The 144,179-nt window shown below is 39.7% G+C and overlaps 1 protein-coding gene and 1 long non-coding RNA gene across 7 annotated transcripts; one reads left to right on the top strand and one right to left on the bottom strand.

Moving 5' to 3' along the window:
* Positions 1 to 30,950: 30,950 nt before the first annotated feature.
* Positions 30,951 to 36,240, bottom strand: LOC117878430. Its single transcript, XR_004645974.1, has 2 exons — positions 36,115 to 36,240; positions 30,951 to 31,024 (listed from the first exon to the last, which is right to left on the bottom strand). It is a non-coding gene; the product is annotated as an uncharacterized LOC117878430 (long non-coding RNA).
* ATP2B1 (ATPase plasma membrane Ca2+ transporting 1) lies at positions 35,653 to 143,846 on the top strand. 6 transcript variants are annotated; one of them, XM_034772561.1, is made up of 22 exons: positions 35,653 to 35,746; positions 83,287 to 83,724; positions 96,864 to 97,061; positions 100,682 to 100,936; positions 101,016 to 101,141; positions 102,957 to 103,094; positions 106,880 to 106,918; positions 107,477 to 107,638; positions 110,457 to 110,671; positions 112,663 to 112,905; positions 116,051 to 116,292; positions 120,367 to 120,604; positions 121,936 to 122,115; positions 122,204 to 122,291; positions 122,573 to 122,679; positions 127,821 to 128,012; positions 128,257 to 128,470; positions 128,630 to 128,841; positions 131,573 to 131,680; positions 132,374 to 132,556; positions 132,881 to 132,967; positions 140,347 to 143,846. In XM_034772561.1, the coding sequence occupies exons 2-22, from the start codon at positions 83,520 to 83,522 to the stop codon at positions 140,656 to 140,658; spliced, it is 3,744 nt and encodes a 1,247-aa protein (XP_034628452.1). In that variant the 5' UTR covers positions 35,653 to 35,746; positions 83,287 to 83,519; the 3' UTR covers positions 140,659 to 143,846. The 6 variants fall into 6 exon arrangements, with proteins under 6 accessions (XP_034628452.1, XP_034628489.1, XP_034628480.1 ...); XM_034772598.1 differs by having other exon boundaries at positions 132,881 to 133,034; positions 140,347 to 140,517; XM_034772568.1 differs by lacking the exon at positions 35,653 to 35,746 and adding an exon at positions 36,096 to 36,202.
* Positions 143,847 to 144,179: the final 333 nt, after the last annotated feature.

The raw sequence follows: 144,179 nt of genomic DNA, 5'->3' as shown, positions 1-144,179 counted from the left end.
AATCTCTTGGTATCCCTGTTGTACACAGGTATAATTTCATAAAGCTTGCAGTGTTGATATTATAACAACATATATCCATTGGCAACAAAAAATGGTAGTATATTTACAGCATGTAACCACACAACAAAATAAATGTGGTTAGGACCTGACAAGAAGGCTTCAGTTATATTTTTAACTATTTTGGGAACAGGAAAGGTGTGGTTAAAACTGACTGTGCTTTAAAGAGCTCAAACAGCATTTGGTTCTGCAACTGAGAGAAGAATTCACAGATCTGTCCTGCAAAATAAGTCCTTGGTCAACTGCGATTATACTTTATTATATGCAGTAACACAAAGACCTTATAGCTTTTCTGGAGTACAAATCTCTTGTGTTATTCTTAGTTTGTTCATTTGTTTTGCTTCCATTTTTTAAAAAAAATATAAGGTTTGTGTGTAATTTTCTTTTTTCTCCTTTTTTCCCCATTTTGTAAACCCGTATTAAATTAAATGTATTCCTTTGTGTAAATGGTTGCCACACTCATTGAAATCAGTGGCAGTGGCATCACCGTACACCAGGCTGAATTTAGCCTACTATATCTACTTCTAGGCAATGTCCAACCTGAACAGATTGAACATAAAAAGTAAAATAAATAAAATACAGTCCACTCAATCCCATACTCCTGCATCTCAGATTAAGTCCCCTTCCTTTTTAATCAGCTTTTGTTATAGTAGTTAAGTCTTAACAGGAAAAGACAAATGGCACCATGCCATAGATCAATTAAAAATATGATTTATGTCAGCCACATTTAGTATCTTACAATAAATATTTTTCATAACCTCTTGACTCTGCCACTTTTCTCTCAGACTACCAAGACCAGTGTTTTTTCCCAATCTAAAAATTTCTGATCTCTTAAACAATTCACACAATAATCAAACCTCTACTGTCGAGATAATGTGATCTAGGGTGAATTCTTGAGAGTTGAGAAATATTCAGATAATTAACACAATAATAAAGCCCCACTAGTAAGGATAAGAGATCTAGTCCATAGACAAATCTCTTAGAAGGTTCTCTTTATTTCATGATTTCTTTATTTTGGGCCAGACTCACCAGTATGCTGCGGCTTCTTTAACCAGCCAGTTCAGTCAAGGTTTTGTGTCAGTGGAGCATGCTGGTGAAATTGACCCTTTATTTTCATTTTCATGCTCCTCCAATGGCATGCTAGCAGTACCTGCTTTCAGCTGGATATGAAACAGTGCAAGAGAGACTATTATCATATTGTTTTTCACCAGGCTGAAATCAGAAAATGAACTTGAACTAATACAAGAAAGCCTATTCTTAGGCTGTTTCCAGCCCCTGTGGTTGCACAAATGTGAGCCTTGATGCCTGACATTTCAGCAAAGCACAGGAAGAGGGAAGGTTGTGCTGCTGTGTCTGCAGGTTAGGGAAATCATGAATATCTGTTTCCCAGCAGGGCTGTTTGGCCTCAGAAATGGAAGCAAGGTTGCCCCCAAATAAATGTTAAAATAGTATTAATACATAGAAAAACATATATAATCAATGAATCCGTAGCATATCATCAGCTGGCAAACAGGCCATGCAGAGAGCTGAGGAGACAAAAATGTATGGCCCAGATAGCCTATGAAAGCCCCATCTCCCTCTTTACATTCCCACTACTTCTGCTTCACCCATGTATTAGCTATACTGTTATTTAGACCACTTATTTCAGTGATAGAACAAATCACACTGCATTCAGTTTTGCACCTGCTTGTTGGTGTTTTGGGTGTTTATTTTATTCTGCAGAAGCAGAAGTAGTGGGAGTGTATCCAGCCAGTTCCCACTTTTCCTGGCACAAACAACAATCTAAGTTCATTCAGTATGGCCCTTTTATGGTCCTTTCACTGTCACTGACATTGTTTGCCTTCAGATGCTGGATTTCTCTTAAGAGATGGCAAGTGGTGATGGAGCCTAAAACACATTCTTCAGTACATGGACATATGGAATCTTTTGAAATTGTGCAGAACTTGTGCACCTTCTGGAACAAATTCAACAATGTGGAAATCGGACACAACTTAAAATAAAGCAATGGGAGTCACACCCATTTACACCCGTACTGAATTTCACAGCTGTGCTTAGTTTCAGAATCCAGTTTACAACTCCTTATTACACTTTTGATTTTTTTGTGAAAAACCAACATAAAGATACAATGGAAAAACTCACTCATGGAGATGTATGAAATAATTGCCTCAGAGTCAACACTATGAGGAATATAATGAGGCAACAGAGATAGTAACTCTTGACTGAAATTGTTAACAAACTGCAAAGAAATGAATGAACATTGAAGAATTATTTACTGTTGGTCTGATTCTTCTCTCACCTATATCAGTTCACATTAGCATCACTCCATTGACTTCAGTGCAGTCACTCCTAATTTACATCTTTGTGACCAGATTTTGGCCCATTGTCCTTAGATTGTTATTTGTGTTTAAGTCTACCACTTTTTTTTGTCACTTGATGCAAGAAAGGCAATATGTTGACTTTGTGTGTGTGTCTTTTTTGCTTGCATAATTGATTCATAGGTTCATAGATTTTAAGGCCAGAAAGGACCACTACAATCACCTGGCATAACACAGGTCCTTTCAATTTCAGCAAGTGATTCTGCATCAAGCCCATAACTTCTGGCTACACTACAGCATATCTTTTAGAGAGACATCCAGTATTGATTTAAAGACTTGAAGTGATGGAGTTTCCACCACTTACCTTGTAAGTTGTTCCAATGATTAATTACCCTTATTGTTAAAAATGTGTGTCTGAAGTTGTCTGAATTTGCCTAACTTGAGTTTCATCCATCAGATCTTCTAATGTTTTTGTCCATTTCATCTGACTGCATTTTACATCCATTTTGCACTGGTGTCAATGACTGCAAAATGTGTAGAGCAACATAGAATCAGGCTCCAGGAAAACACCAAGGTAACAGATGTCTTAATCTGAGTGTGAATGCCCACCGTGGAGGGTGATGTTACAGAGTTGTCAACTCCCACCTGTTCATGCTTTCTGTATGTGTGTATATATATCTCCTCAATATATGTTCCATTCTATATGCATCCGAAGAAGTGGGCTATAGCCCACGAAAGCTTATGCTCTAATAAATCTGTTAGTCTCTAAGGTGCCACAAGAACTCCTTTTTGCGGATACAGACTAACACGGCTGCTACTCTGAAACTTGTTACAGAGATAGTCAGTTGTCCTAGATGCCTCCCACCATCTCATTCTTTTCCAGTTTCAGATTCAGCCACCTTCAGCATTTGCTGATCTCAGCAGGCCCTTTGATCGATGAGAGATGGTGGTGTTTGCAGCTGATATGAAGGTGATGTCAAGCAGGTATCACTGGTGAGGCAAGTTACACTTGGGTAAGTCAGCATAAGTGTAAGTGGATTTAACTTACATGATGAGGGAGTGGAAGGACAGGGTTGTAGCAAGAAAAGCTACTGGCAGGAAGACGTAAGATAAAGTTACTCTGTACCTTCTAATACCTTCCTGTTAGTGTCATTTTACAACTTCTTACACTATCTTGTTGGTAGATTTTTGTGCTACAATTCCATGCTTCCATCACCTCAGTGTGTAAGTTACAATCACTTTCACCCATGCTGATTTATCAAAGTGTAATTTCTGTGACTGTCACTTCTGAATCCACCCTGTTGTCTCTTGAACTGGTGAGTTTGCAGCCAGACACTTTGAACTTGCAATTCTCTGTTACATGAACTGCCCGAGCTCTGACAGCAGGGACAACCACAGAGGTGGTGGCTTAGTCTTATCTTATTTAAGGGGCTGTAATAATTCATCGGATATCAGGAACTATTATTTTACATTATTTTTCCACAGTGTTCAGTCAGTCTGTCCCCATTGTCTGAACAACAAAATATAAACATGAAATACCAATTTGTTGAAAACAGAATAATCTAACCACAGGATTGTAGACATAAGCAATTTTTATCACCAGGGTATTATTTCACTAGCACAACTGATTCATAAGCTCCCATTAATTTCAAGTACTGATGTACTCCTCTAAAGTTTGCTGCTCACATCACATTATGTTGTCTGTAGCACATTATGTTGTTTATGCCAATAATTTATTAGGCAGTAACTGATACAGTTGAAAGCATTTGGCCCTATTGAGTTGACTTAGAGAATATTTGATATAACAATAATCCTCTTCAGTTGTTCAAAAAATATACATAAATCTAAATCATTCGCGTACACATCGCAAACTTTGACAACTCACTCCCCACATATCCCTAACCCAGGCTTGATCACGGAGTACAAAAAAGAACCAACACCCACCTTATTTCTTAATAGGACCTAAAGGAAGCATCATGCAGTGTAAACAAAGATATTGTTTGTGTCAATATTTAATGACAACGTAAAACACATCAAGTCAAGTCTTAGCTCAATGTATTCCAGATAAAAAAAGAGTTGTTATCCAGCAGTGAGTGGAAGGTCCATTTCATCTCAGTCTTGTTAGTTCTGCCTTCATGGACAGGTGGAAAAAAAACCTATCCTAAAAGTCCTCCTATATTACGGCTTTAGGCAATTCTGTGCAAATAAGAGGACAAAACTTAACCGCTGACATGATAAGGATAATAATGTTGAGCACTTATTTCATATGTGTCCCTATTGTAAACAAAAGAAAGAAAATTGATTGTGTGTGGTAATCAGGAAAATAGAATTACTAAAAAAAAGTTACAAATAGAAGTAGAAAACCCTCCTGCTGCCCTTTCCCTCCCTACATTCTTCTCAGTGAGTCTTCTTTCCTCACTTCTCACTCAGATTTGTGCCTTCTTTTATTCATCCCCCCGTGTCTGGAAGTCTCTCTTTGTCAGGCAAACACCACACACACACTGCAAATCTCTCCTTAAAACCCACTACATTGCTGCAACTTTCCCACAGTGCTCTCCTCACTAATTATTGCTCCACACCCTCCCTTTACTGAACTCCCTGAATGTCAATTGTTTCTCTCTACTTCCTCCCTTCTCTGGACTGTTGTCTCAGGTTGGGCTTTGCCTGTACTAGAGTGGAAGGTCCTTGGGACAAGAATCATGTTTTATTCTCCATTTTGTAACGTGTTCTTACATTTAAGGCCAAATTGTAGTTTTTAGTCACAGCCCTCTGAGGCATTGCAGGGCTGTGCTGCCTGTGGGGGAGCACTGGAAGGCATTCTGCCTCAGAGAATGTCTTCCTGAGCAATCCAATTGTGCTGGTGGAGGGAGTGAAATAAACTGTGACATCTTTTCAAGAGGTGCAACATACTTCTCCTCTTATGGCCACCCAGCCAGGCCCACTACCCCCCCCCCTTCCCTGCTCCTCCCCATTTCCTTTCCAGACCACTTGCTCTCAGGAGGGGCTACAAGCTGCCCTGTGGCTCTGGAAAGGACTTTACATGGGCTGTGAAGGAAAGAGAGGCCCCTTACTCCCTCCACCTTGCCCCCCTTCACACACAAACACACAACCTCTCTCTCTCCCATCGCCATGTAAGGGAGGGCAAAATCTGTCTCTTACATATTAAGTATAATGTATGATACTGTTTAGATAATAACAAGAATATGTCACTGGAAATGAAATGCTGTTTCAGTATCCCACAAGGCCCACTTAGAACTCTTCTGTTTTTAATCATTAGAATAAACCCAGTCAGAAAACAAAAATAAATGTAATAAATGAAACGATGACGCCATATTTGGTGATCTGGTGAATCTGCTGCAAATAACATTTTAAGATAGGAATCTACAGCACTTCGGCAGGGCAGCAAATTAAAAGGGCAATGACAATTAATTCCTTTGTATTTTTTAACCTCCATTCTTTAAGAATGCTGTCTTAAAATTTCAAAATAAAATGCCACTCTCTGCTCATTTTGATTTGATCCAAGAGTTTCACTTAATAAATATGAATAAAATAAAATGCAATTAAAATACTTTAAAAGGCACCCTATGATAATTCAATGACAAAAAGTTTAATTAAGGTGGAGATAAGTTTCTAACTATATTTAAGTAACTTAAGAGAACATTAACATTTTAAAATGCATATATTGGAGAGCTGGACATTTTCAGTTGAAGTAAAACATAAAGAAAAAGAACAAATAAAACGCATTTATGACAAAATGTAAGTCAAGGTCCCACAAAAACTTAACACAGCCCTGGACCCCTCTGCCACACACACACTTTATATACTGTCCATCTAAATCTGTTCTTTATTTCAGGTAAGGCAAAACAAAAAAGTGTTATGTTTTACACCAATTTTTTTCCAACTCCTATGCATCAAAAACTTCTTGTTCATTTTGCAGTACCACTACATGTCTGTGTACAAATCACAGATGTGACATTCGAAGTGGAAAGGACCCTTTCTCAGCATTTGCAAAAGCAAAGTTTGGTTCACAGTGGAAAGCTGGTTGCCCCTCCAAAACATTTAGAATCTTCATATAATGTCTAACTATCATTTGAATTACATACTGTAGGCCAGATTCTCAGCTGGTATAAATCTATTCAGTCTATTTGGCTCCATTGACTGGCTGATGATCTGGCCTGATCATTCTGAAAAAGGGAATTACCTGTAATTATTCCTCCTAACATCACATTCTTGTGTTACATATCAACATAAGGCAATACCCTAATATCTTGACTGGTTCAGGTCCCCTGCTATTAGCAGAGTTGGGAGCCAGAGTGTAAACAAGCCACAGTCTGCTACTGGCATTTTAAGTACAATGTTGATTAGACCTGCTCTGAGCAGGAATAGATAACACAGTGCTTAAAACATTGGCAGTTTGTTTACTCTAAGGCTCTAAGGCCTTGTCTAAAAGTAGAAAGTGTTTGCTGGTAAACTACAACCATATAATTATACCAGGAAACCCTCCTAGTTTCTTGCCAGGGTAGCTTATAACAGTTCCCTGAATGATATGAGCTATAACAAGTGTTTAATTTATGCCAGGGCTTGCCAGGGCTGAGCCCCACACCTCTAGACTTGGCAGTTTATAGCCCCAGCACCTCTGACTTGCTGCATCAGTTATGAATGTAAAAAATTGCTTGAGTCCCGGCACCTCTTTCATTACAAATTAAGCACAGGCTATAGCACCAAAATGACTTTTTTGCTGGCATAACTGGTTTGCCAATATAGCTATGCCAATTAGGGTCATGATTTTTCACACTTCTAACCAACATAGTTGTTCCAGCAAAACTTAAGTGCAGACAAGGCCTAAATGTTTCTAGCACCCACAACTCTCACTCCAGCAACATCTGCAATCAAGTTGGAAAGGAGTAAACAGAGTATTGATTCTCAAGCTTCTCTTTCCCTTTATATCAGAATTGCTCTCAACTTTACACAGCTCTTGACTGGAGTGGAAGTAAATGGTGATCTGTGCATAAAGACAATACAGAAAAAATCCCTCATCAAATACTTATACAATGAAGTACTTCAAAAGGAGAGAGGAAACTCTCCCTTCCTCCATCAGGAGTTCTGCAAAGACAACCAGCTCTGCTCCAGGGAAATAAGGGTGTGGGAATAACCTCACATCATTCTTGAATGGCCCCATTTGATTGAAGAATTGGAGCAGCACAGGTAGGCTCCAGAAGACACTAAATCCTGCTCTCCTCAGCTACAGGAAGTTGTCATGATGCAGGGTCTTTGCAGGTAGAGGCTATAGATGGAAAACTGGGAGGTCCCAGAGAATTTCCACTAAAAATAAATAAGTTACTAGCTGTAGATAGAAATACACTGTTATACACAGGAATCTTAGAACTTAAAGCTCTACTTTTTTAATCCTCTATTTTTGGGTGTAAGAATGAACTATATTCTAGAAGCTGTAGCTCCAATTTAGCAAAGTCCATTTAAACATGTTCTTGATTTTAAGTTGGTGCTTAAATCCATTCCTATTCAGCAAAGCACTTAAGCACATGCTCAAGTCCCATTAGCTTCAAATTAAAGTTAAACATATGCTTAAGTGTTTCCTTAAATTCCATGTTTACTAGACTTAGGCCCCTAAGTACTTATGTCACATTTGAACATGTAGGCACATCTGAAAGTGTTACCTTTTGCTTTAGAACTGCACCTCTCACCCTCTCTTGGTCTCTCCAAATTCACCCCCTCTAGGTCTCAGTCCTCTAGCCATCACCCATCTCTTGGAGTGACATATGATTCCTCCACTCTCAGACCGGGCCCTCAGTTGCAGTTCATGTGTATATCAAATGTGATTTAGCTCAGCAGATCTGACTTATGTCCAGACCCTGCAATTCTGTCCTCTTGGACAATGACAGTGGTAATCAGTGACCAAACAGTCTCCTTAAAGTAAAGTATCATTTATTTAAAACAAGTTATTTCAGAGAAAAACAGAACTCAAAAACAATAAAACAGACTTGTCTAGCTTACCAGGTGTTTAACCATCTTCCACATGGAGACCCTGGACTAGGACTAGGACTAACTACCCATGGACTCCTCCACAAACCTTCTCTTTGACAGCTTGTCTCTCTGTCAGAGCTCACTAACATTCTTTGGAGAGCCCCTGGCAACTCACCGCACCCACTTTCCTAGGAATCAAGCCACTTTTTAACTGTTTATAGTCCTTTGATCTGGTAACTCACAGCTCTGGCAAAACAGGGTTTGCAACTGGTTGGAGACAGGATTCTTAAAGCTGTCACACCAGGCATAGGCTAATATAAGCTGAAAAGCTTTGCTGTGATTACATATGTGATTGTAGGGGGATTCACAGGATGTTTGTCTCATGTGAAATTCTGGCAGCACATTTGTAAGGAATTTTGAATGCATGTGTAGAACCTAAGGATTCTTGTTCACCAGCCCACCTAGCCTCCAAGTACGTTAATCAGAAGGGGTATTTCTCTATGGTTGTCCAGGCGCTTGTGGATCACCGTGGGCATTTCATTGACATTATGCAGGTGCATGACGCACGCATCTTTCGGAACACTGGCCTGTTCAGGAAGCTGCAAGCTGGGACTTTTTTCCCAGATCAGAAGATCACCGTAGGGGAAGTCGAAATGCCCATTGTAATCTTTGGAGACCCCACTTACCCTTTAATGCTATGGCTCATGGAACCCTACACAGGGAGCCTTGAGAGCAGCAAGGAACGGTTCAACAACAGGCTGAGCCAGTGCAGAATGACTGTGGAGTGTGCTTTTGGCCATTTAAAGGGCCACTGGTGCTCTCTATATGGGAAGCTGGACTTGGCCGATCACAGCATCCCTGCGGTTATATCCCTGTGCTATACCTTCCATAACATTTGTGAAGGGAAAGGTGAAAGATTACCTCAGGCATGGAACTCGGAGGTTCAACACCTGGAGGCTAAACTTGGACAGCCAGAGAGCAGGGCTGTTAGAGGGGCCCAGTGCAGGGCTGCAAGGATTAGGGATGCCTTGAGGGAGCAATTTGAGGCTGAAAGCCACCAGTAATGTTTGGTGCTCTGCAGGGGAGTGAAGTGCAGTGGTTCCAATGTTAGTAGGAATCTGTGTTTGCTATGCTGACTTGTAGTGCCTGTTGCTTTCCTGGGCTAAGGTATCTTTACATTATGCAATAATAAAGAATGTTTTCAAAGCCAAAAAATCCATTTATTGAAAAGAAACACAACTGCATGGGAAACAGATAGGGCAAGGGGTGGGGTGGGGAACGGTACAATCACAGATTTGCATATGCCCTATTATCATACTCAGCCTTCCTGTCTGGAGTGCTGTGCAACGAGTGCTGCACTTCAGGATGGCTATACTGCATGGTGATGGGGGTTGAGTGCAGTGCGTAAGGATCGTAGTTTTCAGGGCTGGGTGGTGAAGCTACAGGTGTTGGAGGCAGCTGGTGGCGGTAAGAACCCAGATGTTGGGGAAAGTGAGTTGGAGGTGACATGGTGGCACATGGGAAAAAGTTTGGAGACAAGGCTGCAGGGTGGGGGGGGGGGCGGGAGCGGTAGTGCTCTGCCTGCATGGCTACGAGCGCCTGGATAGAGCCCGCTTGGCGCTCCATGATGCTTATCAGCCGATCCGTGCTTTGCTGCCGGAGCTCCGCGCTTTTGTGCCGGCGCTCCTCATTCTGCTGGCGGATTCTCCTTTCACTCTCCCTCCACTCCTGCACTTTTAGATTCTCGTTAAGTAACTGCTGCATTACTTCATGCAGCATGTCTTCTTTGCTTCTACTTGGCCTCTTCCTGATTCTTTGCAGTCTCTCTGCCAGTGATAACATGGACTGCTGAGATCTTGAGGTTGCATCTATAAAGGCAAAATGCAACACTTAACAGAAGCAGCATTGTTCACACCAGACAGAGCAATGATTCCCTTGTGCTTAAGGAGGACAAGCACAGTCTACACAATAGCATAATTTGCCCATCCCAAAGTGAGCGCACATAACTCCCGGGAGCCCCAAAATGGTGAGTAAGCACAGAGTCAAGGGGGACTGATTGTTTCATGACTGTACAGTCCTCTGGGTTTCTGTGCCTTGGGGAGAGCCAACAGCTACAGGGGGCACCTATACTGAACACTGAACCCACATTTTCCACAGGAATTCTTCCTGGAAGATATCTCGCTGCTGAGGGTGACCTGGGAAGCAAGGGATGGTATTCTACTCCAATACGGCTTCTGCCTTGGCTCATATGCAGCTTGCCTGTGTGCAGCAATTGTCCGCCTGTCCCTCACAGCACAGTGGCACGGATATGTTAGCCTGACTGGGAAAAGAACCACAGTGGCTCTCCCAATAAACCTGCGCAAGCACATTGCCCAAGTTCTGGCTGAGACCTTTGAAGAGATCACTGAGGCCAATTACCGCGATGTGAGAGAGCACATCAATGCCCTTCTCCGCATCTAGGCATGCATGCCCTAACCATCCTCACCCCAAGAGCCCGCACCGAATAACTTCCTTCCCAAAATAAAAACCGCTTTCCGGGAACCTCCTCTGATGTTTGTCCTTCCCCAAGCACCGACCACCGCGACTGGCTACCTTCCTCCTGGCTCGAAAAAAGCTCCTGGTTGCATGCATCTGGGGATTCTGGGGTGTCTTCCTCCTCCTCAGCACCCTCGCTTCCACTTTCCTCCTCCTCCTGCTTTGTTGAACTGGGCTCTGAAGTGTCCATGGTGGTACTCGGAGTGGGGGTGGAGTCGCCCCCAAGTATCACGTCCAGCTCTTTGTAGAAACAGCAAGTTGCGGGGGCAGCACCAGAGCGGTGGTTTGCCTCGCGGGCTTTGCGGTAGGCATTCCGCAGCTCCTTCACTTTAACCCGGCACTGCAGTGCATCCCAGTCATGGCCCCTTTCCATCATGTCCCTTGATATCTGCCCAAAGGTTTTGTAATTCCTACGGCTAGAGCACAGCTGGGACGGGACAGCTTCCTCCCCCCCAAACACTGATGAGGTCCAGCACCTCGCCATTGCTCCATACTGGGGATTGCCTGGCTCGTGGAGGCATGGTCACCTGGAAAGATTCACTGAGAGCACTCCACACCTGGCTGAGCAAACAGGAAGGGGATTTTCAAAATTCCCAGAGAATTTAAAGGGCGGGTCTGATGGTTGGTCACCTGAGGGCAGGGCAGTAGAGTTCAAAGTGATAAGCAGAGTGGCTAGAACAGGCATTGTGGGACACTTCTGGAGGCCGATCAGAGTGCATTAACAGACCAAGGCATCCACACTGGCACTGCGGTGCTTCAGCAGGGGCGCATCAAACATTATTCGACTCACCGAGGTGGAGTACCAGGAGCGCTCTAGCTGCGGAGTCAGAGCGCTCTACGTGCCTTACCAGTGTGGATGCATCATGAGTTAGAGCGCACTGGGCTGCTTTAATGTGCTCTAACTCGCAAGTGTAGCCAAGCCCTTAGTGATGAGAACAGTTATTTTTTAGCATTTCTGCTAAAGGTATTGTCACCAGAAAAACAGCCATATGAGAAATGAGAGCTTACAGAAATCAAACACTAGCCCCAGTCACGCAAGTGAAACAGAGCTGCCCACTATCAACAATTTACATATTACGACCAAGTTTAAACCTAAAGGTTGCTCTGCTAATAGCCTCCAGGGCTTATTCTGGCTACACCTCTTTACGTTGACCACAACCTGTATAGCACTGCTAGAAGACGACTGGTACAGGAGATGATATACTGGCCCTACCCCACCTGGAGTTTCCCCCATATTGGGGAAATCCTCAACTAGCTACTTCTTTGTGCTTCTGGAGTGGTGCAAAATAAATGTAATGAGCCCAAGAACCTGGCCTATTGTGTTCAGCCCACCTCCAAACCAAAAACTCTTTCTTCCCAAAACCTCCTAACAAATGTCTTACCACATAAATTGTTCGTAACTTATTTCTTTTTCTTCAAACAAATTATCACACTTCTATATGTATATATGCGTAGGTCATCATCTTATATTCATCCATATTGCCCATTTAAAAGCTGAGTTTTACTGAGTTTCCTGTTAGGAGTATTAGAATTTGTTTCCTTCCAAGAAAATATGGTGTCTCAATCAACTAACATAGAAAGTGACCCTGCAAAGACTTAAACACATGCTTTAAATTTACACGTAGGGTAGTTTCATTGACTTCACTGGAACTATTCAATTACATAAAGATAAGTACAACATAAGTCTTTTTGGGACTGGACCACTAAAATGGATGTGCAAGAACAGGATTCTTGGAGGATGAAAAACAATTTCCAGTTTAGTAATCCATTTTTGTGCATAGATATATGTGCCATGTTTTGCAATGAGTTCATGTATTTCATATACTTGTGCTTTAAAAACCTGATTTGAATAAATCAAAGTGTAAGAAATATATGAACGTATGTAAAATTAGAGCCATGAACCGGACCTCAAATCCAGAAGGAAATTTTATTAGCTCAGTAAAAATGAAAGTAAGAGTCATACGTCTGTTAGCAAGTTACTCTCACAAAAGAGCACTACATGATTAATTAACCAATATACTGACTGTACTTTTAAAAAGAACTTTCAATCACTCCCCTCTTGGAAAATTGCGTACAAGGTAAACGTGGGGACAGCTTTTTACATTGCATAGAAAAGAATGAGCACACTTAAACACACCCAAGCATTTTGCTCTGTTCTCAGAGGTCTGATTTTAGTATTGCCATGGAATAACAATGATGTGGAACAAAGTTCTGGGAGTTGGCAAGCAACAGAACACACCAAGAAACCCACTTTGCTTTTATAATTCCTTTATCTAGTATGACCAGAACATATAACTTTATCAGGGGTTTTAGAAAAGATTTACCTTGATCAAGAATATGGGATAGTTGAACCCAGAATGGCTGTTTTTAGTACTCCAAATGAAAAGCACATTGTTTCTGCCTCACAAGCTAGAAATGAAAATTGTCCTATTTTTTCAAATGTTGTTTTTTATTGAAAGTTTTTACCGCATTCTATAGCTAGAGATATGGAAAGGGGGTTAATTTTCCTTTGATACAGGATATACCTTGGAGTATTTTAACTTTAACTAGAAAATGTGGGGAAGAAATTGTGAATTTCACCCCCATTTTTTCCCCCAAAAAATGCATTGCAATGAAAATTTTCTGAGCAGCTTTACAGCTGGTCAGAAAATAGAATATATTTTCCACAAAATTTTATGCAGGAAATATTTTTTCCATTTTCACTGAAATTTTTGTTTCAATGGAAATTTTCCCACTGACGACAATTTTCATTTCTCTTACCTATAACAACAACTCATTTAATGGCTGGTTGTATAGTTACCCTGTGTGCAGAAACCCCACTGAAGTCATAGGTAAGTTTACTGAATTTGTTAGAAAGAAGGAGATACTGTTCTCCTGAGTATAGCCTGAGAAAGCTGAGCTCCCAAAGCTCCACTTCATAAAGAGCCAGGACTTTGGCAGCACATGGCTCCAAGAAGCCCACCCCTCCACCAGGAGCACAATGTGTGCTGTATCTCTCAGAGAAGGCATGGCCCTTTAAGAAAGCTCCTGCTTCCTCCAAGAAGGAAACATTCAGGTGCAGCAAGTGTTGAGACTAACAAGGGGTAGCAATTTCACTGCCTTAGAAGTCAGCAGTTCCAGATTTTTAGGTGTTTTGTGGGGGTTGGAGACTGACTGCTGGGTGGGGATATGTGTTGGATGAGGAAGAGGAACAAGAATGAGGAGCTAGATGATGTATGGGGACTGACTATCACTAAGGAGTTTTTGCTATACTAAATGTGTGGGTGAGGAATGGCATGGAACTAGGCAGCTAGTAACTGGGGAAGAACTGGAAGAAAGCATGGAGTCAAGAGGGGAAACACTTTGGGGGCTGTAAAACTAATAATAAATAATGACATTAATAGTGTTGAGAGACAGGCATGGTCTAGCAGTCTGAGCAGAGAGCTAGGGACAATCAGAGAAACAGAGGGACTACTTCTCCCTATGCCTCTCGGGTGGCTCCTAAAGGAGTAGGGAGGAGATGTGACTATCCTCCACAACTGCCCATAGATGATCTGGGTGCTGAACGTCCTAAAAGATGGTTCAGCCTGTGCAATCCATCTGTGAACTGGGAAGAGGAAGATGGCCAACCCCTGCCCAAGGAACAATGGGGCCCTGTCCCAATGCAGGATTGTGCCTATCAGGTACACTCTAAACTTCTGTATATACTGACCAATCGGATACTGTCCTATACAGATAAGGACATATTTTTGCCAGAGTGCCTTATTTCTCTTAAGCTCAGGGGAAAGTATACAGTGTAAACAAATATGACTTTCCAGTGATTTATAAACTATTAATGGTTGTGCTTCCATCTCTCTCTAGCTGTGAGGTGTTACTTTTGTGTCTTGGGATGGCAGCCCAATTCAGATGTGCTTTGCAGTTCTCTCACTGAAACTTAAGGCAATAAACTTCACTTGAAGAGAGAGATGTAGAACATGAGAATGGCCATACTAGATCAGACCAAAGATCCATCTTGCCCAGTATCCTGTCTTCTGACAGTGGCCACTGTCAGGTGCCCCAGAGGGAATGAACAGGTAATTATCAAGTGATCCATTCCCTGTCGCTCATTCCCTGCTTCTGGCAAACAGAGTCTAGGGATACAATCCCTGCTCATCCTGACTGATAGCCATTGATGGACCTATCCTCCATGAATTTATCTAGTTCTTTTTTGAACCCTCTAATAATCTTGGCTTTCACAACATCCTCTAGAAGTTTCCAGTGAGATGCATTGGAACTTCGGCAATTCATATTAATGACTGAGAAGTTAGCAAGTAAATGAAACAAATAAAAAATGCACCAAGGACAATACATCACAGAATGAGTAGTTTTATAAGTGCAGTTTAATTTTAATTGTAGATAATATTTCATAGTACTATTTAATAATGATGTCTGGCAGTATACTTTGCAAAAGTAATGAAGTCTCATTTATAAAAGACCTCAAATTGCTCTGTCTATATTATTTATTTGATGAGAAGTGAGGGGGCCATTGTTTGTATTTAAAGTATGAGGTGTGCAGACTAATTAAACATATATTAATAAGGCTATGAGGTCCAAATATGTTGACGGAAAGTTAGCGCTCTGAGTAAATGTTACTAGGACATGATTATGACTTTTCACTATATTTTTTTCTTTAATTTAATTTTTTTCTCTATGATAATTGAACATATGGAGATTCATTTCAGTGTGGGAGTGAAAGTGTGAATGTCTAATTAATTGCTCTAGAAAATAAAAAATGTTTCTGCATTACTCATACAGGCCATTTGGCTCAAGTGCTGTCTTGTATTATCCGAATTGGGATCTGTTGTTGAGCACTTGATGTAAAAACAGAACAAAGGGTAGCCTCTAAACTTCCCTGCATGAGTGAGGTCTCCTGGTGGTGTACTATCCAAAGTGTATGTTGAAGTCCATTACTGATAGCAATATGAATGTGAATATGCAAAAAGATAACGTGTTTTTTAAAAACCAGTTGGAAAGGTCAGTGAGAGATATAGACAAGCAATTCTGAGGAGATATATAAGACTGAGAACATAGGAGAAAAACTTGGATGGCTCCTTTCAAGCTCCTGGGACAGAAATAAAGGCTGTGTCTACATTAGCACTTTTATCAGTAAAACTTTTGTTTGTCAGAGGTGTGAAAAAACATGCTCCTGACCAACATAAGTTTCACTGACAGAAGCACTGGTGAGGACAGCGCTGTGTCAGCAGGAGACGCTGTCCTGACACATAGCTACTGCCGTTTGTTGGGGGTGGTTTAGTTATGCCAATGGGAGAGCTCTCTTCCCTTGGCATAGAGTGGCTAGATGGGAGACCTTATAGCAGTGCAGGGCTACAGCTGTGCCACCATAAACTCTGTAGTGTAGACATAGCTGTAATCTGATTTCTAAGGTCAGGTGTTTTAAAGTTTTATTAAATCTACTTTTGCCTTTCCCTGTAACAAAGCTTCCCAATAGCATAAATAAATCTGCTAGATAATTTGTAGAAATGCAGATTTGTATATTTCATTTTAATTTCATGTTCTTTCCTGTGCTACATGAGTTTTATCTTGTAAATTGATGATCAATGTGATCATTATAATTACATTTGAGTGTCTCCTATTTAAAGGGGTATCCTCTCAGAGAAGCCTCAGAGTCACATTACCTGAGAGAGAAACAGTTCATTATGAATGTAGCTGCTCAAATCCCATCAGCCAGATAAAAAGGAGAGAGTCTGTCTGAAAAACAAATCCCAAAGCATATTGAAACAATTGTCTCATTCCAACATATGCTGGGGAGATACCACAGAGATGCAAGCTTGATTGCCCCAAGGAACTTCAGACTGAGTCAGACCAGTGATATGTGATCAGAAATTTAATGATCAGACACTGTATTTGGGAGAGAAGCCCTTAGCAGTTATATATAGACTGGGAGCATATTAATTATTTTATAGTATGCTAAGGTAGATCCTGTGGATTGGGTGTAAATAAAGGAAGATATCTTTAAACATAATTACATGCATCTAACCAATAAGTATGTTTCTCCCTTTATTTTAAAGGAAAAAAATAGAAACTTGAACTATTCTTCTTTTAAGACTGCCACGGTTAATCTGGAGACACAGACACTCATAGATTTACACTGGCAATGAACACAATTGATTTCCCATTAAGGACTTTAAAGGCAACACTATTTCTTCTGGTATGTTCTCCTTCTCCAGTTGATGTCAACCAACAGGCCAAAAGTTCTGAACTCTGTATCCTCAGCAACTGATGTACGACACATCAAACACCCTGAGTTCAGAAAAACACAGAAACATGTGTCAAATGAGAGGATTAAAGCAGCGTGATAGAAACCCAAATAATTTCACCTAAAACGAAAGAGAGAGGCACTGTAAAATATCTTAGAGTCCTTATCATATGCATTAAATATGCTGTTTAAGTGTAAGGTATTACTATTATTAGACAAATAGAAATTGTATAACATTAAGTTGTATTTCTAAAATACATATCCCCATTGTTATATTTTTAAAAAGAAATCTAATTAATGCCTTATGATAGGAGCCTTAAAGTGTAACATACTCTCCTCAGAGATTTGACTTTACAAAATAATGGTTGTGAAAGTTTATAAAGAATTAGATTATTAAAGAATAGAATGCCAATTAATCTGGTAGACTGTAAAGCCGGTGAGGGGAGCACTCTTCTTCCGAGGTATAATTTATCTCTAAAATAAATGCTAGCCTTAAAGGTAAATACTAATTTCAGAGGGAAGCAATTACCATGTAGACAGAAAACAACGGATAACTTTCCTCCAATAGTTCTTTAACAAGTCAGAGCCAGATCTTGCTACTCTTACTGATGTAGAGTAGTACTTTACTCATTGAGTGGTCTTACTGAATTGGTGTAATCTGACCTTTAGCACTTGTAGTATTTGTGAAAGATGCTGAATTGCTAGTCCATGAGACTGAAGTTGTCTGTTTATCCATGGTACAGGCTCAGCATGGCTAGCACTCAGGGCCGGTGCAACCCATTAGGCAACCTAGGCGGTCACCTAGGGCACTACAATTTGGGGGGTGGTGACCGTGGCGGTATTTTGGCGGCGGGACCTTCTGCCGCCTCTGTGGGGGGCGGCATTTCGGGGCGGGACCTTTTGCCGCCTAGGGCGGCAGAAAAGCTGGCGGCGCTCCTGCTAGCACTGCAAATTTCCCCAATATGCTTTAACAATGGCATGGAAAGACAACCTCCAAGAGTTAAAGGGTATTTTAGTTTAATCTCCATTCCCATGAATCTTTGGGGCCTCGGCTGAGAAAGACATAAGGTGCCAATTTTGGTCAGTTAGGGTATAGGTTTTTATGATATGTCCATATCTCCTTTGAGTCTTGATTTTAACAGATACACAGCTGTTTTGGTTCAGTAGTCACTTGAATCATATGAATTGTACCTAATGCATGGCATGTGTTACTTATTTTGGGTTCTTTTGCAACATTCTCAAGGAAAACATCGAATACAGAGAATTTACCTCTCACACCAATCAATAACCTATGGTAATTAGAGACTGAATGAATATATAGATATATGTATATATACTGCAATACATCTTACTTATACTGATATAGTTGCTTTAATTAAACAGTCCCTGCAGTCAACAGCAAATATTCTGTACTTTAGAGATAACAGTGCAAAAACAAGCCAAAAATAGAGAACAAATAGGCATTGTCAGGAAGGAAAAAACTGTATAATAAATACAGAGAAACCTCATGAGTCTGTGGTTTAAAAAAAAAAATCCAAAGCACAACGTGTGACTAAAGGCAATGTGGAAAAACAAGATTTCATATCCACCTTACATAGTTAGCAGTGAACTACAATGCATTTCTCTTAAACACAAATAATATGTTTTGAAATATCTTTTGTGATTAACTTCCCATTTTTGCAGTATCTGTTATTTCACAGTTGGGTCATGAAATCAATGTATGGGGTGCAGGTACTTAAGTAAAGATACATACACCTTATACAATTCATCATGTATACTTTCATGCACAAATCGTTTTTACTTCCCGTACCCTGGATAGTTTGTTAATTTCGGGTTAGATCATGCAAAGGAAGAGGTATAGATTGTATCACCCCAGGGACAGCCCTGGGAAGCACTGTGCCCCAGAGAGACAACTGTAAGTTCCATCCATGTGTCCCCCTGGCTCTAGAGAAGGAGTAAATTTCTTCAGCCCAGATCCACAAATGCATTTAAGCACCTAAATCCCATTGATTTCAATGGAACTTAAGAATCTAGATACCTTTGAGGAGCTGGGCCTTCATCAGGGGTTTAGACAGGGGTGGGCCTGGGAGGGTCACAAGCCATTCATTTAGCACCCAAGCCCATACAAATCTGAGCGGGGTAGTGCGGCTGGAGTAGCCTTGAGCCTCACTCCAGTATCTGAATTTGAAAGTGGAAGGCAACTTGGGTGGAAGTGATCATGAAAAAAGGATGTGGACAGAGCTATGCTGAGGCATTGCATAAAGCTAGGCTCTGGAAATTCTGCCTTGTCATATTCTGAGCCACCACATGTGTCCAGCTCAGCAGGTGAAACTCATATAGAATCATAGAACTGGAAGGGACCTCAAGAGGTCATCTAGTCCAGTCCCCTGCACTCAAGGCAGGACTAAGTATTATCTAGATCATTCCTGACAGGTGTTTGTCCAACCTGCTCTTAAAAATCCCCAATGATGGAAATTTCACCACCTCCCTAGGCAATTTATTCCAGTGCTTAACCACTCTGACAGTTAGGAAGTTTTTCCTAATGTCCAACCTAAACTGCTCTTGCTGCAATTTAAGCCCATTGCTTCTTGTCCTATCTGCAGAGGTTAAGAACAACAATTTTTCTCGCTCCTCTTTGTAACAACCTTTTATGTACTTGAAAACTGTTACTATGTCCCCTCTGTCTTCTTTTTTCCAGACTAAACAAACCCAATTTTTTCAATCTTCCCTCATAGGTCATGTTTTCTAGACCTTTAATCATTTTTGTTGCTCTTCTCTGACTTTCTCCAATTTGTCCACATCTTTCCTGAAATAGACACAATACTCCAGTTGAGGCCTAATCAGCATGGAGTAGAGCAGAAGAATTACTTCTCGTGTCTTGCTTACAATACTCCTATTAATACATCCCAGAATGATGTTTGCTTTTTTTGCAACAGCGTTACACTGTTGGCTCATATTTAGCTTGTGATCCACTATAACCCCCAGATCCCTTTCCACAGTACTCCTTCCGAGGCAGTCATTTCCCATTTTGTATGTGTGCAACTGATTGTTCCTTCCTAAGTGGAGTACTTTGCATTTGTCTTTATTGAACTTCATCCTATTTACTTCAGACTATTTCTCCAGTTTATCCAGATCATTTTGAATTTTACTCCTATCCTCCAAAGCACTTGCAACTCCTCCCAACTTGGTATCATCCGCAAACTTTATAAGTGTACTCTATATGCCATTATCTAAATGATTGATGAAGATATTGAACAGAACCGTACCCGGAACTGATCCCTGCGGGACCCCACTCATTATGCCCTTCCAGCATGACTGTGAACAACTGATAACTACTCTCTGGGAATGATTTTCCAACCAGTTATGCACCCACCATATAGTAGCTCCATCTAGGTTGTATTTCCCTAGTTTGTTTATGAGAAGGTCATGCAAGAGAGTATCAAAAGCCTTACTAAAGTAGAGATATACCACATCTTTCACTTCCCTCCTATCCACAAGTCTTGTTACCCTGTCAAAGAAAGCTATCTGGTTGGTTTGACACAATTTGTTCTTGACAAATCCATGCTGACTGTTATTTATCACCTTATTATCTTCTAGGTGTTTGCAAAATTATTGCTTAATTATTTACCCCATTATCTTTCCAGTACAGAAATTAAGCTGACTGGTCTGTAATTCCCTGGGTTGTCCTTATTTCCCTTTTTATAGATGGGCACTATATTTGCTCTTTTCCAGTCTTCTGGAATCTCTCACATCTTCCATGACTTTTCAAAGATAATTGCTAATGGCTCAGATATCTCCTCAGTCAGCTCCTTGAGTATTCTATGATGCATTTCATCAGGCTTTGGTGATTTGAAGACATCTAACTTGTCTAAGTAATTTTTAACTTGTTCTTTCCCTATTTTAGACTCTGATCCTATTTCATTTTCACTGGCATTCACTATGTTAGACGTCCAATTGCCACCACCTTCTTGGTGACAACCGAAATAAGTCATTAAGCACCTCTGCCATTTCCACATTTTCTGCTATTGTCTTTCCCCCCTCATTGAGTAATGAGCTTACCCTGTCCTTGGTCTTCCTCTTGCTTCTAATGTATTTGTAGAATGTTTTCTTGTTTCCTTTTATGTCCCTAGCTAGTTTGATCTCATTTTGTGCCTTGACTTTTCTAATTGTGTCCCTACATACTTGTGTTATTTGTTTATATTCATCCTTTGTAATTTGACGGAGTTTCCACTTTTTGTAGGACTCTTTTTTGAGTTTTAGATCATTGAAGATCTCCTGGTTAAGCCAGGGTGGTCTCTTGCCATACTTCCTATCTTTCCTATGCAGTGGGATAGTTTGCTCTTGTGCCGTTAATAGTGTCTCTTTGAAAACTGCCAACTGTCTTCAATTGTTTTTCCCCTTAGGCTTGCTTCCCATGGAATTTTACCTACCAGCTCCCTGAGTTTGCTAAAGTCTGCCTTCTTGAAATCCATTGTCTTTATTGTGCTGTTCTCCCTCCGACCATTCCTTAGAATCGTGAACTCTACCATTTCGTGATCACTTTCACCCAAGTTGCCTTCCACTTTCAAATTCTCAATTAGTTCCTCCTTATTTGTGAAAATCAAATCTAGAACAGCCTCCCCAATCTGGTGGCACCAGGTCCAAGAAGGGCACGGGGCACCACAGGGGGAAGAAGGGCACACAGAGGCACACATGAAGTGATACTTCGGTGGGATCCTCTGAATCTGCAAGCACCAAGAGGTAGTGAGCTTGAGTGGGAATCCAAGCCCAGCCTTGTGAGACAGGGGTCACTGCTGCAGGGTGAGTGGGGGCTTGGCTCACTCTCCAACTCCTGGGTCCTTCCCTCCATCCAAAGCCAAGATCAAGACTGCAGAGCAACCCACACACGGAGAGCAGGGCCTGTCTCCCCCTCACCCAGACAGCAGACTCTTCCCATATGTGCACAGGGGTGGGGACTTCCCCACCCCAATGCCCCTCAAGAGCCCTTTCCCACACAGCTGGGAGCCTGGTCGCGCTCTCTACTCAATCAAGAGCCATACTTACAATGAGCAGAGCCTTCCTCTCTGTGCGGGTGTCAGCCCCTCAGCCTCAAGGGACTAGGCTGCAGCTTGCACCATGTTTTGCTCCTGAAAGCTGTGGCTGTGTGTACCTCCTTTAGGCAGTTTAGTTTCTCCTGCTTCTTCCTGCCTCAGACTCTGGGAGTCAGGCATGTTTGGACTCAGGCAACTAACCAGTGCCGCCACAAAGTCCACACTGTTATTTTTAGTAGGCTAGCTCAAGCTGAGCTAGCATGAATCTATCATTGCCCATCCAACATAAGAGGGGCCCATTCAAATTTCCACTCCTAGCTTCACCGTTGGCCTTCACCCACTGCAATGGAGCAACCTATACACCATCAAACCCCTGGCTAGTAAGTCTTCCTGATAAGTAAGGGGAGTATGGACCCAGGGCTTCTCCCACTCCCTGCTCCTCTCCCCACCATGACCAAAGGCAAATCTGGACAGGGTTGAGCAGGGGAGCAAGGTGGGCCTTGTCAGAGTCTCCCTGAGAAATTCTATTTCCAGATATTTGTATCCTGGGTGAAAATGTCATGCACTTTAAAGCTGCAGATCAGATAGGCTAATGAGTGTGCTAAAGATTAAACGTATTGGCAGCAGAGACTTTCTTGTGCTCATCTGCTTAAAAAATAGCTGCATATGTTGAAATTAAATTGTTCAGAGGAATAGTCTATAATCCACACTAATTGCTTTTTGATATTTAAAACAATGGAGATACGGAGGAACGTCTAACAAAGCTGCCATTATGCAAGCGCAGCAACTACAGTACTTTTCATAAGGGATTTCTTCTATCTATTTGCTTAATGGATCTATTTAGGTCCCAATCCTGCAAAGATTTATACATATGCTTAACTTTATTTAATCTCTATGAACAGTCCCACTAAAGTCAATGGAACTACTAGGTAAGCTAAACGTGTGCATCAATATTTGCCGCATCAGGGGCTTAATGTGTGTAGCTTCTCTGGCCATTGCACATTGTCAAGCCATGCATGACCCACTGCTTTCCAAGGGCATTAACTATCCAGAAGAGAATGAGGAGAAGGTGCCTCTCTCACCCCAGACCTTCACAGAAACTGGCAGAGCTAGCCAGGAAAGGTAGGGGAACAGGATAGCTAAAGGAAGATATGCACTCACTCTACACACTGGGAACCCAGAGAGGAAGTGGTGTGACTGTACTGACCCTAACTTGTAAGAGTGACTGTGGATAGGTCTACACTGCAATTAAACACCCCTGGGTAGCCTGTGTTAGTCTGTGTAGGGCTCAAGCTGCAAAATTATGGCGTAGATGCTCTGGGGCCCTCCGCCCTCATGAGATCCTGGCGCTTGGACTCCAGTCTGAGCCCGAACAGCTACACTGTAATTTTACAGCCCATAGTCTGAGCCTCGCACACCTGAGTCAGCTGATATAGGCAACCACAGGTGTTCAGTTGCAATGTAGACATATCCCAAATGCCACAAACAGGCCCTTAATATGCACATTTGGGACTATTGTATATATGCTGTGAATGTCCAAAAGAAAAATACAAAAAGTATAGTTAAGATCTAATATAGTCATTTACATAATATTTACATACCTCCCCTCCCATTCTTTTATTTACTTTTATTTATTGTCACGGCCATAAAAATGAAATTAAAATGAGAGTGCATAGAAGACTGACCAGAATAAAATGTGACAGTCTAACATTAACCTACAAAATCAAATAAATTTGAAGGTAAGGCTAAAACTCTGACCTAAACCCATTTAATTATACCTAGGTACTGCAGTAGTCTTTCAACAGTGTTTGAAAATACCAGAAGTGCTGCAGGATGGGATAAGAATAATGTCCCAGCTTTAACTCTGAATTTCCTGGGTTTGTGGGTTTAAGACAGCTGCATTATCTCAGTTTAACTTGTCTATGAATTTCATTTTTCGTGTTACTTTAGAAAAGAGGAAAACACAAGAAAACTATCTCTTGGGTAGAGCTTTGCAAAACTCAGTGGTTTCAGTTTGAAGAGGGTTTATTTAACTCTTCTTGGTTTTAGTGCTCATAGGTTCACATCCACCAAGTTTCATTTTGAGTTCTGGGTTCTTAGGAACCTAAAACTATCAAAATGAAACGAAGCCAAAGATGCTGAGTTTTGCAGGGTTGCAATACAAAGCTATGAGACGGGGCCCTACTAATTTGGTTTTTTGTCAGTTGCATATGTGTTTGTAAGTTTTAATGGGCAAAGTTAAGGCTGGGTGGGTGGTATAAATCAGGAAGGGGTGAGAGTAAGCAATGAAGGATTCTCTGATAGTTGGACATTTACAGACATCAGGGCTGGCTCCAGGCACCAGGCACCCAAGCACATGCTTGGGGCGGCACCTGGTAAGAGGCGGTGGGGGGAGCGCGGCGCGGCATTCTGCGGGGGGGGGGGGGGGGGCGGCACTTTTTTTTGCTGCTTGGGGCAGCAAAAAAGCTAGAGTCGGCCCTGACAGACGTTTACATGTTTATTGTTTTTTAAAGGTTTAGGAATTTTTTCAACATGTAATATTGGTTTGGAGTTTTGGCTGAGACAATTGAAAGATATTTTTAACCTTAACTCCTTTTATCAACCAAGTTTTTGTTTAAGTATAGGTAGGGCCCTACCAAATTCACAGTCCATTTTGGTCAATTTCACAGCGAGGGTTTTTTAAAATTAGTCAATTTCACATTTTCAGGTGTTTACATCTGAAATTTCACAATGTTGTAACCGTGGGGGTTCCGACACAAAAGACAGTCGGGGGAGGGGGGTTGGCAAGGCTATTGTGGGGGATTATGGGATTGGCACCCTTACTTCTGCCCTGCTGCTGGTAGGGGCGTTGCCTTCAGAGCTGGCCAGTCACCTAGTTCTAAAGCCAGGACCATCGCCAGCAGCAGTGCAGAAGTGAGGGTCGTGGGGGGGGGAGGGGTTTATGTCCAGTTTTCCCAGCAGTGTGGGGAGCTGACAGCTGGAGCTGTAGCCTCTCCATGCAGGTGTGTATGTGTGAGACAGTTCGAGCCGCAGCCTCTCCACAGGGGAAGGTGACAGCTCAAGCTGCGCAGCTTCCCACAGCAGGGGGAGGTTCTAAGAGGTGGGTCTGCCCTGCCCTGGGAGCAGCCCCTTCAGGGGAAGAGGAAGTCCTGACCCTTCCCCATCCCCTGCTAGGACTAGCAGCTGGAATCCTGCGCAGGGTAGGAGCCCCTGGCTGCGCACGAAATTTCACAGTCTGTGATGCATTTTTCACTGCCATAAATTTGGTAGGGCCCTAGGTATAGGTATGTACAGTACATTCTCAAAAAGGGATACTTAGCGCATGATCCTGTAATTTATTGAGAGCACAAGACCCACATCATCTATGAAGAGCCCTATTGACTTTAAAGGGACTCCAGGGGGTATGGCAGTGCACCAACATCCAGGGAATTGCAGGATCAGGGGTCTGAGTCACAGTTGCCAACTTTCATGTGGTAAATAAGCACTCCAACATTCACAATAAGACAAAAATCAGGCTAATCCCATTTCAAAACAAGGCCAAAACAAGCCAATCCCTAAGAACCCCAACACGCTATGTGACTAGATCCCCCTGGCGTGCAGTCTGGGACTGTGGTGGGCCCGCTGTGCACCCCTGACTCGCACCCTCCCCTTGCCCCTTGCCCCTGCTTGCCGGGAGCCAATCAAAAAAAAAAAAAAAAAGAAGCAACAAGCTACAACAAGCAACTAGCTACAAGCCAAAAACTTCCCAACAAGCAACTCTCAAGCCAATTAAGCCAAAAACAAGCCCAATTTCTGCAGTTTGTTTGTTTGTTTGTTTGTTTGCAGGCTTGACATGTCTGGTCTGAGTCTCTTTACTTGCATTTAAGAAGTACAGTACTTTTCACCCCCCACCTCCCAAATTGAGTTTAGTGAAAAAGATCCAGAATGCAAAAGAATGGAAGTCCTTCCACTACCACAAAATAGGCACATCAAAGACAGTGCCAGTGCCAGCTTCCCTATCCTGTGTCTCAAATCTTGTTGTGAAGGAACCACATCTATCGGTACTAGAGTAGAGCACATGCCCATTTACTCCACTATTTCTCTATTAATTCTACCAACAATTCTGGTAATTGTAAAAAGCAACAGAGGGTCCTGTGGCACTTTTGAGACTAACAGAAGTATTGGGGCGTTAGTCTCAAAGGTGCCACAGGACCCTCTGTTGCTTTTTACAGATTCAGACTAACACGGCTACCCCTCTGATATCTGGTAATTGTGTTGATGTTTTGTGTTGTGTAAATACCATCCAACTAGAAACTCAGACCACCCATTCAGTGGAATTCAAACCAAGAATCTGATCTTATCCTGCAACCATTACTAATATGAGGATCTTTACTCATCTAAATAGTCCCATCAGAGTCAAATAAACTTCAGTCATGCTCTGGGAAACCCACCTGAGGTAATTGGGCTATTTTCAAAGGGACTATTAATTTCTATTTATGTTTCAAGGCTTTGTTTGGGGTAACCTTTAATAAAAGTCTGCAGGTGAATCAGAAAAAGAACAACTGTGCTGATTACAAGTCACTGACAAAGCAGTTTTAAAAAACAGGGCAAGTGCCCTCCTTTATTTAAGTCTTCTTTTGAGAATTTGCTGGTTCTATTGTATTGATTGTTGAAGGAAAGTAAAGGTGAAGAGATGGATTTTGCACGTGAAGCCCAATTCAGAGCCCACTGCAGTTAATAGGAGTCCTTCCATTGATTTCAGTAGGCTTTTGGATCAGTAGGCTTAGGGCCAGACATTTAAACGTATCTAGGCACCTAAAAATGCAGATACATGCCTAATGGGATTTTCAAAATTGCCTTGGCACCTAACTCCCATGGCTCCTAGTGCCCTCAGAATGTATATGTGGAGAGTCTCCCTTGACAGTTCTGGGATCAGGGAAGGAGTAGGGGGGAAAGGATGGTGGCTAGGCACTCTTTCACCCCTACTCAGTGCAACAGTCCCTACTTTTGCTGCTTCTGCAGCTGCTCCTACCAACTGGAGCACAGATTCCTGTTGGAACAGTTGTTTAATAATAAAAAAAATTATTCCTCTGCAATATTTGGGATTTAAACATTGCAGAAGGGCGCTAGGTCACAAGAATTAGAAAGTGAAATTGATTTGGCTGTTTTTACTGCCAAGCTAAACTGCAAAAACTAAACAAACTCCACAGGGAGAAATGAGAATTATAAAAAATTCCTTTTAATAATCTAAGATATCATTGGTAACACAGGTACCAGTCCTAAAAGGTATTGAGTGACTGCAAGAATCACTGAAGCCAATAAGAACTGAAGGTGCTCAACTTTCAGCATTTGGCTGGTATCTAAGCAATTTTTAAAATATGCATATTAATCTGATGCTGTTCTGGAACAGTGTCTTTACTGGGAGCAGTACCTTATATTCCCAAACTAAGTCATCCCAAAATATCCTACAGTAATCCTATTACTAGATGTATTCCTAAAATGACATGTTTAAACTTGGTGGGTTCAATACTAACCCCCTTTATCCCAAACATAATGTAAAAGTAATACTTTATTATATGGTTTAATGTTATATGACGGGGTGGCCAAACTTATTGACTCTCTGAGCCACATATGACAATCTTCAGAAGTTCAAGAGCTGGGGGGCTTCAGCCCTTAGACCCCCCCTTGCCACTGGGCAGAAGGATCCAGAGGCGACATGTGGGGAGGCACATGGGGCCAGATTTTTCCCAGATTTGCTGGGCCCGCATGGTCATATGGTGCAGCTGCTGGAGCCAGCAAGCTGGGAGCTGTGACTATGGGGAGATGCAGCAGCAAACAGCTGGGAGCTGCAGAGAGCTGTTGCTTTTGTTGCTGTCTGTCTCCACGGAGCTAAAGCAGTGGCCCCTTCCTGCAGCTCCCACTGTTTGCCACTGCCTCTCCATGAAGAGCTAGCACCTGGGAGCTGCAGGGAGGGGCTGCTGCGGATGGGGGGGGACATGCTTCGGGGGATGTGATTCAAGCTTTTGGGGGGGCAAACTTTTGAATTGTGTTTTCCCCACTCACAACAGGCATCAGTCATCTCTGGCAGAAGCCTCTAGCCCCACCACCTTGCTGCAGGGCAGAAGTCCTGAGCGTCCCCCTCTCCCCCCACAGTTGGCTAGCCAGAGAATGGGAGCGTGTGGGGAGCTCCACGATACACATTTGAACTGTAAAAGAGCAACATGTGGCTCACAAGCTTCAATTGGGCCATCCCTGTTATATTACACAGATCCCCAGTTTGTAATCCTGAAGCACTTATTCTTGTGATTAAGGTTTGCTGGGCCAGAACCAAACTTTTAAACTTAATTGCTTACAAAATTTTTTGTATTTTTGATTTAATTATTGAGCTTAAAAACTGTGATGTGAGATTTCCCCCTCCCCCCCCCCTCATGACCTCAGTATTTAAAAGCAGACGTGATGACTTGGAGCTGCAACTGACCAACAAAACAAAATAAAAGCATTTGTTTATGGTGTTAGAGTGATTAATGAAGAATTAAGCATTCAAATGATAAGTAAAGTGGAATGTATAATTGATTTTCTTCTGCCACCATTCCTTGGAGAGAGGAAAAAAAAACAGGATGACAATCATTAGCTACAGTGACTCTTAAATGTTTCAGAATCTTCTTGAACCAGTTGAAGTAGATATGCTAACATTTGCTAAAGCAACCTCAGGCCTGGTCTACACCTCTGAGCGGCATTGTTAAGCTCGCCTAAGTCCCTGTGTAGACAGTACTAGGTCGACAGAAAAATTCTTCCATCACCCTACCTACCACCTCTCAGGGAGATGGAGAACTTCCCATTGGCATAAGTAGTGTCTACATTGAAGCAGCACAGTAGCATTAGTAGGAGACAATTTATTATCTGTCTCAAAACAGTTACCCTACACTGAAGAAAGAGAGGAACGGGCTATATTTATTCTAATACTAATTTCTGTGAGTCAGGAGTATGACTCAGAATGAGCAGTAATGTTGATGCTGGCCTCAGAGAGAGGGCTACAGTTGCTTCTGTAGTGATTTTTGTTTTTTGGAAGAGGGGAGGTCAGGAGAGAGTGAACTAACATTTGTAAACTGATCATAGAACAGAATACCACAGTGAACTTAAAGGGCCAGATCCTCAGTTGGCATACAGCTAGTGAAATCAATGGAGTTACACTGAGAATCTGATCTTAAAAACAAGAACACCAGCTTCATTAGTTAACCAGTAAAAAGCAATATTGCTGGAAAAAGGCTTAAAAATCATCACAGAAAAACAACAGCACTGGTGCAAAATCAAATCCAACCAAACCAACTGAGTATGATGCATTGCAATTTCAAATTCTGTTGCTAGAAATCACAAACACTAAAACTACTTCTGTATACTGACAAATATAATTGGAAGTATTGGGTATGGGTACTGGGGGCTTTTATTGTCCTTTTGCAAGGCAGGTATTAAGAGATCGTGGAGTTGGCCAGGAGAGAGATGGAGAGTATAAATGGAACATTCCAAAATGGTGAAATGTCATGTAGGAGAAGTCACTAGCGCAGGGGTGCCATAGTCAGGGCAACTGCACCTGTATGCCCCTTCTGTGGTCCAGCAAGGTTACCACTCTAAGCTCCTCAGCCATCACCTCACTTGAGTGGCAACACGTCTCTCTCCCTGCTGACCAGGATATTTCTAGATGGCACAGGTCCTTGCCTGTACTGTGACCTCCCCAGTAAAGTCATGCTGCCTAAGCTGGCCTACTTTACTTTTTTCCTCAGAGATGATAGACAGTGTTAGTGCCAACAATTATAAATTACCACACAGCTCTTTCTAAGGAAGAACTTTTATTCTTAAGGTAAAAACATTACAGAGAAAACATGTTAAAACAATAAGAGAACCTACACACATGCTAATAAGCTTACTAGAGATAACCCTAACTCCTACAAGGGCTCTGGGTGGTGATTAGTTCTTCAGACCCCAAACAGGGCTTTTTCCTGTGGTCACCAGCTTGTAACCACATTAACTCAGAACAGCTTCCCTGTGAGTCCCTCCTTTATCCAGTTTAGGCCTTTGAAGAGACTGAGTGGGTAATCAGTCAGATAATGGGTTTCTCTTCAAGGTGCAGCTTCAAAAGGATGGCTCTAGAGGTGAGTAATTTGCATGCCCCAAATATTTCCTAAGAACACTGCTCAACTAAAAGTTCAATCTTGTCTGCTCCATTGTTTTAAAAGAGTTCTTTGAAGCACATAACACTTCCCAGTGTTTACATTAGTTTTGTCTCCCTCTTAAAAGAAGTTACATACCATGCCATGATAATACATAAAGGTTTGCATTTTAATATAATGACCTCTTAAGATACTTTAACATAATTCCATAAGGTTTGTCCAGGATATTGTCATATCTGTCACATGGGTTGGAGTGTTGATGGTAGGCAATGCCTGGCTGCCCTGGCACTTTTTTTCTAGTGTACTGGTGAACATTTATTCTCCAACATTTTTTGTCATCTGACAGATGGCTGTAGAATGTTGTTTCATTTTCAACTGTCTCATTTCCTTTTCATGTTCAATGCTTTCCCTCATTCTCTAATTTTCCTTCTGAAGTGCCGTCCATGTGTATTCTTTGCTGCTCTTGATAGCAGTCTGAAGTGATCCTCCTCCTCCTCCATTCTCCTTTCCTCTTTCACTCCTGCTTCAGGTTCTCCACGGAGGGAGGCTCCCTTTTCATCTCATTCAGGTCCAAGAGAATGATATCCTTCACTGTTGGTTTTGTTTGTTTGGTTGGTTTTGGTTTTTTTTTTTTAATGTAGGTTTTGAGTCTATCTACATGAAGTACTTTCCTTTGTACTCTTCTGTCTGTAATGAGGCTGTCGAGTTGCTGTGTTGTAGCAGTATCTGAAAAGGAAATGAAAGAAGAAAGAGTTAATGAAGATAATGTACTTTCTTTCTATTTCAAATGTGACATGATGAAGATAAAGGTGGCTTGTGCAACAATCTACTTTGTCCCTAATTCCTTTATTCCTCTGGTTTATTTTTCATTTCTTGTTTGTGGGCTGCATATTATTACAGCAGGGAATACAAAACCTCATGAAAAATATTTTTTAAAGAAATTAAAATTTACCATTTTGGGTGGAAGATAGGGGAAGAGGGTGGTTCAGCACAAAGCCTTAAAGATGCTCTTTTATTTCAGGCCTTTGTTGGGAAATAGATGTTAAATGCAGGCCTACAGGTGGACATTGGGCTCCTGAACATTCCAGCCAAAGTCCAAGGAGTCTTGTTTACAATAGGTCAGTTACACCCTGATAAATCTGCACTGGAGATTACCAAGAAAGGAGCCTAGCAGTGATAGAGAGGCCATGTCCATCTTAGAGGAGGCTGAGGGAAGGTTGCTTTGCTTCACAACTTCATTGCTAAGCTGCATAAGTGGTTGAGTGAGCAATTCATTGTTCATGATCCCTAGAAGAAAAGGGGGAGAAAAACTGTTACATGAGCTAGATAGCTGCCTGGTCTTGCTAGCCAAGAAACTAACTGATTGACTGACCCATGAATTACCTATTACTAGTTGGGGCATTTGTGCTTACTAAGTAGCTTAGTGTGATAAATAGATATGGCTTTTGAATTGGTAATAATACTGTCCCTGTGTATTTTCACACTTTTATTCTTTATAATCATTCAGGTGCCATTTTGTTGCAGATCACAATGATATTGGGCAGTTTGTGGGGTCCATAGAAGCTTAAGAATGTCCATCCTTTATTCACCAACATAACAACAAGAGGCCTAGAGTGAAGTACATAGCTGAAGTGAGAATCCAGTCATAATGGAAGTGGAATCCAGTCATAATGGAAGTACTAGTGGAAGATGACAGTGCATGTTTGTTCACTTTGAGAAGGAGGCAGGAGGTCTTTGGTTTTTCAGCAATTGTTCAGCTACTGGGATGCATTCCACACCCTACTCATTCATTGCTGACCAGAAAGAGCTGAGATTGGCAAGGGGAAGAGGGGAAATACACAGACTTCCACAGTTACTTGTATCCACCCTTACAACAGTGGTTGCACCTTTTAAATCATTAGACCTGGTTCACAGATCCCATCCTCCTTTTGCCCAACGATATTGGACCAAATATTAGAGACACAAGGCGGGTGAGGTAATCTTTTATTGGACCAAATTCTGTTGGTGAGAGAGACAAGCTTTTGAGCCCAGACCTGAGGGAAAGCTCAGTGTAGCATGATAGCTTGTCTTGCTTACCAACAGAAGTTGGCCCAATAAAAGATATTACCTCACCCACCTTGTCTCTCTAATATCCTGGTACCATCTGCAACAACACCGCATATAATAATTGCTGGAGGTGAGATAGGGGAATTATATACAGGTAAAAGACTTCCAGGAAAATTGCTCCTGGGATACTCCAGGCAGGAGCACAGAGAAAATAGGACTCTTGTCTAGAGTAGTCCGCAATAAGTGGGAAGGACTTTGTGGGACTGTGCTGAGAAAATCAATTGAAAAGAAATGCCAATGCTTCCTGTCTACAGTAGCACTGAGATTGCTCAACATGAATCAGTGTAGGTCTAAGCATTTACAAGTCTTGTTTGAAGTTGATGCTGCAAAAGTTTGGGCACCCAAAATTAGTGGCATATTTGGAAAATGTTAGCTTGTGTGTGTTAGACACAGAAGACCTTGAAGAAATATTTTTTGATTTAATATATCTCGGGAAAATGGGCAAGAACATTCTACTTATGAGGATTAATTTGGTAAGAATTTCAAAATCCTCAGATAGATAACATTATAGAAGCACCAATAACCTTCCCCCCGCCCCACACTCTTTTTGTGTTGTATCTTGTATACATTATTCTTATACTTCATTGTAAAATAAATGTTAATACTACAATGATGATACAGTGACTGAGCCTAATATTTTGAATCTTCTTATGAAAAATCTATCGCCTTCATCATCACAGGATCTGACATTTTGTAAACATTAAATAATGTCACATCATCCCTGGGAGATAGGAAATTATTATTGTTCCCATTTTATGGATGGAGAATGGAAGCACAGAGAGATTGAGTGACTTCCCCCTACATCACACAGGAAGTCTGTGGCAGAATCCAAAAATGAATCAAGATCTCAGTGTCTTAATCACAAGAACATGCTTCCTTAGCCCTTTTTGTCTAGCTAAGAGCTAGGAGACATGGCAGAGCTGTGCAGAACACATCTGCCAGTTTCATAAAGCTGTATCCAGAAATGCAATTTTCAAGTGTCTGGGGAAGTCTTGCTGAGCCACTGTGATCAGTGCACATGAGGACACTGAGTTGCAGATGGAATGCAAGAGAATTTCTTGTGATATATGGGTTTAGATATTTTATTTTCTCCTTCTGGGAAGAAATACAAGAAAATTTTGATATATTAATCTTTGTCTTTTTCATTGTTTTGATTTCTCTATTGGCCTCAAGAGATGTGGCATAAGGTAATATTTTTAGCAGCCTTCAACATGGGCAGGAGCCAATTAGTTAGCAGCCCTTTTGTGACTGCTTCACAGATTCAGGTAAGAAAGAATAACAGACAATGAAACACAACTAAGCGAATGATAATGTAGTTAAAGTGACTTATTTATGTTCTGGTCCTTGGGGGCTGGTTTACATTGACTTCACTAGAATTTGTTTGCATGAAGGTTGCTTTAACCCACTAGGTTCTGTTACACCTCTCAGGCTTCGCCACTAGCATTACACAAGCTTCTACATTTAATTTCCTTTTCAACTTTGATTTTAAATAGCTGTGGGGTTTGAGCAATAACTATGGAGAGATGGGGTGTTTATAGCTGGCTAAAAGAACCTGATGGACCAAACACAGCTGGCCATTCATTCCACTGAAGTGCCCAGCAGAGAGGTTGATATTGTGTCAAAAAGAAAAGGAAAATCAGAATAACAAAACAAAGAGCATATAGCAATAAATGTGTTTTATGGAGTATTTTCACTGAGAAGGGTGATCTACTGAGCTGGAGAAGGGGGAGAGAGAAATCAGGAGTTCTGGGTTCTTGTTCCCAGCTCTGCTGCCAACTTGCTGTGTGTTCTTCATTATGTCATTTAGGCCCAGATTTTCAAGCCTCCACTAATATTCCTTATCCTTGGAAGTTCCAGGGCTTGACATAGAAAAGTGCTGAATATCTGCAGCTTCCAAAGTTTCTTCAGCAGGAGCTATGGATAATGATCCACACCACTGAAAGTCAAGTCTGAGGTGTTGGAAGTTGGGCACTCAGAAGCTGAGGCAGTCAAAATTACTATGCGCCTTTGAAAATGTTGACAAATTCTATACCTCAAATTTTCCCATTTTAAAAATGGATGTAACAATGGATATATTATAGAGGAGAGGTTTTATGAGGCTGGCTTATTTTTTAATATAAGATTTTTGAGATCATCATAGTTATATTATTATTAATAAACTGATATAGACCGAGCATTTTAAGGGAATTAATGCTTTGTAAAACAGCCAATCAGGTTGCATAAATCATCTCCATAACTTCCATTCAGAATTAGAAAACAAATAAAGCCACGGTAACTCGGAGCACTTCTCTGTAAAACGACACGTACAGAACTAAAACTGGAAATACATGAGGCACCCCCACGGGTTTTGCTGAGATGATGGAACAGAGAGAGGATTTACAGATCTGTCTTTGGGTGTGGGGGAAGGAAAGCTGTCTCACCGAAAATGAAATTTAAATCAGTCCTCGCCCTCTGGGGTTGGGGGAGGATTTTGCTGTGTGTTTCAATGAGACATTTACAATCAATCGCCCTCAGCCTGGTTTGAAGTGTCCCTCATTCACGCGGTCTAGGCAGCAGCCAGATATTTAACTAGCTGCTTTCCGGATTGTGGTCACTGTAATTTGATTTCACCCTCAGACGGAAACAAGGGAGAAGGAGGGCTGACTCGAGATAGTCAGCCTCCCCTCAACCCTGAGAAGGGTAAGATCCCCCTACTCTCCAACCTACGGAAAGGGGTGAGCGGGCCAATTCCTCCCCACGCCTTACATAAAGCGAGAACCTCTCCCCCTGCGAGTTTATACTCTCCTCTGCCCCGCCTATGCAGGGAGCTCCCTCTCTCTGCTCCCCTCCCCTGTGCAGGGAGCTCCCCCTATCTGCCCCGCGCATGCAATGAGCTCCCGCGCTCTGCCTTCTCTCCTGTGCGATGGGCTCCCCCACTGCCCCCCTCCCCTGTGCAGGGAGCTCCCCCTTGTGCCCCGCTACCCCACACAATGAGCTGCTCCTCCCTGCCTCCACTCCTACTGCCGCCCCCAGGCACGGGCATGGCCGGGGGCTTTTAAGGCGGGGGAGGGGCAGAGCGCACTGCACCCGCCCCCTCCCCGAAGAGAAGCTCGTAGCAAAGTCACCGACAAGCCCGCCGGGCCCCATCAAACGCCTCGGCCCGGCCCACACACGTCATGGAAACAAGCACGTCATCACCCAACAGCCAATGGGAGAGGGGGGAGGCGGGGAGAGCGCCTGGCTCCGCCCACTCCCCCTTTTCCCGGCGGAGGCTCCTCCCTCTCCTCCCCCATTGAAGGCGCCGCACGTCTGGAGCCCCTTCACCCGAACAAGACCCCTGTCATGTGACCGCCGGGACGAGGGGTAGGAAGCGGCAGTTGCAGTGTGGGGAGGGGGTGGCTCGGCGAGCAGCGAACGAGTGAGTGAGTGAGTGAGTGACGGGGGGAGACGGGCCGCTCTGCCCTGCAGCCCGGCCAGGAGGTGGCGGCGGGAGCGGGAGCGGTTACTCTGCAGGGCTGGGGCTCCGCGGCGCGAAGGGTGCTGCTGAGCCGGTGCTGGTAGGGGCCGAGCCGCCGCGGGGCGCGTGCGAGGGTGAAGCGCTGGCTCCTGCCCTGTGAGGAGCCGCTGCCTGCCGGGGGTGGGACTGGGGCCCGCCCCCCTCATTGCCTTCCCCCCCGTTGGCGGGGCGGGGCGGGGCTGGCCACCCGGAGCAGGGCGGGGGACGCGGGCACCTTGTGCGCCGAGCAGGCGGCGGCAGCAGCGGCAGATTCCCGGTGCGTCCCGAGGCGCCGTCCAGCGTGCGGTTGTGCAGCGGCCGAGGTAAGCGGCAGCCCCGGAGCCAGTAGCTGGAGTATCAGCCGGCCCCGAGGCAGGGCAGCGCCCCCTCCAGCCGCCGGGTGCAGGGGCGGAGCTGCGGCTGCTTTCCGCCCGCCTGCTCTGTGGGCTCAGCGCCTTTGCCCCCGTGGGGTGGCCGCTAACCCCTGCAGCGGGCTGCTGCGCTGTATCCGGGGCGCGGTGTGACCTTGAGGGCGGCCGATGCGGGGGTCTCCCCCTGCCTGGACTCCTGCGCGGGGCGGGCGTTGCTGCAGCTCGGACCTTCCTAGGGAGGAGACGGGGTAAGCGGCGCCGGCGCTGTGTGACATGTGTGCTGGGCTGGGTGATTGGGGGGCTGCAGCTGCCTCTTCCCCCCCTCCTCCTCCGGCAGCACTGGCAGTGCCGAGCCCGGCTACCCCAGTGGGCGCAGAGGCGCTGTTCGCCGTGCGAGCTCCCTCCCTTCCCGGGTGCACACACCATAGGTGGTGCTTAGCCCCTGTTCCCTGCCGGGTTAAGTAGTTGGGATTAGTCGTCTGCTGCTGCACGGCATGATCATCCTCAGCCTGCCTCCTTACCAGCCCTGCATGGAGCCAGCTAGCCTCCGCTGGCCTGGGGGCGGGGGAGACGGCGCTTGTAGCTGAGGGTCTCTGCCTTTTCAGTTGCACTAGCAGACTCCCCTCCCCCCGGCCTTCCGCCGCTTTGTCTTGTGGGCAACTCCCCAGTCCAGGTTAGTTAAGAGCAGGCAAAGAGGCAGACAGAAATTCCCCCCTTTACCCCAGCGGACTTGCTGTTCTGATTTATTAATGGCTAGACGGACTCTATGTGTTTTGATTCTGGACTAGGATGAAGGCATCTCTGCAACGCCTCTGAAATAGAGGGAGGACCATTGAGGCTGCTTTCAGCAGATTGCGGGAGGGCGTTTGTGTGAGCAGGGTGATGTCCTTGTCCCACTTAGTAGCAGGAAGTGTCTCTAACGGTGGCGCTTGTATGACAGTGTCATCCTCAGCCAAATGGTGTATGTAACCTTTGGATGTTACACCACGTGAGTTTATGAAGAGGCCTTAATACTGGGGGACGATTGCTGCCTGTCGCAGAAGGGAGTGCTGCTGCTCATTCTGGAGTGAGAGGGGATGGTGGCATTCAGAAGATGGTGACTGGGAGAATATCTCACCGATGTCAGAGCAATTTTATTTTCCCTGCTGATGTGAAAGTCTAGAAATTGGAAGAACTTCTGATAGGATTTCAGGAAGAAGCTTGTTGGGCATAAGCTTTATCAACTAGGTTTCCAATGACCTTGGAGGCATTTCGTTTATCATATTTTTCCCCACTTGCAATGTAAGTGATTCCTACCAAAATAACTAGCAGTGTCTGCCTTAATTTGTCAAAACTAGGACATTTAAGGCTAAGAAGTGTCCCGGATGTCTCAATTTGACTAGCTGTTAATGTAAGGGTCTCTGAATAGTGGCCAGTTTTAATATGATCTACATTGCCATTGTGGGGGTGAATTAAGGACAGCGTTCTGAACTCAGCATGAAACTTGTTACAGCATAATCCATTTCAATGTTTCTTCTTTCGTTTCATTTTTTGTATTCTTTAAATATAAGAAGGATGAAAGATATACAGTAACAATTGTTAGACTATTTTTATATTGACTTTAACCACCCCCCCAACAAAATAGAAGACAAAAGAAACAACCAAGTTGTTCTCTGAAACTGAAGTTGTTGTATGCTGCCTTCAGCATAAAACTTATTTTTGGATAACTTTTTCAAGAGCTACCTATCAAAACTCGAAAGCTTATTTTGTAAACAAAGCATTAAGTGGACTTGTGTTGTGTTAATTACATTTAAAGCTGCTGCACTTTAGCTTAGGGGAAGGGTCATTAGTATCTGGGCCCAAAACATGGTGGGGTTGGGGTTCTGGAAGACTCTTGAGAGGTCCCTCAGTAAAATTATAAAACATTTCTGGGAATGAAGTTCAAATAAGATGTACCCTTGCAACATTAATATCTCATCATTTTTAACAAAATACTTGTACACTTGTGGGAAGGGGTACAGCAGTGTGCAAATCTCTGGAAAAAACACAGCTATAAATGTTTACAGGTGCTTCTGCAATTGAGAGTTTAAAAAACTTTTTGTTAAATGACCTTGATAGTTTCATTTGCAATTTTTTTTCTGTTCCATTTAGAAAGCAGGCAGTAACTGTCTTACTATAGCTAGTGAAAAAATTGTTCAGAATTACTAGTTGGTTGGTTGTGGTGGTTTTTTTTTTTTTTTTTTTAACTTTTCAGGAACTTGTCCAAATTTTGCATTTATGGTATTTGGAACAATGAGTAAACTTTTTGTATATCCTTAAGCCATTGGTGTCTCTCTTGGCAGAAATGGCTTCCAGCGTACTAAACTTAAATACTTATGGCATAATGAATGGAAACTTTTTTTTAGTGCATAAGTGGAAGAAGTGGTCACTTAATAGTAGAGCACAAAAATAGCTTTAACCCCCCCCACCACCATGGTTTAAAGTGTGAAATCGCAGGTTTGGAACCAACATTGTGGGGTGCTTATTTTCTTATCACTCCTGGTTTCCCTTTACTGGTACCAGGCTACTGTGATGGTAGTTGCGTTTTTTCATGTAGATAAGAATTCCGTTTGCTCAAATAGTAGGGGACTAGTAGGTCCAAGCTACTGCTAATATGGGCAAAACCACTTTTTTTTTTCTAGGCAGTATGCCAGTGTACCTCAATTCTTAACTGCAATCCTTTACTATATTAGTCAAATTCCTACTGAGCAGAGACTGTCAAATATGCTGCTTATACTGTGGATAATGGAGACCACAAAATTAATCTTCACTTTTGATGCAAGTGAAATGAACTAACTATATTTTACAGGGACTTGTGCTTTACCCAACTCTTGCTATTTTTCTGGATATTATGACATTATTCTTCATCACTTACCTTAAAAACGTGCTTGGAAATTTAAAGCGGAATTTTGTCTAGTGTCACTATCTCAATTCATAAGCAGTATAGGTAGAACCTTTCAGTCTGTCAGATGTTAAATTTTGAGGATTTCAGTTGCTGTATTACGGTTTAATAGTATTTTTGCTCAACTTCTGAAAAATGCTGTAAGACCTCTGCTAAGGTAAACTTGTAAATGCTTATGAAGATCTTGCGTAATGAAACACAACTCTAAGCTGTCTACTTATTTGAACCATACAGAACATATATGCAGTTTGGCTAGACACGAGGGGAGAAGATAAGCTGCAAGTACTCAAAGGATGGAAATGCCAAGGAAGGAGAAGAAATTGAGGTGGCTCTACATGATATGGTCTAGAGAACTGGGATAAAAATGAGTGAAGGAAAATCTTTAAAACTAACATGAAGACCACCACCTAGTTAAGGAACTGTAGATGTGGGGAATAGTACACCTAGGAGATGTGGTAGAAATTGTGCTGCCTGAGTAACTGCAAAATGACGGTAAAGCAGTTATGCCATAGGGAATAATTCTGTGTTGGCACATAGATGGACAAGATAACCTAGTCTTTTCCAACTCAAATTTCTTTCATTAATATAAAGTAAATATTAATGGCACTCAAGTATTCTTTAGACAACTAAAATGTCACTGGACCTCAGTGCAGTAGAACTTCAGATAGACATTTGGATGTGCACATTTTTCATGGATATTAGGCTTTTAATAAAACCATGCAACATAAACAAGAGATACCTACATTGTTCAAAAATATACAATGTTATTACATTTTAACTACTAGTTTACTATGTTCTTAACCACTTTAATTTTGTAAATTTTCTAAATTAAATATAAAAAGAAATTCATACTTAATCTTGTTGCATATACTTAATATTTCTAAATACTTTCTATAAGTGAATTAGAATGGTTTTAATAGATTTTTTTCAGAGTATACACTATCTTCATTGTTTAAAGGAGAAACAGCACAATACAATGAAGTGTAAGAAGGGTGTTTATTCTTAAACAGATTCTGTTTTTGGCAACTGAAACTGGTTCCAGCTTAAAGTAAACTAATAGAGGAAGATAAGCAGACCATTTGTCTCTAGGCTTTTAAATGTAAACTTTATATGATAAGAGAAAATACCATGAATCTGTCATGCGCTAACTGAAGAAGAGATTGGTAACAAGTTTGCTCCCCAAAAGAGAACCAGTACAGTCTTGAATTAAAATCTAATAACAACTAGGCTCTTTAGTAATCTTAAGAACTTGCTTTGATAATCCATCTGCATTTTTACAATGGATTTAATTAAACTGTTGTATTAATATTCCATAATCAAACATCTTTCTATCCTAATTTTTGTGGTTTTATCAACTAGATGACTGTATTTTGCTTATGGATTGAGACTAGCAGTTTCTAGTAACCTACTATGGTGGGCCCAAAACTCACTCGTCTTGAAATGAGTTCTAGAGAACTATAGTCCTTACACCTATTTATCATACTGAATAACTTCCCTCTTGAAGGTACCAATTTCTTTTTTGTGGCACAAAAATGATAAATGTTAAAATAGGGCAAAATATGTATTTCTAATCACTTTATCCATCTGGCTTTACAGTGAAGTAAGTGCTGCTGCTGCTTATTGGAAACCAGATGCCTCAGTCTAAAAATCAAAATAGATAACTGGTTTATTGACACATTCTTATCTGGAAGATGTTTGGCTTGTTTAGAATTATTAACACTGAGTTCTGCATGAAAACTCTTCTATCATTATTCATTTTCTTGAGCGATTAACTATTGTGTGGTTGCAACACTATCTTCTTCTCGTGTGAAACTTGGATCACCTGATATTAAAATAAGCTGAATGTAGCTGTCAGGCTTCTTTTCTTATTCACCATTCCTCTGTCTTTGCCCAAAAATAATCCTTGGGAAAAGAGAAAAGTTGCTGTTTCCTACTTTATATTTTTTTTACCATGTAACTTACAATAAGGAGGGATGCCGAGGGTTATTAACCCAATCTTAAGCCTGCATAGGTTCTTGCATCTGACTGTATTATAAATAAGACTAGATTCAGTATCTCTGTGGAACATGGCAGCACAGCAACATTGTACAACAGTTTAAGAGACAAATATAGGGGGAAGTACTATTACAATGAATACAGCAAGTGGGAGAATTTCAGAAGACTCAGTCAGCTAACTTGCCTTGGACCTGGGATAGAGGTTTTTATACATGAGATCATTAACTCCCCTACATTGGGTGTCAGATAATAGGCTGGAACTTGTCCACATTATGTTTTTGTATAGCTTGCCTAACACTAGTAGATTTTTTTTTTTTTTCCCCAGAATTTAAGATATAAAACTTGCATTGCGAGTCCTTATGACTGAAGACATCCTTCCCAATCTCAGCTGAGTGAAACTGATGTCGCTATGTCTATCTAAGTAATTGTTTCAGGATGTGTGCAGGAATGTGAATTCTGCTGTCCTTGATAAATCTGACTTTTAATGCCAAATGCTGATTCTGAATGTCAATATTACCTTTTTACTCACTTAGTTGATGGTACGGTGAAGGAGTGGAGTATACTAGGTTGGGGGTTGAAAGTTCCTGCATGGGAATGCAGGGAAGAGTATAGGAGAGTCAAAAGAATAAGGAAGAGGGATAGAAACAAAGGATGGGACATTAGGAAAGTATATTATGAATGAATGTGACATGGTGCTGAACAAACAATAACTAGATCTTACTATATAGGTACCATATCCTCCCCTTCACTTCTGTACAGACCTATTACTGACATCAGTGGGCATTCCTCTGTTTGAGGAGTGTTTAGTCCTGAACTTAAACCATAATTTATGGGCCATAATTAAACACAACATTCCATTCTTGCTTCCAGATATTTGACACTCTGCTGTAGACTGTTAAGAGCTTGCTTAAAATCCCATTTGAAAAAAGGATCTCTCATCACAGTGACTCCAAACATTATATTGGAGTAATGGCTTTACACTGACTTGGAGGAATGCTATTTCCTGAAGTGCCTGTTTGTTTTGTTTTTGTTCCCCCCCCCCCCTTTAGAATCCTTCACAATTCAGAACCAGGCCAACCTTGCTCAAGTCCATGAGAGCCACAATCCAAGGTGGTATAGCTGTAATAGAGGATACCAAGGAAGGAGAAAATGTGCCAGGTTTTTGACGCACTGTTGATTAAGAGTTCTAAACATGGGACTTTTTTTGTTAGCACTTACAGTGAAGAACAGTGAACAGATCATGATAAAATTTTGTATTGGACATACAATCTTGGGTGGATATAATTGTAAATATATCTAAATAACTAGCAATAACCAAAATTTAGAGTTAAAAGAAACACTCAACTTACTTATATTGTCCATCTCATTCATGTATTATATCAGAACACTACTAGGGGAACTTAAAGTTCATTTGAGGTAAAGTTTTCAGAGTCACTTTACTGACTTAGAACCTCTAGTCACTGCTCAAAATGAAATTTGGGCTCCTAAGACTGAGTGCTTCTGAAAACTTCATCCTATTTTTGTTAACATTCTCTTTAAAACCTATACGGATGTTGAGGATTTTTAAATGTATAGTGTGTAGTATATACATATTCAAAAAACCTTGTATGCATGCAATCCTGTATATTTCACACTGGTGTGTAAGTACTACAGACTGTCTGGTCTCTGCTAGGACTCTTTTTCAGGAAGGTGAAGTTAGGGTAAAATCTATGATCTTGAGGGTTGGATGTCACTTCTACTTTCAGGTGAATAGAGGCATGGTCCTTCACCTGTGCAGATGTGTCAAGAACTTGATACCTTCAGTATTGTCACTTACAGGTGGAATACTTTTTATATCACTGAGAGGAATGTGATGTTAACTCCAAGGTAGGTGTAGGAGATACCTGCCACCCTCAAAAACACTTCCATGGAACCTGTAATCTGCTACCCTAGCTTGTGCCCTTACACTTTCACTTAAAGATAAGGTGGCAGGAGAGAATACTACATTATTCAGTTGTGATCACCTGGTGTACAGTATCTGATCTATGGATCAGGGACCTTATTTGCTCCACATTCTTACAGTGCTGAACAGAAACACTTGACAGACAACTTTTCATTACTGTTTGCATTTAAAAAGGGGGGGGGGGGGTCATTTGGGCACTGTTGCTTTATGTTGCTATCAGGCTCTCAAGTTGTTAGGATCCAGATGCTGAAAGGTCATGTTGGTCTTTTGTCTTATTCAGATCTTATGGCTCTTCTTCACTGAAATATCCCCCATGCTTGCATTCCACTTAATTGACTTTTGGCTTGTTAGACTTTTTAGATGTGCCGTAAGTGATGCTTGAAAGAATGTAGTTAAATATAGGGTTTTGTGCTGAATAACTTAAAGAACTTTGGTACATAGGTGACTTTGATTGTGTAAAAGCATGTCATGTCAGAGGTGTAGCCAGACCATAACTGCGTGAGTGGAGCTGCCCCATGGGGCAGGAGCTGCTGCAGCAGAATGAGATGCAGCGTGGGCTTAGTCTCTTGGCCTTGGCCTCTCCTCTGCACTGGACTGGGAGAAGTGTAAGTTTGCTTAGGGCCCAGTGATGGGTTATTGCAGCCTTTCTCCCAATATCTCTATTTTAAAAAAAGATAGGCCATGCTTTTTTTCCTATAGCTGTTGGTAGTCTTCAGTGACAGCAGTGTTTATCAGAGGTTTGAAGCTGGTGTACAGAGACTTCTGGCATAATGTAATCTCCCCTTTTAGGTTAAAGGCTGGTATGAGGCAATTTTGTTAAATATCTGTTTGAATGCCTGGGATCTGCTTGGCCTTTGTCAATAAGGAAAAAATACTGACATTGCTATAGCATAGACTGCATTGGTTGTGTTGGTAGATCCTCTTCTGCTAATGTATTGAGATCAGTTGTCAGTGCTGATGTTAGAGCTGTCTGTTCTATCTATTCAATCTCAACTATGAGATAGTTCCTTTTCCTGCAAATGCTAGTGTAGATGGGGCTGCCTTTAAATGTCTTAATTCTAATCTTGCATCTCTGAAGAAAGCTTTTTGGTAACTAATCTTCTGCCCCAGGGTTCTTGGGAGGGGTTGTGCAGGGTCCTCTTTCTTCCTCTCTCCTTTAGAAGTGTGCAAATATTCATTAGGAGCATTAGCAAGTAGATCTAGGTGAATAATTTTTTATTTTATTTTTTCAGTTTGCTCACAGTTCCAGAAATCAAAATTTCATTTTTGGGATGTACCAACACCTCTGTGTGTGCGTGTAAACTTCCAATAAATCAGAAAACATATAGTTTGAGCAGACTTGAAATTTTTGGTTTCAATTTCAGGCACTCTGCTAAATGCAAAAGAGGATTAGATTCACACAATGGCTGGAGGGCAAAGGAGTGATTTCCATATAAGTGTTACCCTGATGTTTAGGGTACTCACCTAGGGTGCAGATGGGGGACAGAGGCATTTCCCCCCTTCTGCCTGATATGGAGAAGGAATTTGAACTCGGGTTTCCCACAATGCAAGAGACTACCCTAGCCATTGAGCTATGGGATGGTCTGGTGAGGATCTTCCTCAGTTTCTCCTGTTGAAGCTGTTCCTCTTTCCTTGGCCCAATGATTTGTCACTCATGACGAATACTGTGAATTGCCCCATGAATGGTCCATGTTTATAGTCAGGAACAGCTTCTCAGGAGGGATTGAGGATCCTCCACCCCCCCCGCCACGAATAACCCATAGCTTGGTGGCTATTGCACTCTCCTGCAGTATGGGAGACCCAAGTTCAAATCGCCATATCCGACAAACGGAGGAATCTAACCTGGGACTTCCATGTTCCTGGTGAGGCACCTAATTACTTGGCTAAAACTCATGAGGCTGGCTCCAGCATCTTCTCAGCAGGTCACTCGGTGATTCCAGCCCATAAAATCAGAATTTCAGTAATGTAAAAAACTGTTTTGTGTTGACACTACTGAAACAGTTTTGATGAAACTGCAAAAAAATTTAAAATATTTGGCAAATCTGACATAAATGAATTTACTGATAGTTTTAGGTTTATTGAAGCTTCCCCCCCCGGCCCCCAGCCAACAAATTACTTGCTGAAAAAGATCTCATCTAGCTCTATTGGTAAAGAGGCATTAAATACAGTATTAAGGTGCAGCTCTACCTCACCAACCCAGTCAGCTGTCAAATGCTTTCTACAGTGGTAGACATTTGGATATACTGTAGTAAGGGCTTGCTGTCTGAAAGTCGGTCTGGAGAAGACTAAACTGATATTAGTAGGCTAGGGAAGCAAGTGGAAGATACGGCAAATTGTTAATGCCTTTTCCTACAATTACTTATATCTACCCTCTCAGATAGTTAAGTAAAGCAGAGCCCAGGGTAGACTTAATATACATATGGCCAGGAGTTAATCAGTTTCTCCTGGGAACCACTGCTACAGTGTTCCATCCTGTAGTCACCTCACAATTAAACTAGTGCAATGTGCATAGGTCTGCTGATTCCTTTAGTATTCTTTGGTAGAATGGGGCTGGCTCATAATTTTCAAACTTAAATATTTTTTTTTCTATTGGATCAAGTATGAAATGGTCTCTAGAGCATATTGTTTGATTTGTGTTACAGGAATGCCTGAAGAGTCTGTGTGTGAGAGAGAAGGAGGGGTAAGGGATCATCAGTGTTATGTAAAACTTACATTGCCCCATAACTTCTATTGTATTGAGGAATTTAATTAAAATATACATAACTCTTACAGAAGTTTCTTGGGTGGTTGGACAGGGATAGTTAGGGTTCTTAAAAGCTGGGAAGATATGGGAGGTAGTTTTAGGTTACGGAGATAAATGCTGTCTGGATGTTAAAATGCTCTGTAAAAAAAAAAAAAGTCGTTAATATTGACACAAACTTGCATATTTTATATGTTAGAATAAAAACCTCATTGAGATGAATGGCAGCAGTTAATATCTTAGCTATTGTTTCAGGCTGCTTCCAGACTTGCACTGGTTTTAGACCATTTAACTTCTTATTTTTTTTTTTTTAAACTGGGGAAAACACTGGTGCATGCTCTTATTTTGATTTAAATCTGGTTTTCTTCAGTTTAAGTAGATGAAATACATTTTAGTTTAAACCAGATTAACTCTGTATCTACATGACCCCTTGCGTTGGTTGAACTAAACTGATTTAAAGTAACACCTTTAAAATAAACTGGTGAAGCTTATTCATGTATGCAAGACTATTGTCTAATCTAAGAAAGTTGCACTGGTTTAACTTGTTTTAAATGTATTTAAATGTATCTAATTAAATCAGTGTGAACTTAAACAAACTTAACCCTTACTGAACATGTTAAAACAATTGAAGCAAGAATTAAATCTGTTTTGGATTTTAAAATCATTGATCTAGTTAAATCAGCACAACTCTTCTAGAATAGACGAGGCCTTAGGCAGACATCACTGACTTGGCTCACATTTGCAACTTTTTTTTTCTGCGCAACCATAAGGTTTGGAAACTCAAACGAAAGCTTGAGTTCTGGTGTGAAATTCTGTGCTAAGGGGTGTATTTAGATAGCTAAGTGGATGCAAATAACAAGGAGCTTGGGTCTTAAGTTTTTAAATTGAAGTGGTGTGGAGTGTAAATCCTGCTTGCTAAGGAGTTTCTCACCATATGTATGACATTGGTTGTCTTTTGAGCTGCGCCAGTCTTCTGAGATGAGTTTGACTTTTTTATCTATAAATTACCGAATGATCAAAGGCTAGCATATGTGAGAGGTTCTTTCTGTCCTTGCCATTCTAATGCAGTTGTGGTCAGTAGAGACACTCAAGCTGGAGGCCCCAGACCAGACATTGAAAGAAAAGAGGGTTAGGAGAGGACTATTGGCATTCACTTCTGATACTCCTTTTTTCATTCACCCCTATCCTTAGTCTGAAGTAGCCCTGATCATTCATCCTTCAGGGTATTCTGCAAAGCCTGTCTCTCTCTCTCTTCCCAGGATTTTAAGGAATGGACACAATGAGAGTTGATATTTGTGGTGGTGGTACGTTTTTGCAAGTGAGCAGTTGACTTTTCAGTCTACTCTGTTTATGATTGTACTCAATGCTATGTCAAAGGGAACCCTGGATAGGAACTCTGTACTTCCTACACTCAAACAGTCTAAGGTTGCCTAAGATTGAAAATTTAAAACAAAAATACTATGCTAATTTCAGCTAGCCTCAAAGCACAGGAAATCCGCTTCAGATGGAGAAGTGCTACTGATGGGGGCTTGAAGGGGAATCTTCAAGTTTCTAAAATGGTATTACAATGCCATTTTTTTTTTTTTAGCATGTGGGCTAGTCAATCTAAAACTAATTTTTTTTAATGTATTTGTATTTGGGGAATCTTTATGAAGCTCTTCTCTTCTAAACTTCATGAGCTAAAAACTAGAGGTAAGACAAAACAAGAGTTTGTAAGCATACTGAATTTTGTGTATATAAAATTCAATACATTGGGTAAATATACCGTTTACTCCTATAGTTACATGCAAGAAGGTAGTAGGGTAGTATTAGCTTGATGCTACCTTGATTAGATTGTTGTAAGTTAAGGCTTCTCTACATTTACAGTGCTGCTGTAGTAGTGAAGATGGCATGTATGCCGACGGGTTCCCATGGGCATAGGTACTCCACCTCCTTGAGAGGCAGTAGTTATGTTGACAGGAGGAGCCCTCACATCAACATAGCGCTATCTAAACTGGGGCTTAGATTGGTATACTTTTCCACACCCCTGAGCAATGTAGTTACACCGACATAAGTTGGTAGTGATAGACCACATCTGAGTTTGACAGCTGTTTCACTGAGGAATCTGCTTCAGGCTCTTTACCTTCTTGTAAAAGTAGCTGAGCAATTAAATATGCCACTGTAGGGCATTTTTATTTATTTATTTTAACCCTTGTTTATGCTCCAAGTATCTAAGAAACTGGTTTTGGTTTGCGGCTGCTAATAATTGCATAGACCTTACTAATAGTCTAGATGTTAATCAAGGTGTATTTGTGTTCTGGTTTTAAAAAAATAAGGCAGTTAAACATCTAGCTAGCAGTGAAGACAATGTGAAGTTGGCTATAAAGCATTTTTTTGTGATCTTACTAACCTGTTAGTGATTACCTGTAAAAAAAATAGTGTATGTACTTGGAGTGTGCTCTTGAATACTTACTTCAAATTTTAAGGCTCTCAAGTGAGAACTTTAAACAGCACTTCATGAATTGCTACCAATAGTAGTAAAACCTTTATCCAAGTAGGTGAAATGTGCCCAAAACTTCAGTTAGTGAGGGCAGCAGGTATTTGCTTATGTCTACTCTTACCGGGTGAATATATCACCAAAGTGTGTGCTAATTCCTGTTGTCTTGAATCAGTTTGGCAGACAGCATTAATTAACTGAATAAATAGGTTATCCTCTGTCACTTAGCATCCTGTGCATATGAAACTCTGTCATTGTTATCCGTTCTGCCTGTACTGAAAACTATTGGGTATAAAATATTTGGTTTCATGTTTACTTAATCAGAACTTCTGTTTCTATGCAGTCAAAATAGTGAAAACTCACAGGTAAGAGAATGGTCCCTTTGGTCTCTCTGAAAGTACAAAAATATTTAGTAATTTTTCACTCTCATTTAGCCATTTCAAAGGCACTCAAGACTTTCAATGCAAAACTGATCTGCCTTTTTATTTCTATCTCCTCACCTGTCCCTTTCGACACACATCTGCTCAACTTTATGTGAGGAAACCTACAATAACTAAAACCCGTTTTAAAATCAATTTCTGTATTTAAACAAGATCACTATATTTTTGAAGTGGTTGTTCTTTAAATTTACAATTGTATCAGATTAACAGAGTGCAAAAATCAGCTTGAATGTCCTGGTATTGTCTACATACAAATTTGAACCAGTTTAGCTAAAAAGTGTGGTTTTAAGGTTAAACCTCTGCAACCCTTGTGTTCTTGAGGAAGGATGCAAGGGAATAGATCAGTTTCAAGTTTTCAAGCATAGCTTATTTGTGTGATTTGAAATTTCAATAATTAATAAATACTTTCTACAACATTCTCTTAACTGCTAAAAAGAGGACGAGGGACTGGAGGCGATCATGGCAGATAACTTATCCCTGTATGTATAAAGGACTTTGTGGCATCAACTGTTTTCTGGTTTTTGTTTTTGTTTTTTTCCTCCCTCCCTCCCGTACTAATTACCACTGAGTGTTTATGCTGTAAAACAGCAATAAATGGTTAACTGTGTACATGAGAAATAGTCAAGTTTAAAATCTGAACACTAAGAAAACTGCAGGTTCCAAATTCAGACTGTAAGTCTTGTTTCTAAAACTCTAGAAATGTTTTCATGACTCTTTTATTTCAGTTTCAGAACTTGTATGAATTATCTGCATAAGATGAAAGAATGTCCTCATAGATTGATACTGAAAATTCTCAAAGCATTAATTTGGAGAAACACACAACAGCAAGTATATAGATTTTTGATATTTGAAAAGGATCTGTATTTTAATAGAAAACCATAATGAATTTCCTGGAAAAAAACACTAAGGATATGGTTTTTAATTCAAATCCCTCTGCTTTTTGCAGCCCGAACACTACAGAATGGTAATGCAAGAGAATCAGAAATTGTTCTCTTTGTGAGCTGGAAGGGGAGGGACGCATAAATACTAGGTCTGTCAAGCTATTTAATCACGTGATTAATTTTTTTATCGCACTATTAATAGAATACCATTTATTTAAATATTTTTGGATGTTTTCTACACTTTCAAATATATTGATTTCAATTACAACACAGAATACGAAGTGTACAGTACCCACTTTATATTTATTTATTACAAATATTTGCACTATAAAAAATAAAATACAAGTTCTATAGTGCAATCTCTTTATAATGAAAGTTGAACTTACAAAGTAGAATTATGTACAAAAAGTAACTGCATTCAAAAATAAAATAAAATCTAAAACTTTAGAACCTACAAATCCACTCAGTCCTACTTCAGCCAATCACTCAGACAAACAAGATTCGTTACAATTTGCAGGAGATACTGCTGCCCATGTCTTGTTTACAGTGTCACCTGAAAGTGAGAACAAATGTTCTGATGGCACTGTTGTAGCTAGCATTGCAAGATATTTACATGCCAGATGTGCTAAAGATTCATATGTCCCTTCATGCTTCAAACACCATTCCAGAAGACCTGCATCCATGCTGATGATCGTTTCTGCTCGATAACTATGTAAAGCAGCACGGATTGACGCATATTCATTTTCCTCATCTGAGTCAGATGCCACCAGCAGAAGATTGATTTTCTTCTTTGGTGGTTCGGGTTCTGTAGCTTCCGCGTCGGAGTGTTGCTCTTTTAAGACAGCTGAAAGCATGCTCCACGCCTCGTCCCTCTCAGATTTTGGAAGGCACTTCAGATTCTTGGGTCAAGTGCAGTATCTATCCTTAGAAATCTCATGTTGGTACCTTCTTTGCATTTTGTCAAATCTGCTGTGAAAGTGTTCTTAAAATAAACATATGCTGGGTCATCATCCGAGACTGCTATAACATGAAATTATGTAGCAGAATGTGGGTAAAACCGAACAGGAGACTTACAATTCTCCCACAAGGAGTTCAGTCAGAAATTTTATTAGCATATTTTAAATGAGCATCATCAGCATGGAAGCATGTCGTCTGGAATATTGCCGAAGCATGAAGGTGCATATGAATGTTTAGCACATCTGGCACATAAATATCTTGCAACGCTGGCTACAGAAGTGCCATGCGAACACCTGTTCTCACTTTCAGGTGACATTGTAAATAAGAAGCGGTCAGCAGAATCTTCTGTAAATGTAAACAAACTTGTTTGTCTTAGCAATTGGCTGAACAAGAAGTAGGACTGAGTGAACTTGTGGGCTCTAAAGTTTCACGTTATTTTGTTTGTGTTTTTATGTAACAAAAAATCTACATTTGTAAGTTACGCTTTCACAATAGAGATTGCGCTACAGTACTTGTATGAGGTGAATTGAAAAATACTATTTCTTTTATCATTTTTACAGTGCAGATATTTAGAATAAAAAATAAAGTGAGCCTTGTACACTTAGTATTCTGTGTTGTAATAGAAATCAATATATTTGAAAATGTGGAAAAACATCCAAAATATTAAATAGAATACCAATTGAAATTTATTAAACAGCGCAATTAATTGCGATTTTTTTTTGAATTTTTTGAATCACGTGAGTTAACTGCAATTAATCGACAGCCCTAATAAATACTTATGTCTGAGTCTTGCATTTATAATCTACTGTGTGAACTCAAGGGATTTTTAAATTACTTTTAACACAATGGTTTTCAAACTTTGTGTTAGATTCCTTTCACACAGCAAGAATCTGTGTGACCCTCACCCCTTAAAATTAAAAAATGGGGTAACTTAATGGGAGCTCGGAGCTGACTGCTCACAACCCCCATGTAATCACTTTGCAACTCCCTAAGTGTCATGACCCCCAGTTTGAGAACCACTGGTTTAACGTGATAGTCTTCCTAAGTAACTTGCTGCCTTTCTCTTTTTCAAAAGGTAAAGCAAGTTTGGAAAACTATTGGCCATCACCCCAAGATAACCAAAATGCACTGCTCACTGGGTGCAAGCTGCTGACCTATGAATACCAATATGGAGAAAAGAATTATTCTGTATAAACCCTGTTGTATGCTGGACATCAGTGTTTAAAAAAAAATCAATTACTTGTCCTCCTGATGTATTATTTCAAGTTCCTTTGTGGCTCAGCAAGTCACTGTGCCACATGCTAGGGAGATGGTATGATCATGTATGCACATTCTCTAAAATGGAACAGGACTGGCATATTGGAGGCATTATTATGAGGAAATGGGAAGATATTAATTCTTTCTGCCCTAAGTTGCAGGTGATAGCTAAATAAGTCACACAGTATTTACGTTCCAGTCAGATCAGTGCATTACCCTGCCCTTGATACAACACAGATTAATTCTGAAATACAGATCTTCTGTCTAAAATTTTCTAGCCAAATAACTAATGGGACAACAGGACTTGAAATTTTGGTTGTCTTTGGTAAAGTCATCTTACAGAAGCTTGTAAGGAACCGGTCTTCATTAATAAAGGTAACTTCTTATTCATTCATAATGCACGACAACGACCTGAAAAGGACATGAGCAACTGGGATACTGGTGTGGTTAAAAACCCTAGGTAAACATTATTTAACCTTTACTAAATTCCATTCTGGCAATGTTCCCTTTTATCTTATTTTCTTAAAACATCTAAACTACTTTTAGTTCTCACTTCCATGCAATACAGAGTTTCTTTTTCACTGATGCTGTTTGACAGATCCATGCAAATAGGAGAGCTGACTGCATACGTTTTCTTCAAAAGTTAGAGCAAAAATAAAAACTTTTTTTCCTGATCTCCGTTGCAGTAACTTTGTTTTGCTTTTAAGCCTGAATTGTTTTTGTCTCCAACTGTTTATATATGTTTTGTCTCCAGTTACTCAACTGGCTTGTGTTGTCTGTTTTGCTGATCAAATAGATGACATTGGTTTACTTGTTCATCCTATCTATAGTAGACATAGAATGTCACTGCTCTGTAGAATACATCTCCATCTCCCATCTGCTCATTCCTGAATTTAATGTTCGCTTCTGATTCTAGTACCACAATTCTGGTCAGTAGTACTATTCTGTACTGCTTCTCATCAGATGCACATCCTGATGCGTGCAAAGATACTTGTAATGAAACTGTTACCATAGTGTCTGTTCCACAATGATTGCATGACACTTTCACACCAAGATTGGTGTGGTTGTGTTTTGGGGAGTAGACTACCTGAAAACATAAGAAAATATTGTTTTATATACATTTTAAACTAAGACTTTCAAAAGTGACTAGTGACTCTTTTTTTTGAATGTACAACCTGAGTGGTCTTAAGTGGGCTTTGCTTTCCAGACAAGGCTGCAAAACCGTCCCTTCATAATGAGGCCTTGCTAATGTGTCTTGTGCCGCTTGCATCACTGGTCATTCTTGAAAATCTTGCCTTCAAATTCTTTTTGACTGAACACCCCTGGTGGAAGGAATGAAGAACCATCTAAAATATTTAGTTTTCAGTCAACGTAGCCTCTACATGTTTTCACTTGTGGAGTCAAGACATCTGAGATTCCAGAATCATCTAGAGAGCAATGTTTGTAGCCACGCTCCCCTCCCCAACACAGGGTTTCCAGAGTATAAAAGGAGAGGCATTTGAGGCCACCCCAATTCCTTCTGACTGCTGAAGTGTAACAAGTTTGGGTTGTGTGGCGGTGTCTAGTACTATTTACTGGAAACCAAAGACCTGCTTGTCATAGTGGTATGCCTCACATAAGTGGCATGCAAGTCCTTGCATCTGTCTAGGTTAATGAGGTTCAGCGGTGGGCATTTAGCATGATTGAGCGGCTTTTTGCAGTCAAAGTGGTTCTTTGGTGTGATGGTCCCCAGATTCCTATAGGTTGACAGTCTGTCACAGACTCAACACTGACTCTGGAAAAGCAGACCTCTAAGACTTCCTCTTTCTTCTGACCTTCCTATTTTATGAATAGTTCTAGTGCCTATATCAGCTGTTTATAGGCTTCCCAAACAGAAGTTATGTGAAACAGACACAGGTGTAATGCTAAATATGTTAGCAAAACTTCTTTACAATAGTGTTGAAATTACTTGGTAAAGTTTTGAACAGCAGCATTAAGAGAAGCACTAGATCTGTTCAGCTGCAGCTATGGAAAGACGAAAGTTTCACTGGCTTTCATTTGGGAAGGCTCTTTCCCCTCAGACCATAATAATAGATATGCCACATATTGGAATGCTCGTACATGACACCAATTGCCAGACTTCACCAGCAGCCTTTACATCTCTGTCTCAGGTCAGTTTAGTCTGACCTAACACCAGATGAACAAGGTCATAGTTCCGCAGAATATAATATTAAAGCTGAATTGGTATCTACACCCCAAAATATGCAAAGCAGAGTACCATTCTCAGCTGGGTTCTGGCAATGATCAGGTACATTGGGCACAAGTTGGAGAGACCACCTGGACCAGCTACAGATGCAAGGAACCTGGTCCCCAGAAGACAAGCCTCCACACAGACATCCTCAGTTTACAGCCATCAGGCTAGCTGCCCACCTTCCTGAATGTAGATAATTTCCCTGCCCCCAAGGACTTCATGGGAAGGGGGATCTATTGAGGGGCATTGTGATTAGGATGTTATCTGTACTCTGTTGCTTTTGCTTTTAAGTAAAACAGCAATGTTATTAAAATCTTGTGCAAAGTATCTGTTACACTTACCATATGCCTCCTGAGAGAGTTAAACTGTAAACCAGAGGTCTCTCACATTTGGGTGGAATTCTGGGAGAGGACTTATTAAAGTTACTGGGACATTTTGGGGATTGGGGTGAGAGGGCAGTCTGCATTAGTCCTGGCAGCCTTAGGCAGGTGGGTTGAGGGGCTCCACTTCCATGAAGGGGTAACAGATGCCAGGTTGGTGCCCAGGAAATGTGCCAGGGAAGGAAACAATGCTGCAGCCTGCTGAGACCCTGGAAGCTTAAAACACCCACGGACCCAGCAGCTGGGTTCCTCGTAGCAAACTAGTGAGTTTGTGAAATGGGTTGCTCAACTGGGACTTGACAAGTGGTCTGAGTCTCACCCAAAGTAATCAGTTAACTTTGATTCTTCTTAAAACCCCACTGAAGTGAGGAAACTTACCTTTATTTCACTGACTGAACCAAATGGTTCAAATTGTCTCCTTAGAATTCCTGGCTACAGATAACTAAAGGTCAGGCTACTTCATAATAGGATATCAAAATGGATTACACAATGTATCACACATTACCTGTTGGCAGTACCTCCTTCCCCTTCCCCCAAAAAAGAAGCATGGAGTGAGTTCTACAGCACTCTCACTCCTTCTGGAAGAGAAGGATGTTGCTTATCTGCCACCATGCAGATCTCAATGTGAGGTAACCCACTGAGCTTTGTCAAACACTTTGCCTTGGACTGCCATCAGCTGCTAAGTTTGGGAGCACAGTACTACAACTGCTGTTTGATGCATGTAGAACTCATTATCCCCACCATTGGGGGGGTGGGGGATATGACTTGCCAGTTGCCTACAATGGGATCTACAGCCATACTCTAAGAGAATGATTAACTGCTCTATATTAACTATGATTCTTTGAAATGTATTTGATGTGGATCCCACGACCTGCTGTCCATCGCTGCTTTTCAAAAGAATGAGCAAAACAGGATTTGAATTGCAACGGAACTGAGGAGAGTTGTGGCTGCTCTGTCCTTATGGCCTCATGGGAACGTGAAGAGACACAAAGGTAGATGTACAGCCTTAAAGGACACTCTTTTGAGATTATGATCTCATACCTGAGGTGTACGTGCACATGTACCTACAGTAGGATTCACACTGACTACAGCATCTTGAATCACAGTTACTATAGGGTAAGTAACCATTGCTTCCTTAGTGGCCACAAAGTGTATTGGCAGAATCTCACAAATGATTCCGCTTGTGTCTTGTCTTTACAGGGGTGGGGAAGGTGTGTTAATTCAAGTCATCTAGTGAAGATGAAGCAGTTAGTCATTTTCACACAAGTTAGCAGGTTGAAAATGACATTGCCTAGCCTTTATTAGGATTTTACACTGTACTAACTTGAATTAATACTTTTTTTCCCTGTGAAGTTGAAACCTAGATGTCTTAAACCTCAATCCTGTGAACTCATCTGTTCTGTTAAGTTGAATGTTCTCCCTGGCAGGGATCTCTTGGCTGCATAGCCAACAACAACTAAAGCAGTGCAAAATGCAGCTCTCCGTGCTATCTCAGTGCTTCTTAACATTAAAAAAGTTTCATTGGAGTAATTGAATTTAAAACAGATATATTTTTCCAGTGCAATACTTCTAATGTAGACCATCCCATAGGTCTTTGTACAGTACACTCCCATTCATGCGAATGGCCTGGGGAACATCTGAAAATTTTGGATAACCAGGCAAGCAAATAAACAGAAGTGCTATTAACATTGGTGGGGGGGGGAGGGGGGAGGAACACTGCAGTTCAGATAACTAGGATTTTTGGATAAAAGGAGTTTGGATCACAGGAATTGTACTGTAGTATCAAGTGTGAAAGGTGAAATGTAGAAAAGTGAATTTTTAACTACTGAATTATTTTCAATTTAAAAATCCAAATATAATAATCTTAAAATCAAGGGTTTAAAAAAAAAAAACCTTCCTGTAAAGTTAAATTTTGTTATCAAAAAACGAATTCTGCAGTGCTTTAAAAATAAATAAATAAATAAAAAAGGCAAAGCAGAAGTTGCTAGCTCTCTTTTGATCCTGTTAAGCTGTAGCTGTTAATCTCAATTTAAGCCAAAACTACTCTGCTTATTTTATAAGGCTCATTCATGCTAATACAGTTAAGGTCAGGTCAGTGCACTCACTATGCAAATTCTTATTTTCCAAGGTTTAATTCTTGGCTAGAAAAATTGCTGTCAATCAACCTTAGTATACTATGTATTGGTGCATGAGGAAACTCTCTGCTTCATTTTTGACTAGTTAGTTACTGTAAAATGCAGTTATTTAGATCCAAAACTTGTATATTTTTTTCTTACTTAACTGGGTCTCTAATTTTTTTTTTAAATTCTCTATTTTCCTCTACTGATATTTAAAGCAACTGTATATGGAACTAGCAAAAACAATGTCTGTACTCCCTCTGCTGGCTTTGCAAAAATCAGTTAACTATCCATTGCACTAAGGGTGTGGTGACAACCACATTGCTGATGTGAAATATGATCATCAACTAGCTATTGTAAATTCTGCCATATTAAGAATGGTTATGGTGAGGAAGAGAAGCTGTTCTAATAGAGAATGAAATAGGCAAAGAAAATTAATGAGACAGTCTGCTAATTCTAGTTGAATACTAAAAATATTTCTTGACTGAGACATAATCAGGCTTGTAGTATAACACATCACAGCTGTCAGCTGACATTTTACAGCACAACTCACAGTTGCACCTTGTTTCTCACTTCATAAGCTTGTTGGAGGGAGTAAATGTTGCTCTTTTGTTCTTTTGCTTATTCACGTTGTTCCACCCATCAGCTGATAAAAGGCACCAAAATCTTTCTCCTTGACTAGCAACACATCATCTTCTTTACTAGATAGAGAAGATGTTTCAGGGATTGGGTGCTAGACTCTTGAACAGATTCAATTTGGTGGTGTCTTTTTTCTCTTGAGAACACACCACCCAGGAAGACACATCTTGTATGGAGCATGCATGATACAGAGCCAACGATCGCAGTCCCTGTTCCCTCTTCAGCTGAATCCAAATACCATGCTGATCTTGAATTAATTTGTTTTGTTCTCTGGAAGGCAGTCACTCTCTTTCTGCTTTACGTGAGGCAGCCAGGACTGTGCAGGTAGGCTACAATGTCCAGTGAGAGGGGCATATCCTTTGGATTGAAAAAAGAACAGGAGTACTTGTGGCACCTTAGAGACTAACACAGTTATTTGAGCATAAGCTTTCGTGGGCTACAGCCCACTTCATCAGATGCATAGAATGGAACATATAGTAAGAAGAGACACACCCACACCCACACCCTCCCCCCCCATGAAAAGGTGGAAGTTGCCATACCAGCTCTAAGAGGCTAATTAATTAAGATGAGCTATTATCAGCAGGAGAAAAATGTTTGTAGTGATGATCAAGATGGCCCATTTCAGACAGTTGACAAAGTTTCCCTCTGCCTGAGAGGGAACAGGCAGGAAACTGTCCAGACTATGGATGGAAACAAGTTGCAAGTTCTCAGTGTTGCAATTTACACTCCTTCCCATCTGCATTACTGTTGTCAATGGAGGACATGGGCTCAGCCAAAGAACTCACTGTGCTGTCACTGAGTCTTCTCCAGCTTGGATGCAGGAGATTTCTCTTGGCACAGAGACTCTGATCATGAGAGGGTAAACAAATATTTACCCTCAGTACAGAAGGGAAGGATATCAAATACTTGTGATCAAAGAGCAGTTGACTTTTATGGAGCCACAAGTCCTGGCAATGCTGGAATTCCTCAGATTAAGTTAACTTCTTATTAAATTTTTGGGGGTGAATTTCTAGCTAGAAAAGTTTTCTAATGTGGTTAGTTAACAAACTTGCTGACTTGTGTAACATAGACCATAAAACTTCAATCTCAGTCTTCCAAGTAGTCAACAGTAGCTGCAAGTTCTCAATCCTTGTGAAAATCCTGCCATTGAATATTTCTAGGAAAGTTTAGCATAGTAACTTAGTAATGTAGAATTCTTAATTCTTTATTACTAAGTCTTTCAGGGTTCCCACTAATGAATGGGTGAGAAGGCTGTCTACATGGTTCCATCACTTTCAGCTCTCCTTTAACTTTCAACTTGTCTGTTAAGAATAACAAAGTCCTCTGAAGCAATTCTACATATTTAAAAGAAGTGGTGATTCTTCCTTTGATTGTTTCCATAGCTGTACCTTTTTTGTTAAGGTGTATCATTACTACCTTTATAAAAACTTACCACTATCTCAGACAAGAACTATAGTGTAAACAGTTTAGGCATCAAAAATCAGTCAGATGCTTAATGTGTACATGAGGCAACACTTTTTTACAGTTGACTGTACCATGTTGTGCAAAATTACATTGTAGTTCTGGTGTGGCACTCTTCTGGGAGGACCATCTAGGCCTAGCAAGATCAAGAAGAGGTCAATTTGTTGGCCATATACCATCTCCCTGCCTCTTGCACATGTTGCTGAGGCTATCACCTAATTACACAACTGTCTTGAGGTACTTATTTCTTGTCTTCCAATCCTGATGAAACAGTATTGCTCAACAAACAAAGCTGTTTGGGTAGAGGATTGGTTTAAATTAGGAGTCAGACTGAGTACTGACCATTCCTATGTGAGTAATCTTTTATCAGTTCATTTTTCCAGTAATGAGCTAGAAGATGAAATATTGTTGACTGCTAGAGGGGGAAGCATTAGAGCACATGGTGAGGGTGTGGGGAATTCATATTGAACAGAAGTAAAATGTAAATGTGGCTTTATATCTGTTCTGAAAGTTATTGGATTTCCCTCCTCCCATCCCCCTCCCCCTCACGATCAGTACATATACTACCAGTCAGCTCTGAGGGCAGATTGGAGAGCAGTGGCTACTGCAGGGCACCCAGCTCTGAAGGCTCTGCCGTGCCAGCAGAAGCAGAGAAGTAAAGGTGGCAATATGAAAAGTGATATTGATATCACTTTTCATAGCAGATAGGCAAGGGGTTGTGGGGAGAAGAGAAAAGCCCAGGTGACGGGGCCCTGGCTGTCCCCTTTAACCTTGCTTCCTGGGTATGCACGGCCCTTCTGCATGAATCCCAGCCACCTGAGGCTGGGACAGCAAGAGCTCTTTTTAATTAAAAATAAATAAAATGTGTTGTACCTCCCAAGGGAGGTACAGGAATGTGTGCTTGACACCCTCTGGCTTATATTCACAGTCCAGTCATCAAGGTGAACTCAAATGTATTAATCGCTTAAATTAAAAATACAGTTGAACATTTGAATGCCTGATTTTTAGCCTTCTGGGGTCCTTCAGTACAACTTACTGCAGGTAGCTGGTTGAGGTAGGTTGCAGAATATTTCCTGCCTCAAAAAAAACAACCAAACAAACAAACACCTTTTTGAAGACTTGCTTATTCTTGTACACTAGAAGTAAGAGAGGTCTGATGCATGTGCAAGCCATTATTATCCTGATATAGTAACAGGCCATGGCCTCATGTATTCCTTGCTGCTGCTAACCTTAAGGGACAATATCTTCTTTCCCTAAGAAAGTGATGCTAAATTGAACTGACAGAAGGGGGTACTAATGCGGAATATTGAGAGGAAGAGACTAGAAAAATTGCTTGTAGAAAGGGGAAAAATGCAAGAGGTGTTCAAACTTAACTGTATTTTGTATTTTCCAGTACTGCATCTCTTGGCACATAGTTTTTGTCTGCGATGCTAGCTCTTTGCTGTCATGCAATCACAAATGAATGTGACAACTGCAGTACTTGCTTACAGAGAATACTACTAGGAAAGCTTTTATTGTATTTTAGCTATCCCTTTTAATTATAATTTAGCAACTGAGAATAACAGTCTGGAAACATGCAATTCCATGGGCAAGTTAATGATAGAATAGTAAGGAGGTGTCATTTGATTTGTAAAAATCTGCAGAATCCTAATTTCAGTGGTGTCACCCTCCGTGACGTGGCAGGCGGTGACTTGCTGCTCCCAGCTCTAGGTCCTCCAGTTTGTGGAAATATGATGATGATGATGTCAGAAATGGGTCAGTTTGGGTTTCATTTGAAAGCCCTTTCTCACATGAACATAGTGGTACCAAACATGACACACCTAGAACAATTACATAGATATATATTTGAGAAAATATTTAAACTTCAGACTTTAATATAGACATGTCAAACACGTAGCCCGCGCATAGTTAAATTGTGGCCCTCATCTGACAGCATTGCTATCAGATAATGCTCAGAACATGATACTTGATTATTTGTTTGTTTTGTGTTTAATATTAAAGATGTCTATAAATAGGAGTTCTTCAAGTTGATTTGTCATCATCAGCAAAAAAGCAGTTCAGTGGTATTGATTATCTGCTTTGTTTATTGTGCGAAGAGTTGTCAGGAGGCACTGGTTAAAATGTCAGCATCCAGCAGAAATTACTGGAATCCATCCAGAAATGGTATCCACATAGTTATATAACATAATTCATTACAACCCTAAAGTAACTTCTTACAAAATCCTTGTTTTTACTTTCATCTTGATTATTTTTAGGCATCAGTGGGGAGAAGAGTACCAATTAGTAGCTGAATCTTTTTGGAGAATACCACCACCGAGGACCTGGTTAAACATAATGCTTGGTGGCACCTACCATGCTATTAGAAGCACCTTAAACTGAATTTGATGAGATTAGAGAAGTACACTGAGCAGCGGGGGGGGAAAAATTGTAGATGCTGGGACAATTGAATCATAGAATATCAGGGTTGGAAGGGCCCTCAGGAGGTCATCTAGTCCAAGCCCCTGCTCAAAGCAGGACCAATCTCCAACTAAATCATCCCAGCCAAGGATTTGTCAAGCCTGACCTTAAAAACCTTGAGACTTGCCTTATACTAGGTCCCATGCATGAATTTAAAGAATATGGCTTCTGCAGTAAGCCTGAAGGCATCCATTAAGCACAGTTTCAGCATGTGAGACAATAAGAATGACTGCTTCAGACAGTTTCTTACGTGAGAATATTGCATGGGAAATAAAGTTAAGTGAGTGCATGGACCCAAAAGACCTCCATGCATATGACATTGCGTATTCCATAGAGTGCTACACCAAGAATGTATGTTGTAATGGGTTATGTCAAAAGGTTAAAAACAAACAAATACTGATTGATTTTTTTATTTTTTTGGCTACTGCAAACTGTGCAAGTCAGCTGGCATTCATAAATTGCCTCACAGATGCTCTAATGGATGAAAGCGGTGGCAATGGTTGATGCAGAGACAAAGCACATATTTTTCTCTCCTTAGCATGGGATTGAAGAGGAACAAAGCTTAGCAGAAAGGCAAAACAATCCTATCCTCAGAAGTGAATCGCCATGCATATTCTTAAAAGCTACAAAAGATATGATGCTATCAAAAGCAGAAGACAATGCTGATTTCAACAGTAGCAGCTGCAAATGGTCTTCATGCTAAAAGTTTACAGAAAAGCATTTTGTCCTGGAGTTGGTAGGAGTTTGAAGGATTGATAGCTGATACCAAATGTGTGAGAGTGTGTGGGGGGGGTAACCATGTGGCCTGTACTAATTTTAAATGGTGCATTGGTGGTCTTGGTGTCTTCAATATAACAGTAAGCATGTGGAACACAAGGCTGCCATTCTATCACAAAGCCTCACGTATGGATGCTTGGGTGAATGGCAGGTTTCCAACGTATACATGGCAACTGTACGTCATATGAGTAATCTGCCACAGGCATTGGCCATTGGAAAGTCCAAATTATTTTACTGAAAAGCATTTGATTCAGCATTTGAAGACTTTCTTTACTCTGAGGGTGCTCGAAACAGCTGAGACAGTCCTGAGGTCATAAATGTACTAGAGCATTGGTGGGCAATCTGCGGCCTGTGGTCCACACTTGGCCTGTCAGGTTAATCCACTGGCGGGCCACAAGACAGTTTGTTCACATTGACTATCCACATGCATGGCTGCCCAGAGCTCCCAGTGGCCGTGATTCGTTGTTCCTGGCCACCACTTCCCGCAGCTTCCAGTGGCCGGGAATGGCGAACCGTGGCTACTTGGAGCTGTGGGCGTCGGTGCCTGTGGATGGTCAGTGTAAACAAACTGTCTCCTGGCCTGCCAGCGGATTACCCTGAAAGGCCACAGGTCACCCTCCACTGTACTGGAGGCATTCATGTGCTGTTTACCATTTGAAGATCACATTATGACACTTGCAGAGCTATGTTGACGGATGTCTTCCAAGAAGCAAATGGAGAAAAATTGCCACTGACAAGCGGTACGTTTATACTTGCTATCAAGAGGGCAATTTTTCAAGCAGTGCAATGGCTCTGGAATGGTCAAGTATACTAAAACTCCCCTCCCTCTGTCGGTCATGGATGGCTCTCCGAGGATGGACTGATCACATCAGTTGTGTGAAATATCATGCTCTCCCACATCAATCTTCAGCTAATCAAATCGTCACATGGAAAGACCAGATGCTCACCGCCCTGCAAATGTTTGGCCAGCAGCCTGCCTTTTACAGAGTTGTCTGAGCATGGCACAGACAAAGATCAATTTTACAGTGTCTAGCAGTGGTGTCCTAGATGGAGATGGTGCTGATGAATGAATAAATTATTGATGAATAAATGTTTTCAGTCCTACATGTCAAGGCTAACTTCCCTAGGATTACTGAAGATCAATGTCCTTTTTTTTAATGTAAGCAATGCATCCTTATGTTAAAGTATAATTTTAAAGAATGATTTTAAACACTTTTTTCCCCTCAAATATTGATCTACTTTAGTTGTTTTGGGGTTGTCATGTTTGCTACCATTGCGTTTGTGGGAGAATGCACTTTTGAATGATACCTAGTGATGTTATATTATCAATTTTCACCAACCAGTGGACCTGGAGCAGAGAGGTAGTGGGGGCAGCAAGTCCCCCTGCCATGTTGCAGAGGGTGACACCATTGGAATTGATTCTGTAGGGTGTGTATTTTTGATTTTTTTTTTTAAAAACCAAATGACCTTTCTATTGTTAACTTGTCCACAGAATGAGATTTTACTGCACTGTGTTCCCAGACTATGAGGAAACCATGTTACAGGTCATCCTTGTTTGAGCAATAATGTCGTCGAAAATGAAATCCGGGCAAATAAAATGCATTTTCTGTTTCTCAGAGGGTAATGAAGGGATTGATATAAACCATCTGATAGATCCCTGGATACCTGGTTAAGAATGTAGAGGAAGCATCTCTATGTAACCTATAACAGATTCCTAGTCAAAATGGGAAAACTACATAAGTGGTTGGCGATAGTTATTAAACTTTGATCTGAGAAGTTTAGAGTTATAGTATTAATAAGTCAAACCCAGATAATCTTACTCTTCCTAGATCCTGGATGAAATACACATGCTGATGTGAATCCTGTCTGTTTTTTGGCATAAAACTTAGTAGCAACTGTTTACCAGCCAAACTGAGTCCTGGTCTAGGCTAGGAAGGTAGGTTGTATAACTATATCATGTGTGTGAAAAATCCACATCTTTGAGCGATGCAGTTAAACTTGCCTAACCCCGGTGTAGGCAGTGTTAGGTCGATGGGAGAATTCTTCAGTCAACTTAGCTACTATCTCTTGGGGAGGTGGAGTACTTGCACTTAGGGGAGAAGCCCTCCTGTTGGCATAGGTAAACTCTTCACCGAAGAGCTATAGTGGTGCATCTGTGCTGCTGCAGTTTTAAGTATAGACAAGCCCTGATTCTAAAAGGAAGTGAAACTGTTGGCAATCAGGAATTCAGAAATAGAGAAGAAATGTTAAACCCGCTCACTCTATATGGCTTGTGCAGATGGCAGACTGAGAACTCATTATATGGGTTAAGTATTTAGGTAACTGATGCTGTTAAGGATATGTAACTGTAACAGGTACGGTGGGTTAAAGTTCTGGAAACTGTGGCAATGATAGGTTATACGGCTGTCAAAGAATATCCTCTTGGTACTTTGCCCAATCTCCCTCATCACTATGGATGGGCCACAGTTAACATATATTTAACAAATTAAAATTGTTTGAAAAGAGGTTGAAAACTGAGTATTAGAAATGTAGTCATGTAAGAAACTGCATTAATGTTCACAAGCTACAATGAAAGATTTTAAAATAAGAAAAAGTGGTGATAGGAAACTTTTAAAATATAATTACTAATAAACGTTTACTGTAAGTTGGTTGTGGTGGGATTTTTATCTTGAAACTCATAACTATATGGCTAATTGAAGACCCTGTCAGACTACAGATTTTTGGAGTTTAATCCTAGATTTTAATGTCTTTAAATTGAATTTGGTGGAAATGAAAGACACCAAAAGGAGCAGCAAGCAATCAGGTGTTTCAAATTGAAGTAAATATGGTGCAATTATCTTCCCTTGTTAATAGGGAAAGCTTTGTAGTAAATATTTTTTCTAAAACAATTGCCACAGTGCATAACATTGAATAAAAATATCCTGAAGGTGCTGAATGTTAATCCATTGTTGAGCCCATTTCAAAACACAACTTTAGAATGGAACATAACTCCCCCCTTGTCTCCCCCCCCCCCAAGTAGGTGACCTTTCAAAATGAAACTTTGATTGGGGGGGGTTGTTTGGCTTTTCATACAATTTTAATAGACAATGTCTGAAACTATTCTGAAATTTGTTCATGACAGGCAGTGACACTAATTTTTAAAGGCATTCTACTCAAATTGTCAGCTATGGCTCTTGATCTGCTACAATGGAAAGTTTGTGAAAATACTTCAGCATGAAAGGATCAATTTTTCTGTAGTTCATAATTGGAAAGCTTCTGTCAGAGATTGGTGAATAATCTTTTATCCAGCAGAGAACTCTGGAAAAAATGGCCCTCTTCAAAGTGGCCGCTGCTCATTGGGAACAATAGGACTGAAGACACAAGCTGCATTCAGATAAACTATCAGCTTTGCTATAATCTGTGTGGGAGGAAGCTTGGGCTATCCTTGGCAAAGATGGCAGTCGCTTTCCTTTTTCCCCAATAGAAGTGAAGATGAGCTGCCCTCATCCTTGAGCGCAGCCCCTGTCCCATGCAGAAGGGGGCACTCAGAGGTGGAAGGTATTATAGAGGAATCCAAGGGAACCTTGGGAATGTAAGGGAGACAGTGTAGCCCACTGAGCAGCTAGCTGGAGGCTTGCAATTGGGCATCTCCGGTTTAATTTTGAATATGAAGTGTTCACCAGAATTCTTTCCCCTTAAAAGTGCAAAGTAACAAAGTCACTGATGTTGGGGGACAGGAGGGACACGCATGATTTAGTTTTTTGTGTTAGTCCACCAATACTTATTTTCACTTTTTCCTCCTGTCCCACTCCCAGGCACTGTTTGCTTCATTCCCTGGATGTGATCCAGTAGGGGAAAATTTCCCATCCCCCACTTTTGTGCAATCTAAGGTTGAGTTTTTTAACCCAAAAAAAGGCACAAAAGTGAGCCATCCTGCTTATTGCTGGGAGATCTCCAGACTTGAGGTGGAGTAGCTGCCATTCTAGGATTCATCCCTCTTTATCACTATATCTTGTGTGGTTGATATGTGTGTAGGAGCCTTAACTATTTCATAAATGTGTTTTTTTCTAATGTATTGCTCTGTAAAATTGAAGAGACTTTTGCTATGGAAAACAGCTTAATGCAGGAAAGTAAAGGATGAAGTCTGATTGAACAGTTCTTCTACAAGGGCAGTAATGTGGATCACTTTATAAACCTTTGTGTAGTCTACATATGCAGTCTAAACCAGTGATGTTCAGTCAGAGGGCTGAGTTTGTTTAAACATTAAAGAGCCACAATCAGTACTCTGGAGCAGAATCTTTACCCTATTCTGCTCCCTATCAAAATTGGAAACTGAATACACAAACCTGGCTCCTACATCTCCCTCCTTGTAGCACCTGATATGAAAACATGTTGGGGGAGAGAGTGGTTGGAGCACATTGTACAGAAAGTATTTGACTGCTTTGTGGCCTAGAAGAGAACATTGCAACCTGGCACAAGGTAAAGCAGCCCCCAGTATCCTCTAACCTGAGTTGGGGCATAGAGTTGAGGAGCAATAACTGATAGCTATTTCTCATTTTTTTTTCTTTTTTTTTCCCCTTCCTCTCTTCAGGAATACTCAGGCAGCTGTGTAGGGCAGGACAGCTATTCTTTGCTAGAAGTAGCTCTAGACTTGGTAAGGACCTGTTGAGCCTGAATTCTGCTCTCTGGGACTTGCACAGTACACCTGTGCTGCTGCTGCTCCTTCCCTGTGATGCAACAGGAGGAGTTGCAGAGGGGGGGACAGAGCATTCCTGTGTCTTGGAGCTGATACAGGGCAGGGAAACACTTGGGGAGGTGTCCCCATAGGCTAATTTGACACCTTAAATTTAAAAGTTGCAGAACGTGGTTCAAGGAACAAACCTGGCATTTGCTTACAGCACTGAAAGTTTCAATTTTCTTTTATTTCTGACTGCTGCTTGGTTTTGTCATACATTTTATACCCCTGGTCGAGGCTCTGTAACTGTTTTCTTTAATAGAATGCTTCAGTTAGCCAGCACACTTATGAAATACTTAATAAATACATTTTATAGTTCTATCTATTCTACTGAAGCTGAGGCTATGACTCCATAATGGGCTTTTAGTATAACATATTTTAGATACAGTTGCACCTGATGCAATCTTGAACAAGATTAAAGAAATGTTAAAATCACTTGCACCATACAAGCTTTTCCACGTGTGTGTATTGTAACAGAGTAAATGTTTATCAGTTATGTCAGTCCTGTGGCTTGAGGGCTCTCTTAAAGCTCTAAACTGAAGAAAATATTTAAACATTTAAGGCTTGTCTGCACATACAGTGCTTAGTGAAGATGCTACCTATACTGAGAGGCAGAGCCATCCTTGGGTATGGCGAATAGGGGCAACTGCCCTGTGCTTTGGGGGGGGGGCCCACACTTTTTATTATGAGGAGCTGGGTGGGGAGGTGAGGTGGGTGGGTAAAAGGGGTGAGAAGGTAAGTGGTGGGTGTGGGGGAGGGAGGAGGCGATGAGTTCCCCTACCAGAATCTCCCTCTCCCCCCAGCACTTCCTGCCCGCCGGTAGGTCCCACTGATCAGCGCCTCCCCCTCCCTCTCAGCACCTGCCGCAGATCAGATGTTTCATGGCATCAGGAAGCGCTGGGAGGAGGGGAGAAGAGTGATGGCACAGTGTACTCAGGGGGGTGGGGCGGAGGTGGGGCCTTAGGGAAGGGGTGGAGTGGGAGCAGAGCCTGGGCGGAGCCAGGGGGAGCACCCCTTGACACATTAGAAACTTGGCACCTATGTCCTGGGTCCTGCACTCCTCCCCCAGGGACGGCCCTGCTGACAGGAGTTTCTTCTTTTGGTGTAGGTATTTCACTTCCTAAGAGGCGCTAGCTATGTTGACTAGAGAAGCTGTCCTATTGACATAGCGCCATCTACAACAGGTGTTGGGTTGGTATATCTGTGTTGCTTAGAGGTGTAGATTTTCCACACCCCTGAGCGTTGTAGTTATACTGACGTAAGTCTGTAGTGTAGCTCAAGCCTTAGATTATAAGCCTTTCAGGGCATGGAATGCTTTGGACTACATGGCAGTAAGCATGCCGTAGGAGTGTAGGTGCTAAATGAATGAATAAGATGACTTTGGATTCTGAGTACTTTAAATGTTAATAGTCTCTTGTATATTATTGTCATAGTCTTGACAAAGACCAAAGGCTTCTGAATCTTTTTTGTAATGGTGGTTCATGTTTCCCTTGGTAACAGTGAATTTTACTTTAAGAAAATCTGCCTCTGTATTCCAAGTAGTACTTTAATACGAAGTTTTTAAGAGTTCTATTCTGTTTATAAGACCTCTTCTCACTGACACATCTTACGTGGGGCATAATGTGCTTTGGCCACATTCCATTCTTGTTTACAGAGACCCTGAATTAGGAGTTACCAAGTGCTTGCAAACCTAAAATCTAAACTTTAGAACTACTGCAGTTGGTAGTACCTACCATTGTTTTTGAGGCAGGTGGGTGGGACAGAATAACAGTATCCAAGTTTCAAACAAAATATCTTTGGTCTGTCAATAGGCAGAGGATTCTGGATGAGTGATACTAGCTGCTTAATACTTTCCCATATCTTGGATGCTGATCCAAATAATTGCTGTAAAAAATACTTCATGAAGGGTGAACTCAAACCTGATACTACAATTGCCTGGCATAAATCATGTAACTGCTTGTGAGGCCTTCCAGATCCACCACTCCCCCTCTGCAAAACCCAAGGACTTTCCCAATACTCAGAAGCTAGGAGTAATTTGTCCATTGTTCCTTTGTGGTTCCCCTATCTTTCTCCTATAGTTCAGTTTATAAGCTATTTGGAACAAGGACTGTCTTAGGGTATGTCTTTGCTACCCGCCGATACGGCGGGTAGCAATCGATTTATCCGGGATCGATATATCGCGTCTCGTTAAGACACGATATATCGATCCCCGAACGCGCTCACCATAGACTCCGGAACTCCACCAGAGCGAGCGGTGGTAGAGCAGTCGACGGGGGAGCCGCGGCCATCGATCCCACGCCGTCTGGACCCAGGTAATTCGATTCAAGATACTTCGACTTCAGCTACGCTATTTGCCTAGCTGAAGTTGCGTATCTTGGATCGATTTTCTCCTCCCTCCCCCCCAGTGTAGACCAGCCCTTATTTTTGTACTCTACCTAGCACAAAGGGGCCCCAGTCATGGATCAGGGCTCCAAGGTGCTATTGTAGTACAAAAATAGAAGCATTGCTTCCCTGTTTTCTGACTGAAGATAGGAGAATCAAAGGAAGGCTGTCTTTCAGGCACACATGCAACTCTTATTTGGTAGGTCAAAACTATTCCTTTGTCTTTCAGCAGATTAAAGGGTTACTCTAGTGTTGGGGGCAAATCATAGCTCTTGAAACCATTAAACGTAAAACTGAAAGGGATCAAGTAAGATATCATGATCTTATACAGTGCTCAAGTAGCATCTGTTAACACAGTTCTCTCTAGGAATTTGATTTTTTTTTTCAGTGAGCTCTGCAAATCATTATTTGAGCTAGTTATCTGAAAAAGCACAGGGTTTTATAAGTTCAGTTGCCCCATGGATTTTAAACCCATGATTTCCTTCAGTAACTCTATTCTGTAATCAAATGGGGAGGGGGAAATCTGCTGCTTTGTCATGTAAACTCTTGTAGCACAAACAAGAATACTGTGAAGTGTTCTGAAATCTGAAGCTTGTTTCCTTCCCTGGAAGCATTCTATAGTAGTACTGTATTGCTGTGTAACTGGACTTGGAATATGTGACTGAGTCAGGAAGGGAATCTAAAGATTTTGAATGTCAGCAAACCACTTAGTGTTGCCGCTTCTCATTTTGCCCACATGTGGAACAAGAACAATATTCCTTTACTTCAGAAGAGTGCTGTGAGGCTTAGAGTGACTACAGTTCCTTTGAATGATGATTTACCATGGAATGTCTGTGCTTGTCAGAATCTGTTCTAGACTAAAATCTCAGACCACATGTTAGCTTGTTTTTCAAAGCTCTCTGGGCAACTTCTGTTTTGTCTGTTCTGGTTTAAATGGGACATCAGGACTCTCTGCTGAATGAATTATACCAAAATGGTAGCGTCTTCCATGGTTCAAAAGATGTGGGATATGGAAGGATATGCAGAGCAGCAGTTCTATTGTCCTGTGCAAACACTAGTTTGGACCCCATTTTGCTTCTAGCAATGCCATCTATGAGGGTTGAGATTCCTGTATGAATAACAGAAATTTTGGAGATGATAGTGATTAGAGATTTTTGAAGTAAGTTTGTCTTGGTTTACTAGTATGTAAGTTTTACACTCTCTGAACTTTTCTGGCTCATTCTTTATTTGTTCCATGCTACTCAGTCTTGCTCTCTAAAGAGTTAAGTGCAGAATGTTTGTTAGATTGTTATCCCTTTTCCACATTAAACAAAGAGACAGGATAGTATACTAAAGAGAGAGAGTGAATCCTTTTTGTCTGCATGTAAGCTGCTACACCAAAATAAAGCTAAGTTTAATTTCCAATTTTGAACATCTCCAACCTTTTATCAAAACTACAAAGTTCAAAAATGCTTTCCAGTGCTATGTCTCATGTCAAACTCTTTAAATTTCAGACCATTGTAAATTGACAGTATACTGCACTTGTGGATTTATGTCCACACAAAAACACTTGTTCCTTATTTCTGTAAGTGGAGATTGTTTGTTTGCTTTTGCTTTTCAACCTATTTGAGCATGTGTTGGGTGTTAAGCTTTCCCTCCACTGGCTTGTCTCTTTGTATTGTCTAAAATTGTGGTCCCCAGGTGATAAGGAAAAATTATTTTTGATATTCCCTCCATAGGGAATATTCAGTGTGTACAAGATTATATCTAGTTTATACTGCCGCCCATTGCCATATCAAAGCCTTTCCATGTAAAATCGAGTTCAGAGTGGATTTCATGAAGTCACTAGCACTTCTCTCTTTCTGGGGTAGAATTCTGTTTGGGGTAGGTAATTTCCAGAGGGGTTTGGAAATAAAACGGCTGTTTTTTGAATTGTCACTTATGATTGTCACTTATGTCGACTTTTTCAAAGAGAATCTTTGCAACTTTCCCTGAAGATGGTCAGATGTGGGATTCACATTTTCTCCTCTGAAAGATTGTTCTGTGGTGAGATTCCCTTTCCAAAACTGCTTTGTCACCACCTCTCATGTGCTTCATTCTGGGCTTTCTGATGTGTCTTGTCTCAGGAGTGCACTTGTAGATATCATAAGGGGTCATAGATCAAAGCTGTCTGATATAACTAGTCTTGATCCATTAGTTGCTTTGAAAATTAGGACCATGGCCTTAAAGGACCATGGACCTACACTGCAGTTTGGAGTTGATTCCTAGCATTGCACAGTGGCTCTAGTTCTTCTCTGACTAGCATGCCAAATGTATTGCCGCATGGGCGGTGACTCAGGCTAGCCCATGAACTCAAACCTTAGTGGGTCAGGTGGGCTTGGACTTGGGTGGCTAGCCTAAGCTGCTGGCTTGTGCTGCAACACGCACACTGCTATTTTTAATGTGACAGCTCAAGCAGAGCTAGTGTGAGGCTGCCTACCTGAGCTGGGAATTGTACCTCCTAGCTGTACTACAGAAAGATCCAAAGTGGCATTGAAGGCTGATTGGGAACTAGTAGAGAGACTTGAGCAAAGGCCTTATGTACTCACAGCCATGGGGAATATGGGCAGTTCCATTCCATACATAAGAACAGCCATCCTGATTCAGACCAATGGTTCATCTAGCCCAGTATCCAGTCTTCAGATGGTGGCCAATGCCAGATGCTTCAGAGAGAATTAACAGAATAGGTAATCATCAAGTGATCCCTGTTGCCCATTTCCAGCTTCTGGCAAACCAAGGGTAGGTACACTTCAGAGCATGGTTTTTGCATCCCTGCCCATCCTGACTAATAGCCATTGATGGACCTATCCTCCATGAACTTATCTAGTTCTTCTTTGAACCCTGTTATAGTCTTGGCCTTCACAACATCTTCTGACAAGAAGTTCCACAGGTTGACTGTCATTGTGTGAAGAAATACTTTTTTTATTTCTTTTAAACCTGCTGCCTATTAATGTCATTTGGTGATCCCTAGTTCTTATATTATGTGAAGGGCTAAAATTCCACTTTCTTATTGACTTTCTCCACATCAGTCATGATATTATAGACCTCTATCATATCCCCCTTAGTTGTCTCTTCCAAGATGAATAGTGCTAATCTTTATTTCTCCTCCATATGGAAGCTGTTCCATATCCCTAATAATTTTTGTTGACCTTTTCTGAACCTTTTCCAATTCCAATATATATCTTTTTTTGAGGTTTGAGGTAGGGGGATGGGACCAGAACTGCAGGCAGTATTCAAGATGTGGGCATACCATGGATTTATATAGAGGCAATATGATGTTTTCTGTCTATCCCTTTCCTAAAGATTCACAGCATTCTTTTAACCTGTTTCGACTGTTGTACACTGAGTGGATGGTTTTTCAGAGAATCCTCCACAGTGACTCCAAGAGCTTTGAGTGGTAACAGCTAATTTAGACCCCATCATTTTATATGTATAGTTGAGATTGTTTTCCAATGTGCATTACTTTGCATTTATCAACATTGAATTTCATCTGCCATTTAGTTGCTCAGTCACCCTGTTTTGTGAGGTCCTTTTGTAACTCTTTGCAGTCAGGTTTGGACTTACTCAAGATAGTTAACTTTTGTATCATTTGCAAATTTTGCCACCTCACTGTTTACCCCTTTTTCCAGATCACTTATGAATATGTTGAACAGTACTGGTCCCAGTACAGACCTCTGGAGGATGCCACTATTTGCCTCTCTTCACTGTGAAAACTGACCATTTATTCCTACCCTTTGTTTCCTATCTTTTAACCAGTTACTGATCTGTGAGAGGACTTTCCCCCTTATCCCATGACATCTTATTTTGCTTCAGAGTCTTTGGTGAGGGATCACCATTGTCCACATGCTTGTTGACCCCCTCGAAGAATTCTAGTAGATTGGTGAGGCATGAGTTCCCTTTACAAAAATCACGTTGACTCTTCCCCAACAAATTGCCTTCATCTATGTGTCTGATAATTCTGTTCTTTATTATTTCAACCAGTTTGTCTGGTAATGAAATTAGGTTTATTGGCCTGTAATTGCTAGGATTGCCTCTGGAGTCTCTTTTTAAAAAATTGGCGTCACGTTAGCTATCCTCCAGTCATTTGGTACAGAAGCTGACCTGTGGAGCCTGTGCATTGTCTTAATTCAATTTCAGTAAATTATAGCAATCCAGCCTGAGAGTGACCCATTCATGGATTATGGTGGCAAAGTCCTTAGCTGGGAGGAATGGATGAAGTCTCCTAGCAAGCTGTAGTAACAGCTTTTTTGGGCGGGGGAGGAAACTGATGCTATCTTGTCATCCAAGCTTAGCAAGGAGTCAAACAGGATTCTGAGACTTTTCACACAGCTTTGAAGGCATACAGTTCCCATTCATCAATGGAAGGTGGAGACGGAGACTTGACCAGCTTGTTGAAGCTTTTCTCCCTTCCATTTGGGTCTTTTGCTTGGGTTCAACTTGAGCCAACTGCTGTTCATCCAAAAGCTAATTTCCTGTAGGCATTCTGACTTTAGAGGTGGCTGTATCAGTTTAAGAATAAGATTTGTAGCTGAGTGTATCAGTATGCTGTTGGCAGGTAAACCCAGGGGATCCTGTCTCCTGGTTATCTCATGTTGACCCTGAAAACCACTTAATATGGATTCCTATGCCATGCTGCAGGTGAGAGCCTTTGAAGAGGAACTTGAAACTACTGTATTGCTAGACCATCTACTCCTCCTATGTAATGTAGGTGTGTTAGTAGTATGTTATGGGCCACTGAATAAAAAAAACTGCAAAGAAGTCCAACAGAATGAGCATGGAGATCTTAACTGTCTGTGGTCCATGAGGAGGCAATCTTTGTAGTGCCACTAGAGCAGTCTGTGTGCTGTGCCCTTGTCTGTGTCCTGGCTGTGAGGTATCTAGGAAGTTGGCTGATGTGACATTTTGGAGGTTGGTGGTTACTTTTTTTTTTTTTTTTTTTTCTCTCCTTCCTCTCCTCACACTTACCGAGGAACAGGATGATGGAATGGCAAGCTATTGCACGTTCAAGGAGTTTGGTGGGTATGCATCTCTGAATCCTCCTCGAAACCGTTCCTCGCTGAGGCCTCAGCAGTGGGGAGATGAGATGGTTTAGATGTTGTGGAAGTGCAGACAAGGTACCTCTTAATGGAAGCCAGGCAGCCTCTTTTCCCACTCCCTCAGGGGTGGAGGTGAACCTGGCTGAATACACGCTTGGACTCTGGGACTATGAGTGGGGTGCAGTGGAGGGAAGGAGGAGAGTGGCATATTCAACTTTGAACACTTGTTCTTTGGATATTCATACCTGTAGGTGGGGGAAATGAGGTGAAGGCATACTGACAAAGATATTGTGGGTGTTGGACTTATTAGTCACACACAGATGATTCTGTGTTTTTTCAGATTAATACTGAGTTCTCCTTTTTCCTTGAGTTTGTTTTTTTTTATACACATATACAGCATTTGCAAGTGGAGACGTTTTGCATATTAAGGGAGCCCAGGGGAAGATTTTTAGCTTCCTCAGTTTCTGGGTGGAGACATGAGCAGGATTTATTTCTTTATTTTTTAATAAAGGTATTGTACCTGGCACTTGCTGCTTCCAGCAACACCTGGGAGAAGGTTTACAAGGAGGATGGTTCAAACCCTTTGAAGCATTTACTATTCCCATTAGGGTCACTTTGCCTCCTTGATTGCAGTGGCATAGTCCTGTAGACTTTTTTGTTTTTGCTGCCGGCCAAGGGATTTAGTGTGTTTTTGCCATTAGGATCCTAACTTTTTCCATGTGCACTTCATCTTTGAATCGTGATGATCTTGATTGGCATGGAGGGAGTGGACTGCTTGGAGCCACACTGCTGATAGTGGACAACAGGTGATTATACTGTTGTATTAACTCATTGGCACCTCGAACTTGTTTGGGTGGCTTGTTCTCCTAAGGCAAGCTGAAAACCTCAGGGGATCAGAAATCTTTGGTAGTGGACCGGCTGGTGTGAAGGAGCTTGTCGATGTATCTGCCTGGATGAGATAGAAATAAGACCAAAAGGGTGGTGTACTAGTGACATCTCTGATCTCCAGTTCTAGGGTAAAGAAAGGATCCAACCACATGCACATCTGCATGTGTAGGTCCAGTGATTGCCTAGGAGAATCCTTTTGTCTCCATGTAGACTAAGGTCAAATACTATTGTACCATTGATGTTGTCTATATGAAGACTGAGGACAAGGAACTTGGGGTTTTCCAGTACCATGGTGGGCAGCAGGTCTCTGTAACTTTCTCCAGGAAGCTGACTGGTTTCCATTTGGAGGCACTACTAGGAGTCCTAGGTTCCCCTTTTCCATCACCTCAAAGGTCCCATGAATGCACTCAAATGGCTTTTGTTTCTGGGATGGCATGTCCTCTGCATCTGAGGCTTCAGGGGAACAGGACTGATACTCCACTTTTTTTTTCTAATATGTTCTGGAGTCTGTCTTGTCTTGTGACACTATCCTGTGGGGACTGGCCATGCCAGATTAAGATTGAAGATGGCATTGAACCATGTTTTAGTGATGCTCGCAAGTTTGGATGCTTCATCCAAAATGAGATCATGGATAGATGATGGTTTTGTTGACTCTGGACTTTCCGTTTGGCAGCAGGCGCTTCAAGCCCTCTTCTCTATTTAAAGTTGCTTCAGATGCCCAACTTTAGGATTTATCCTAGTGCATGGTGATAGTGGGGATTTGGGAGGGTGGGGGAAATAGGGTTTGAAGTCCTTCTGAAAGTGCTGGTGTACCAATTTTCTGGATCCTTCGAGCAACATTGTGCTGCACACCAGAAAATGTGCATGATAGTCCTCAGATGGGCACAACTGATGCAGTGGCGGTGTAGTGGATTGTGATGGGCCTTACTTTCCTTCTCCTCCCCCCCACTTTTTTTACTCCATCAGCAACATGGATTTCACATTCCTATGCAGGCTGCTGCTGTTGGGAGGATATGGGGGAGTCAATAGGGTGAGGTAGGTAGGTAGTTGGAGTGGGTAGCCAACAAGGAGGGACTATTATGTTAAATCACCTACATGCTGGGGGGGTTGGAGGGATGGAGGGAGGGGAAAAAAATCCCTGCACTTCCATATACAGACAAGTTAGGAATCTGAGGTATTGCTGTTTATCTTTGTGAATATGAAAATAACCTTAAATCTTTGTAGAGCAAAGCCACAGAAAAGTTAATCTCAATTCTGATTCCCTAAGGAAGTGTAGGGAAAATGCTGTAAAACTTACATAAACCAGAGTTGTTTCACAGAAGTAGTGCTTGATATCCTATGTAGTAATGCCCGTATGCTGTCCATTTTCTGAGCATGTGAATTTGTTTAGCTCTTTCACTATGCTCCGAAAGAAAAGGAAGACTGTTTGGCTTGGCTACCATGAATGAGTCTTCAAACGAAGATAAAAACATTTAAAAGGTTTGAGATTCAAAAGACAAAGTGGAAATAGGGAATCCTGTCCATTTAGGGACTGCTGGAATGTAGGTCTATCAGGCCTGGGACAGTTTGATAAAATGACTCCCTTTGATGCTGTTTCCTTAATGGAGAGTGACAAGAGATGAGAGCCTAACTTCTTACTCTTTGAAAGGTAGCAAAAAGAAGAGTTTCAGCATAGTAAGCCACTTAGCTAGGGCAACATATCTTACAGGAGGACCAGGTTCAGTCTTGCTTTTCATATCATCATTGTGGGGTCAAATATTGACTCTCTCACTTTTATAGTTTAGTGTATAATTGCACTGTATTACAAATTCTTAATGAGCATGTACACAATTCGATGCAACAAATGTCTAATGCCACAGGGATCTGCACTACAAGACCTTCATCCATGCCTCTTATCTCCCTGACTGCACATTTACCATCCCCTCAACAAAAGTCAGAGGTGTTGTTTATTATGCTGTGAAGATGAATAAACAGAATTTACTTCTCTGCTGAGTCTCAGACAAGGATCCTCCAGTGAAGGAGCTTGACAATAGCTTGTTTAATCAGAAAGCTGTTTTGGTGATGGGAAGCATATAAATGCTGTAGTGTTAACCAGCATACCCTACATTTTGATTATGCTTTAGAAGATAGTGTAACGCTTTCATGTAACCTGTTTGATTACAAAAAGGGTTATAGCTTCAAAAAGGTTCAAGTTTTACATTGACACATCTTGCAGTTTCTGTCAAAATATTGTGCCTGGCTAGAAATTTCCAATATCTGGGGGAAATCTTCTGAAAGATTCCCATGCAGAACTTCCTGTAACTTAAATAATGTGCTCTTACATGACATGACTAGACTTCCTATATCAAATAATGTACTATGCAGCATGCATCTCTGACCAGTTGACTACTCTTGCTTAGGGTTGTGGATTAAGTTAAAATACAGCACTTGGACTGATGTTCCTGCCAGGCTGTTCATTTGAGGTAAGTAGTACAATGTAGGCAACAAGAAATTTGTTAGAGGTGGAGTGAAAAAGCTCAGGTTTCAAGTAGTGGAGGATTTTCCTACTAACAGACTCAAGAGGCATCAAACAAATATGGATGTTGGGCGATGGAAAACTGTAAGAGGAGCTGTCTCATCAGGTGTGGCCTGAGGAGAGAAATCTGTTTCACTCCTTTTAAAATTTCAGTGTCAGAGAATCTGATGATGGAGTAGAATTAGTAATTTTACCTTCTAGCAGTTGTCCTATTCTAAATCTTAGCAGTTCCTCATCTCAATTTTTATCCCTTTTAAGAGAGGATCAGTCTTATGTAGGCTGTAAACAGCATATTTAAATAGAACATTTAAACCACAGTGACTATACATATTTGGGGCAATCAAAAAAATTAAGGTATCTCCAAGTAGAGGGGAAAAGTTTCTCCTTTCATAGCAAACAATCCAAATAATTTTATTTAGGAATGTAAAAGTCTCTAAATCAGACTTGACAGGCTAAAAAAAATGAATTGTTAGTGATTATAAAGCCCCTGTAGAGCAGGTACTGGATGAGTTCAGTGGAAGTTTTCTGAAGCTTCCTTAAATTAGACCTAATCTGAAAAACTCAAGTATATCATATAATGCAAAACTTTAGATTGTGCATTGCAAATTAAATACTGTTTTAATACTTCAAAATATTTAAATTGGCCTTTCAAGAAATATCAGATAGTGTCCTTGATTCAATTTTTGAAAAGCTTACTTTCACAGTCATGAATAAAACTAAAACCAGCAGAAAAGTCCAATTAATTTCTTTTCTCAACATTGGTTCAAGAGGGAGATAAACAAAAGGCCTTTTGTATGGACAGTTCAGTGTCAAACGTCCATCCATTAATTCTTAAAATAACTTTTTGTAATATAATAGGAGGATTATGTTCCTTCACTTTTTCAAGCTCTTATCATAGGTTGAAGAATAAACACAGGGCCTCCAGGCCTCTCCAGTCTGTTTTTGCAACAGTCTTGTACTAATGCATGGGAATATTTTGAAAGAACTACTTAAATCCTTAAACCCTTGTATCAGTTTGGTCCTTTACCATACTCAGGTTTGGAACTTCTGAATTTTAGAGGAATGTAAAGAAGATTTGATCTTTCTTGCTAAGTTAGTAGGCATTTAATATCCTCTTCATCAGCTGTTTAAACCTGGAACACTAAATGTGGGAGAGGGAGAACACTATGAATACATTAATCTCTAGAGCCCTGTCTTCTCTAACGTTAAATACAGAGTGACCAATAGTTTCTGATATCTTGATTTCTCAAACAATCTGTTATAAGTTCCAACTGGTAAACTGCTTTGAGTCTTAAATGGGTGCTGTTACCTGCAGGAGGTGGTCCCATGGCAGCAGGCTCTGCAGACACCAGCAGTTTCTAGTCTTCCATGTTGCCACCAGATGAAGGTCTTGGAGCACCAGCCAATTCACATTATTTTCAGTAAAAGGAACACTTACCTAGCTTATAACAGAAGCTCATTAGTAAGAGTGGAACTTCTGAAACTGTTTAAATGTGCTATCAAATTCTTCTTTGACAGATCAAAAGATTTCAGAACTTCTAACTTTTATTCTGAGGAACCCAGGAGCCATAGGCCTGGTCTATTCTAGGAAACTAGTTTGGTATAATTACATTGCTCAGGGGTGTTAAAAATCCACACCCCTGAATGATGCATATAAATCAACCAAACCCCTGGTATACATAGTGCTAGGTCTGTCAAACTTGCTACCGCCTCTCAGGAAGGTAAGTCACCTACACTGGTGGGAGAAGCTCTTCTGTCGATGTAGGTAGTATCTTTACTGAAGCTCTGCAGTGGTGCCACTGCATTTTTTTTTCTTTTTCTTTTTCATTAAGTGTAGACAAGCCCATAGTAATGAAGCTTTATGTTGGTAGAGGCTGTTCTCCTTTCCATTGAAGGGCTGGAGGTATATTAAATGAGAAACTTATCTATTGAAAATAGATGTCAACTAAAACTGTTTTCTGGGAGACTTTTAGCTATGCTAGTTAAGCTTCCCTCCTTTTAAGCTGTTCATTACACTGTCCACTCTCAAGCAAGTTGCACACAGAGAAGCAATGTCTCCAAAAGGGGGGGGCAGCATCATTCCATCAAAATTACCTAATCCAAGCACCTTTTCAGTTACTCCAACTAGGAATATTTTCACCCTTTTCCCCCCCCCCCCCTTCAGATTTCCTCAATTATTTTTATGCCAACTTGTTACCTCTCCAGGAGCCTTTAAGGCTCCGTTTAGTTTGGACTCCTCAATTTTGTATAAATCTGAATGCTAATTTTGTTTTTTATAAACAATTTTATGCAACTTGCCAAATTGGACCCTGTTATTTACACTTTAATTGCAAAACACACGCCTTTGTACAACAGTTCAACCCCAAATCTCTTCGCGCGCGTGTGTGTTATTTTTTGTTTTTGTTTTTTTTAAACCTACATACAATTTTAGACTTTGATAACTTTTTGTAAATTAGTCACAGGAACAAAATATGAGGTGACCATGTTCTCCTAAATAGCATAATTGCTAGCAAAGCAATTTTTCATCTTCTGCCTCCCCGCCCAGGAAGTGTGTTTTGAGAGTCTCAACTATTTATTGATACAGCAATTTATAGTGTGCTAGGAGCTTCGTGGAACAAAACAGTATCTGCTCAGAAGATCTCAACCTAATTTGTACACAAATAACTTGTTTGTTTTTTTTCTTTTTTTTAAAGTACCTCAGTACAAAAATCTTGTTTGACACCAGCTATCTTAAAATTTAATTTGTGAAACTTAAACGCTTGGAAATGGCAAGTGAATTCAAATATCAGGAGGCAGTTCTTACCAGAATGCAAACTGTGGGTTCATAGATTTGTTGGTTCTTTGTTGAACTAATTAGATTAAGTCAGAGGCTTTCCCAAGATAATCACTTTGGGAGTCTTTTCCCATAATAAAGCTGGGCTGATGATAATGTGCAGTTAAAGGTCAAATTCTTTGCAAAGCTAAGGCTTGCAACCTATAAGTAACTTCAAACTATTTTAATAGGTCATAATCTAACCCAGTTGCAAAGGATATCTAACTGGTGAAACTTTGACATTTGAAGGTCCATGAAGTGTTTGAATAAAGTGACCACCATGTGAGTGAGATCTGATCTTCTTTCTCTCTCTCTGTTTACTTTAAACTTTACTTTCAATATTGCTCTTACTTAAAGGTTTGTTAAATACATATGAAAAAACATCTGCCAGCGTTCTAATTGTATGCTGCAAATACCTTAAATATGGTGACTTCAAGGATGAGGAATTACTTAGCTAAAATAGTATCTTGCCAAAATTCCAATGGTATGTCATGAGGTTTGTCTCCAGTGTGTTGTTTTATTGTTGCTGTGGTATATTGGCTTACTTGCATCCTGTCTTGCAAATATATGGGGTTCTAGAACTGTCCTCAAAAGCTTTTAACACTGGCCACTGTCTAACCTGTTACTGGACTAGATGGACCTCAGTTCTGATCCTGTAGGGCAATTCCTTTAATCCTATTTTATGGAAGTAACACGTTGACTGTCCAGGCCTGACCTCTCATTGGGTGTCCAAAGTATGAGCCTTCATTGGATAGCTTCTTCCTTTCATTAGAAAATACCAGGTAAAGCTTTGCTTACACATCCTTGGATGAAAAATGTAGAATCCATCATGAAGGAAGGGGGAGGCTTTACTTGTATTGAATTATGTTAACGGGTCTAGCTGACTGAGAAGCTACAGTTCTGTCTCAAGCACATGAATTTGAATGCAGCTTGTTCTGTAGTGACTGTCAGTATCTTGATGGTGATTTGGCCTTGTGATTTAAGTTTGCCTTATTGAGATGCATATAGTAATAAAACCTCCAGCTTTGGCCCTCAGAGGCTAATTACTAAGCATAGAGACTGAACTACTAGCTGACATGTACTGATAGTCCCTCTAGGTCATTGCTGACAGCCATGTAGGGAACGTCATACTTCTAGTACCCTGTTGTATTCCTTTTTGTGAGTAAATAAATGAGTCAGTTTCTAGGGCTGTCAATCTGGTACTTTTCATCAGCATTGTATGTATTCTTAGTTCTCACCTTCAGCAGTTTTAAAATACCACTTAGCTTGGCAGCAAGTAGGCTGAAATTTACATTGTGTTAGAATCAATCTTGCATTGAAATGATTGAAAGCCTTTTTTATATTTCAGAAGAAAATATTCTCAGTTAACACTGTGCTGTACATGTGACTCCAGATTGCAGAAACAGCCAACTTTGCTTTTCTGGTCTCTAGTGTTCACCTCCAGTAAAACCATAATTCACTCTTAGAAGCAAATTCTGGGAACTAAAGCACTTGAGAAAGATAGGATCCAAACTAGACCAAATAGCTGGACCTAAGATGCCATCTAGCTCCATCCTAGGAATAGGAGTGATCTGGGTTTTTTGTTCTTGGATTGTGACCTTGGACAAATCACATTGCAGTGGAGAAACTGAGGCAAAGGGATAATGATACTTGCCTGCTTTTTGAAAAGCACTCAGAGTTGGATGAAAAGTGTAATGTAAGTAACTATTTTTGTCATTCCATTATGTATTGTAATTATAGTGCTGAACATTGATAGCTGGGTCAGAGGGCTTATTCAAATCTGATTTCTTAAAATGCAGTTTGTTTCAGGTCTGAGATCTAGTTGAAGTTCACCTTTTTCTGGGTAGCTGGAACAAAGGCCATATCAGAGGCTTAATTATCTTGATATTGTCCCTTAAGTCTAGATGTTTACTTTTCAGTTGCAGTATCTTTGCATCAAAGGAAGTAACAACTTCTGTAAATGCATGAGACTTTAAAAAAATACTGTGGGAAGGAAACTATATTCAGTGCACTGTGAGCAAGCAAGCAGACTATTTTGGATCAAGTGAATGTATAAACTGGCCTGCTCAGAGAAAGCGCTTTATGGTATCCAGCAGAAGAAATAGGTTTGTAACCAAAACCCATTCTCCGGGTGAACTAGAGCTAAGATCCTTCAGAGGCTGGTGGATTGAGGTTTGTCCGAATAGTGATACAGTATTACCTGAACACTGAAGGGATCAAACTTCACAAGGATGCCCAATGGGCGTGTGGAGGTGAAGGCCAAGTTATCTGACTAGTTGTGGAAGGAAGAAGCTTCATTGAGTCATAGGTTTTCTCTGCGAAGTCTACTAAGCCCTGGATTCCAGGACCTGAGCAAGCTTTTACACACTCCCACAATCTTAACACAGTAACGCCATCTTTCATGAATGCAAACATATGGGTACTGTGGAAACTTTTTTTTTCTGATGCTTCTATAGCTGTTTTTTTATTAGAGTATCATCCAGAGACCACGGTAAGATGGAACTCAATACTGCTGGGTACTGTATATCTAGAAAGAGGCAATCCCAGCTCTGAGGAGTTCACTAACACAAGAAACAAGAGGGTATAACAAATGGAGGGAGTGCAAGGAGGATTGAGGGTAGTGAGTACAAAAATGTGTAAACCAGGAAAGGTTATGTAACCTTTGTGCCCATTTCACAGACCTTAGAGTCTCAAGACATAAGCGAGAACCGTTAATCTCTTTGACCAGATGACTGGCTATTATTGTTGACAATTTATGGTAGGCATCAAAATAGACATGGGTCTTAGGGATTTGAAGGACATGGTTGAAGCTTTTATACATCAAATACTGCATCAATGTAACTTACACTTTTGCTATTTTGATGTAACTTTGTTTAACTAAGTTCTTCCAATATAGTGTTTAAGAGTTTTGAAAATACAGCTATAAATAATGAGGAGTAACACAGCTACCACTCTGAAACCTGTCAGCTATAAATAATGGCTTTAATATTCTTTTTCCCTAGACTATACACCTCATATGACTAACTTGAAGAAAAGGAACTAACCATGGGACGACATTCAAGATTCCTCTCTGGAAAGGGTTACTGTTGTCGCGCTCTTCTATTTGGGTGATGTGTATCTGCTCATCTGACTGTCTTCATATCTAAAGGATTTATTTTACTTTTGGAAGTACTTCAAGTCAAATTTTTTTTTCCTTTTTGGAAACTGTTTCCTCATACTAAGGACTGTATACATCATGGGTGACATGGCTAACAACTCAGTTGCATACAGTGGTGTAAAAAACTCTGTAAAAGAATCTAATCATGGAGATTTTGGAATCTCACTTGAAGAGCTCCGTGCCCTTATGGAACTGCGATCTACAGATGCAGTGCATAAAATACAAGAATGTTATGGAGATGTTTATGCTATCTGTACAAGATTGAAAACTTCACCAAATGAAGGTAAGTGTATTGTGGTAGCATGTGTCCAGAAGATCTTTATTTAAATTAGATCAGTTATTTTGGCTCTGAATGTGGTTATAAATAATTAAATAGAATGCTAGCTTGTGTTCGCTGTTGTAAGAATAGAATTATGATCATCTGTCATGGTAGCGAATAGCAAGTTTAACTAGACTAACTTTTGTAACTGATATAAAATTGCACAAAGTCACATATTTCAAGATTTCTGAAAAAATGTCATGATTCTCAGTTACACAAATCTATTCCATAGTGCTGAAATAAACTTTGCCAAATTTATCTCTTATTGCACTTTGAGAACCTTCAAACTTGTTTCTAGCTTGAATGGTAAGTTACAGATCGTCAACCCCGTTTCATAAACTAGTGGTGATTATGCTGGAAAAAAACTCCAGCCTTGGTTTGTGTATGTTCGGAAGCTATGCTTACCATCTAAGTTGATGTATTGCTACCCAACTATACATTGGCAATATGGGCTCATCTGTTGCCCAATATGGGGAGGGGAAATGTGTTAATGCATGAACCTCTCCTATTGCAGTGTAAACAATGAATGGTTTCAGTTGAATTTTACATTTTTGAAAAAACTTGTATTTTAAAACCCTTGGAAACTGAAGGATTTGAAACACTGCATTTATTACTTTGTCTTCATCCTCTGGTAAGCTCTTATTTCAACTATCTTGTCTAAATGAGGGAATTATGACTGTAAATTGTTCTGGTTTTACATTTTTTTTTTTTTTTTCTTGTCTACTTCATTATTGTTGAATCCTGATGAGAAGCCTATTTGCTGCTCAGGCAAATTGGAGTAATCTCCTCAGGATTGACTTGACCTGCTCTAAGTTTGAAGACAACTGTTTTCCAGCATATTTACATGTAGTTGTAGTAAACAGAATTGTCAAACTTTTATATTTAACAGTACTTCAGATCTGTTCACTGCAAATTGCTTGCTCACAAGTGTGAAAGTGATAAAGCACCATGAAAAACTTAATGGATGAATTTTGCAACTTTACCAACCAGACACATGAGGCTTATGTAATTTTATGGTATCTCTGAGATACTTTTGTCAATCAAATTTTTTTTGCTGATTTGCATATTCTACAAAACCATCATTGACTATATCATTCAGTACTCTAATAAAGTATCCTGAATTACAAATATGACTAGTGGTGCTGAGACGAAAATGCAGGCTTTTTTTTTTTTTTTTAAGCAGAGAGTGACTGCATGTTGACACAAAAAAACCTCCTGCTGCACTTGTATTTCAATCTGCCATAGTCCACACATCTGCCACTTATGCAACTTCATATTAGCAGTCATTTTATTGTTACCAGTTTAAGAATCCTTGTAAGAGTTGTATTACTCTCTGGCCAACCAGCAGCCCCATATAGTGACCCAGGGGTATTGGAACAAGAACATCAGATATATTGGTGTTGAAAGTAGGGGGGTGGATGTTTCCTAGTCTCCTGTGCTAGCAGAGGACTGGAATATTCCAAGCCAGAGTACAACATGAGTAGTAGACCAAACAGGATATAAACTTGAGGATGTACAGAGGATGAAATTGGTCTGAGGTGAGGGCAAGAACAGATATAAATATCTTAGACCATATACCATTTAGCATGAGTAAAAGCACATGCAGTGGAGACAAAGTTGTGGAGACCACTGCAACAGATGAAAAGATCAGTTGATATCATTTATCTTAAATTCAGATATTGGTGAAAAGTTGTTGTACAACCGTTTATTTGTTCCATGAAAGGAACGGTAGCATTGTAGAAATAGAAACTTGAATGGTAATAAAAATTGTGCCTTAAACAGGACACTCCTTGCACATTGTGATACATTTATCTTAATGAATAATTCCAATTTTCTTTATTTTTTGTGATTGGAGTAAACCTTTAATAAGGGGTAGGGATATCATGAACATAACCATGGCTTGTAGGGCAAACTTAACAAGTTTGAAACTAGTTGTCAAGAGTTGTTTGTCTGGCACAAGATTGGGATTTACCACATGCGCCCAAACAGGCTGTTCCAGCACCAGTTTACTACCTGGCTCTTTTAGTGAACTGCTCTCTTTGACCTCTACCTGGACCTACTGTTTTATGTTGCTTTCCCCACTGGGGTGTTCTTTGTCACTCCACTGGCAATGAAGTGAAACTTCTTAATGGTGTAAATTGTGGAGTCTCTTGTGGTATCTCTTTACTGCATAGTTAAGCTGCGTGATTAGTGCCCTAGTTTTGCTGTGGGGATGCTTGCACTTTACCCGCATTATTATTTCTGCACTTGCCCATGAGTCTGGGAGCATACCCCATGATTCCCTGTGCTGAAACACTTGGATTCTTTCCAGGTCACTTGTGTCAATTGCAAGAAAATTTGTCTATCATTGAGGAGAATTGTGGGAAGGGCATTGGAGGACTATTGGCAATCAAGTGACCTTTGCCTATGTTCTTGCTGCTAAATAGGTGGGTTCTAGTGAGAGAAACTGGAGCCCTAGTTCTAATCTATACCCCCCCCCCCCCCCCCAGCCATGTAACTTGATGGTAGGGGAGTTAAGAGTTAACCCAGGTTTTGAGAGGAGTTTTAACTGTCCAGTGAACACACATGCTTAGAAACATCACAGATCAGAAACTTTGTAAATTTCACTTAGTGGTCATTCAGTGCACTATCAATACAGGAGTTGGGAGGATAGATGCACATAATGGGAGACAAGAGGGGAAGATTAAATGAGCAAGACTACTAACTGAATAGATTCAGTACACTCTCATTGTATGTCAGACACATCCTCTGTGTGACCTTGCACAGCTATTCACTACAGGACTTCCCATATTACTGAAGCTTGTTGTATTATGTGCTGTCCTACGTGATTATTAGAGGTATAGTAGAAAATGTGCCACAAATCCCTGAAACTTGTAATGAAATGAGTAGCTTTTTGCTGCCAATTGAGGGTCTTAATGGACCCTAGACTACCAAATCGCTAGACCAGTGGTTTTTAACCTTTTGCAGACCCTTAAAAATTTTCAAATGGAGGTGCAGACTCTTTGGAAGTCTTAAACATAGTCTACAGACCCCCCCCAGGAGTCCATGGACTACAGGGTGAAAACTACTGCACTAGACAATCAGGCTAGCCATATTCTTGTATCTTCTGTTGCTGTGTTCCTGTCCACTTCATGTGCTATCCCAATGATGAAGCAGCACCTACTTTGCTTGAAAAGTGAATGTAATAGGGTGTAGCAGATGAAGTTAGTGGAATTGTCAGTCTCGTCTGCCATCAAAACTGCTAGAGAAGGTATGTGCCTAGCAGCACAGGTATGATCTTTCACTATATTTATTTATTTATTTAAATAATTCTTCTAAATGGAGCAGGAGAGAAAGGGATTTCATGATTTCTATGCCTAGTTTAAATTCTTGCTCTGCATCCATACATTCAAAATTATTGTAGTGTATAGCAAATATGCTGATACTGGCAATAAACTTTCTCCAGTGTATCTGAGGGGAAACTGATCAGCTAAGGAAGGTTGTACTGAATGGCTCTATAGGGTCAATATAACTGTAAACCTAGCAGAGTTTCTATTTGAGACACCTAGTTCAAAAATATGGCTCTGGACAGACAACAAATCACTTTATTTAAATAGGTGAGTAACTGTAATGGAGGATATAAAAATTCTTGTGGTGTATATACTCCTGTGTACCATGCAGCAATTTAGACCTAAATTCCACAGAAGGACCCCAAATTACTGTATATAAATCACAGAATTTCTTGGTGAGCTGGCAACTCTGGTAACAGTAATGGACAATGAAATGATTTGACATTTAAATTTAATGGAAAAATTCTAAAAAAGTTAATGAACTAGTACGTTTCATTATCACCATGGCCTATTTAGTTGTCTGTTCTCTGTTAATGTCTTTCCATTCTGCAAACTCTGTGCTGTTAACTCCTTGCATCCCAGTACTTTCTCACTTTTTCCCCCTGAAAGCTTTCTTTCCTTAGGTATAGATTCAAGCTTTTCCTTCCTCATGGTTCTTAAAATGCCAACATTCTATTATTATTATTATTATTTTTTTTAAATGGAGATATCCCATCTCCTAGAACTGGAAGGGACCTTGAAAGGTCATCAAGTCCAGCCCCCTGCCTTCACTAGCAGGACCAAGTACTGATTTTGCCCCAGATCCCCAAGTGGCCCCCTCAAGGATTGAACTCACAACCCTGGGTTTAGCAGGCCAATGCTCAAACCACTGAGCTATCCCTCCCCCCCTATTATCTATTGGGCTGGTCAAGTTTCTCTTTAAGTTCCCTTCCAACCAGCCAAGGTTGTGATTGTAATGTAACCATTATTAAATTAATGTCAAAAGGACACGTGAACAAGGAACCTAGACTTAGCAGTATGGCTGCATAACTGAGATTTGTGCAGCTTAAGCATAGGTATTAAACTCGGCATGAAGATTCATAACGTAAAACATTAGTTGACCAATATGTAGTTACACAGCTTAAAACTTTTAAAATTGTGCATGTACAAATTCCATTGTCATTTTGTACTGTCCTACTTTTCAAATTGACTTTACAACTCGTAAGTGAGGACTAGCCACAGGTACAGTTGAAGTTCTAGTGTTCAGTTATTATGATGCATTTCTTGCTTTAAGAACTTTTGTTGCCCTTAATTGGGAATGAAACTAAGCTTTGCCAATTACAGCCCAAGAAAGGGAAGACTTTCAAAATAGCTGTATGAAAACTTACAGCAGAAGTTGTCTTTATAGTTTCATCTTCCATAAAATCTATCAGATTTTAATTTTAAACTTCAGTGTGTAACAGTTCCAGAACCAATTACCTTCTTGTTGGTGTTTACTGCTGACTTTCCTCTTTGAAAACTTCTTTTGCAAAGGCTTTTGAAATGTGTATACAGCATACTATAAACCCACCCCAGGCAAGTGACTTTAAACTATTCCTATAACTTTGTTCTACTCTGTGTAGGAGAACTTTAGCCTTCTGAAACTACTAAATTATAACTAACTTCAACTATTAATTCCTTAAGTCACTAGCAATTTATCTAGTCATTAAACTAAACATGTGGTGTTAGATTTACACTTAAAGTTCAGTGTTCACTTCTGTATGTACCAGAACAAATAGGGCAATCTGCGGGTGAGTGAATTTACATTAGCTTTAATACAATTTAATTTTGACAAACATTCTCCAAACTTGGGCTTGAAACAGGCGATGTTAGCAAAAACCACATTCAGTTACACTCAGGAAGCCATACTGGCAATTCTTTTGTCTTTTTGATCTACAGAATTAAGAATGATTTGCCTTTTGACCAAGCCTAGTCTATGCTCCGTAATAGTGTAAGTCACCTTGTGCCAACCTGTTTGTGCATGTGTCTGCACTCAAACTCACATAAGCACTCGGTTGTACTGAGTCATTTTAAACAATCTCCCCAAATGGCATAGTCATGGCTGGCTAATGAGGTTGACATGGTGCAGGTCTAGATACCGCATGACGTACGTTGATCCTAACAGTTATCCAGCAGCTGTCCCACAATGCCCCATTCCCTGAAAAAGTGACTGCTCTGCTCTAGTCACAATTTTAAACTCCACTGCGCTGGGGTCATAGAAACTGGAAACCACCATCCTCTTAATTTTTTCCTTCTGTTTTTTGAAATGCCCTTTTCTCATTGCCCAACTCTGTGAGAATATCTAGCAGCTCATTCTTGTGTGCAATTGCCCAAATGACCAGGCCGGCTCCATGTGCACACAGATTCTAGATGCTCTTACCTGGAGTAGACAGGAAGTATTGGAGTTCCTGGGCCTGTGGGCAGAAAAAGCTGTGCAAACACAACTACGGACAAGCCATAGAAATATGGACACCTACAACCAGATTGCATGGGAGATGTAGGCAAAAGGGTACAACAGGATCAGCAGCAGTGTATAGTGAAAGTGAAGGAACCACAGGGGATACCACAAGGCCAGGGAGTACAACAGTAGATCTGATGCTGCACTGCAGACCTGCTGCTTCAGCAAGGAACTGCACAGCATACTTGGCGGAGACCAGACCAGCACCCCACAGACTATTGTGGATACCTTGGAAGAGACCAAGACAGAGACCCCCTACCATGAACAGCAAAAGGGAGGAGACATGGTAGGGGGCTCCAGCCATACTTGAACCAGGATCTGTTTGAGACTCTGCCATGGTCTAGCCATCCCAATAGGCAAACACGGATGGAGCCTGATGACAGGGAAGGAAACTCAAGTAAGTGTGTACATGCCTTTTTCCTTACATTGTTTGAGTTTTAAAATGGTGCCTGGCCCATCCACATGTTAACAAGAAAAAAAGTATTAACTCTTCATTATTTCACTTGTACACAAAGAGACAAGTTCAGTAGAAGTAGAACTGGCATCTGCTTTTCATTCCCCATTTGAAATAAGCCACAGGGACAGGGGGGAGCATGCAGAGCACATCATTCATGTGTATAGGGGTGCCTCTTATCCTCCTGAGAGATCTTGATGAAGCTTTCATGGAGATACCCTGCAATTCTCTCCCAAAGGTTTATAGGGGTGGCTGCTCTATTTCTTCCTCTGCAGTAGGAGACTGCCACTCAGTAGTGAGTTCAGCTAGCAGCATACAGGCTGGGGCAGCTCTTCTGTGCCTTTGTATTCTTTGAGATCTGCTTAATACGATGGTCCCCCAAACTGTGGGGCACAGAGGAACATATGGGGAGGGCCACTGCAGGGCTGGGGCTTGGGCCTGCCACCATGCGGGAGGGAGAGCCACCCAGCCCCACTTTGCCTCTGCTCTTGGCTCTTGGCCCTTGGCCCCTGCTCTCAGCCCCCTGGGCAGGGGGCGGACACATTCCATTACTGGGGAAGTGGGGGGAGGTGTTCAAGAGGAAAAGTTTGGGCACCACTGTGCTAACACCACCGATGGAAAATAGTGCTAATATTCAGTGTACGTTGCCCTATACTCATACCCATGGAATAGTCTGAAATTGTATAGCTTTATGCAGCAGAAAATTCTTCGCACTCACCCCCTTTCCCTTGGCGGACCATGGCTGGGTCTGGAAAGCAGTGCTGTGCTGATGTGCTCCAAAGCTGAAGTGTCAATAAGCCTTTCTTATTAAAGTGTTTATGGAAATAGGGAAAACAAGTTTTGAAACTTTCCCTTTCTATTGTGACTGTAAATCCAATGACATATCTGTCTGGTTTTTGTCAGCTGCTTCTGGAGTTGCAGCTTTGAGGCAGTCTGATCCATACCTGCAGAATGCCTGACCCTAATGAGGAAGAGGAAAAAATGAGGATAAGGGAGTACATGTTCTAAGAGATCCTGCGGTGTAGCATCAGATCATGAACTAAGGACTTGGAGAGCCAGTACAATGAACAGCATGGAGAAAGATGAGACAGGAGAAAGGCCCAGGAGTCCCAACAGGACAAGGAGTATTTTCTTATGTTTGTTCACAGGCTGCAGACCTTGGTTGACTTCAGGTCCAAAAGCCCCAGACTTCCCTTTCTTTGCAGTTCTTGTAGAATTCCTTGGTGGCTGCTCCCTGCACCCCAAAAAATGTGGTGTGGGATGTATCCTTACCAATACTACTCCACACCAGAGGACAGCAAGGAAAACCGCAGCTACACATACTGTGATCTGTGAGAACTGTGGTTGTTGTATTTGTATCCACAACTAACTACATTGTGCCCTCAAAGGGACATAAATGTTTACTCCGTTAAATTGTTTATACAAAATTTTAACATTGATTCTCTGTATTGTTTTTCCCACTCAGCAAAGTTTTTTTTATATTTTTGGAGAATCACTATCTTTAGTTCACAACAATATTGCAGATGCATAGCAGTAATCAAGCAAACAGAACTTGTAAATGCACACTAACTACCACAGAAAGCATAGCTTCAGGAAAACACCTAGTCATATTTATAAATAAATATTTAGCAGTACTCAAAGCTCCAGGGCCAGAGAACACTAACACAGAACACTCCTGTGGCTGATTATTAAAGTGCTCTTTCAAAGCGTCCCTCAACTGCACAGCTTCACTTTGAGCTCTTGTAACAACCCCCATGGCTGACTGTTCAAAGTTGGCAGACAGCTACACCATCTCCACCCTAGTAGCAACTTTTCCCCTTTGCCTCATAGTAAGCAGGACATAACAAGCCGTTAACCACTGGGATATTTTTCTCACTGAGATTCAGTCTAGTCAGTAGACACTAGTGCCCCTTCAATCTACCAAAAGCACATTCAACTGTCATTCTGCACTTGCTGAGCCAGTAGTTGAATCTTTCCTTGGTGCTGTCAAGGTGGCCAGCGAAAGGCTTCATGAGTCAGGGGAGCAAGGGAATAGGCCCAGAATCACTATTGGCATTTTAATATAGCCAATGACAATCTACTAGTTGGGAAGAATGTGTCTGCTTGCAGCTTCGTGAACAGTCCTGTGTTTTAAAAGATGCAGGCATCATGCACCTTCCCTGATGAGCCCACGTTGATATCAGCGAAGCATACCTGGGAATCCCCATAACAATAGGAGAGTAGCTCTTTCTACTGATGTCTGTGACAAGGTGGGCCGATGCCAAAACAGGATATACATGTTGTTGTCTATTGCTCCCTCCCTCCCCACTTTGGGAAACCCATTGCTGCAAATCCATCTACTAGTTGCTGAGTCAGTCCTGTGTAGTAGGAGATGATTAATGACCCCTACACACTTGCATAACAGCGGCCCCCATTGTGTAGTTTCCAACTCCAAAATGACTTACTGGGTAATGGGGAATCTGGCATTGCAAGCTTCCAAAATACTATCACCACTCGCTTCTCCACTGTCAATGCCACTGTCATGCTAGTGTCCCCACACTGCAAGGCTGGGATGAGCTCAGCACACAGATCCAGGAATGTGGCCTTTCACATCTGAAAGTTCTGCAGCTGTTGTTCATAGTCCTAAACATGCATTACAATGCAATCCCATCATCAGTGCTTGTTTTTCAGACCCAGAAGTGGTGTTCCCTCCCATCTGCAACTGCTCTGTGAATGCTGCCAGCAACCTTCAATTGTTCTTTCATTGTTTCTCAGCAGACTGTTCTTAAACACATCCTCACTTCCCCTTTTGTTGCAGTACTTCCTGCAGGTCTGCAAGTACAGGAGAATCATACATACATCCTGTCTTTGCATATTCATGAGAATAGCTCAGCTTTCTGTGGGTTCTATGCTTCTGTCAGGGATAGCAGAGACTGAGAATTGCTGCATGAGTTTGTGGGATTTTTTTTAAAAAATGATGGATATGGATGATCTGATGGGATGGGGAAGTTGCACGTTGGGAACTTCACCTCTACGTCCCAGAGATCCCTGGACATCCTTATTCTACCACAACTCACTTGAAAATTCCCGAAAGGTATTGCTCCAGATGGTGGGCATATGGTACACTGGGATACCTACTTGTGGTGTGCTGCATTTTGTTTCAATGCATTCCCAGTATGCATTCGCCCTACTGGGGGGAGGGATAGCTCAGTGGTTTGAGCATTGGCTGTTAAACCCAGGGTTGTGAGTTCAATCCTTGAGGGGGCCACTTAGGGATCTGGGGCAAAATCAGTACTTGGTCCTGCTAGTGAAGGCAGGGGGCTGGACTTGATGACCTTTCAAGGTCCCTTCCAGTTCTAGGAGATGGGATATCTCTATTTATTTATTTATATACAAACTTTGGCTGATGCAAGTTACATTGGTGTAGAGCTGCTAAAGTTTATAGAATAGACCTAAGCTAAATCCTAGGTGAATGTGTGTCCCCCATTGCGAATTTCATTTGGTTTTGATGGCTATTCAGAACTGTAACAGTGGTGGATTAGATCCATTCATGTTGTAATAGGAACTTGACATGTTCAGAAAGCTGTAACAGAGCAATCAAGGAGCACTACTGAATGGCCATACCTAGGTGAAACGATGGGATTGCTACCTCCAGGGCCTCTACTGTTGAATGGACTCTTTATGGAAATCAGATGGTGGAGTGGGGCTATCTGGAATTCCTCCTGGTCTGCTCATATGGCTAGGAGAGCTGTAGTTTTTTTTCTATGTTACCAGAGAAGGACAGATACTCTCTTAAATGGTGGACTTCTCCAAAGCTGCAGTATCCTCACAAGAACAGAAGATACAGGTAGAAGTGGAGGCAGGCCTCTCTCAAAGGACTTAGACCAAATTCAGGGACTTGCAAAAAGTGAGAGATCCCACTGAGGAGGATTGTGTTGAAGAGTTTCCATAAATTGCTAATTTTTATGCTTTGAGTAAAATGTGTGTGAGAAAAGTCTTTGTAAGTCTGTTTCCTTACTGTAATATCACACTGTCCCTGTTGTCCCAGATCACTCACAACCAGCAGACCCTGGAGGAAACATGTCGAAGCAACGAGAGGGCTAAGGAGGGTGGTGGCACTAGTTCCAAGGCCTAGGTGAGCGAGACTGCAGGATCGGACTCAGGAGTGTCAGACATGGGGGTCCACAACTGGGGTGTGTGCCTGAGTGACCCAGCTCTAGGAACAGTAATCAGTCACTACCCAGACAGCTTTAACCGCACGTGGGATTCCCAACAGACTGGTGTCAGTTTAGACAGTGGGACAGGATAGGTTGCAACACATAGAAATTAATTTTTTTCTGTGGTAGGATTTGGCTTATTTTCAGTATCCAGTACTACTACTTGCATGTAGGCTGCTACTTGAGCATTCAGCAAATGCCTCAGTAGTGGCAGCTTATCTGCATAAGGATAGATAGTTAATTTTTTTCAAGTAGACTTGCAGAAAAGGAGCCCTAAAGATGTATACTGTATATGATTTTGCTCTTTCCCCCCCCCCCCCCCCCGCTGCGATTATTTAGATGTTCAGACCCTCACCTTAGGTATCAGGGAAACGAATATCTCCCGCAACTGCCTTATCCATATTACTATTGTTTAGCTACAGAAAATGGTTCTGTTCCTAGCAACACATTAATAAGTGTGCACTTAGAGGTGTGGGGGTGGGTGGGGAGAGAAGAGAATAACCTATTGGGATTTGACCTACTCACCTGTGTTTTGTCCTTTTCAGTTTAGTCATGAAGCAGTCCCCTGGTGATTATCTTGCTTTTTCTGGAAATGTTAGTGATGTTTCTCACTATCATGGGGGTGGTGCCATTCATTCAGTCGGCATCTTGTGTGCTTGCACTAGCACACTGAGAATGTAAGCCACAACTTGAATGTCTTATTGCTCCTTATATGTGGATCTTCGAGTTACTCAACTTACAGATTGTGACATGTTCGACTTATGGATGTTGTTGGGGTACTGTTAAAAGCAACTAAATATTAAGGCTCTAAAATGGAGACACCCCTTCAAAATACAACTTTCAAAATTTTCCTGTGAAGTTTTTTTTGGTAGTGATTCCCAAACAAAACTGGACATTGAATAAAAAGGCCTTTGAAACCCCATTTAAAGACTATAAGAAATGTTGGCAGAAAAGGGTCATTGTTTTCCATAACCTCGCCCCCGCCCCACACACATGCGCACACACACATCCCTTCAGCGGTAGAATAGGATAACATACTGAATGATACTAAAAAATATAAAAATGAAGAATTGCTAATGGTACAACTAAAAGCTCTGATATCTATAGTTACAAATCATTAATGTATAGTTAGTGAATGAGTTTGTATGAGAGAACGCTTATGCCAAGCCTTGCTAGCATAAGTGTGGTTTTGCCAATTCTTCTTTTACATAGAATTGCTGATTTGCTTAAAATGATTCTATTGCAAACAGAACAAAGGTAATGTGCTGGAAGTTTTGAGGTCAAAACACAAACTTGAAATGACAAGAAGCATTTTCGTGGGATGACCCAGAAACAGGGTAACACAAAACATGACCTTAAAAAATGCAGAAGTTATGTAAATTGAAGCTTGCGCATGTGTAGTGTACTGGTTACATAAAGTGTGATGTGCTAAAAAGCTGATTGGAGAAAAGTTCAGTAATATGGAATGTGAAAATGTAAAATAATCCAAGTGAACATGGCTCTCATTGGAGAAATACTGAACCAGAAACTGAAGAACAGGAATGAGGGGACCAGACCAAGGGATCGGAGGAGGCGACAACCATCATGAGCTCCCTGTATGATTGAAGTGGCCAAAAGAGCTAATGTGATCCTGAGATGCCTAAACAGAGAAATCTCAAGTGGAGTAGAGGACTTATTTTACTTTACCTTTTCTATTTGGCACTGGTGCGACTGCTGGAATACTGTGTCCAGTTCTAGTGCCCACAATTCAAGAAGGATGTTGATAAATTAGAGATGGTTCAGAGAAGAGCCATGAGAATGATTGATTTAAAGGACTAGAAAACCTACCTTATAGTGAAAAACTCAAGGAGCTCCATTTATTTAGTTTATCAAAGAGAAGGTTAAGGGGTGACTTGATTACAGTGTAGAAGTATGGGAACAAATATTTAATAATGGATTCTTCCATCTAGCAGAGAAAGGTAAAATGCAATCCAATGGCTGTAAGTTGAAGTTAGAGAAATTCAGACTGGAAATAAGGTATAAACTTTTAATAGGTGAGAATAATTAACCATTGGTACAAGTTACCAAGGGTTGTAGTGGATTCTCCATCACTGATCATTTTAAAATCAAGATTGGATCTTTTTCTAAAAGATCTACTCTAGGAATTATTTTGGGGAAGTTCTATGGCCTGTGTTATACAGGAGGTCAGACTAGATCATAATGGTCTTTTTGGCCTTAGTAGCTATGAGATATAGGAGAACTTCTCGGTGCCCCGCAATATGGTAGCTTGAGCCCCCTACCAATTCAGTCTTAGCTATTGTCTGGCATACATATATGTTCAGATACATAAGAGACAATAATTCTCTCTGAAATTGTATAAAAAAGACAGAAATAGATTAAACCTAAATTGGGTGGATTTGTGATTGTTTCCTACTTTGTAACCCCAATAATTTAAAGATTACTTTGTATTATGTAAGAATCATCCTTGAAAGTATTTAATATATAGTATCATGCTGTATTCCTACCTGTTAAGTTAGCTGTGGTTGTAGAGAGTGACACTTCTGGCTTATACAGAGTTTCGTGAATGGGAAATACATATGATTATAAAAAAAGAATGCTGAAATTTACTTTTTTTTTTTCTTTTTTCTTTTTTTTTTTTTAATATTTAGGTCTAAGTGGAAATCCAGCAGATATAGAGAGAAGAGAAGCAGTGTTTGGGAAGAACTTTATACCTCCTAAAAAGCCAAAAACATTTCTTCAGTTAGTATGGGAAGCACTACAGGATGTTACCCTAATTATATTAGAAATTGCAGCCATAATATCATTGGGCCTTTCTTTTTACCAGCCTCCAGGAGGGAACGAAGCAGGTAAGTAAACCCTGAAGCAAGAGATATTTAATATATGTAAATTGCAGTGTTGTGAAACTTCAATTCTAAATTTTACATAAGATCAATTTTAATCAGCCAATGGAGACAAGAAAATTCTTATTCAAAGTAATTTTGCTTGTTTTCCATTTCACTTCTCTACTGGGATAACACTAGCATAAAAAACAGGTGCATTGGTTGCATTTAAAATAGCAATTCCAATAATATTCTGTGTTCATAGTCATATTTGACTGTGAAGTGATCTCATACACAAGCTTTCATACTTCAAATGAGGTATAAGCAGCAGGAGCTGCTGGATTCTTCAAAAGTAAACAGCTCACACAGTTCATGTTTTCATGCAATGAAATGCAAATGAATATTTAGCTTTTCTCTTTCTTGAAGATTCTGAATAAACAGAATTGTTTCCAGATAGTGTTGACCAGGTTTTTTCCACTGAGAGCTGGCATGTCTAGCAGTCTTCTGTTTCTCATTTGTAAATGATAGTTAACACCGTTTTTGATCCTCCAATTCAGAAATGAAAAGATAGTTCTGAATGACTGTACAGACAATCAGTTTAAAAACTTCAGCACCTGCTTTGGATCAGGCTTTAAGTGAGGGTTTTTGTTTTTTGGGTTTTTCTGGGGGGAGGGGGAGGGCGCAAACATAATGGTGGCTTCTTTGCTTTGACAAGTTGAAACTAGAATGCAAAGAAGTGTTGACTAAATAAAAATGGACATACAACTGTTTCCAGTCTGATGCTCTTTCACCCCGTTCCCAGACATCTTTCATGAGGTTGTAGAAGCTGACCTAGCCATCAAGACAAAGTGAAACCCTATCCAGGCTGCATAGATAGCAGAGTTCTTGCTACAAGTTGTTCTTCTCAAGTTCAGTTTAGACATTCTAGTTCTTGTGACTAATGTGATCACAGGTCTGAGTCACAATGCCCTTTTCTCCATTGAGCCAGCTATTTCAGTACCTGTCAAAGAATCTTCTAAAACCCTTCAGACCTAAGAGAGACAACCAGATGATCTGACTGAATTTGAGTAACCTTTGCTGTTTCAGAAACTAGCATAAATATCAGCTAAACAGAATTGTTTGTAGTATAGCTCAAGGATGACTTCATAGCAGGGTGGATTTCTTTAAATAAAATCAAATTTAATCATGATTTAAATCACCAAGCAGGGTGCGCTGATTTAAATTTATTTAAATTATTTTGCATTTGTACTTAGTTTTTCTGAAAGGTTGATTCTCATTAGTTGTAAGCATTAAAACCTGTTGATTTGCAATTAATTATAGCCTTTACATTAAATTTAGGATATCTGTACACATTTATGTAAGCAATCATGTTGCTTAATTTACATCTGAATTTTACTTGGATTCTTAATTTTTAAATGTATTATAAATAGTGAATAATCTTATTTACTAGGGTTTTTTTAATTTGATTTGTGTTGAGCTCTGGATGGAAATGCAAATTAAATGCAAAAAAGAATTTGAAAATGTATTAGATAAATATAACAAATGTGATGGCTACATAAGAAAAAATGATCAAAGTTAACAAAACATGTTTTGCATTTAAAACTAAAGTGTTAACTGTAGTTAGTGAACAGAACTGATTATTTCTGGTCATATCCGTCAAGATTTTAGAACTAGAAGATCTCCTCTTTTCACACCTAACTGTTTTTGTTTTTTTTTCTTTCCCTCTCTGAATAAAAAACTTTCCTGTTTTTTTTTTTTCCAACTTCCAATTGATTTCTTAACTTTGAATGTAGTAGCCATTGAACTGAACTAGTTGAATAAACTGAAATGAAGAAAACTTTCTCTGTGCCTTCAGAAGAGGCTACTGCTATCGAGAGCTGGCATAGCATTTCACCAAGCTTTGTTCCAGGTGCTTAGCCAGTGCCTTCTACCAGCTCAGTGATTTGACTTTCTCCAAAAGTTGGCAGCAAACACGTATGCTGATTAACTTAATTAAAAAAAAATGGATAAATTATGTTAAGGGATAAACTTATTAAAATCTATCGATTTTCAAATTTAATTTTGAATAGATTTAAGTTAAATACATGTTTACTTTTAAAAATAAACAAAATCCAATTTTAAAAAATCCAATATTTTTAATGGTTTTTATCCACCATACCTCATACTATTGACATAACTGTCAGTTGTTAAATCAAAGCTTTTAAAAGAGTAACTCCTATTTTGATTTTGTTACAACTTCTGAAATAGTCAAAGTTAAGAGCTGCTCCTAGTTCACCATTTGAGCAGTCCTCCAGAATTCTGTAGATCGTTCAGACTGACAGCTGCTGCTGTCAATTTGGATGGCAGAATTTAGTAACTGTTCCAATCATAAATCCCAAATAAGTTTCACAACTACCTTTTACAGCTTGTTTAGAAGCACTGTCATTGAAGTCCTAGCCAGAGTTTCTTGAAATTTTCAAACTGAAATTTTTGCCAAAGCATGGCTTTTGTTTTTATGGTTCAAAATTTGAAGGAAAATCCACTGTTGCAGCCTTTGCCTCTACTGTGACATTTGAGGTGGGGGGGACATTTCTTCATGTAAATAGAAGTTAAAAGCATTGTCTGCTCTGGAAGACTGGAGGTGGTTCAGAAGACAACTAGAAATTAATTATAGATTGAAAACATGCTAATTTTTTTTTAGTTTCAATATCTCATCTCATTCTGTTCAGGACTGGAAAAAATATACCAGGTAATGCTTGTAGTCAAAAGTAGATAAAGCAAGACAGTGGTGAAGATTCACCAACCAGGTCAAGAGAAACATTGGGAGAGATCAGTTTCCATGCAGCACATAGCTGTTGAGATGAGGAGAGTACTAGGGTTTCCTGCCAAGATGGTGGTGGTGGAACCCTCTCAGGGGCTCATCTTTTGAATAAGCCTCTAGCTACTAACTATCTGGCACACTTAAAGCTCCACATCGTTTTAGCTGCTGGAACAGAGAAGGGTTTTTTTCTTCCTTTCCTGCCTAGAACCTCTTCCTAACTGTTGTTTTGGGAAGATCAGAGGGTGACTGAAAAGGGAGGTTAAATATCCGCTCTTCTGCTACTCCACTTCACATTCTTTTGGGGAGGGGAGGAAAGGTCTCCGTTCCTCTGGATCTTCCCTCCAGCTGCTCAGAGCTTTCTCCAAGCAGCCAGAAGAGTGAAACAGGCCTTCTTCTGTTTCACTACAGGCAGAGTTCTGAATAGTAGTAGGATAACTGACCAAAATCTTGTCACTGAGCAGCTGCCAGGTAAAAGTGAGCAAAAAAGATTTGCTGGAGCTGGATAGCTGTTACCTTTGCAGTGATAAGGACCCTTAAAATTTTCAAACTTAAGCACCTAACTCTGATATCTAAATAAATGGTCTGATATTTTTAAACTGCTGAGCACCTATAATCCTTCTTTGCTTCCTGAGTTTCTGAACTACACTACTTCTCTCATAAGAGCCTACTTGTTCCTACTCTCTCTTGTAATCTCTGAATGAGACATTGACCAGCTTTAATTTAAGCCTTTCTTAGGAAATTCTTTTACCAGACTAAAGTCAGTGTAAATTTATTCCTTGTGAAAGTTAATATGGATTACAAAGGAGTCTGTTTCTGAACTTTTAAAAAAAGTCTTTATTTCTTACAGCATGTGGAGCAGTGACTGTTGGTGAAGAAGAGGAGGAAGGTGAAACAGGTTGGATTGAAGGAGCTGCAATCCTTTTATCTGTAGTTTGTGTGGTATTGGTAACCGCTTTCAATGACTGGAGTAAAGAGAAACAATTTAGGGGGCTGCAGAGCCGCATCGAACAAGAGCAGAAGTTCACTGTCATCAGGGGTGGACAAGTCATCCAGATACCAGTAGCTGACATAATTGTTGGGGATATTGCGCAAGTAAAATATGGTGAATATATATTTAACTCAATTATTTGACTTTATTAATAATGTTTCAAGTTTGCAGTTTTTAATGCTCTGTATTTTAGGTGATCTTCTGCCAGCTGATGGTGTACTTATTCAAGGAAATGACCTTAAAATTGATGAAAGCTCATTGACTGGAGAATCAGATCAGGTTAAGAAGACTTTGGATAAAGATCCTATGCTGCTGTCAGGTGCGTGAATATTAATATTTAACTCATAGAATGGAGCAGTTGATACTAGGTTATAACTGACCCTGGAACTTGAATTTCTAGAATTCTGGTTTTCCTTCCTACTGGACCCAATGACCCTGCTGAGGGCTTGTGCTATCGGAGGCAATGCCTAATAAGTCTGCATAGGTTAGCTATTTTCACCTGCAAAGTGACTTGCAAAAGACTCTTCTAAAAATGGGCTGTATCCTGTTATCATTTATGATATGTAAACCAGACGTGACCGCTTATATTAGGACGCTTTTTGAGGTTTATCTTTGAAATACCAGCAATATCAAGTCTGGTCTGGTCTTTGTTTTGTTGGAGGATTTGTTGGATGTCTCACAGTGTGTTCATGAGCCCTTGTTCTGTGGCATGCTTTATTAATGTTATCCCTTCACAATGTTAACCAAGAAAGCTAAATGTGTAAAACAAAACCTAAACAGTATAAAAATGCCTTCAGCTTTGTCTCTTGTGCCTTTTGTCATTTCTTGAGTATTCTACTCACCGTAATCTCAGGGCAGACAATATGAAATGTCTAATAAAGCACAAGCATAAGCATGATGTTTTGGCAGGGGAGCGGGGAGAACCTTTTAGCTCTATATTCTACATAAGTATGTTCAGCTTTTTAAAGATGGCCTGTAAAGAAGAGAACATTGTATCTCACCACTTAACAGAAGTGGCTAAGGTTTGATAATTTTCTTTACATTATTTTTTAGTCCCTACAACATAGCTAGCTGGGAGACATTTTTTTTTCTGGTAGTTGGAACAAAGGAGGAAGAAGACAATTCTTAGATTCATAGTTCTGCCAGTTTGCAGTGTGCTCTGGCCAAATCACTTAACTTTTGCTTTAGTTTCCCATATTTACAAACTCAAATCTTGCTTACCTCTTAGGACTAGTGGAACTCTTACCTGTTTGTAAAGCACTCTGAAATTCCTGGGTGCAAATTCTTGGGTTAAGTTTGTGAGAATGTCTGAGTAATTGAGTGGGAAATAAATACTAGGTTGTGGTAATTATCCCAAAACAATATATTATAAATCCAGCAAATAAATTTAGTTTTAACTATGAAAAAAAAAATTCAAACATGTTAAGGTATGGAAATGACTAACTTATAAATGTTCATAGTTTCAGAGTAAGGTAAATTGATTTTTAAAGACAGATTAAACTCAATTTTTTCTATTGTGCAGAGTTGTTTTGGATACCCTAACTATATATCTACACCTTAACATATTTGGATTTTTTTTTAAAATTTAGCCCCAGCTCTAAATTGCTTAGTTCCATAATGCCTGGTTTTGAGATACCAGTGATATCCCTGTAGGATATTTTATCCTAAACTGCTGATACGTACTCTTACTTTTTTGTCTAAGAATATAATTTATTTTAAAATAGGTTATTTTGCTGTCAAGACAGTGTTTACTCCTTAAGAGCTTGCCTTGTCTCTGATTGTGCCTTGTAATATTAATGCTAGCTTTTAAACTAATTTAGTTGGCAAGTAGCTTACATAAGAATGTGACTCTCTTTAAATTCATTGCAGGATTAAGCAGAATGAAAGCCTGGCCTGTGGATGGGAGTGTTTCTGTTAAAACAAGTTGGAATAGCAGGAAAAAAGTGCAGGAAAATGCCTTATACATTTTTAGATTGCCCTAGCATCCAATTAGTCTCTTAAGAACAGTCTGTCTAGTATTTAGTGACTCTTCTATTAAAAACAACAAAAAACCCGTAACATTTGATTTTATTGCTTTGCTAGCTGGCTACTTTTACACTTACGGGGAAAAGTATTAAGATGTACTCTGTTTCAGGTACCCATGTGATGGAAGGCTCTGGAAGAATGGTAGTTACTGCTGTAGGTGTGAACTCTCAAACTGGAATTATATTTACCTTACTTGGGGCTGGAGGGGATGATGAAGAGAAAGAGAAGGACAAAAAGGACAAGAAAAGTAAGCATTGAATTTTAAATGGCTGAAAAATGTAATATTAGAGTTCTTTAAAGTTTATATTCTCCTATCCTGTCGGTACTGTTTGGCAAGGTCAGTCAAATTGCAGTGGCCTGTGCAGAGCACCTGTTCCCATGTAATGTCTTGCAGCCAAAAAATCTTTCAACCTGGCATCTACTGTCTTCTCAAGAAGACAAATCAATGGAGAACAGCTCTTTGGAAAAAGTTGTCTTACTCTGTATGACTTTCCATAACTTCAGTTCTGGCAACTGGCTATTGGAACTAAGCAGTACCAGAGATAAACATGAGGACTCCTAGAAGAGGGCCTTAATCATTACATCACTCACTAAAAATGTCTTCCCAGGAAGTTGGGAAGGACTTGAAGCAAAATATTCCTTCCACAATAATCTATATAAATTATTATGGGGATGATAATCTGTTTTAGGATCTCTGCAAAAGGCTAATTATATTTCTTCCTATCTTAAATAATTCCATGTTCCTTTTTGAGGTACATAACTCCATATCTTATCCCAGAAACTTCCCCAGAATTCAAAAGGTGGGCTGGGTTACTAAGGCAAAACAGTAGCAGAAGATATGGTTGGCAATTACAGTTCCTTTGGAACCTTTTTATGGTAGCTCAGCACACAGAGTATCTTTTCTCCTCTTAACCCTGTCTTTTCTTACTCCTATTAGAAATCAACAAAGGCTTCAGGTAAAGCAGGCTAATTCTTTAAATTTAAGAAAAACCAAACAAGCATTGACCCCTTGGCATGGAGTTAATGCATCTGTTCCCTTCCTCCTTCAATTCTATCTTTGTAACACAGACTTTCTGATATAATTCACATTAACCAAAGCAGACAAAGAACAAAGCCCTTTTGGCATGTAGTGCTCTTTTGTTCAATATTGACTTGTCCCTACATATAATCTGAGTGTCTTTCAAAAACTAGGAACATCTTTCTCTCATAAATCTGGAAACAGCACTCTCTGAATTCATTCACTATGCAAACCTGCAGATAAATCCTCAGTGTAGATATGAGGATTCAAAATCATGAAGACTGTGTGTTTAAAGTTTTTTTTATTTTATAGCTTAAGTGTCAACCTGGATACCTTTCCAATTTCAGACAATAACCATTTATCAAGCCAGCATTGGTTGTGGAAATAAAGATCCACTTAACTAAAGTCATGGTTCCCTCCAGGGTAAAGAGAATAGTCAAGGCAATGACCTAGAATACATATTTACTAAGCAGCATGGACTGGATGTCAGCCTTTGTCTGGCACATGCTGATTGCTGTGGTGAGTCTTTCTCCTACCCAGTTACATTTAGGCTTATAGTAGAAACTACTGCTGTATGGCTTATTGAATTAGACTAGAGACTTGACTACTGAAGTAACCAGTGCGGGGTTTTCTCTGCAGAAAACATAACTTATTCTTCTGTCAAAGGTAGTACTGGAAGCCTATTCAAACTGGCTTTGGTGTCATTGCATATCAATTTTCAGTTTAAAAAATCCTATTTAGTTGCTTTGTTTCCATTGTCCTGATTAAAACATTTTTTGTATGTAGAAGATATAGAAGTGTAGTTCAGCCTTGTATTCAGATCTGTAAATGGGTTGCCTTAAACTAGGATTGTCCAAATTTTGGTCCTTCAGGACAAATGGTAAGAAAATGTGCACTTGTGTTCCCTGATAGTGCCTCCCCCCTCCTCTTCCAGTATGAGTGGGCGAGTGAAGAGCAAAGCAGCCTCTGACCTGCTGCTCATTTAAGAGGGGAGCCACTTTTCAGAGAGCTGGAGCTGCGTAGCCTTCACAATGGCGGGGAGGGGAAGTAAGGGGGGGAAAAAGAAGCAACAGCTGGTGCAGGAGATGCTGGCGCTTTCAGGCTAGGGCAATAGGAAGAGAGGTGGGAGCAGCTGTTGTGGTTCCACAGAAAAAGATAGCAGCTGCAGTAATTGATCTTAGGATCTTGATCTTACCCCACTGCAGCTGACTTCAAGGAAGGTTGAGGTGGTTTTCCTAACACAAAACACTATGTGAAACTATCCAGATTTTCCATATTTACCTGGGTGGCCACTTTATTGCAGATTATCATTAGAGGGTATCCACAAAGATTTTTGGCATTCTCTTATATGGCAAATGACCAGACACAAAACTGTTACTCAAAAGTAGTCTGCCATGTCTATGTAGACAGGACATTAAGAAATAAGACTGTCCTAACAGATACCTCTGGAAAGGGAAGGTCATTGGAGGTTTTTAAGAACGGGTTAGAAAAACACCTGTCAGAGATGGTCTAGAAGGATCATACTTAGTCCTGCCACAGTGCATGGGACTAGACTAGATAATGTAAAGAGGTCCCTTCCAGTCCTGCATTTGTGATTCTAAATATCAATATGTATTAATTTGAGTTTTTATTCTCTCATCTGCAGTGTTGCTAAAACATTACTAAATTTGTGGTTTCAGTTTTGGCAGTGACCTCCCTGCTCAGGTTTCAGCTATGCTGCAAAGTTTCCTAGCATAGATACGTTAGCTAGGTGTGTGGGGGGGTAGAAGGCGGGGGGGGGAGGGGGAGGGAAGGAGTTAAAAATCGCATTGCCTAGCTGACATAGCTATGCTTGCAAACCCCCCTGTTTTTTTCAACAGTGTTTCTGTAGGCATAATTAATGGCATTCATGGGAGGTGTTTAGCTATGCTAGGAGAATTCCTGTCAGTTTATGCTGCATTTTCATCAGGTGGCTATGCTGGCATACCTACATCAGTATAGCAGTGCTGGTGAAGCATCTGTAGTGTAAAAAGCCTAGTTCTGGTGCTGTAATAGTCCAACAGGTACTTCTAGGGGAATTCTGTGCCACTGCACAATGCAGAATTTTGCAGAAATTACTATTGTGCGTGCAGAACTTCCTTTTCCGCACAGAAATGAGCCGCAGTGCTGCTGGCCGCCACTAGCGGCCCGCTGGACCTGACAGAGCCCACCTCGTACATAGACACTGCTAGAATGAGGGGGGAGGGAGCTAGAGGGTTCCTGGTAGGTGCGGTTCCCTGCACACTCTGGGGGAAGGAGACGGTGGCGCACAGGAAACTCCACACAAGCCTGGGACCCAGCATCAGGCTGTTTCTCCTCTGGATCCCTGGGCTCTGAGGGGTAGGGGGAGCGGATGTCTGGGCGGGGGGGGGAGGGTACAGCTGGGCTCTGGGGGGGGGGGGGGGGGGGGGGGTGTATCTGGGCAAGGGTGGACCCTGAAGCTGGGATCTGAGGAGGTGCGGATATCTGGGGGAATTTTTCTGTCTGTATTGTTAGACATACCTGCTGACAAGTATTTTGAAATAAATTACCAAATAATTGAAACTGATTTGAATATGTAGTGTTATTTTGACAAATAAAATTCACAGAATTTTGAAATACTGCATGCAGAAATTTTTTTTGTGCTGAACTTTCAATTTTTTGGCCCAGAATTTCCCTAGGAATAAACAGGAGAAAACAGACTGAACTTCAAAACAGGAACGTCTAAGCTACCTCTTTTGCTGAGATATGCAGGTCTAACAAAGTTGATATTTATACTTAGATGATTAACCCATAGCTTGATGGTTCCATTATAAAACAAAAATTACACAAGAAGTTACTTTTCCTCCTAGGTATCCAGTCAAATTTTCTACAATTAAATTGAAGTTAATTGATATGAGAAATGAGCAACCATAGGTTACAGAAATCAGACTTGAGAACTTACTTTTTTTAATGTTGTATGTTAGAGAGAGAGATGGAGCTTGAAAATTACAGTTCCTTATTTTTGTTCCTAACAGGTAAAAAACAAGATGGAGCTGTTGAGAACCGCAACAAAGGTAAGTATTTATTTAATAATAATAATAAAAAAAAACTAAAAACATTTCTTTTTGTATAGGTGTCTGTTATAGGGGGAAAAAAGAGCTTGTGTATCTTAATCTGCCTCACTTATATACAGTAGTTTGTTTAAATATTATAGATCTAGGTAAATGTTGCCAGAACCTAACCCAAAAATGCCAATTGAAATGTCCCTTATGATTAAAATCAAAAGTAGCAAACATTAAGACCCACATTTTCTAACTTCACCCCAAATTTTCAAACAGTGTCCAATGTTAAATTCCCAAAAGCCTTGGCTAAACATCTAAACAGAAGTGACCTGAGCCCCTCTAGGTCACATAGCATTCATTTCTGGTGGTGATCCTGAAGCCAGTTTTGATGTGATCAGGGATCACTGGTGACGTTATTGATCAGCTGGGAATGACTGGCTTCAAGGACACTACTAAAGCTGATATTAATGGGAGTTGGGATTGCTGAGCACATGCATCTAACACTGATTCCAGTGTCTGACTGGACTTTGTAATTATTCATTCATATGTCCCCTATATTTCTAAACTTAGCCAAAGCTCAAGATGGTGCAGCCATGGAAATGCAACCCTTGAAGAGTGAAGATGGTGGAGATGGAGATGAGAAAGACAAGAAGAGAGCAAATATGCCAAAGAAAGAAAAATCAGTTCTACAAGGCAAACTTACAAAGCTAGCAGTTCAGATTGGCAAAGCAGGTATGATTTTTATTCATATTTTTGTGGTTTTTGACACTGAACAAATTAGGTGTCATTGTTCTGAAATATTCTGGTGGCCCTGCTCTGAAATAACCTACTTGTAGGTGGTTTTTTGTTTGTTTTTGTTTTGTTTTTTGTTTTTATCCTTTTCTAGTATCACACTGGCTTATTTGATAGACATTTATGACGAAGTCAAGTTAAAGCACATATACACTAATTGTAAAGTGAAAACTTACAAGGAACCCGCGTGTGCTTTACTCTGAGTGTATAATCAAAGGAATGTATTGGTAGTTTCTCTTAAAGAAAGTACAGCTTTAGAACATTGGTTTCCAAGATGGTGCGTGGTGTGTATTGTGAAATATTTCCACCTTTCACACTACTTCTCACTTTGGCATATTAATGTCTTTCCTGGAAAACTGTATGTTTGACCAGGCAGTGTACTGCATAGAAATGTGATTGTTGAATCTGTTGCCCTTTATCTTAGCAGAGGGAATGTGAATTTGTAATGTTGACGTACACTGTTGAAGATAGGACTTTTTCTTCGATTAAAGGGCCCACTATTGAGGCATTCTTCTCTGATTCCTCTTCCCACAAAGTATATCAATGGCATCTTTATCAATTACTTTTGTTTGTTTTCTGGATATTTCTTTTGTGTATTGTATTGGTGTATATTCAGGTTTGAGAATCTGTTCCCACTCTAATCAAGCATATTGTTTTGTGTGTGGGGGTGGGGGGGGGGGGTGCACAGAGGCTATAGGATATAAGTAAAGTTAAGTTACTACTAACGTTGACTTTTTGAATTCTTGACTCTGCCCTTCCAAAGTAAATGGGGAAGTAGATGTGAAATGTCATTATTGAAGCTTATTTTTTCTTAAATTGATCAGTAATGACCTTGGAGCCAGGCATTTCCTAGGCGCTAATGACTGATGCCCTGAAACACAGCTGAGGAGCACTAGCTCAGTAACCAAGTCATATCAGCATGAGAGAGTAACTAGCTCCAAGGTCACTATTAGTATTCTCTAAACTAAAATTTTAGAACAGACCCTTTTTGGCAGGCAGGAGCAGCTTGTTATTCCTAGGGTTTGTTTTGTTGGGTTGGTGGCATGTGCCGGTGTATCCATAGAGTGTCATATTGCATGTCCATCTTCGTCTGATACTTCCACAGGATGGTATACTAGCAAATTAGGTTTTTACATATGCTCTTTATTTTCTTAATGTTGTAAACTAACATTACTATTCTTTCCACCCATTCCCCTTATTACTTTATCTTAAATATCAGAGGTGTAGCCGTGTTAGTCTGTATCCACAAAAACAACTAGGAGTCCAGTGGCACCTTAAAGACTAACAGATTTATTTGGGCATAAGCTTCCGTGGGTAAAAAGCCCATTTCAGATGCATGGAGTGAAAATTACAGATGCAGGCATAAATATACACATAAATACAATATTTATCTTAAATATTTAGTTTTAATAATTAAGAGATTTCTTTTATTTAAAAAGGTCTTAAAGACAAATGTGTCTACATAATAAAAAAGCTAGATAGTTTCAGCTCTGTTAGAAGCACATGACAAAATAAATGCTTGGCAAACAATTGCTTATTTGATGGGATGAGAAAGCTAATTATTATGTTTATGAAGAGGAACTAGAAAGTGCACCATTTTTAAAGTAATATAAAATGACCAGTTCATAGTTTAATTGTCCTAAAATTGTACCAAAACCATGAAAATTATTATTGCAATAGGGCATTTAACACAGGAGTCGTTTCTTGATGTATGTAGTTATGCTTATCTTATTGGAAGAGAACAGATTTTTAGTAGTTGATGTGCAAAGGGTTCACATTCAGTTTCATTCAATAATTATACTGAAGTGTTTCATGTGTAATTCCACTTCTTCCAGGCATTCAATGCAAGTTTTTCTTTCTAAACAATGTTTTACTTCACATTTGAGCAGCTCACTACAACTTTCTTCTGTGCCTTTCACTCCCTTGTTAAAATCCCTTTTCTTAGGTTATCTTCAGCTTCTTTAAAGAGATCCTTCCATGCCTCTTCTTTCTGCTTGCACTCTCCTGCTCTCACTCTGAAGTGTTCTCCTTGTTTCTCTCAATTCTGTCTGCTCCTGTATCTGGCCCTAAAATTAATCCCATTTCTTCTCTTCCCCAGTCACTCCTCTGGCAACTTTTTTTCTATATGCATGAATGTCATTGTCTCACTAGTGTAAACTCTCTCTGACCCCAACTCTCTCTCCATCTACTTTTCTATCTCCCTCCTTTCATTTGCCTTTATGCTTAATCAATATGTTGTCTAGTCCTGTCTTGAATGTATTTTCACTAACTAGCATTATGATCCCCTACAATCTAGCTTCCATTCACTCCACTGAAATTGCCCTCAGCAATGTCCTGTTGTGAAATATCAAGGCCTCTTCTACATTTTCATCCTTTTGGATCAGCCTGCTATCTTCAATGCTATTCTTTCTCCTGAGAACTCTCCCCTTACCCATAAGTCTGTCACAAATGTGCTTTGCCCTTCACCTTTGTGAAGACTCTTCCATTACTTACATCTTAATATAGCGGTGTAAGAGTTTATATCCGATTAAAAAATTGTTTGGAAGCTAAGTTCTCAAAATCTTCTGACTTACCTGTTACAATTTTATACTTAAGATTTTTGTTATTTTTCCCATTTTAAATAACACTTTCAGATTTTTGTATTTAATCTGAAAATGAGGGTAGTTTTTTTTGAAATCTTACTTTAGATGTTATTTGTATAATAGATAAGATGGATTTTTTTTTTTAAATAACTGCTTATCCTTTTCTTTTTAACAAGGTTTGTTGATGTCTGCAATCACAGTCATTATCCTTATCTTGTATTTTGTAATTGATACCTTCTGGGTTCAGAAGCGACCTTGGCTTGCTGAATGCACACCAATTTATATTCAATACTTTGTGAAGTTCTTCATTATTGGAGTTACAGTCCTGGTGGTGGCAGTACCAGAAGGTCTTCCACTTGCGGTCACTATTTCACTGGCTTACTCTGTAAAGGTATGTGTAAAAAGCATGCTTAAAGGTAGGTGGGCACATAAAACAGTTCTAAATCATGCAAAGCAGGAAATTCTACACTGTTAAACTGTCTTAATTGGAGACTGAGGGAATCTTACTTCACTCATTCTCGTCTGTAGTACAGTACAATGAAAAAACATTGTGGCGAGTTGGTATCTAATCCTCTGTGCATTAATATAAGTCGGGTTCCTTGGGCAGAATAATGTAAACTTAGAAATAGTCTTCTTGACATGAAGTAAAGCATAGTGTGTGTATAGTTTTAGCACTCCAGTATGCTTGTCATATTCATGCCATAACCTATTGTACTAACTCAAAATAAAGGTGTGTGTGTGTGTGTGTGTGTGTTAGGATTGTACACTGATCTGTGTAAGCTTTCCTTTCTGCCACTAACACACTTGTCCAATAAGCATTACTAATTAGTAAATTTAAGCCAAAAATGATGCAATAATCCTTCATAGTCTGCTTGGGTACTTGCCAATTCATTGTTTTCCCCTACTTCTGAGTCAATATTGCAGAATATCTAGAGCCTATCTAGAACAAGGTATCTGCTACCTTGGTAAACTTCAGATTCTTAGATATCTTTATTTTGTTCCAATACAGTAGTGATAATGGAAGGTTGAACACTGCTTTGAGATTGGCATAGTGCAGACAGTGACTGTGTGCTGCTTTTTCATACAGCTCTGCTAATGAACTTTTATTGCAACTTGCAGCAGCGTTGGTATTCGAGACCTATAGCCCACTTAACTGCCTTTTGGGAGCTAGAAAGATTGAAACTAGTCTATAGGTGAACTAATGTCTATAGGTGAAACTCATGCACTATTTTTCTGCACCATCTGGTCTGTTTCTCTTGGCTGTTCAGTCCATTATCACAGATTTCAGTTCTTGAATAGTCAAATTTCACTGACTTGAAACATTTTAAATAAAATTCTAACAAAAAAATACAGTCAGAACATCACACAAATTTTAAGATGACTGAATAGTTTGCCCTTTAGGCTAAAAGAAAATATAACAAAGTAGTTCTGTCTTGCTCTCCAGTCAGTGAATGGAGGGCACCCTGTAATGCAAGCTGAAATATTTAAGTTGTATGCTAATCTTACTATGTAAAAACATAACTTAAAAATTGGGGCGGGAGAAAGAGCTCAACCTCCCTATATGTCTGTCCTCTTCTCCCCCCCCCGCGCTCCCTCCCCTTTTTTTTTAGAGCAGTTGTAAAGCAACTGTCTCCTACAGCAGAGACATTCGTCTTTGGAAACAGTTGAATATTCATCTCCGGTTGATCAGTCAGGAGTAGATGCTGAACAAAATGTCTTTTATTAGAAAGTGGTCTGCTCAGATCCCAGGTTCTATTAGGCTAGGTCTACACTATCCGCCTGAATCGGCGGGTAGAAATCGACCTCTTGGGGATCGATTTATCGCGTCCCATTGGGACGCGACAATCGATCCCCGAATCGGCGCTCTTACTCCACCAGCGGAGGTGGGAATAAGCGCCGTCGACAGAAAGCCGCAGAAGTCGATTTTGCCGCCGTCCTCACAGCGGGGTAAGTCAGCTGCGATACGTCGAATTCAGCTACGCTATTCACGTAGCTGAATTTGCGTATCTTAAATAGACTCCCCCCTTAGTGTAGTGATATAGCTGGTGTCTCACTTTGAGTAATTCGCTGGAATTTTACTACTTATTCACCTAAGTTTGACATACAAATGCAGCAGAATATGGACTCTGGCTCTAGTAGACATGTTTAAAATGCAGTTTATTGTGGCATGATATTTTTGGGTATAAATTTTCTGAGTTTGTATGTGTCAGTATTTGGGTTGCCAACCTGAGGCACCTTTTAAAGAGGCCTGCCCTTCTGCAGGTAGGTATTAGCGCTTTCTGAAGACCCAATACCTTAAAAGTCAGAAGTTTTGAAAGTTTGAAGCACTGGTGGCGGTGGGGGCGACTAGCTGTTCATATTTGCTTTTTTTTTTCTTCATAGAAAATGATGAAAGATAATAATTTGGTGAGACACTTGGATGCTTGTGAAACCATGGGCAATGCAACAGCCATTTGCTCAGATAAAACTGGAACATTGACCATGAACAGAATGACAGTGGTGCAGGCTTTTGTCAGTGAAAAACATTATAAAAAAATTCCAGAACCAGATGCTATTCCTGAGAAAACTCTGGCTCATCTTGTAACAGGAATTTCTGTTAATTGTGCTTATACTTCCAAAATATTGGTAAGTGAATTTCCTTAATTTTATACAATAGTAAAAATAAAAGGCCACTCATCTTTAGTTCTAAAAAAACCCTGTACAAATAATGGTCATGTTTGACCATCAGCTAGCTGATTTAAATGTGTATAAACTGAGTTAAGGGTAAGGTACCTTTTAACCATACAGTAATTTAAGACACCCCAATATTTCAGTTGGTTTGGGAACCATTCAAAACACACATACCTGCTTATTTTACAGTGGCATTATTTTGAATTGGTGATTCAGAAATGGACTCCAAGAAGCTGACTTTCTTATAATACCTAATTCTTGGATAAACTTACGAATTTTGTTCTACAGGCTAGGGGCTGTCTCCTCCGTTTGGAAAGCATCTAGCACATTTTGGGTGCTACCACAATATAAACATGTGAGAACAGTATAGTGTGTTCACTAGATATAATGAAAAATGCAAGTACAAATAGTGGCTTCATTTAATTGATCAGTTTTTATTCCTGGATAATGTAATGTTAGTAGAATAAGTGCATAGATTAAGGGTCAATAATTTCAATCATTGTTCATAACAATGATTCCTTTTCATTATGTTGAGCATTTGTGAAATGAATAGTTCAGTGCCTGTATCACAAATCTATTGCACAACTTGATATTCAGTATAAATATTGCACTCTTTTTAGTTTACTTTTGTCTAGTAGTTTAATGGTGGGATCCACTTATCTGATTCATATACACACCACCAATCATGATCTCAGGAGATATTACATGCCATACATAATAAGGAAAAACGTTGAGGTTGCTTTCGGAGTAGACAGAAAACTGTGACGCATATAGCAGAGTATGGCTTACTTGCCTTAAATACTCCAGCCAATTACATAAGTTTGCCAGGACCCATCTATATGTTAGGGAATATCAACTCTACAATACATAGCTAAATTAGAACTTTTTCTGTGAAAAAGATGTGTTTGCTACCTGTAGAGAAAATTGGTGAAAATTTTCAGAAAGTAGCCAGTACGGAGAGAGAAATATCCAGTAAGAGTGCAGTAGGTGCATATGAGTGGCTCAGTGCTGAGGTTCATTCCAAGAATATGCGTTGCTCCAATTTGTCTTGTGCGGATGGTTCAGGACCTATAATATGCTTGCATGGGAAGAATGATTTTTGGAGAAATAGTAGGAAACAACCCTTATGAATGATATTGATGTTACTGTACCTGTAAAAAGGAAAGTTGCTCTAAGCCTTTCGCTATATCCAGTAACAGTGGTACCCTTGACTGTCCCCATTCCCCAAAAAAACACGTTACAGAAAGAGGCATCACAATACCTTGTCTAGATCCAAGCTACAATTTTTAACTCACAAGTATCTTAATATTCTAGAATCTGTGAAAAATACTAAACCATCTACCTGTTGAAGTTGTTAATGTTATATATGTCTTGTTAATCTGCAAGAGCATGTCTTCTAATTTGAATAGGCAAATTTTGTCCAGAATATATTAACTGTATATTAGGCTACCTGGCATCAACTAATGAAAAACCTTGAAAAGATTTTATTGTTTAAAAGCACGACAAAAATCAACATAAAATGGGTTAACTGATATGAAAAGTTTAAATGAAGAATCTTCTACCAATTGAGGTGTTTCTAGTGGGTCCAACAGGGATCTGGCATTGGCTCAATGCTAATTAATCGACATGGAAGAATATATAAAGAAGTTGGTAAAGTTTGCAGATGACACAAATTGGTGGAGCGGTAAATAACGATGAGAAAAGATCGGTGTAATACAGACCAACCTAGATTGCTTGGTAAGGTGGGCTCATTTGAACACCATGTGTGTTTAACGCAGCCAGATGCCAGATCCTACATCTAGGAATAAAGAATGTAGATCATACTTAAAAGATTCAGCAGTGTATCTTGGGGAAGTGGGGGTGGAAAGTGACTCCAAAAATTATTTAGAGATTTCGGTGGGTGACAAACTGAACATGAACTTACAGTGCAATCCTGTAGCTAAGAGGGCAAACTTTGTCACATAATGCAGTTAACCATGGAACTTATTGCCAGGTGATGTTGTAAAGGCCAAAAGTATAACCGAGTTCAAAAAGGAATTAGATAAGTTGATGGAGAATAGGTCCATCAGTAGCTATTAGCTAGGATGCAACCATGCTTTGGGTGTGCCTAAACCTCTGACTGCAAGAAGCTGGGGTTGGATGACACGGGATAGTTCACTCAACAGTTGCCCAGTTCTGTTCATTCCCTCTGAAGCATCTGGCACTGGCCACTGTTGGGAGACGGGATACTGGACTAGACAGACCATTGGTCTCACCCAGTATGGCCATTCTTTTTGATCCTTGGCTGTATAAGTAGAGAAATAGTGAGTAGGAATAATGAGGTGGTACTGTCCCTATACATGGCATTAGTGGGACCACTGTTGGAATATGGTGTCCAGTTCTGTTGTCAGCACTTCAAAAAGGATGCTGAAAAGTTGGAAAGGGTTCAGAAAAGAGCTAAAAATAGTTTGAGTTCTATAAAATATGCCTTACAATCAGACTTAAGTATAATATAGTTAGTTTAGAGAAGGTTAATGGGTGACTTCATCATGGCTACAAGTACCTACAAGGGGAAGAGATCTCATAGTAATAGGCTCTTTAATCTATCAGAGAAGACATAATGTGTCAATTTTTGGAATCCAAAATTAAACAAACTTGGACTAGAAATAACTTTAACAATGAGGGCACTTAAGAATTGGAACAACTTACCTTTGAATGTGGGGAATTCTGTCATTTTTAGCCTTCTTAATCAAAAGTTGGATATCTTTCCATAAAGATGTCACTTGAACAGAAGTTATGGGATCAGATGCAGAAACTATTGGGTTGGATTCTTTGGCCTGTTACAGGATGTCTGACTGAAAAATCATAAATGGTCCCTTCCTGGCTTACAATTTATGAAAGCTGCCGATTTCTTTTCACTTTGATCAGGGCATTTATAAATACAGATTTTTAACACTTGTAATGAGTGACTTTGATTTACAAATTCAGCAATTCATAAGCAGGGTATATCTGGTTCTAGGATTGTAATAACTTCACTTCTACTGCTCGTAAATTTGCAATTTTCTAATAATGGAGTACTGTATTCTGCAAACTAGAATAGAATTGCATCTTTTTATTACAGCCTCCTGAAAAAGAAGGTGGCCTACCACGTCATGTTGGTAATAAAACAGAATGTGCCTTGCTGGGATTGCTTCTGGATTTAAAACGAGATTATCAGGATGTAAGAAATGAAATACCAGAAGAGGCACTGTACAAAGTATACACCTTCAACTCAGTCAGAAAATCAATGAGTACAGTGTTAAAAAATTCTGATGGCAGTTTTCGGATATTCAGCAAGGGTGCCTCTGAGATAGTTCTTAAAAAGTAAGATTAATTTTTTTTAAATGTTATGTACATGTAATTGACAAACTAATCAGATAATCTTTTTATCTTCCCATTTGAGAACAGTAAAACTGTTAAACTATACCATGCAAAAGTACCGGCTCTTCTATGTGTTGGCTGCCACCAATGCAGATTTTGGGATATACACCTTTCTCCTGTTAGTCAAGGTGAAAACCAGCTGTAACCAAGACTTATTTCCTACTATCCTGAGAGCTGCTCTTACTATATTTTGCCTTTTTCACACAACTGCTTTTTCCTATTTCAGTGAAGCAGGAAAACAGTAAAATAGGTTTCTCTTTTCCTTTTTGCTTCCCTATAATCACATTGCAGAAGAGGGAAAACTTGCATAAAAGTTGAAGTGTGGTGCAGCCAATGGCATGCTGCTTCTTATGCCTAAGCAAACTCTGAATCTGCTTTTGAGACAGGAAGCAGGTAAGTGGGCAGAGCAGAAGGCTAGTCACAACCACAGTGCTATGGCTTTAGGCTCATGCAAAGTGGGGACTCTCTCTAGATGTGAGACAGCTACTGCCCCAAAATGCTTGCTAGACAGAAATAGAACCAACAAACCATTACAAACCCTCCCCCTCCCCCCCCATGGCAAGTTTCAACGCCCTGCCTGAGAACAATTTATTTATTCCTTTTAAAAGATAGATAAAGCCTCTCTGAAGCTGAAGACAGGCTTTCCTTCGTCCATTCTGTGTGTCAGTGATTTTGTTTCAGGTGTGTCAGCCCTCTCATCGGTTGTCCTCATTTTTACCTGGACAGTGTCAGAAGTGAGAAGTGAATGGGACCAGAAAGCAAGTTCACGTTGACAGCCATGCACCTGAGAAATTCCTCATCCTATTTTTAGACCATTGGGCTGTCTTGTCGCTAGTTGGTTGCTGTGCGGCGTGTTTCCCACCCAGCTGTGAGCAACTGACACAGGCAGTGGCCAACTTTCTAGGGAAGGATAGTGCCTCTGTCAGACATAGATCCAGACCATAACATCAGCCCAGTCAAGCCTTCAAGAAGAAACAAAAGTTAGGCCCCCTATGTCAAGTGTGAAAGTTCTGATTCAGTCATGATAGTTGATTGAGTTCACTGCTCTAAATGTTAAGTTTCTGTGACCAAAAGGAAACTACTCCCTCATGCTCAGCAGTTAATGCCCCCCTAACTAAGATGATTTTTCTGGTCTATTTTGTTTCCTCTGCATCAGTTTCATCATTTAGTGATAATGTAACTGACCAGCTAACTCATAGGATTTTAAAGCTGTATCCACAACTCCAGGGTTAAGACCTTTCCCAAGCAGATGTCAGCCTGAAGAAACTCTTCTGTCCTTCAAGAGGCATGCAGAACCTGACATGGGTAGGATCTCTTTGGGGATTTTTCTTTGAGATGTGGAGTTCTGAATCTTCCATGGAGGAACGGGAGAACTTGAGCCATTTTCCAGAAAGAGAGCCGAGTTGCCAAAACTAGACCGAGATCCTGTCTCCTTGAAAAGAAAGCAGTCTGTTACCAGAACTAGTTTTATTCTCCAGTATCTGCTAGAGTATTTTTAAAAGCTTGGGTATATAAAATGGACCTGTATCATATCCTCGCTGTTTTATCAGGGCTAGATCCAAGAGAAAGTCTCAGGGAGCTGTTGCAAACTAAAAATTGTATCTTGTTGGATTGGTAGTGAACAGTGCTCCTAGATCAAACTGGTCAACATGGGCACTCTTGTAGATAGATCACTAATCTCTTACTTCTGAAAGGTAAAACTGAAATCCTTCCTCCTCTCTATACTTCAGTGTCTCAATAGCTGGAAGTAACTTGTGTGTTTCTCTGGTCACTTTGGCACAGAATGTGGATGTAGCCATTGACACAGGTTTGTTTCACACATTGATTTAATGCTAAATCTCATCAACAGAGTATCACAAATCATGACTACTTAATTGTTGACAATTAAAATGTTCGCTGTCCTTATTCTTTCCATGTTGGAAAATTGAAATAGTCTCTCCACTAGTGTAACAGGCACCTACCCTTATCCAAATTTAAACAGTGTGGCTTTTTTAATTCCTGTTTTTTTTTGTTTTTTTTTCTCATGAGCTTCTGTTCTACATGCCAAACTGGAAGTAGGGTTTGGGACCTCTGGCCAGGGTTGGGAAGAGGGGACATGAAAACTTAGATGGAATTGGAAGCTACCTGAGTAGCTGAAAACATAAAATTACTCCAGTCTTGTGAAAAGTAACAGAAGAAAATAGCAGATAAGGAAATCTATCTAGTATGCCAGAATAATACTTTAAGTAATCTCTACATTATTATTTTTTTGATAATTACTTAACCAGTGACTTCCCACCTCCATCCCGCTTGCTCTTTCTATAACTATTAGCAGGAGCTTGATTCCCTCATCACCTCCTTAAATATTTTTAAGACCTTTCTTGGAAGGTAAGGAAAATCATAAATTTTTATTGACTTAAACATTTTAGCTTATGGCATTGTGAATTTGTGATTTGACTGCTTCATAGCTTTTGTTTAAGTAATAAAAATTTCCCAATATTTAAATATACAGCAGTTGTGCATCTTTCCTTCTTTACCTTCCTTCTAGTCTCAACAAATCATGAGGTAGTTTGTGAATGTTCTGTTTGTTTGACAAGTGTTGAGTTAAATGTGTAGTTTAAGAATTCATCATAGTTTTCCTAAATGCTTTTTGGGAGACCTGAAATTCATATTTTGGCTATAATGGTGGTGGGGAATGGTTGAGTCATTTGGTACTTTAGAATGTTAACACATCTACTCAGTTGTATGTAATTATGACTTAATATTTAAAAAGCATCTTTCTTATGCTTCTGGAGTTAGTGTATATTGTACTGTATTGCAATGTATTTGAAGTTTTAAGTGGAATTTTTTTTTTTAGTGCTTTGCTGCTTGAGGAGGAAACACATTTATTTTTGTATTTCCTGGCAATGAGAAATCAAACTCTTCTACTGTCAAAAATACACCTAATATTTCTTTCCTCATTAGTCAGATCCTCTAAACTTGTTTCTTTCTGAAACAAATTACCTGCTGATTTTTAATGAATGTTGAATACTATATTAAAGTATTTCAAGTGATGAAGGAATAAACCTATGAAGTGATAAACTGCTTTTGGGCTATTGTAATGCTTTCCTTTGTAGTCTGTGTAAAGAGAACTTGTGGTTCAGTTTACAGATTGTTGGCACTGCCTTACTAATGACTACACCACTTACTTGCTGCGGGTAGGGAGAAGTCACTTGTTTACTGCTAAACGTTTATCAACTCACTACCAACTTTACTGGAAATCCCGACAATATACACAGACAATTCATAACACAAGGGCACCCGGGGCATGGGAAAGGGGTTTTTCTTGTGTTCACGTTATACATGTAGATGTAAAGCTCAGACTTGCAAAAACAACAAGTCTGAAGCTAATCTTAGAAATATAATTTTTATAAAAACATTGCTTAAAATCACTGCAGTTTGGTCTGATGTCTTGCAGGCAGATATTTTGTTGTCAGACCAAATTAAGTACCATATAAATTGATAAGCACAATTGATTTAAATCCTACTCCTGTACCACGGGAAACATTAGGCCTGGTTCTCATATTGCTCAAGAGGTAAATTTCTTAGACTCAGCTGGTCAGAGTGAGCATTATCTAAATACCAGTTTAGAGAGTTTTAATTCTTTGAAGGTAATGTTAGTTTATGCACTCTCATCCACCATAGCTGCTGCTGCTTTTGGGCATTGTTTTGTGCTGTGGAGCTCCTCACTGTCGATCTCTCACTGAACACAAAACACAGAAGTACAATACAGACAGACTAATATATTAACTTTCAATTTCTGCCATTTTAAGTGCCTCCAAAATATAGTGCGTATATGAGGGGGAGTTAATGTAAGGTTGACACCACCTTCCTTTGCCTTTTTGGAGGGACTCAAAATTTTTTTCCTTTGAGGAAAATGATTAGTTATGCCTGTGAGCATTACAATTTCATTTTATCAGGTGTTTATGTGGTTCTGAATCTTACCATAAACTAATACCTTTATGTGGTATTTAGTCACCTCTTCCATTCTTTTTTTAGGTGCTTCAAAATATTGAGTGCTAATGGTGAACCAAAGGCATTCAGACCTAGGGACCGTGATGATATTATAAAAACTGTGATTGAACCTATGGCCTCTGAGGGACTCAGAACTATATGTCTAGCATTCAGAGACTTCCCAGCAGGAGAACCTGAGCCAGTGTGGGACAATGAAAATGATATTGTCACTGGTCTTACCTGCATTGCTGTGGTAGGGATTGAAGATCCTGTGAGGCCTGAGGTAGGAAGAACTGTGAATTCATTGCAACTCTTAAACTGTATTTTTGCTAAAATAAATCTTCACCTATATCAGTTGGTTAGGCATCTGGATTCTTGACATTCTTTACAGGACTGTTTACCAAAAAAGTCTCATTTATTTACTGTGCTTAAGATTTAATGTTGCTTATGTGATGAAAGGTGGTCCAGGAACCTAGTGATAGATGGAGACTATAAATAATTAAGACTTTCATATTGCCAGTGTTTTCTTGTAGCCCTCTACAGTGACCTGGAAGGCAAATGGAACAATCAGTAAGCACTCAGTAGTAATGCATTCACAAACTTGGACATTAGAAACAACATTATTTAGGACCAAATAATATTGGCCATTGTCTTCTGTATCTTTTTATAGGGTCTCAATAACCAGAGGTAAGGAAAGAAGACCTCTCCTTTGTAGATCTTTTCAGGAGAACAGTAACACTTCACAATGCATTTAAGTATAAGTAATGGGTATGAGAACAAATCCCAGGGTGGGATTTGAGTCTAATCATAGAATATCAAGGTTGGAAGGGACCTCAGGAGGTCATCTAGTCTAAACCCCCTGCTCAAAGCAGGACCAATCCTCAGACAGATTTTTTTTATCCCAGTTCCCTAAATGACCCCCTTAAGGATTGAACTCAACCCTGGGTTTAGCAAGCCACTGAGCTATCCCAAAAGTGAGCACTACCAACTGTAGCATACTGACAGTTGGAAACAATGGTGAAATCATAAAACATGCAGAGAATAAAATACTGGTATTTGTTTTTGTAAACCTTAACACCAGAGCTTACTAACGTGGCATGTGGCTCTTTGCAGATATTTAAAGTATACAATTTATTTCATAGTGGTGCTCTGCAGAAAGTCTGATAGTGAAATGCACAATAATGGTCAATTGCGTGAGGCTCTTTAAGTGATAACTAAAAAGAAAATAAATGTATTTGAAAATTAAATTTTATGGGGAAAAGAAGTCTGTGCATAGACACATGAATTATTGATGTTAGAACACCAGCTTTGCTTGGTCAGCTGTTGGGGATTGAACAAAGAACCTTGATCTGAAGGACCTTTACTACTTGAGGCGGAAGCTAAGGCCATTATCTCAGAGGAAGTGGAATACTTGTAAACTTCTTTATGCAGTCCAGTACTAGAGGTGGCCATACAGTCACATTGTGTTACTATGGGTCATGTCAAGAACACAGTGCATCTTTTTTCAGTAGTGGAATTTACTGTAATCACCCATTACTTTATTTGGTGGTGCTAGGACAAGTACTAGGCAATCAACATGAAAACTATAATAACAAGCTTTTTTTGCATAAACAGGTACCAGATGCAATAAAAAAATGCCAGCGTGCTGGTATAACGGTGCGCATGGTCACTGGTGACAACATTAACACTGCTCGTGCTATTGCTTCAAAATGTGGCATTTTGAATCCGGGTGAGGACTTCATATGCTTAGAGGGCAAAGACTTCAACAGACGAATACGTAATGAAAAAGGAGAGGTTAGTCTGTTTTTTTCAGTAGGGTTGCATTTGTCTTTTTTATAGTGTTTTACTTGCACAGTATAACTAATCTGCATTCTTTGTACAGATAGAGCAAGAGCGAATAGATAAGATTTGGCCAAAGCTTCGTGTGCTTGCAAGATCTTCACCCACTGACAAACACACATTGGTAAAAGGTAAAGTGCATGTTCATTCAATGTTTCAAAAATTCAAAATGCAAGTTTTTACCGGACTCAGGCTTTTTAAAAACTAAATTAGGCTTGCCCATTGTATCTGTTAAAATTTGATGATCTCAATACCTGAGGTCATGTCTCACATCCCAGTCCTTTCACCTAAGGAGTATTTGGCCCATCTTAACTAAGTATTGTGCATAAACACAGAGCACTACAGTCAGGCTGCCCCACAAACTTGTAATTACCAATGCTGAAATTCAAATCTTTGTGTGCTTTCATTTTAGGTATAATTGACAGCACTGTCTCAGAGCAGAGACAAGTTGTAGCTGTAACTGGAGATGGCACTAATGATGGTCCAGCATTGAAGAAAGCAGATGTTGGCTTTGCCATGGTACGGACTCTAGTCTCTTTACTTTCAGTGGTTAAAAAGTAATTTGGGGTTTTTTAGCCTTTTTTAGCTAAAGCATCAATCTTTCTTGCTGTGAGTGTCATATGTGAATTGACAAAGCTGAACAAATTTGCTTGTAGCTTGGTAGCCCACCGAGCTACCAGATGTAGCATTGACAGCTACTGCTTCCTACACTTTTTTTTATTTTCTTCAGACTTCCTTACCTTTTAACCTAAGGTTCAGGTTTTCAGTTGTAGAGAATGAAGGTGTGTTCTTGTGTCATAAGATGCTGAATGAAATCTACTTAAAAGCATTCGTCTCCAATCTGTTTTAATAATTACAAATCAAACTGTTTTTATGCAGAAGTTCATTGCTACCTCTTCTGCTCCTTTTGTCATGCTTGTCAAGGTGCCTAAAGTGAGATATGATCAATGTTTGCAGTTGGTTTTATATAGAAATAATTTTAGATCAACATAGCCTGTTGCAGCTTTGACTGGAAGAAAAAATTTATTTCTAAAATTTATCAAGGATATTTTCCTCCAGTACTTCATTGATATCTATTATATAATTTTGTCTAAAAGTGACCTGTTAGAAGTGAAAAGTTAAATGAGTTTATGGACGCTCAGAGCTTCCAGTTCCTCACAAAAGTATCAGATACAGAAGGATGTTGGGTCTTCAGTCAAAGCAGTGTTTTGTAGATACCATGGCCTACTGCATCTGGAGGCACCCTCAAAGAACAGAGACCAGGTCTTGGACAACAGACTATGGATGCATCCGTTTAACAAATTCCCTCCAAGATTCTCTTTTTCTAAAAGATGTGCTCTAATTCAAGCAGCAATAATTTCAGGGTAGTTCTATGGGCCTGCATTATGCAGAAGGTCAGAGTAGATGCTCAGTTGTCCCTTCTGGCTTTAAAATCTATGAATAAGCTAGGATTGATAGAGGATTACGGAAATTTAAACTCTGAACTTCCAAAATCCTCCTGTTCAAGTGACCATTTGCATCAGACCTCGGCTGGGAGATCATACAAAAAAGCTTCTATACTAGGTGAGCTGCTTCCCTATAGTAGTCCAAGCTTCAGAAACTTCCAGAAAACAAATACATTTGTGATGCACCAAGTGGAGATTTCAGAGGTAGTGTCCCAAAACTGTGGTCTAATTTGAATCAGTTGGACCACAGCATCAACAAGAAAGGAAAAAGATCTTCCCCTGTTGGGAAAGCTTGAAGTGTGGGACTGGGCAATATCTTGCCAGGTACTTGTACTGTTCAGTTTCCTAGTGCAAAAGAAGATAGGCTTACCCATTGAGTCATACTGCATTACAATTGCCTGATCTCACTGAGTGGGAGAGCACTAAATTGTTGGCTTTAAGTATGCTGACCTTAAAGAATGGAGAGGAGGTATGGGTTACATGATCCTGATAATCCCACAGTATTAGACTAATTTTGTTCCCACTTATATTGGCCATTGAGATCTCTAGTATAGTGGGACCCTTTCTGTTCAACATTCATCATCCAAATCCAGGCATCTCTTTATATTAGAATCTGGTAACTGTACCGGTCTGGCTAGATCCTGAGAGGGTAGAGAGCAGCTGGATTGCAACCTTAAATTCTCCAAGATGAATTTTCCATAGCTTACTAGAAAGTGCCAAGCCTGTTCTGATTCAGATATTAATTTTGGACTGAATATATCAGGATTAACTAATATAGGCAAAACTCCATATCATATGTCTATCACAGGTTAATGATTGGAATTAATTACTACCTGATAGATGTTTAATATACTTGATGAGTTTGGTCTCCATCCCCAGTTGACTGACTACATGACACCCAACGATGATTTTCAAAAACAGGAGCTGAAGAGTTGGGCTCCCAAATGCAATTTTTAATTTTAGCTCTAATATTATAGATATAGGCCCTTGTTGGATGCATTGGGACAAAGATAAGGATTTGAATGGGCAGGGAAGCTGAACTAATTCTTCATATTGTACCTCTTCTGTGGATAAACCAAAAAGAGTTACTCTCTAGGACTTCCAGTTGGTACCCTTTGACTAAAACTATGTTAATGCGCTAAAAGATAAAGTAACTTCATATTGTCATGCAAAACTACTTGATTATTTTCTATGTCTGGGATTAACATCCTTCTTTATTTGGCACCTATTTCATCTTTTTGTGGACATTTTTCTAGCTTCAACTTTGTTCAGTTATTTATAATTAACTAATGTATATACTCGTTCATAAGCCAAATATTTTTGGTAAAAATGACTTATCAAAGAGTGGGGGTTGGCTTATAAATGGGTCTACAACAAAATTTGATTTTAAACTCTATGGAATCATTGAATTAAATATCTAATACATTCTCATTTTGTTTACCTGAAGCATTTACAGGCATGGAGCCCCTCGGCTCCCTGTGGCCACAGCTCCCATTGACTGGGAACGGCAAACTGCGGACACTGGGAGCTGAGGGGCTCCGTGCCTGTGAACGCTCCAGGTAAACAAAACGTCCAGGTCCACTAGCAGCTTATCCTAACAGGCCAGGAGCCAAAGTTTGCCAACCCCTGAAATATAGGGTCGGCTTATGAAAGGGTCATACAGTTTCTGCTATTTTTACCTAACCATCTTGGGGGTCGGCTTATAAATGAACGGGCTAATGAATGTGTATATATGGTAATTTTAATTAACTTTCACATTAGGAAGACAAAAACAACGAGGAGTCCGGTGGCAACTTAAAGACTAACAGATTTATTTGGGCATAAGCTTCCATGAGTAAAAAAAAATTACAGATGCAGGCATAAATATACTGACACACATTACCCACGAAAGCGTATGCCCAAATAAATCTGTTAGTTTTTAAGGTGCCACCAGACTCCTTGCTGTTTTTGTGGATAAAGACTAACACGGCAGCTACTGTGATATTAGGAAGACAGTTCATTTTACATTAACTTAATGTAAGATAAATTCATTGTTCCAAAGTCTTACAAGAGAGGCATGGGATTGCAGTTGAGTAAGGCTGTGGAGAAGTGGATTCCTGGAATTAGAATGCACTAGATGATGATGGTGCTCTCCCCTACACTTGAAATTACTTGAGTTACAAGGAGGGTTAATTTTAAAACTATCCTCAATCATGAGATGTTAATGCGGTCAATACAAAACCGATACCTCCTTTTAAGCACCTAGACTTGAGTTCAAGTTTCTTCTGTTTTTTCTGGCTACTTGTCAAGGTGGAATTCTGACACCAACTTGAAGATAAGAATGTACACCATGTTATCTCTGTGGAATTTGGTGTCAGATGGATTGGTTACAAGATCCTGAAGCTTTCTTACTTCAGGGATTTTTTTTTTTTTTAATGCTGAAGCTAACATGGATGCATTTTTCCTAGAACAGAAGCAGATACGTAGACAGTAAAGTTTCACATGGGAAAGCAAAACAATAACTCGCATACCAGTCTCAATTAGCACTTTTCAGAAGCATAGCTCACTATTGTATTGATGCCAACATGTGAAAAATACTATTTTCCTCTGACTAAAACAAGCACTGTTGCATGCATAATGGTTTCTGGTATGACATTCTCCAGCCATCTGAATTTTATGAATTTTAAATGTTGAATTGAGATTTTTGTTAAACTGATATATACCAGTATTGTGGCCTATGTATTTTTAATTTCTTGACACTGGGAGTTGACTTCCTGGCAAGAGTGTTTGCACAAATGAAGGTCATTAAATATTGCTACCAACGGGTCCAGTATCTTACATTCAGTGCGGGAGGGGTATAGTCCTATACTCTTCCTTGAAATCTATAAAACATAATTTAGCCTCCAATGGGATTTAAAAAAAAATATATATAAATGGTTAACTAATATATCTCAGACCCTCATTACCCAATGCTTGTGCCTTGTATACATACATACTTGTTTTTCTGTTTTTTGCAGAGAAGCATTCTCTATTATAAAACAAAAGTTTATCTTCCAAAAGGTACATTGTTTCTGATCATATGAAGTTAATTTCTGTTAACCTATATAAATCAGCTAGATTTGGTGCACAAGCTGCAGTACTGTACTACTGCACTATCTGGTGGCTCAGAAAGACTTAATACTATTACTGTACTTCAGCCGTTTCAACCAACCATGTTGGTTGGGGAGCCACATAAGCTTAGATAATAAATGTCTATGTATTTTCTCAATAACGAGAAACCACACAGACAAGTCTGTCATTATTTTGTGTAATTATTTCACCTTATATTCTTTTTCAAAAACAAGAGCAGAAAGTGTCTGCTCTGATTGAGACTGTAGTAGTTATGTTTTACCTGTGCAGCACCTTTAGAGAGGCTCCTTTAAATATTACTACACCATAGACCGATTACAGCACACTTCAACTGTTAAAGTATAGTTTATATTTCTGTGATATCTTTTACAGGGACAGTTTTACAATGAGGATGGCAGAGCATGAATAGTACTTAAAGTATAGCAAAATCATGACAGAGTCTTATCAGGAGAAGTACTGTGGACCATGAATCTCTAGTATATTGAGGATGGGTTTTTTTCCCAAGATTACTAATCCATTGCCAAGAAATGATGAATGAAATAAAAAAAGACACTAGGTTTAAAGACTCCAGCTTTCTGTGCGGACTCCTGTTTTAACTAAAACATCAACTGATCATCACTATCTTGATATTTGTGCTGGTATACATGGTAGCAAACATACTGCTCCTGTAACAAAGCATTTAGTAAAGATAATCTGAGAGAATAAGTTAACTGGTCAGTGAAATAAAACTTTGATGGGAAAACTACCTTAACTTTTATAATTTCTTTATTGGATTGCCCAAGCTATTCACCTGCTTAAAAAAATAACTGTTTCCTCAATACAGTTACATGTGGTTGGGTTTTTTTTAACCATGTCAAGAGGTCAGGTTTATCTAATGGTTCAAATTTCAGTCTTGCATTTCAATTTTGCGCTTCTTCACACCTTTTTAAGAAACCATATTTGTTCTCCAAAACTGAGTTTACTGTATGCCTAATATTCTAGTGTTGTACTTTTTTCCTTAATTGAAAGTTGTGTAGTAGAAATGTAATTATTATGCTAAATATGCTAGATATCAGTTATTCCTGCTGTTTTGATTCACAGTGTTGCTATGTATGTTCTTCCTAACAGGGTATTGCTGGAACAGATGTAGCTAAAGAAGCTTCTGATATTATTCTCACAGATGATAACTTCACAAGCATTGTTAAAGCAGTTATGTGGGGACGAAATGTTTATGACAGTATCTCCAAATTTCTTCAGTTCCAGCTTACTGTCAATGTCGTAGCAGTAATTGTTGCGTTCACAGGAGCATGTATTACACAAGTAGGTACTGGTGGTAGCTGGTTTCAACTAATTTAAGATCTGAAAACATGTGCCTCTTTAACTGAACTCTTGCATACTGAAATCTTTTCAAAGTCACCATTTTGCGTGCTGTTCTAAAGAATGTACTGCTCTTCAAAGCAATACACCAAATTTCCATATAGCAAGTGTTTTTTTAATGGCTGCAACTTGTTCATTTCTAGGATATTTATTGTGTTATCTATTAGGAAACATATCCTTTTTATAGGATTCTCCACTTAAAGCTGTGCAGATGTTGTGGGTAAATCTCATAATGGACACATTAGCATCTCTTGCTTTGGCAACGGAACCACCTACTGAATCTCTCTTGCTGCGGAAACCTTATGGTAGAAATAAACCTCTGATCTCTCGCACGATGATGAAGAATATTTTGGGTCATGCAGTCTATCAACTTGTGGTAGTCTTTACACTCCTGTTTGCTGGTAAGAATATTATAAAAGCTTTGCTCATTTTCTAGAAGTTAAAGCTAATTTATTATGGCATTTCAATCTTAGTCATGTTAATCCTGACCTCTTTAATTCTTTGATTCTAATTGTGTATTTTTTTGTTAATTCATGATACTGAAATGTCTTATTACACAGGTGAGAAAATTTTTGATATTGATAGTGGAAGAAATGCACCTCTGCATGCTCCCCCTTCAGAGCATTACACTATTGTTTTTAATACATTTGTGATGATGCAACTTTTTAATGAAATCAATGCCCGAAAAATCCATGGTGAAAGAAATGTTTTTGAAGGAATCTTCAACAATGCCATCTTCTGTATTATTGTTCTGGGCACGTTTATTGTGCAGGTAGGTAATTGAAGATTTTAGTTTAATATTGTTAATCATATTTAATTTATTTGTTGCTGGTGAATCTGCACTAAAGGTCTCTCAACATTTCCAGAGAAAGTAGTATCAGGTTTATGTATCTATAAACATGAACAGCTTCGTTGGTCAACACGGGAGGAAAAGTTGGTTCATATAGACCATTTTAAATTGAGCTTTAAAACTTAGTTACAAATGTAAAATTTGAGCCTAAAATATTGAACAGTTTCCCATTATAGAAATCAATACTTTAAAATCTGACTTTGAAGAGTTATGTACCTAAATGTGATCTAAATACAAGTCACCCATTGTCAGAACACTTGTAAAGTGCAGTATCTTCCTATATATAATTAGCTGAACTAAGATCCATTAGAAGAAAAAGTGTACCGTTATCAAACATGCAGTGTTGGTCAGTTTTTTTTATACCTTACAAAGTGAGAATTAATTATACCTAATCAGCTTGGAAATGTCAGCATCACCAAATCAAGTATTTGAATGTCCTGCTGCAACAAATTACATAAATTGACTATACTCTGAGGTTATATTTCCTTTAACTTATTCTAAGCTTAACGACTACAAACATCTGGGGACCCTTTTATTTTTTTATTTATTTTTTTTGTATATGGGACATGTTAAAAGAATTGGTCAGACTATACAGTCTGCCAAAGTTTTAAATATTTCAGTCACATGGCAGCTAACTTTCCAGCCCAAGTAATTCTAGTATCTTTCAGCTTCACACATGTGAATGACAACTTAACTATGTTCTCTGGATTCTTAAACTTGTGGTTTCACATTTGTTTCTAACAGGTCCTTTTTATTTTTTATGGTGATAGTGGTTCATCAGGAGAACTAGAAATGTACTGAAACGTATATTTAATACTACGCTATGTTTTTGACATAACATTTAACTGCCAAGTATAAAATAGCCACTTAGCCTTGCCAAGACACACCTGCACCTTTAAGATTGTTTTACCTGAAAACTTGAAATTCCATAAAATTATGATACCAGGAAGCACTGTGATTTAGAGACAGGAACACAGGAATAGGATCAGGGAACCTGAGAATTCTAATCCTGGCTCTTACTCTTGATTTGCTGTATAACTCTGGGCAAGTTACTTCACTTCTCTATCCTCCCAATCTATAAAATGGGGCTAAGACTAACCTACCTCAAAGATGTTTTTTAAAGATTGTTTATGCATTACTTTGCAAATGTAAAGTACTCTACAGAAACTGTAACACATTGAAACTCTGATACAGCATTGTGAAACAAAGGATTTATCCCTACTTGTCAGCTAGCTAAAACAAAACTTGAACTGGTCAGATGGCTTCCAGTTCATTAACTGAAGTCTCTTTTACTTTTACATCAGTGCCAACAATGTATTTAGTAGGTTGTCTCATACAGTACCAGAGTTCAAAAAATTAACGCTTTGCTGAGTGGGGCAAGATGGTTCCTTAAAAGGAGTAAAATAGGTATCCTTGGAACTGAATCTCTCTGCCTCAATTCTCTATCCATAAAATGGGATTAGTACTGTCTCCTGTCCTTTTTTCCTGTCTTGGCTGTTTGGTTTGGGAACTCTTCAAAGAGTTTCTCATTATGTGTATGTACAGTGCCGAGCACTCTGTGCTCCGCAATCTTGGTTGATGCCCCTTGAGAGCTCCCTAATACAAATGACAGACAACAAAAATCAATAGTACAAGGTTAATTTTAAAGTAATTTGAGATTTTTTTTTTTTTTTTTAAAGCCTAAAATACAATATGTGAAGCTTTAGGGAAAAGATCTAGTTAGCATTTGGCTAACTTAAAATGATGATACACAAATTGAGTGCTACCATGCTGTAATGTGTGTGTATACACTACAAATACTAATTTTTAATGCTGGTATTTTGGTTTTCCTAAAAGCTCTCTAAATTTTGACAGGTAAAGCATACAAATGTGTATATGCTTATGATAGCATATGTTTGGCTGCCCTCACTAAACAAGGCATGGATAATTACTACAATTTGCACTTAACCTTAATTTCTAGTTTGATTTCAGATTTTCACTTTTCCTCATATTATGGTTCCTAATCAACTCTTCTTTGGTTTTTATACTTGCTGCTAAGCTTGAAATGGAGGTGTAGAAATGCAGTTTAATGAGTGCTGTGTTAATTGCTATTTTTTGGACAATCTTTAAAATAGGAAAATACTACCACTATGTCTAGTTCTGGGAGGGGAGTCCACTTGATACAGTACTTGCTTTTATACAAAGCAGAGTTGTAACTCTAGGTTGGGTACTACACATCTGTATTTTGTCTAATAGGGAAAAAATAGTAAATTGTAAACCTAAATCTTGGTCTCTGTAAAATCTGCTGTTTTTCTAGATGTAGGCATAAAGAAAAGTATTGTATTTTATCTGTTAAATTGAACCAGATTAACTGTTTAAATTATCACTACAATCAGATTTTACTTTTGAAGTACAAGGTAAGCATGGAGGAGAACTCTTCTGTATCTAAGCTGAGGTTCAGAATAAAGGTAGTTTGAAGATGGTGCCTGGGGAAGTGCAGGGGATCAAAATACTACAATGACAAACTAAAGTTAATATATTACGTAAACAGCTTCTATGACTGGTGTTACATTTGAAGCACCAAGTAGCTAAAATTTACAATACCTACATTCACTAACTTACAAACTTCAATAAGTATTGCTTTTTGACTTTTTTTTTTTTACTTTTTCCACAGATAATTATTGTACAGTTTGGTGGGAAACCTTTCAGTTGTTCAGAACTTACAATAGAACAATGGCTATGGTCCATTTTCCTGGGAATGGGAACACTACTCTGGGGCCAGGTAAATCAACTTTTTTGTGTGTGTGTACAAGCTAAGACAACCTGAGATGAATTCATGTTTTGCTTTGCTGATATATTTGGGTTTTTCTTTTTGGGTACATATGAGAATTGTATTGACATCCAAAAGATGTTAAACATGTTTCAAAATTTTAAGTGGGCCTTGCTGTGTGTGGGCCACATGAATAAATAAGACATGTAATTTGGCAGTTTTTCTAACTTTTGCATTACCGGACTCTTATAGTGGTTTTTTAAAAAAAAAAAAAAAAAAAAAGACAACTGTAACATTATATTAATGTAGGTTTATACTTTTAATTTAAAATTTCTTTAGTTAGTGAAGAGCTTGCACTTAATTTTAGAATTTCAATAGCCTGAGTTCAGCTGCACACCTTTGAAATGAGGCTGTAGGGGGATGAGTTCTCACATTTTTTGCAGCTGTTACTTAGCTGGAGAGTGTCCAGTAATACTGAGTGAATAGGGTGATATCAGGACAGTTGTTTTACACTGAAAGTTGTATCTCTGAAGTAGAAAGATGCATTTCATTTTAAAAATAGTTTTTGCGGAATATTATAGGTTAAAGGCAAAATGGCAAAGACTTCAACATTGTATGTTCAGTGACTTAAACTACATTTAAAAAAATATAATTTTTACTACCATTCTTCTGTTAATTCTTATACATCTTTTCATTCATCTTTAGCTGATCTCAACAATTCCAACCAGCCGTTTGAAATTCCTTAAAGAAGCTGGGCATGGAACACAGAAGGAGGAGATTCCTGAAGAAGAATTTTCAGAAGATGTAGAAGAGATTGATCATGCTGAAAGAGAACTGCGTCGTGGTCAGATCTTGTGGTTTAGGGGCCTGAACAGGATACAAACTCAGGTATGGTCTTGGAAAAGGTAGGAGGAGACAGTGGTAGTTGAGGTTTTTAATTAAATCTTCCCCTTTGTCCCCTTTACCCCAATAAGGTGACAATTTTAAACTGTGTGACTGAGATTTTCTCAAGATGGGGGTATGGATGGCTCTGTAATCCCTCAAGCTCCTTCTTTACTTTCTTCAGCTCTAAATGCAACTCTTGCCTGTGTATCTCTATAAAAAGTGCCTTTTTTTTTCTTTACTTCTTGTGTGTTATAGATGGGATGGTCCTTTCTCTTGTTCTCTCTCTCTCTTGCTGAGCAAGCTGTCACAATCTCTGATTCCTTGCAGATGGATGTAGTGAATGCTTTCCAGAGTGGAAGTACCATTCAGGGGGCTCTAAGGCGGCAACCTTCCATCGCCAGCCAGCATCATGATGTAACAAATATTTCTACCCCTACACATGTAGTGTTTTCCTCTACTACTGCTTCTACTACTGTGGGGTGTGAGTGTGTGTTCCTAAGTGCATGAAATTAACATTTCCTAATTCACACACCTAACGTTTCTCATTTTCTCCTTAGTATTTAAATTCATTGTTCAGGCTTTTCATAAAGCTTTCTTTTCACAAAGTGGAGTCCTCAGACTTTTTTTCTTAGAGGGCTAGAGAACAGATGGAAACAGTTGCAAGAAAAGACTTAAACATGAAAGCTGTGAGCCTGTATGTACTGTGCCTTCATTCATTCATGTACAGAGGGACTTCTTAAAAACTGAAATAGGAAAACTGTTGTAAATTTTCGAGTATATGCCTCTAATGATTCATTTTATGAAAATGTTCATAATTTACTCAATGCAGCATATAACATTAAACTGGTCCAACAAAAGTAGGTAATACCAATTTGAAAATAAACCATAATTTAAAATAACACACAGTTGAAAGTTACATATTTTACATTTTAACACTTTCTCTGGCAAAATAATCTGATTTTAAATTATTTAAATTAAAGTTTACAAAGTTTAAAATATAGACCAAATAAAAGCTTGCTTCTGATCGGAATGCTTCACTTTTTGTTGGACTTGTTCTTAACAAGATGGCAATATTTATTTATCTTTTAACTTCAGGGTACAGGTTAATAAAATAGGCTTGTTCCAAATAGTTACAATAGTAGTAAATTTCCAACTATACAGAAAACTGCAGAAGCATTCAGCCAATCAACCAGGGGCATTGGTAAGAACATTAAAATATTTGAATTGTAAAACATTTTATTTCGTTCAAACTGGATAACTCTCTCTCTAGGTTCATTTGGCAGCAATACATAAACTTCCAGTGCAGGGGATGTTTTGTCAATTAATTAATTCTGTTCTCTTTACGTTATGCTCTCTGAACTAAGTGGCATCTGGGTTTTTCAGCCTTCTTCTGTTAAGACTAGAAGTGTAATAGTTCATTCTAAAATGGATACTTTAAATGCATTATATCCTTAATCTCAATTATATCTGTTTCATGCAGGTATTTTCTGCACACTTATTTATAGATTAAATATACAAGTATTTTATTTAAACAAATGTTTAAAAAGATTAAACTTTTTTGACTAGATGAGTTTCCCTCCTGTTTTAATAATTTACCTTTTAACATTTGCATACATTCTTATGGGTTGGCTAGGTGACAAACTTAATTAGTTAACTAGCCTGAAAAGTAGTTAGCTAACTTAAGAATTTGCACATTGCTGGCCTAAGTGCTGGCAGAGACTTTTTTAGAGCTTTCAGGAGTTTTCTTCTTAAAAAGAGAGTATGGTCCTCTGGGCTCTTTCTGATTCAGATTTCCTGTATGCGCTTGAGCAAGTCACTTGTGTGTCTACCTGTTTTCCATTCTGTAAAATGAGGATCCTTCCCTACCTCACAGGGATGTTGTGAGGCTTAATTCATTTGATGTTTGTAAAGCACTTAGAATCTTTAAATGAAAAGTGCCACATAAATACAAAGTACATTCTGTTGTTTGTGGGACTAGGGATGTGCAGTACAGCACTGTATTTTAAAATCTGATGTCTATGGGAATGTTCATTAGTTATTTCCCATATATGGAAAGAAACTTTTTGGGTTACATTCTGCCTGTTAAGCAGAGCCTGCTGCAAGTGGTAGTACAGAACTACGTGGCCAGGAAGCATTTTGCTGTCCTGGTGTGGAAAGGGGATTAATTTGCAACACTGCTTTAAGGAGCACAGCATACTTACTCCTGTCCTGGCACCCAGCTCTGATAGCCAGTGTCTCAAGATAGAGAAGGAGCCATGCCTCCTCCCTGGCAATTACAGGGTCGTTAAGCCTAGCTTCAGTATCAGGCATATGGGCTGACACTATAGTAAAGAACAGAATTCAGAGACACAGATGAACAAAATACGTTGGGAAAGAGTCAACATGGCTTTTATAAAGAGAAATCATGCCTCACCAATCTATTTGAAATCTTTGAGGTTGTCAACAAGCATGTGAACACAGGTGATCCAGTGGATATAGTTTATTTGAACTTTCAGAAAGACATAAGAACAGCCATACTGGGTCAGACCAAAGGTCCATCTAGTCCAGTATCCTGTCTTCCGAGAGTGGCCAGTGCCAGGTGCCCCAGAAGGAATGAACTGAACAGGTAATCATCAAGTGATCCATCCCGTCGTCCATTTCCAGCTTCTGGCAAAGAGAGGCTAGGAACACCCAAGGCTCTTAAGCAAAGTAAGCAATCATGGGATAAGAGGGAAGGCCCTCTCATGGATCAGTAACTAGTTAAAAAGATAGGAAACAAAGGTAGGAATAGTGGTCAGATTTCACAGTGGAGAGGTAAATAGAGGGGTCTGCAAAAGATCTGTATTGTTCAACATACTCATGAATGATCTGAAAAAAGGGGTAAATAGTGAGGAGACAAAGTTTGCTGATGATACGAAATTACTCAAGATTAGTCCAAAGCGGACTGAAAAGTTAGAAAGGGATCTCACAAAACTGGGTGACTGGGCAACAAAATGGTAGATGAAATTCATCATTGATAAATGCAAAGTAATGCACATGGGAAAACATAATCCCAACTATACATACAAAATGGTGGGGTCTAAATTAGTTGTTAACATTCAAGAAAGAGATCTTGGATTCATTGTGGATAATTCTTTGAAAACGTCTGCTCAATATGCAGCAACAGTCAAAAAAGCTAACGTTAGGAACAGGATAGATAACAAGACAGTAAATATTAAATGCCACTATATAAATCCATTGTACTCCCACACCTTAAATATTGGATGCAGTTCTGGTTGACCCATCTCAAAAAGTATATATTAGATTTGGAACAAAGTACAGAGAAGGGCAACAAAAATGATTAGGGATATGGAAAAGCTTCCATAGGGGGGAGATTAAAGAGACTTTTCAGCTTGGAAAAGAGACAACTGAGAGGAGATATGGTAAAGGTCTATAAAATCTTGACTGGTGTGGAGAAAATGAATAAGGAAGAGTTATTTACCAATTCACAATACAAAAACCAGGGATCAACGGAATTAATAGATAGCAGGTTGAAAAGAAACATAAGGAAGTACTACTTTACACAACGCACAGTCTGTGTGGAACTCGGTGCCAGGGGATGTTGTGAACGTCAAAAATAAAACTGGGTTCAGAAGAGAATAAGAAGTTTGTGGAGAACAGGTCTATCAATGGTTATTAGCCAAGATGTTCAGAGACACAACCCTAAACCTCTGATTGCTAGAAACTGGGACTGGATGACAGGGTGGATCACTGTTCTGTTCATTCTCTCTGAAGCATCTGGCACCAGCCACAGTCATAAGACAGGATACTTGGCTAGATGGACCATTGGTCTGACCCAGTATGGCCATTCTTAGCTTTTTTAAAAGCTATCATTGGGGAGTAATTTGACCCTGTGTTCCCCTGAGCTTTGAGGCTGCAAATCTGAGCTGCCCTTATGCGAGCCTTGTAGGTAGGGAAATATGCGTGCAGTGCTTATAACGCTCCATCACTGTGTGGGCATATAAGGGAAAGCTACAATTTAGCCTTTGTGGTGGGGGGCCTGATAACATCAGCAGAATTATGTTTTATATGTTTATGATACATACCAAATTGTCTTCTAAAATACTCCTTGAATATATATTTATGCAATACCTTTGTCTACATAAACTGAGGAATTCATTTCTATCAATAAACTGTACAGTTTTGCCATTTAAGAGTAACTAAGGTGCTGATACAATCTCTGAATTGTACTATCATCCCTAGATTTTTGCAGGATCTTGTAGCAATGTGAAATTATGTACCACACATTGATATCTAGAGCAGAGGATCTCAAGCTTTTTCATATTATGGACCACATCATAGTGGTGTTTTGAGAACTACCTCTCCACCCCCTTGAGATACCTTAACCTCCCTCTGGCAGCTATGGCATTACTTACGTTGAAAAGTAATGCTTTTAATTTTTTAATGTAATTTACCAATTGGAGATAAGGACAAGCCGGCACCATGTGGCCAGCAAATGCTCCTTGAACTATTGGTGAGTTGTACATCACAATTTGAGAACCTCTGATCTAGACTAACAGTTGAAGTAAAAGGGACACTGTTACAGAGAACTGGTTATATTTTCAGATTTCCTTAATGGTATTACTCTTAACCCTTCAGTTACTTAAAACTGAAAATGTACTATTCTTCACTCAGCTCGGACAATGGAGATGATCAGTCTAATTTAATATATTTATTGATGCATTAACATGTTTGCAAAAAATAACCCTTGTGCCTGATCAACTGGGACCAGAGGATCCTCAATTTTGAATGTTCTTTCTTTTTAATTTGACATGTTTTTAATGTGGCTCATACACATTAGGTCTAATTGGTAAAAGTTTTTTTTGCTGAATGAGTGCAGAGGTTATTTATGCAACATGCTGTGGATTGGTTTATGCTGATATCATTTGTGGATTTTCCCCCTTCATGGGTTATTTTTAAATTCAGTGCTGTTAACAAAGCTCTTGCCAATTGCAGCAAATTCTTCATTGCATTCGAGAAAGGCGCGAAGGAGATGAATCCGCAACCATCACTCACTTTATGGTGACTGCCATGGTGGCCTCTATTTTAAATACTTCCATTCTTGAAGGAGTGCCTGGCTGTGGAGCTCTGCCTTAAGAGATTAGGATGAACTCCTGTAATCTTTGGAGCAAAACTCAACCTGTTCGAATCCTTTCTTCAGCAGAGAAGTAACTGACTCACCTTCTCCCCTAAGGTGGAAAAGAGAACACAGTTCTAACTAGAACCACACCAGTTGTAAAACTAATGTTGGTTAATAGATTCTGTGGTGAATCTTTATACAAAAAACAAACAAAAAACAACCATAGCATGCCTTCATGTGAGGTGCCCTTATAGATTTCAAAGACCTCATTTTGCTGAATGCATCAGATTTTGTTAACGCTTCTGATATACTGGGATCCCAGTCAAAGAAAAGGAATTAATTTCATGGCCAAACATGTCTAGGAAGTTTAGTGGAAGTGTACCAGAGTCAGACATGGTTTCCCTGATATTTAAAGCTGTAAGTCATTAATAATGCAGAGATGTAAGTGGTCCTGGATGTGCTAAATACCTTTTAAGTCAACTATTTGTAACAAGGTCTTTCCTTGTTGAAACTAGTGTAAGGACCTCAACCCTTTAACTTGGTAACAACAAGACTTTTCTGATTGTAGGGAAGTACATACACAGCTTTACTGATTGAGATATTTGAAGCTAGGCTCTCTAGGATTCTTTGCATGAGATGGTGCCAAAATGCACTTTCTTTGACTAGATAGAGTGCAGACGTTGACAGACTGGTGCCAATCTTGTATGTAGATTATATTTTCTTTTCACTGTTAATTGGTTCTTGCATGCACTTCCTCAGTGCCTCTCATGTCTTGGGTTCTGTCAGTGTACATTTTTTTATTGCTCAGGTGCTATGATGATGGGTGTGAGAACGTGTCTGTTTTTATATAAAATACTTCAAAGGGAAGTCATTGCTGAATCAGGGCCCTAGTGCTGAATTAATAGCAGCAAAGAACCTGAGTGTTTTTATTTTATTGGGACTATTTATCTAAAGTTAAACACATGCTTAAATTCTTTACTGAATCAGGGCCTAACTGAATAGTACTGAACCAGCTGATCATGGGAATTTGCTGATGAAGGCAGAGGACTAGGAATCAGACCTGCATATTATTCCAGGGTTCTATGCTGATTTACTTTTACTTGGGCAAGTTACTTATTCTCTGTACATCCATTTTCCACCCGTAAAATGGGAATAATACCCAACTTCTATTACATTCCTGAGAGAGCCTCAGTGAAAGGAGCTACAGAAGTGACGAAGCATTCCTATTACATTTTTCCAGGCAAAAATGACACTGAAAAAAGAATTTGATGTTAGTGTTGGTTTTTATAGGTACTCATTTAATTACAAGTTAATAGTTAAGGATTTTGATTTCAGACTGAACAGTTAGCAAAACTAATACTTTGAGGATTATATGGCAATGCTAAAGAAAATTCTTAAAGATGCTAAATGCAAAGGTTAATTTTTGGATCTCGACATGTTACCTAAGAGTTCTGTAACCTGTTAACTTTTATGGAGTGTACATTCTATCAGCTTCTCATTAAGTAACAAATTCTACTAGGTTGGTAGAAAATCATTTTTTGGCTCTAAAATGCAAATTAACAGACCACTTCTAATGTCATGAACCTAATAGTTGTAAATGGTACATAAGCCATACAACTTCAGCAGTATATATGAAGCTTTTTGGACTCTTCTTGTGTGCATCTCTGCACCAAAAGCAGAGAAGAATTGACCTCTTAATAGAAGACAGACATGGCCATGTGTGTATATATAAAATTTGTTATAATTAGCCGGTGACAGCTTACACATTGGTTGGTTGTCTTGTATGTTTTTGTCATTTGAGATGCACACTTGTATATAAAGGTGATTACTTAAATCTTACAGTGGTGGCCTTCATACTGAAATGTGCGGCAATTCCAATACTTGTATGGCTTGAGAATTTTCATACACTGTTCTCAAAAAGAGGTTCTTGTATCTGCCACTTAGCTCGTGTGGAGGCATTTAAAATGCTTAACTTTTTCACCTTTTGAAAGGCATCAGGAAAAACTTAATTTTGCACATAATGGAAAACAATTGCAAAATGTAACTTGTAATTTATTACCACTTTTAACAAATTGGGGCACAGAACGTATTACTTTTTATGGGGGGAAATGTATTTTGTTGTGGCAAATAGGTATATACTCGAATATTTACAGCTGTTGTAGAGGTATCTTTTGCATGAGTCCTGCTGGTAACTGTCCAATCATTGTGACATTCGATGAACACTTGCTTGGCTTTTTCATAGTCAGTGACATCCTAATTCCCAGCATGAGAAATAGTAACCCTGCGTGCCCCAACTTTTTTAGACGTTTCCCTTTGGTGTTGAATAAAACATTCCTTAGTAAAACTTATTGAATTTGTGAATAAGTACATTGGATAAAATTTTCATGTTGACTTCATTTTTTTAAAACATTTAGTCCACGTCAAGCAATGAAATAATTCTAGCACTACTTTGAATTTTTAGACATTTCAGTTTTTTACAGTACACTTCTACAATTTTTATTCCAACTGTAGATTGGCAGTGCTCTACTGAAATGCTCCTCATTTTTTACAGTTTATTGCAAGTTCCACTACATTACATACAAATTCGATTCACTCATGTCTAGCTGTTTGTGGATTCAAACTCATAAGAACCATATTCACTACCAGTAAATCTGCAGCATACTGACAGTTTTTTGTATTTCTTTCATGTTTACAGATCCGAGTGGTGAATGCATTTCGTAGTTCCTTATATGAAGGGTTAGAAAAACCTGAGACACGAAGTTCAATTCACAATTTTATGACGCATCCTGAGTTTAGAATAGAAGATTCTGAGCCTCATATTCCCCTTATTGATGATACTGACGCTGAAGATGATGCTCCAACAAAACGCAACTCCACTCCTCCCCCGTCTCCCAACAAAAATAACAATGCGGTTGACAGTGGAATTCACCTTACAACAGACATGAACAAGTCTGCTACCTCTTCATCCCCAGGGAGCCCACTACATAGTTTGGAAACATCACTCTGATTGTAAGCTGAATGTTAACACACTAGCTGCATTGTAAAGAAACAAATTGAAACTGGGTCTTTTCACACATTGTGATGGACAAGATAATAGTCTTGTCCTGGACTTCAACAGAAGACACACTTGTACGAATGTAGATTTATTTTTTTAAAAAAGCTTTCTGCCAGACTTGAGGGTGTTTTGGGGTGTGGGGATAATAATGAACTCTGACAGATAAACGGTAACTCGGCATAAGTGACCTGCGGATCATTAGTTGTACTTAATGGTCCTGAACAGTGTGTTAGAACTTTAGTTTATCTTGATCCTTTTGAGGGGGGGGCTGGGAAGGGCAAAGAAGCCCTGGATCATTGAATCGATACTTACATTTCTGCTGTTGGCTGTTAATAATTTGGATTATTTATGTTTATAAATGATACAGATCTGTTTACAAGGTTTGTAGATACTTTTTTGTTCCTGTTCTTAGATGGGAAGCTTCCTTATAAATGATGCAGAGAAAAAAATTAGTCCTTCAAATACTGCTGTATTTTCAGGAAAAGGGTGTTTCTATTGAAACTGTACTAAATTTTGCCTGCAATTTACTTTGTTAAATATTGTAGATAAATTGCTAATACTAATAGCCAAATAGATAACACTAATGCTTTGTAAAAACATGAGCAGTGGTGTTCTAATGAAGTTATGGCCTCTGTCCTAATTAGTTTCTTAAATACATTTACTACTTAATGGTTTTGAAACAACTGTTTAATTTTTAAAAATTTTGAGAAACTTACTGAATAACTTTTTTTGTTCAGAATTTAGTAGAGGATTGTTTAATGCGGGACATCAATATGTGATGGAACTTGCTTGAAATACTTTTGTTATCTCAGGCAAAATGGATTAAATCAAAATACATCAGAACCTTAGTCCTTTTTGTTTTTGTCTAAACATGTTAGCATAGTGCTGTCTTGGTGAATTGTGAGTGGAACTGTGTTGATTTTTCTAATATATAGAATCCTTCATACAGCATGAGGGCTGTTGGCATTTTGAAAGGTTGTTAGTAGGTAGCATACCTGTTTTCCTTTTTGTTTTTGGAATTTGTTTGTAAACATGAATAAATCTGCCCTTTTATTAAAATAAATATGCAGCGATGGTTTTTTACAGATTTTTCTCAGCTTCATTGGAAACATTGAAAAGGTAGACTGCTTTATATTACTAGTAAAATTAAACTACAATTTCAAGATGGTAACAGCCCCATTTAAAAAGCACTTTTATAAATCAGATGTTGGTGACTGCCCTACAGAATGGATGCAAGTTAAGGCACTCAAAAAAATCTTCATTGAGTCAAATGGATACTTCTGGTTGACTGATTGTGGCTGAAAAATTTATCTCAGGGTGAAAAGACGTAATGTGAATAGTAAATGTCTTTTTTTTTCATTTATATAACTTACTGTATTAAACCCTTCAAAATCTGAATAAAATCAGGTTAGCTCACATGGGGTAGCTGACAAGTTGTTTGCATGTTCTTAGTTAAGCAATAGTTTCTGGCACCAAAAAATTACCTGCTAGCAACTGGGTGAATAAGTCACATTGTCTCCACCAATTGGATTATTGTTCTACCAAACATTCCCCCACCCCAGAATCCCATTCTTCCATAGCTTTCCTCTTCTGCATGTAACTTTTTCACCTTTACCTGTCTCCTAGTTTTGTTTTTAGCCAGTGGAACTAATTCAGGGTGAGTGTCCTGATGATATTCACTAGCTCAGATAAGTAGTCCAGATATAGACATGGTTGACTGGGGGAGACTGCCTACATCCCTAAAGATAGTGTTTTCCTTTCTGAGCTATGGCAGCAGGTACCATCAGGGTTCAAACTATTAAATCAGTTTAGTGAGCTGTTGTAGATTTTCATAGGCACAGCACTAGCCACACAAGGGATCCTGGTGTATGTCTGAACCCTGAAGGTAGACACCAGTTGCCCACATGGTAGAGGAGTGCATAAACGACTTGAAGGAATCAGGCTAGTAATGACAGGAAAGAGGAGTGGGGGTGGGGATCTAAAAACTCAAGATGCAGAAGAAACTGGGTTAAAAGGCATTAGACTTAGAGTGAGAAGACTGCTCTCTTTTATGGGTGTGATCTCTATAAACTCTCTGGAGTTCTTGGGAAAACAATGAAAATATTGCTTGTTTAAAACTGAAAAAATTAGTGGGGGCAATCATTCTTGGGGTTTCAAGCACTGTATCCCACTGTCAACCACTCTTTAAGCCTTCCGAGATTTTTTTTCTGTTATGCCCATAGACTTGGAAAGAAGGAGGCTTCCTTTCTAGGTACAGGATATTTGTATTTAACACTTTTATATGACAACTTCTCCCAGAGCTTCTTAGAATACTGATGTAACTGGGAAAAAAAGTTAAGTTAGGAACTAGGTAGAGTTTTGACTTCAAATAGGCTCAGATGTTCTCCCTACCTAGTTCAGAATAACTTCCTCAATAAATGATAGCTTTAAAATGGAAGGAAGCTGTTTAAGTCTTTTCTTAAAATGACCCTGCCCAGTGCAATTGAATTTGCATGCTAACTTTTACCTTTAATTTAAAATTAACCCCTCTGCCCGTCCTAATGGTGGTCATGATTCCATTATACCTTTAAAAAAACTGAATTATACACTTAAGCAGTTGGGGGAAACATAAAAATGTGTAGGCTTTGTGCACAAATGATTCCTTCTGATCATGTTGACATGCAGTACATTGACTTTGCCTCATAGCAAGTGTAAGTGAAACCTGAAATTAGGAATACTTGTTTAAAAAGGGAAATGCTTTCTCTCTTGTTGTGATCTCAACAAACCATGACATGTTGTTGTTAAGCTTATAAAAATAATTATCACTTTTAGCTGCTGAGCCCTTTATTACCTTTCTGGTTGTAAGGTTTACTTGTCTTGCTCATTGTAACACAAATAAATAAATGTGCTGTTCATCTCCAGTCTGATTGGGGACTGATTTGAATGTAATACAGTACAGTTTAAGATTTTGAAAATGGATAGTTAATGCTACTACTGTAATCACTTTGCTCCTGAAATGTTACAACTTATCTCAATACTGAGTTTGTTACATGCTGTAAAATGTGTACTGTACTATGATCATGCAACATTGACTTTTTCTATTTGTACTGAATTAACATTTTAGCCAGAAGAATGGTTTAATATAAATCTTGTTTACAAAATAGTGGTTAATTATATCAAATATCAGTCATTGTAAATAGGATGAATAATGGGATGCAAAGAATAACTTACATAAAGGCAGCAAGTCTTGTTCAAACTGAAATTAAGTGTCTTAAATGGGGCAAAAAGTAGTAGTAATTGCTACATATGGAACCTCTTTGTTTCTGTATCCACTTTACCGTCTGTCGTCCTCCCTGATAAGATCTAAATTGTGGAATAGTCTCCTAAGAGGTAATGGAAACAGATGATTCTAGTCACCCCAAAGCAATGCTAAGTATACTGTAGGTACAAAAGTCCTTAAGCAAGGACTAGATATGAACCCATATCATTCCTAC

Source organism: Trachemys scripta, chromosome 1 (genome assembly GCF_013100865.1).
Source record: "Trachemys scripta elegans isolate TJP31775 chromosome 1, CAS_Tse_1.0, whole genome shotgun sequence".
NCBI classification, from domain to species: Eukaryota; Metazoa; Chordata; order Testudines; family Emydidae; genus Trachemys; species Trachemys scripta.
The sequence above is the reverse complement of the archived record's forward strand: the minus strand, read 5'-3'. Positions and strand labels throughout refer to the sequence as shown.

What these genes read in the sequence shown, in the direction of transcription:
- ATP2B1 (XM_034772561.1), top strand. Translation starts at nt 83,520, where the DNA reads ATGGGTGACATGGCTAACAACTCAGTTGCATACAGTGGTGTAAAAAAC. An exon ending in TACGTAATGAAAAAGGAGAG is followed by an intron (nt 122,116 to 122,203) that starts GTTAGTCTGTTT and finishes TTCTTTGTACAG; the next exon opens with ATAGAGCAAGAGCGAATAGA. An exon ending in CAGGAGCATGTATTACACAA is followed by an intron (nt 128,013 to 128,256) that starts GTAGGTACTGGT and finishes TCCTTTTTATAG; the next exon opens with GATTCTCCACTTAAAGCTGT.